We start from the raw sequence: 108,309 nt of genomic DNA on the forward strand, positions 1-108,309 counted from the left end.
AGCAGAGTCAGGATGAGCTCTACCCTGACATCTGGTGGTGAATTATGGCGAGTGTGGAAAAGAACTCCAGGGGCTGATCTGGTTTGCATAGGCACACCCACTCGCCTGGCATGAAACAACAGCAACTGAAAGTGGTTACTTTGGCTGGTGTGGGATCCCCAGTTTCTCTGTTATTGGGGCAGGAAGAATAAAGTTTTGTTACCCTGATTCTGTGAATCAAGGCCAGTGGAACTGTTGTATGACAGAAGGACTGAGTGAGTCCTTCACCATTACCTAAGTAGCACTTGCTTGACAAGGGGCATGGATTACAAAACCCAGTGAATAGAGAGAGGATGGGGACAGGCATTTGAACCTGATGGTATGGGCCCTCTTTGGGGGGTTGAAACACCAATTGCACCATCTTCTCTCTCCACTGTTGAATGTCAGAGCTAACTTTGATTCCATTAGGAGTCTAGTTACAGCTGCTGAGCTGAATTCACTTTGGGCCAATGGTGCACTAGCACTGGGGCTCCCCTACTATGAGCTGAAATTGCTAAGAGCGGAAATCACAAAAGAGCTGAGATCACTGAGGCTGTGTTAACTAGTGGGGGAGCCTGAAGCTATAATGCTAAGCGGCTGGCGGAGCAGCTAGCAGAATGGAGCCTTGTGGGGATGGTTGGAGTGGAGCTGAGCGACTCACAGGTCGGTGAGTGGAGCGGAATGGAACGGAGCAGAGCGGAGCCTTGTGGGAGCGGCCCAAGGGACGGCAGAAGTGGAGCAGAGCTGAGCGACTCACAGGTCGGTGAGTGGAGCGGAATGGAACGGAGCAGAGCGGAGCCTTGTGGGAGCGGCCCAAGGGACAGCAGAAGTGGAGCAGAGCTGAGCGGCTCACAGGTCGGTGAGCAGAGTGGAGCAGCTGCCAGAGCAGTTCATGGGACAGCGGGAGCAGCTCACGGGACAGCTGGTGGAGTGGAGCGGCTCGGGGTGAAGGCTGCAGCGGAACCCCGTCGCCCTCGGATCACGTAAGGTGCCCCTTAACGCCCTGCGTGCTCCCCCCACCCCCGAACTCTGGGGCTGCACTGGCCAGGGACAGAGACTTTGGGGGGTTGTTGGACTTTTGGGACTTTGGTGATCCTTGGGTTGCTGGTTTCAAGAACCCAAGGGAAAGGACATAGCCCAACTTGCTGGGGTGGGTTTTTTGCTCATGGTTTGTGTTATGAATCCTGTTTGTGGTGTTTTTCCAATTTAATGCTGATGTCGTTTACCTCATGTTATTAAACATTTTCTGTTACACTCAGACTCCGTGCTTGCGAGAGGGGAAGTATTGCCTCTTAGAGGCGCCCGGGAGGGTGGGGTATGTAATTGTCCCAGGTCACTGGGTGGGGGCTCGAGCCGGTTTTGCATTGTGTTATTGAAACGGAACCCCTAGATACTGAACCCGGACCTTGTTGCTGCCAACTTAGATGGGCAGAAGGGTTACAATTGTAGGCAGCAGCGGCCGCCGGCAGCAGCGAGGGAGTGGAGCAGCAGGGCAGCCACCCACTTCTTGCAGGAATGCTCCAGTGCCAGGGGAAGGCACATGGGGGCAGCAGGTGGGGGCCAGGGGATGCTCTGGTGCCAGGGGGAGGCACGCAGGGGCAGCTGGTGGGCCCGGGGGAGAGACCCGGCTTTGAACATTGGTGGAGTCAGGCCCCTGGGCTCTGAATATTCCTGGAACCTGGGCACCACAGGCCCATACAACTCGCCACCCATGCACGTCAGAGGGGAACTCAGTCCGACCCCACTTACACAACAATGAAGAACATGGAGGAAAAGCGGAGCCTTGCATGTCTGAAACACCTCCCTGCTCCCACCCAGCTCCAGACACTGCAGCCTTCGCATGGGAGAGGAAGCTGCTGGTTCATTACAAACAGCAGAGTGCGTCTTCTCCGAGTGTATGGGGTGGGGGAAGGGAGCAGACTCTCTCTTTCCTAGGTCTGGGAAGCCCTGTTAGAACCATCCCCAGCAGCTGGAATATTCCACAGAAAAATCAGGAGAAACTCCATTGAATTCAGTAGAGTTACTCCTGCCCTGCACCCGGGTAAATGAGAGCAGTAGCTGGCCCACCTCAGCACCACACTGGTGTCCCGCAGCTCTGACTCATCTCCCAAAGCCCTGGGAAGTGCCCAGTCTCCAATCTTAAGGGTCGATTCTCAGGGGAAGGAATAACCGACGTCCCAGTCAGGAACTCAGATGGGAATCGTCCCTAGGACATTACAAGGCCTGGTGGTTGAGGAGATACCAAGAGCCTTTCACCTCCAGAGCAGCAGCTGACTCCTTGTTGAGGAGAGGGGCCAGATCAGCCTGTGTTGGACCTGCACCCTAAGACCACCCACCTCTTCTGTAGCTCATTTCCTCAGAAGGTCTCAATGTCCTTTACAAAGGAGGCCATCGTCAGTATCCCCATAGTACATAAGGTTCCTGGGAAGCAAGTGGCAAGTTTTGGACTTGAAGGGCCGGGAAGCACAATCCCAGGGGACTGCAAACCAGCAAGTTTGAGAGGGAGAGAAAGAGTTCACCGTGGTGAATGAACAAGGTGTGAGTACTAATTTTGGGGTGAGTGCTGCACCCCCTGCCCGCAGCCAGCCCCTGCCCGCAGCCGGCCCCTGCTGCACCCCCCTGCCCGCAGCTGGCCCCTGCTGCACCCAGCCCCTGCCCGCAGCCAGCCCCTGCCTGCAACCAGCCTGTGTCGCACCCCCTGCCTCCAGCTAATTCTGCCCCAAGTCCCTGTCTGCAGCCAGTCCCACGTCCACTGGTGCCCTGCAGTTCCCAGGGCAGTAACCCTGCATACCTGCTTCAATGAGGGGGGCAGGGAGCAGCTGGGACCCACACATGTACACACCGGTGACCAGACAGCAAGTGTGAAAAATAAGGACAGGGGATGGGGGCTAATAGGAGCCTATATAAGAAAAAGACCCAAAAATCGAGACAGTCCCTATAAAATCGGGACATCTGGTCACCCTAGCACATCCCCAGGGAGTGGCGGGAACCCACACATGTGAAACGGAGCTCATTTCTAGTTCAGGCCCATCTTTTTAAAAAAGAACTTTAGGTAGGGTTAACATACATCCGTATTTTCCTGGAGATGTCAGGCTTTTTGGTTCTTAAATCGTCGTCCAGGCGGAATTTTTAAAATTTAAAAATTTAAAAATTTTTTTTAAAACGGACGTATGGTAACCCTATTGGTACAAAAAATACATACTGTGGCACATCCCTTAAATCAGAACTTTTTATAGGGAACCGGTTGTTAAGATTTTAGCAGCTCATCACTGTGTCTATTCAGATCTCTTGCGGGTCTTCTGAAATTTTACCTCCTGCTTCCTGGGAATGCAACAAACTCCTTAAGAGGGAGTAGGTTTTACTTAAGCAGCCCCTAAGGCATATCTCTCCATTTGTCTTTTAATGCCCCAGTGAGAGGCACAGTGCAGCTCCCTCTTCTCTGAGCAATTGTCTCACAGCCTGGACAAAAGGTGGGTGCCACACGCACCGATGTCAATAATGTCTAGCGCAGGTCAGAGCACCCTCATCCCCGGTCAGGGCCCACATCGATTCCCTCCCCCCCAATCCTCTCCCCCCAGGGCAGGGCCCACCACAATCCCGTCCCCCTGATCCTCTCCCCCCCAGGCAGGGCCACACATGAAACTAAGCACCCCCTCCTCCCTTCCAGGACGTGGGTTATTCCTTCCCCTGAGAATCCATCCTTAAGATTGGAGACTGGCCACTTCCCAGGGCTTTGGGAGATGAGTCAGAGCTGCGGGACACCAGTGTGGTGTTGAGGTGGGCCAGCTACTGCTCTCATTTACCCAGGTATAGGGCAGAAGTAACTTTACCAAAGTCAATGGTGTTATGCCTGATTTTTCTGTGGAATATTCCAGCTGCTGGGGGTGGTTCTAACAGGGTTCCCACGCCCAGGAAAGACTGAACCTGCTCCCTTCCCCCACCTCGAGGAGCAGCAATCAGCTTCCTCTCCCATGCGAAGGCTGCAGTGTCTGGAGCTGGGCGGGGGCAGGGAGGTGTTTCAGACATGCAAGGCTCCCCTTTTCCTGCATGTTCTTCATTTCTCTTGAAGTGGGGTTGGACTGAGCTCCCCTCTGAGGTGGAGTGATGAGCTGGGGGAACAAACATCAGGAGCAGACTGTGTTTGCCTAAGTGTAAGGGGACTGTTGCCCCCTTACTAACATTCAGTGGGGGTGTTTTGGTTGGCTAGCTCCCAGCACTAAAAGGGGAAGGGTCGAGGGCAAATCAGGAGCCTGAGACTGACAGTCCCCAGGAACCATGGGGAGAGGCCAATGCTCCAGATCAGCCTGATTGACAGGGCGGGCAGGCTAATCAGGGAGTCAGGAGGCCAGAGGGGGTCCCGTCCTCCGTGTGAACTGGAATGGCCTGAGTCAGACTGAGTGGGGCCGAGCTAAGGAGAGAGCAGGGGCCCAAGCTGAGCTGGAGAGCAGAACCGTGCCAGATCCAGAGCCAGAGACGCAGCCCAGGGAGAGCAGATCCTGTGCTGGGAGCAGAGCTGCAGCCACAGAGCCAGAGACGCAGCCCGGGGAGAGCAGATCCTGTGCTGGGAGCAGAGCTGCAGCCGCAGAGCCAGAGACGCAGCCCAGGGAGAGCAGATCCTGTGCTGGGAGCAGAGGTGCAGCCGCAGAGCCAGAGACGCAGCCCGGGGAGAGCAGATCCTGTGCTGGGAGCAGAGCTGCAGCCACAGAGCCAGAGACGCAGCCCAGGGACAGCAGATCCTGTGCTGGGAGCAGAGCTGCAGCCACAGAGCCAGGTGTGGTGAGCAAGTGGGGCCAGCCAAGGGGGAACCTGGGCAAAGGGCCCAGCACAGAAAGACACCCCCAGACAAGGGCCCTTGCAGGCCAGACCGGGAGGGGGACCTTAACCCTACGGGGGGCTGACGCTGGGAAGAAGGGTCCCACCACTCAAAGCCCGGAGGTGTGTGGCCACCACCATTGCAAGTGTCCAACCCGCAGCGTCTCTGCAGCACGGCCTGGGCCTGAGAAGGAGGCCTGGGACCTACAAGAAGCAGACTGTGACCTGCCCTGACATTCCAGAGACACTGGTTGTGATGTTCCCTGCCACAGAGCAGGGTGATGTGTTTTCCTTTAACCTTTCCCATTTTTCCTTGTTCTTTTCTTTAGATTAATTGTTAATTAAACAACTTGTATTTGCTTTAAATTGTATGGAATAATCAGTGGGTCAGGGAGGTGCCCAGTGTAAAGAGAGTACCCCGGAGTGGGGACACCCTAGCCCCTGTCCTAGGTGACCACAGCAGGGTTGGGGGTCGAGCCCCCCAGGAATCCTGGGCCCAGCCTTGTTGGGGTTACGAGGACTCAGCCAGACAGAAGAGTGGAAGGGGAGCCCTCAAGGGCAGGGAGGCCTCTGGGTAAAGGAAGTGGGAGCGGGGACTCAGATCCTTTCGCTTGCCCACCTCACCGGGGTAGTGCAAAAGTCAGGAAATTTCCCCACAATAGCGGGACCATTCCCCCGCTTACATAATTGGCGTCACGAACAGGATCCTATCCACAGGGTCCATCCCATTGGTTTTCTGGTTAAGTTCTAGTAGCATGGTCCGGGCCTAGTTGAGCACCCTACCATGGCTGGAATTGAAGAACTACGAACCCAGTTTGCTGAACTTCAGCGCAGATTATCAGACCAAGCGGAGGCATTACAGCAAGCTAGAACTGAACAGAGAGAAGCCTTATCGCTGGCCAAGGCAGTAATAGAGCAACAGACAGCAGAAGCTAAGAAACCCCCTACTATTTATGTCCCACGGGAGCGGAAGGTCACGGAGTTTGGTGGCTTCCCGACTAGACCAGGAGACATTACAGTAGAGGAGTGGGTCAAGTCTGTGAAGGCGGCTCTGCGTGTGCTAAGAGTACCTGAAGAAGATCATGTGGACTTCATAGAGGAGCACCTCAAGGGCCAGGCCAAGGCCACAGTAAAGTTCATGGCAGTGGCAGACAAAAAAAATGTGGAAAAGATATTTGAACTCCTCCTAGAAGTGTATGGGGACAAGGTACCTATTGGAACCCGACTAAAGGAGTTCTTTGAGAGAAAGCAGGAGCCCGGTGAAACTATCCGGGCATATGCATATGACCTCCAGGAGAAAATGAGCAGAGTGGAGCGGCGAGACCCTCAGCGAGTTCCAGACCCAGATACGGTTCTGAAAGAGCAGTTAGTGCTGGGGCTCCAGGATGATTCCCTCCGCCGTGAAATGAAAAGGAGGTTTAAGGAAGAGCCCAGTAAGAAGTTCCATGAACTCATGCAGGCTGCTATTATGTGGTCAGAAGAAGAGGAAGTTCCTGTGGCAGAGACAGCAAAGACTAACCCCCGTACACGAAGTGGCGGCCTTGTGAATGCAGCTGCTGGGGAAAAGGCCGTGCCCCAAACACAGCTAACATTGGAAAGCTTGAGTGAAGCTGTCCAAAAACTGGCGGTCCAGCAGGGGGAGATGCTGAAAGTGATGACTGAGGTGATGAAAGGAAAACCTCCCACTAATATGCCAAGATATCCAAGGGCCCCAGGATCCCGAAGATCTCCACTGAAGGACGAGCTGGGAAGCTACATTTGTTATACTTGCGAAAGGCCAGGACATACTAGTCGAGATTGTACACTGAGAAGGAGACTGGAGTCCCAGGCGCCTGAAATTCAAAAGGCACCGGGAGCAAGCAGCCAACCATCAGAAGGCCAAGTGGGGACTGAAGGGTTTCTACGGCTGTCCCTAGGAAAAGGGCAGTGTGTCAGCAGCAAGGAAGAGGACCCTGATGATGTTAGTGTATTCAACGACTTCTGTGGCCGAGCTTTCGGGGACTGCTTGACAGTGGATATAACCATAGCAGGGGTGAGAACCCGCTGTTTGATAGACACTGGCTCAGAAGTCACCACTATTTCTGAATCATATTTCCGAAACTACTTAAAAGAGAGAGATCTGACCATGCATAATACCCGATTTGTACAGCTAACGGCAGCCAATGGACTTGCCATCCCTGTGGTGGGGTGTCTTGAAGCTGATGTAGGGTACATGGGTCGAACAATCCCTGGGAAATGCATTTTTATCCTAAAGGACACCGCTTCAGGAAAGACTTTAATGGAGAACAAAGTACCGGGAATTCTCGGGATGAATATTATAAGAGAGCTGAAAGAATTACTGTTGGTAGGAGAAGGAACCCTGGAGATGAACCGTCACGGGCAGCCTAGGAAGGACGCTACACTGAAGCGGGTACTAGCCCAAGTGGAGAGACATGGACGTTTCCCGGGTCCAACGGGACAAATTGGCTATGTTAAGGTGGCAGGGAGACAGAAGGTGGTTATACCTCCCTGGAGTGAGAAGATTATTGATGGGCGCTGCCGGGTGCCAAGCGACTTTGACGGATACAGAGTGCTTGTCGAGCCAACACCTGGGGCCAGTCTCCCTAATGGGCTCCTGGTTGCAAATGTACTTGCTAATGCCAGCAAAGGAAAAGTGCCAGTCAGGCTGTTAAACTCAAGTAAGAAGGCCATAAAATTGTACCCCCGAACCAGAGTGGCAGAGGTACACCGTCCTGAAGGAGTGGTGCCCCCATTGGGGGTGGCCTTGGAAGAAAATGGGGATGAGCTGCGGGTGACAGAAGTAAAAATAGGCACACAGGTTACCACATCGCAAGCGGCACCTGATGGAGAGCTACCCATTCCAGTCCAAGTGGACCTCCAACAGCTAACCCCTACACAGGTTGGCCGTTTGCGGGCGCTACTGGAGAAACATCAAGAGGTCTTTTCCAGGGATGAGCGGGACTTTGGTTACACCACCACAGTGACACACCAAATAGCCACTGGAGATGCTGTCCCGATAAAACAGAGACACCGGCGGATCTCACCACGAGTGTTCCAGGAGGTAAAAAAACACGTTCTGGACCTAGTGACTCAAGGTGTCCTTAAAGAAAGCCACAGTCCGTGGGCATCACCCGCAGTGATTGTAATAAAAAAAGATGGTGGGGTGCGATTTTGCTGTGACTACAGGAAACTGAATGAGGTAACGCACAAGGATGCCTACCCGCTACCCCGGGTGGAAGAGTCACTGGATGCATTAGGAAGTGCAAGAGTGTTTTCAACCCTCGATTTAACTTCTGGTTATTTCCAGGTTGCAGTGGAAGAACGAGACCGGGAAAAGACAGCAGTGACTACTCCGTTTGGGCTGTTTGAATGGACACGTATGCCATTCGGCTTGTGTAATGCACCTGCTACGTTCCAGAGACTAATGGAGGGGGTGTTAGGAGACTATATCTTAGACACTTTGCTGATATACCTGGACGATGTTATTGTGTTTTCCAAGGATTTTGAGAGTCATATGGAAAAATTGGACTTGGTTTTCACACGATTGAAGGAACATGGATTGAAGCTGAAGCCAAGTAAGTGCTGCCTCCTACGTGAAAAAGTCAAATTCTTGGGCCATGTGATTTCAAAGGATGGAATCCAGGTAGATGAAGAGAAGACCAGGGCGCTGGAAAATTGGCCGGTCCCCAAGAATGCCAAGCAAGTGCGGCAGGCTCTAGGTTTCATGAGCTATTACAGACGATTTGTTCCAAAGTTTGCACACATTGCTGCACCACTATATGGACTAGTGGGCCAGCCTGCCCAAAGGAAGGGAAGGGACCAATGTTTTGTGTGGGATGATGCCTGTCAGACAGCTTTTGACAAATTAAGACATCGGCTGATGTCAACACCTGTGCTTGCATATCCTGACTTTAGCCTGCCATTTATAGTGACAACAGACGGGAGCCTGCACGGCCTAGGTGCGGTGCTCAGCCAGAAGCAAGAGGGGGCCGAGCGTGTAATCGCATATGCGAGCCGAGGGCTGAGGAGGTCAGAAAGAAATGACAAAAACTACAGTGCTTTTAAACTAGAACTGTTGGCCTTGAAGTGGGCTATCACTGAAAAATTTAAGGATTATTTAGTGTACTCTAAATTCACGGTAATCTCAGACCACAATCCACTCCGATACCTGGCAACGGCTAACTTAGGTGCAATTGAACACCGCTGGGTGGCCCAACTTGCTGAGTTCACTTTTGAAGTACAGTATAAACCTGGAAGGCAGAACATCAATGCTGACACCCTGTCTAGATTGCCTCTGGAGGAGGAGTCAGAAGAGGGCGAGGATCTGGAGAAAGACTTCCTAGTCATTCCTGCAGATGTCGTGCGTACGTGTTTGTGGCTAGAGAATCCAAAGCCCGAGGACGAAGTGACGGTAAAGGATGCAGTACAAAACCTGGTAAGAGGGGAGAGCGCAATAATCTCGGGGTACTCATGGGAGGAGATTCAAACTCTGCAACGAGAAGGTGATGTTGGACCTATCTTAGTGGCAGTCATGAGCCAAACGAGGCCAGACCGGAGATTTGGGGCCAGATACCCCCAGTCTAAGAAGCTAGCCAGACAGTGGGAACGACTTAGATTACATCGTGGAGTGCTGTTCCGGGTAACATATCATCCCCGAGATGGTGAAGAAGTGTGGCAGTTAGTGGTGCCTGTGTCACTCCGCCGTCAAGTTTATGAAGCCAGGCATGATCATGGGGGGCATTTTGGAGACCGGAGCACTCTGGAGGTAATGAGGAGAAACTATTACTGGCCCACGATGGGTAGCGACGTGCAAGTGTGGATCCGTCAGTGCAAACGGTGTGCCTTAGCCAAGGATGTGTTTCCTCCCAACCGAGCCCCTTTGACCTGTACTAATGTGACTGCCCCAATGGAGGTCCTAGCGATGGATTACACACGGCTAGAGAGATCTTCAGAGGGGTATGAGAACATACTGGTTCTCACGGACATGTTCACCCGATTCACTGTTGCAGTTCCAACTAGAAACCAGACAGCGCGGACAACGGCTGAAGCCCTCATAAAACACTGGTTTGTGTACTATGGTTGTCCGGCACGGTTACACTCGGATCAGGGGAGGAATTTTGAATCAGAGGTGATATCTGAATTGTGTAAATTGTATGGCATAGCCAAAAGCCGAACAACACCCTATCACCCGCAAGGAAATGCTCAGTGCGAAAGATTTAACCGGACAATGCATGACATGCTAAGAACGCTCCCGCCAGAAAAGAAGCGAGCCTGGCAGGAACATCTTCCTGAGCTGGTGTTGGCCTATAACAGCCATGTCCATTCGTCGACAGGTTACGCTCCTTTTTATCTCATGTTTGGGAGGGATCCCAGGTTGCCATTGGATATTCTGGACAGAGAGGGCCCTGAGGAGGATGAGGTGACCAATTTGGATGACTGGGTCAAAGGTCACCATGACAGGCTGAAGATAGCCTGTGACGTTGCTCTCAATACAAGTAAAGACACAGCCCGGAGTAGGAAAAGGACTTATGATCGCAAGTCCAGTGGGGCTCTCATCAGGCCTGGTGACCGTGTACTAGTTCGTAACCATAGACACCGGGGGCGTAATAAAATACAGGACAAATGGGAGTCAAATCCCCACATTGTAGTCGCTCACAACAATCCTGAGCTACCAGTTTACACCATCCGGCCTGAACGAGGAGGTCCTGAGAGAGTAGTACATAGGGACCAGTTGAAACATTGCACCCTTAGTCCAGATAGGGACCATAGGAGGCGTAGATCAGTACACCCCGAGGAGGCTGAAACCAATTGGGAAATGGTTCTAGTCCCACAAACCGAATATAGAGAGGGACCGAGTGAGGCAAACCCAAACCCTAACGAAAATGGCCAAATCCTTCAAACTGACTCAGTATTACCCGAGGATAGGGAAATAGAAAATACGGGTAACGAACAACCAGTCTTAAGAAGGTCCCAGAGGGCTAATAAGGGTGTACTTCCTGTTAGACTTAGAGATAATTATGTTATTGGTTCTATGTAGTGTTTTAATGAATATTGTTATGTATGGTATTAAGAAGTAGATGTGGAATGTTAAATATGTTAAATGTTCTTTTAATAATTGTTAATGGGTTGTTAATATATAATGACATGGGTTATGTTGTTACCATGGGGCCCGGAAGTACCGGTGTGAATATTGTGGATGTGGCAGTATTTTAGCAAGGGGGAATGTAAGGGGACTGTTGCCCCCTTACTAACATTCAGTGGGGGTGTTTTGGTTGGCTAGCTCCCAGCACTAAAAGGGGAAGGGTCGAGGGCAAATCAGGAGCCTGAGACTGACAGTCCCCAGGAACCATGGGGAGAGGCCAATGCTCCAGATCAGCCTGATTGACAGGGCGGGCAGGCTAATCAGGGAGTCAGGAGGCCAGAGGGGGTCCCGTCCTCCGTGTGAACTGGAATGGCCTGAGTCAGACTGAGTGGGGCCGAGCTAAGGAGAGAGCAGGGGCCCAAGCTGAGCTGGAGAGCAGAACCGTGCCAGATCCAGAGCCAGAGACGCAGCCCAGGGAGAGCAGATCCTGTGCTGGGAGCAGAGCTGCAGCCACAGAGCCAGAGACGCAGCCCGGGGAGAGCAGATCCTGTGCTGGGAGCAGAGCTGCAGCCGCAGAGCCAGAGACGCAGCCCAGGGAGAGCAGATCCTGTGCTGGGAGCAGAGGTGCAGCCGCAGAGCCAGAGACGCAGCCCGGGGAGAGCAGATCCTGTGCTGGGAGCAGAGCTGCAGCCACAGAGCCAGAGACGCAGCCCAGGGACAGCAGATCCTGTGCTGGGAGCAGAGCTGCAGCCACAGAGCCAGGTGTGGTGAGCAAGTGGGGCCAGCCAAGGGGGAACCTGGGCAAAGGGCCCAGCACAGAAAGACACCCCCAGACAAGGGCCCTTGCAGGCCAGACCGGGAGGGGGACCTTAACCCTACGGGGGGCTGACGCTGGGAAGAAGGGTCCCACCACTCAAAGCCCGGAGGTGTGTGGCCACCACCATTGCAAGTGTCCAACCCGCAGCGTCTCTGCAGCACGGCCTGGGCCTGAGAAGGAGGCCTGGGACCTACAAGAAGCAGACTGTGACCTGCCCTGACATTCCAGAGACACTGGTTGTGATGTTCCCTGCCACAGAGCAGGGTGATGTGTTTTCCTTTAACCTTTCCCATTTTTCCTTGTTCTTTTCTTTAGATTAATTGTTAATTAAACAACTTGTATTTGCTTTAAATTGTATGGAATAATCAGTGGGTCAGGGAGGTGCCCAGTGTAAAGAGAGTACCCCGGAGTGGGGACACCCTAGCCCCTGTCCTAGGTGACCACAGCAGGGTTGGGGGTCGAGCCCCCCAGGAATCCTGGGCCCAGCCTTGTTGGGGTTACGAGGACTCAGCCAGACAGAAGAGTGGAAGGGGAGCCCTCAAGGGCAGGGAGGCCTCTGGGTAAAGGAAGTGGGAGCGGGGACTCAGATCCTTTCGCTTGCCCACCTCACCGGGGTAGTGCAAAAGTCAGGAAATTTCCCCACAATAGCGGGACCATTCCCCCGCTTACATAAGCATACTACCTTGCCTAGGAACTCAGCGGAGGGAACTGCTTTGCCAAAGTGATCCCTTTTTGCTGGTGTTGGGTTACAAATCACTTTAGTAGAGAGTGCAGGGGAACGCAGTGTTGTCACCATGATAGTGTGAGGAAAGGGCAGCAGAACTGTGCTAAACCTGCCCTGATTGACATTCACTCACTAAGCAGGGGGGTAGGGATGACAACTCATAGACTCATAGACTCATAGACTTTAAGGTCAGAAGGGACCATTATGATCATCTGGTCTGACCCCCTGCATGCTGCAGGTCACAAAACCGTCCCTACCCCTTCCCTTGACTCTGCTGATGAAGTCCCCAAATCCTGTGTCTTGGTGACTTCAATTGGCAGAGAACCCTCCTGCTAGCGATCCCTGCCCCATGCTGCGGAGGAAGGCGAAAAACCTCCAGGGCCTCAGCCAATCTACCCTGGAGGAAAATTCCTTCCCGACCCCAAATATGGCGATCAGTAAAACCCCGAGCATGTAGGCAAGAGTCTCCAGCCTGACCCTTGTTAGCCATTATACTATTTACCTGCTATTGCTCGGTATTCCTCAGCTAATATGTTTTACCATTAAACCATTCCCTCCATAAACTTATCTAATTTAATCTTAAAACCAGACAGGTCCCTTGCCCCCACCGTTTCCCTCGGTAGGCCGTTCCAATATTTCACCCCTCTGACGGTCAGAAACCTTCGTCTAATTTCAAGCCTAAACTTCCCCACGGCCAGTTTATATCCATTCGTTCTCGTGTCCACATTAGTACTCCTGTGAGAGTGAGAGTGAAAGAGGGTCTGGACAGGTGTCTGTATTTGGGGGTGTTGGCTCTGCCTAAAGTGTCCTAGATGCCATTTGACCCTCTCCCCCGTCTCTATGTAAAGGCAGAGCTGATCAGACACACTGGAGAATCTTTGTTTTGTTAAGTGATCGCTAGAGCTGAAATCACTGAGAACCAGGTCTAGCCGCTGAGCCTTAGGGCACGTCTACGCTTAACATGCTGCATCAGCACAACTGCACCGAGGCAACTGTGGTGTTGTGGCACTTTAATGGAGATGCTCTATGCTGACGGGAGAGAGCTTCTCCCATCGGTGTAGTTAATCCACCTCTCTGAGAGGTGGTAGCTGTGTTGATGGGAGAAGCTCTCCTGCCAGCACAGTGCTGTCTACACTGGAGGTCAGATGGATATAACTACATCGCACAGGGCACGAGCCGGCTTGTTGCTTCAGCAGTGATGTTATCCTGGTCCCCTCCCGGCTTTGCAGATGGGACGGTCTCAGAATTGGTTCCCCCCTCCACTTGAGAATCTCAGGGCTCCCGGTGGAACAGCAGAGGAAAACTGGGACAACCGTGTATCCCAGGGAAGCACGGAGGGCCCGACTCGTCTTCCAGAGCTGAACCCCTCTGCAGGCCGGACGGCTGAGCCAGGGGCAACAGCCATCTACCTCGCTGCACGTATATCTCCATGAACTACCCCCATCATCCTGTCACCTGCCCTCTTGCAGCCCCACAAAGCTTTCCTTAAGCTCTCCCTACACAGCACTCTGTCCAGCCCTCCTGGGCACATAGAGTATAGAATGTCACCGCGGTGTCTACACAGGGGGTCAGGCTGGTAAAACTATGTCACACCGGGAGCAGGTGTGTGTGGATTTTTCACCCCCCTGAGTAACATAGTTACACCGATATAGGTCTGTAGTTCAGACCAGACCTCGGTTGTATCTGTGGTGATGGCAGCAGCAGCCGAGGCATTCCTCGACGGCATCTCCCCACCTCCCACCCCTCCAGCAGGAGTTTAATTCACATGAACGCTCTGAACTCTGGGTCTTCACCAGCCAGGGACAGCAGCTGTGAGTGGGGTGCAGGGGAGGGAAAAGGCAAAGGCAGGTTAAAGGAGAATTTGTTGGACTTTCACACCACAAGGGGAGAAACTGAGGCAAAGGACATTGCCCAATATATTCTGGGGTAGAATTTTGTTCATGGCTAAGGCTACGATTACGTCACCTTGTGAGGCTCCACTGCCCGGACTTGTCTTCTCCCATGGGCTCAGCCGCGATGCTGATCTTCTTGATGCCTTGGAAAGGGGCCGCGTAGGGTGCAGCAGCGGCAGGGAGAAGGCTGTCTCCATCACCAAGCATCTCCGACTCCCCCATGGTGGGTGACGGAGGACCCTCTGCAGTTGCCCAGCCATGCCAGGAAGAGGAGGGACCCCCTGGAGCTCTCAGCCACCGCAGGGGGTGAGGGTACCCCACAGCAGCCCATCCCCCATGAGAAATGGGGGACCATAGAGCTTCCACTTCCCACAGGTGGCATGGAGCTCCTCGAAGCGCCCACTCACTGCCATGGTGGTGGGGGACCCTGGAGCTCCAGCAGCAGTGGCGCTGAGCTGAACCGCCTCCCTGTTTTGTCAGTATATTTTTAGTGAAAGTCAGGACAGATCACAGGCTATCGTGAATTTTTGTTTATTTCCCGCAACCTGTGGGTGATTTTTACTAAAAATATCTTAGCCTTACTCATGGTCACAAGCTTTCGAATAGTGGTTGTGGGGTTTCCCAGATTACTACCAGGTTCCTTTCCCCTTTTTATTAAAAGTTCTCTTTGTTATACACAGACTCAGTGCTTCTGAGAGGGGACGTATTGCCTCTTGGAGGTGCCTGAGGTGGTCTGAAGTTTTCCCAGGTTGCTGGGTGGGGGCTCCAGCTGGTTCTGTTTTGTATTGGAACCCTTAGGTATTGAACCTGGACCGGGTTGCTGCCGACTCCACCTGGCAGAAGGGTTACACTTGGCAAGAAAAGCAGAAAAATGACAATAGGTTCCAAAGCCACTAAGAGTGTAATGTGCAAACCGGTGCATTGTCTCTAGGAGGTGATGCTCAGAGCCCCTGGATCCCTGACCCATAGGGATAATGGGGCCAAGGGAAATTCTTCACGGTGCTGACTACTCATTGGGGATGATCCGTCTGCACTGACAGCTCATTGGGGATGATCCGTCTGCACTGCCAATCCTAGGGGACAATATGATATATTCAGATCATGATACTGCAAGAGCCAATGCCTGCCTAGTCCACAGTGAGTGACCCCTGGAGCTCTCAGGAGAGCCAAGGGAAGGGAATGTGGAGATGCCAGGACAGGCCATTCTGTTCTGGAGCCTCAGACATCTAGGATACTCCTCGATAATGACCGACTCTCACTGACACTTGTAATCACTTTCCCAGCTGGCACCCTGTCTAGGAACTCAGCAAAGGGAACTGCTTTGCACCTTTCCAGCAGTAATGGGACCCAGCTAGAGATGACTGTTTCACAGGCGGGTACTGAAACAGAGCAGAGGACCTCTTACCGTGTTGGTGCTGGTGGTGGGGACAGCAGACATGGAGAGATCGTATGTCTCAGACTTTGTACTGAACATTCTGAATCTCTTGATCCATCTCCTGTACTCTTCTCTCACCTGGAGAGTGAGAGACACAGTCACTGCACCATGTAACTAAGTCTGAGAAGATCAGACATTGTCACCATGAGGCCGGTGAAGGTGCTGGGGGGTTGATGACAAGCACGGGCGTTACCTGGCGATTGAGGAGACAGTGCACCAGGAAGATGAAGGCTCCCTGCAGGCTGTTGACGATGGTGAATAAATACGCCATGACCGTGGCTGCTGGGCCGATTTGGAGGAGACCAAGACTCCATGTGCAGCCCAGAATGAAGAGCTGGGCAATGGCTTTAAAGGTCAGTAACCTGGATAAGGGCAGATGGAGAGATCCCATTACAAAAACCCTATGGAGAGCATTTGGGTTAGGAGGATCTGAGCAGGGTAGGGTGGAGCTACCATCCCCAGCTTTCCTGTGTGGGAACAGGGTTACTGTCAATGCAAACACTATGGGAATTCATTCCCATGGATGCTAGATATGTTGTTCCCCTCCTGCAATCCTTCACACCATCCCGGTGCCAAGGACTCTCTAAACTAAGGCATCTGACCCTCCAGGACTGTTTTGTTGCCATCTCACCTGTGGTCTCTGACGGTGGACACATCTGCATTGAGAGAGGAGAGTTTGTTTCTCAGGATCCACAGGGTCACGGTAAAGAAGGTTATATTTATCTGTGGGAAGAGTGGGAAATATTTCCTGTAAAACTTCCCATCCGGGGCTGGTAACTCCAGCTGAGGCAGAGAACGATCCCAAGGGACAGATCCAAGCACTGCGGAACCAGGTACTACTCATTTGCACCTTTTCAACAGTAATGGAATGGGGGTGGGGGTTCCACGACCACCACTCCCAAGAGAATGAGGAGGGGGGTGGTGGTCGGGGACTCCCTCCTCAGGGGGACGGAGTCATCTATCTGCCACTCCGACCGAGAAAACCAAAAGGTCTGCTGCTTGCCAGGAGCAAGGATTCACAATGTGACGGAGATACTGCCACGACTCATCAAGCCCTCGGATCGCTACCCCTTCCTGCTTCTCCACGTGGGCACCAATGAATGACTGCCAAGAATGACCTTGAGCGGATAACTGCAGACTCAGTGGCTCTGGGAAGAAGGATAAAGGAGTTTGAGGTGCAAGTGGTGTTCTTGTCCATCCTCCCTGTGCAGGCAAAAGGCCTGGGTAGAGACCGTTGAATTGTGGAAGTCAACGAATGGCTACGTAGGTGGTGTCAGAGAGAAGGCTTTGGATTCTTCGACCATGGGATGGTGTTCCAAGAAGGAGGAGTGCTAGGCAGAGACGGGCTCCACCTAACGAAGAGAGGGAAGAGCATCTTCGCAAGCAGGCTGGCTAACCTAGTGAGGAGGGCTTTAAACTAGGTTCACCAGGAGAAGGAGACCAAAGCCCTGAGGTAAGTGGGGAAATGGAATACTGGGAGGAAGCACAAGCAGGAGAGTGCAAGAGGGGAGGACTCCTGTCTCAGACTGAGAAAGCGGTACAATCAGCGAGTTATCTTAAGTGCCTATACACAAATGCAAGAAGCCTGGAAAACAAGCAGGGAGAACTGGAAGTCCTGGCACAGTCAAGGAACTATGATATCATTGGAATAACAGAGACTTGGTGGGATAACTCACATGACTAGAGTACTGTCATGGATGGATATAAACTGTTCCGGAAGGACAGGCAGGGCAGAAAAGGTGGGGGAGTCGCATTGTATGTAAGAGAGGAGTATGACTGCTCAGAGCTCCGGTATGAAACTGCAGAAAAACCTGAGAGTCTCTGGAATAAGTTTAGAAGTGCGAGCAACAAGGGTGATGGCGTGGTGGGAGTCTGCTATAGACCACCAGACCAGGGGGATGAGGTGGACAAGGCTTTCTTCCGGCAACTAGCAGAAGTTACTAGATTGCAGGCCCTGGTTCTCATGGGAGACTTTAATCACCCTGATATCTGCTGGGAGAGCAATACAGTGGTGCACAGACAATCCAGAAAGTTTTGGAAAGTGTAGGGGACAATTTCCTGGTGCAAGTGCTGGAGGAACCACCTGGGGTAGAGCTCTTCTAGACCTGCTGCTCATAAACCGGGAAGAATTAGTAGGGGAAGCAAAAGTGGATGGAAACCTGGGAGGCAGTGACCATGAGATGGTTGAGGTCAGGATCCTGACACAAGGAAGAAAGGAGAGCAGCAGAATACGGACCCTGGACTTCAGAAAAGCAGACTTTGACTCCCTCAGGGAACTGATGGGCAGGATCCCCTGGGAGAATAACATGAGGGGGAAAGGAGTCCAGGAGAGCTGGCTGTATTTTAAAGAATCCTTATTGAGGTTGCAGGAACAAACCATCCCAATGTGTAGAAAGAACAGTAAATATGGCAGGCGACCAGCTTGGCTTAACAGTGAAATCCTTGCTGACCTTAAACACAAAAAAGAAGCTTACAGGAAGTGGAAGACTGGACCAATGACCAGGGAGGAGTATAAAAATATTGCTCAGGAAGGCCAAATCACACTTGGAGTTGCAGCTAGCAAGAGATGTTAAGAGTAACAAGAAGGGTTTCTTCAGGTATGTTAGCAACAAGAAGAAAGTCAAGGAAAGTGTGGGCCCCTTACTGAATGAGGGAGGCAACCTAGTAACAGAGGACGCGGAAAAAGCTAATGTACTCAATGATTCTTTTGCCTCTGTCTTCACGAACAAGGTCAGCTCCCAGACTGCTGCACTGGGCCGCACAGTATGGGGAGAAGGTGACCAGCCATCTGAGGAGAAAGTAGTGGTTCGGGACTATTTAGAAAAACTGGACGAGTACAAGTCCATGGGGCCGGATGCACTGCATCCGAGGGTGCCAAAAGAGTTGGCGCATGTGATTACAGCGCCATTGGCCATTATCTTTGAAAACTCATGGCGATCCGGGGAGGTCCTGGATGACTGGAAAAAGGCTAATGTAGTGCCCATCTTTAAAAAAGGGAAGAAGGAGGATCCGGGGAACTACAGGCCAGTCAGCCTCACCTCAGTCCCTGGAAAAATCATGAAGCAGGTCCTCGAGGAATCAATTTTGAAGCACTTAGAGGAGAGGAAAGTGATCAAGAACAGTCAGCATGGATTCACCAAGGGCAAGTCATGCCTGACGAACCTAATTGCCTTCTATGAGGAGATAACTGGATCTGTGGATGAGGGGAAAGCAGTAGACGTGTTATTCCTTGACTTTAGCAAAGCTTTTGATACGGTCTCCCACAGCATTCTTGCCACCAAGTTAAAGAAGTATGGGCTGGATGAATGGACTATAAGGTGGATAGAAAGCTGGCTAGATCATTGGGCTAAAAGGATAGTGATCAATGGCTCCATGTTTAGTTGGCAACCAGTATCAAGCAGAGTGCCCAAGGGTTGGTCCTGAGGCTGGCTTTGTTCAATATCCTCATTAATGATCTGGAGGATGGCGTGGATTGCACCTTCAGCAAGTTTGCAGATGACACTAAACTGGGAGGAGTGGTAGATAGGATACAGAGGGAACTAGACAAATTAGAGGATTGCGCCAAAAGAAAACTGGTTGGTTCAACAAGGACAAGTGCAGAGTCCTGCACTTAGGACGGAAGAATCCCATGCACTGTTACAGACTAGGGACCGAATGGCTAGGAAGCAGTTCTGCAGAAAAGGACCTAGGGGTTACAGTGGACGAGAAGCTGGATATGAGTCAACAGTGTGCCCTGGTTGCCAAGAAGGATAACGGCATTTTGGGCTGTATAAGTAGGGGCATTGCTAGCAGATCGAGGGATGTGATCATTCCCCTCTATTCGACATTGGTGAGGCCTCATTTGGAGTACTGTGTCCAGTTTTGGGCCCCACACTACAAGAAGGATGTGGAAAAATTGGAAAGAGTCCAGCGGAGGGCAACAAAAATGATTAGGGGGCTGGAGCACATGACTTATGAGGAGAGGCTGAGGGAACTGGGATTGTTTAGTCTGCAGAAGAGAAGAATGAGGGGGGATTTGATAGCTGCCTTCAACTACCTGAAAGGGGGTTCCAAAGAGGATGGATCTAGACTGTTCTCAGTGGTACCAGATGACAGAACAAGGAGTAATGGTCTCAAGTTGCAGTGAGGGAGGTTTAGGTTGGATATTAGGAAAAACTTTTTCACTAGGAGGGTGGTGAAGCAGTGGAATGGGTTACCTAGGGAGGTGGTGGAATCTCCTTCCTTAGAGGTTTTTAAGGTCAGGCTTGACAAAGCCCTGGCTGGAATGATTTAGTTGGAAATTGGTCCTGCTTTGAGCAGGGGGTTGGACTAGATGACCTCCTGAGGTCCCTTCCAACCCTGATATTCTATGATTCTATGATTTCCGGTGGGAATCATCCCCTCTCCTGTAATATCCCTTAGCAGCTCTCGGTCCCTCCCCATGCGTGGAGCTGACAGATCAGCTAGGGCTGAGATGGATCAATGGGATCACAGAGCCCACATGCTGCTCAGGGTTAAATATGGATCCCCTCCAGTGGAGTCAGTATTTATTTTGGGTTTACACTGGTGTAACTGAGAGCAGGATCTGGCTGAGAGATTCCCGAGCCTGCCTTTAGAATACTTCCTGCCATTTTCAGGCTTGTAACAAATCCCCCACTCCCAACTTCCATAGGGGGTAGGGAGGAATATGTAGGGACACTTGTTTCCACCCTTATAAAAGCCACTGCAGAGTGCAGCCTTCTCCCTTCCTCGTTCCTTGGGTCATTAACTAGACTGGATCCAACTCTTCTGTCTTCACTTGGCAAAACTCCTACTGACGTCCATGGGAGCTGTGCCCGAGTAAAGGCTGTAGCCTGGGGATACAGCACAGGGACTCATGCCAGGACTGACCACAGCAGATGAGCCAGGTGGGACCTAACTGGGTTTTTGCTTGTGTTTATGGGCCACGTTCTCCTCCCTGCTTCACTGAAATCAATGGGGTGGCAGAGGTGAGAGGAGAATGGGGCCCTGTGGCTCTGGGAGGTACCCACCAGGATTATGGCACAGACTGGACCCAGGAAGCTCCAAAGAAAGCCTCTCTCCAGGCTGAGCCAGCAGCTAGCGGGAGGGAGGAAGAAGAAGGTGACGTTAATGGGATTACTGCCCTTTTTCAGCCCCGGGGCAGAGAGGGGGGGTCACAGGGCAGCTGGCTCTCAAAAGCGAGATAGATCTCAGCCTGTCTGTGACATGGCCGACTCTCTTGCAGGTAGCAGGTGAACAGCCCTTCCCATCTACCTCAGCATCTCCTGCTTCCAGCCCCCACTTCCTCTTCCACCTCCTCAATGACCCTTTCTGGTGGATGGGCGCAGTATTGCTGGAGGGCCAGACATGCAGCGGATGGACATTGGCCTCGCTGCACTGAAGGAAGTGGAGCTACCCTGATTTACACCAGCTGAGGATCTGGCCTGGGGTGTCTAGAACACGCCACGCCCTGTTTTAGTGAGTCCCTCACTTCAGAGAGGGGATCCTCAGGGATTTGCACACAGGAAGAAGGTGCATTTGTTTCCTACCCACCAGCCGCACAAACCCAGCCGGGGACCTGGGAGTCAAGCTGGGATCTTTCTGGCTTGTTCTTCCACATCATCAGTGGGGTGAGGAGTGTGGATGTCTGACAGGTGGGCAACTCAACTACAGCGCTCGGGGCAGCTTAGTGTCACTGGGGATGGGAAGGGTCCCAGGGGGACATTCAGCTCCCAGGCAGGGTGAGCAGGGAAATCTCAGTTCAAGTCAGACCTGGGGTGAGCTGGACAAGCACATGGAAGCCACATCCCAGCTCCCCTTCGGGATGGGCACTGCACGTACTGTTTGGAAGTTCCGTAGCCGTCAGGATTCACCGCTGCAGAAATAGCCACCACCAGGGCTGGGAATCCGTAGCCGAACGGGTACATGAATCTCTTCTTGAACCGGCTGGCGCTGGTGTAATTCATGACCTTCAGGTTCCTGACGGTGAGGAAGAGAAACAGCCCCTCCAGGAACATCCAGGAGAAGCAGGCCAGGAAGAGGTAGTGTAGGAGCCCAGCAATGACAGCACACGTCACCTGCGGGAGACAGAGAGCCCAGGGACACTGCGGTGGGGAAGGGAAATGCTGAGTATGGGGGAGACCTGCCGGGGAGTCACACCGGGATTCTTGTTAGCAGAGCTCTCCAGTTATAGCGCTCTGTGACCCAGAGATGGCAGGTTCCTCGGTCTATGGAGGGTCCTGCAGGTGCACATTGCTGATGCAGGAAGGGAGCAGAGATTAGTGGTTAGAGCAGGGGAACAGGGCTCAGGGGAGCCAGGTTCTGTTCCCAGCCCTGCCACAGAGTCCCTGGGTGACCACGGGGAAGTCACGTAGGAGAGGAATCGAGGCACAGGGAGACTGACATAGGGATAGAACTGGCTGAACTCCAGGGGTTGGGGACACTCAGACCACTGTGCCCAGTGAGAAGGGGCCTAACAGGGGGTGGAAACATCCCCCTGGGAATCCCCCGTGTTCTGCACAGCCCAGAATCCAGGGATCACAAAGGTTTCAAAGCCACACACCTGCTGCTAGTGGAGGAGGCCAGCAATGAGAAGGGGGAGAATGAGAAGGAGCAGGGGAGAATCAGGCCGTACCTGACTGCCGGTGGGAGTCACCGTGGTGAGGAAGAGCAGGTCGGCCAGGAAGAGGCAGAGGCAGAGCTGCAGGTGGAGGGAGGTGCTGACGTTGCGGATGGAGCGGCACAGGAGGAAGGTGAGGATGGCGAGGAAGAGGCACAGCAGGGAGAGGGTCAGTCCCACGTAGGTGATGACGGTCAGTGGGTAACTCTCCTGTAACACAGCAAAGGGACAATCACCAGTGAGCCCAGCCCAGCCCCCTCGGTTCCAACTGAGCCTTTTCCACAGCAAAGACTCCAGTGGCTCCAGGGAGAGCTTTGCCCACAGCTGAGTGTGGAGCTCAGGGTCCAGCCCTGTGATCCGAGTCTCACGGTGAGATACCGTCACTCTGGTGGGAGCCATTAGGACGGCGAAGCTGGAGAGATGGTCACAGCTGCAGTTGGTGTGAGTGCTGTTCGTGTGCACGGCTGTGCAGCCGTCCGGAGACCAGCTGCCGCTCTCGGCCACTACTTTCCAGTAGACACAGAGAGCCTCTTCCTCCTCTTTTTTGACCTGAAAACACAACAGAAACATCCTCATCCTCATGGGACCACAGAACATCATTTCTGTTATCACGTCTATAGCAAAGCAAGGCCACCTACAGCTCCACGGCTCTCCCCACGCAGCCCCCAGTGCCCACTGGGGCCATCCCGGTGACAGAGGAGAGAGAACGGAGAACCCACTGCTCCAAAAGCACAGGCCCTGCTATTGGAGCGATAGGGAAATAAATCCTTGCTAGCCGTTAGCACTACTAGGCACATGGCACATGGCTGAGCAGTTCTGACTGCATCCAGTAGAGGGCAGTGCTGTGTACACACATACACATAGGCAGCCTAACCACTTCATTACCATATAAAAGAATTTCATGCTGATTCGAACCCCAATATCTACAGAAAGCAGCTTTCCAGTTATTCTGGCTCAGGGGTGAGCTAAGCAGAGCTGCTACCCTAGAGCACTTTGCATGGTCGTGGTGTGACCCCCGGTAACCTCTTCCAATAAAACAGCCCCAACGCGTCAGGAATAAGGAGGCCTCTGCTTCTCAGGAGCATTGGGAGCCAGAAAGGCAGCATGGTCCAAATATCGGGAGGAGATGGTGCCTTCTATATACCCCTCTGGAGCCCCAGATATGGAGCAAAGCGAGGGGGATCTCCCTCCACACACCTGTCTGTGGCGCAGGGTGAAGTGTGCGGGTCTGGAGAGGTGAATGGGTCTCCCGTCTCCGATGGCCCCACTCACCACCCTGGAGTTGAGATGACTCTTCTCCAGCTTCCCACCAGCCGGTAGATTTCCCTCGCTGGGAAGTGTCGCATTGATGATGGAGTCCAGGGTGGAGTAGGAAATAAAAGCAACAGCCCCCAAACCTGCTGGGAGATGGAGTCGCTATGGCAAAGAAGGAGCCGGCCGGGTGCCCAGGGGCCACAGTGAGTCTGTGGCAGATCTGGGAATGGAACCCAGGTTCCTGGCCACCACTCTTAAGGTTTAGCCAATGGACCATGATACCTCCTACCCCGGAACCCCCAGGAACGCGTCCAGCTGGAAACGTCGAGCTGCAGGATGCAGAGATGAAGATTCAGTTTTTCTCAGCGAGACCAGGAGAGGGGCTGGCCAGGGATGAGCTTCCCCTGGTGCTGGAGGATTCGGGGCCCTGAATACGGCAGCTGAGGGTACACGTTATCCTGGTCCCCCACATCTCCATTTCGGGGTCTAGCTAGACTAGGCCGTCCCTGCCCTTTCCATTCTCTGGGCCCACTTCATACCAGAGACCCTCTCATGAGCCGTCTCCCCTCTGCACCCCCAACTCCTCACTGCTCGGGGCTCAAGCTGTGGGACAGGCAGGAACGAAGGTGTCAGCTCCATGACCCACAGCCTGAGAACCACTGGCTCAGCCAGCAAGGAGCCCTCCAGGGCTAGAGACAGAGGCCAGGGCCCGGCCTGGGGATCCAAGGGGAGGAAGGGCTGGGGTTCGGTGCCAGGGAACCACTCTGTGCCGTACTTTGGGCCCTGGTTTGGGATGGTACCTTGTGTGGCTGCCCTGGGGACTGTATCACAGTGCACATCCATCGTCTCCTCGTGAGCTCTCAGTGTGAAGACCTCACTGTCCTGGCTGCAGTTCCCTGTGACGAGCCGCGTCTGGACAGCTGCAGGGGGTGGGGGTGAGGAATGACAGAGCCCCTCGCTGTGAAACCACTTCCCTGGGAATCTGTCCATTCTGGGACAGATCCACATCCCCCCTCCCCCCGCACTCCACTTGGAGCTGGGGGGCTTCAGGGCTCTTCTACACGGTGGGAGGGGGAAGTTTCGAGCTCCCCTCCCCGAATTCCATTGATCACCCCCCACATCCCCTCCCCCCATTCCTGTTGTGTCTCCCTGGGGATGCTGCATCCCCAGAGGGAGGGTGGTGGGTGTGGGGGGATGTGCCTGGCTCAGCATCACAGCCCCTAGTTGTGAAATGGCAAATGTTGCATTTAAACCCTTCTCGGGCATTGCTGTTGCTCCTCGGGTCACTGGAGGGTCTGGGTTATACTTCCTGGTGCAGGGGCAGTGCTGGTCTGTGTCTGTACTGAACACAGGCTCACATCCACAACGGTACATAGGCTCTAACTTCCAGTGGATTTGAGGCACAGTGTATAACCCCGTATCTCATGGCAGGCAGTAGGTTGCCCTGAGAGTCACATGTCCCTCTCACCCATCGACTCTGTCGTCATGTTCAGTGTCCTCTCCGGAGACCGGAGCGCAGTGGCCAGTGCGGCCAGTTCTACGCTCTGCAGCAGGACTGTCACGGCTGACCCCACGTCCCCCCTGTCTCCGCCATCCCAGAGGGAGGTGCTGTTCAGGAGGGTGTTGAATCGGAGAATTGATTCCTGGAGACAGGAAAGAAATGGCCCTGGGAGTGAGGAGTCGGTGGGTTCAGTTTCCACATCCCATGTGTTCCCAGGGGGCATCGGGCATCACAGCTTCTCCCAGTTCAGGGGGAAGCAATATTCTCAGAGGGGGAGCCTTTTACAAAGGGGGTCCACTGAGGCTAACTCAGGGCCCCACTGGAACCTGAAGCCAAATGGGACTAGAACCCTTTGTCCTTCCTTCTTCACTCCCGCTACCCCATCGCTCCATAACAGATGCCAGGGAACAACATTGTCACAAGCCCACAGCTGCCTAGGCTGTCTCTATGCTGCATCCTGCAGTTGCTCAGAAATGTATGTCAGGGCAGGGATAGAGCCCAGATCCTGCTGCCTGAAAATCTTAGGTCACTGACAGATGAGCTGAGGAGAATCCCCATTAACTGTTAGCAGTATAGCACCTCTGAAGAACAACAACAGTTCTGAACACTAGAGGGCACATATGGGTGGATAAACACAAACGTGCACTCACACCACTAGAGGGCATGTGCGCGCAGATACAGACAAACAACAGTAGAGGGTGCACCCCCGCTCCCCACAGCAGTGGAGGGCACAGATCTTGTCTGAAGAGTTATCTACATGGCTCCCTCCCCCGAGATGAGACTCCTAACCCAGCACGGCAGCACACAGGGCTCTGGGGCACACACAGGGGCACTAGTCTGCAGGGCACATTCAAGGGATGGAGCCTCTCACCTCCAGTGATAATGTTGCATTCCCATCTCTGCACGTGGACATCAAAACGTTTAAGGTTGAATTAAAGAAAGAGCAAAAACTGCTACTTCCGCTGCTCCGATTTACCTGCAGAGAGACCCAGGGCAGAGGGTTAGTTCTGCAGGCGCTGAAGGGCGACCGAGATTGGTATTTGCCTTATTAAGGGCCTGATCCTGACACCCCTCATTGAGTGAATAAAGCTTTTATATCAGACATGTGCAGGACATGTACGATGGTGCTGTTGCCACAGAGCGAGGTTCATGTGGAGAAAGGGAACAGTTTCTAGTAACAGCTGGAATACATCAAGGCTTGGGACTAAGCCCTTTTTGTTCACTTCGGTGCTGGAGGCATTGACAGAAAGCAGCCAGAGAGTAGCCCCCGGCACATGCCTTTTGCAGATGACGTAGTGCTCGTGGGAGAGAGGAAAGAGGAAGTGAAAGAAGATACAGAGAGACATGGAGGTGCATATTGGAAAGTAACGGCATGCAAATCAGCAGAAGAAATCAGAGTATATGGTCTGTAGATTCAATGCTCTCCCGCAGGAAGACAATGGGCTTGTGAGTCTGGGACCAGTCTCTAGCAAAGCTACACATGTTTTACAGGTTCAATATCAATTTGCAAACACGTAGAAAATAATAAGGTGGTAATTAACAGTCAGCATGGACTTGTCAAGAACAAATCTTGTCAAATCAAGCTGACAGCTTTCTTTGGCAGGGTATCAAGCCTTGTGGATGGGGGGAAGTGGTAGACGTGGTATATCTTGACTTTAGTAAGTCTTTTGACACTGTCTCACGTGACCTCATAAACAAACAAGGGAAATACAACCTATATGGAGCCACTCTAAGGTGGGTGCATAACCAGTTGGAAAACCGTTTGCAGAGAGTAGTTATCAGTGGTTCAGTCACGGTGGAAGGGCATACCGATTGGGTTCCCGTAGGGATCAGTTTTGGGTCCGGTTCTGTTCAATATCTTCATGAATGATTTAGATAATGGCATACAGAGTACGCTTATAAAGTTTGCGGACGATACTGAGCTGGGAGGGCTTGTAAGTGGTTTGGGGGTAAGATTAAAATTAAAAATTATCTGGACAAACAGGAGAAATAGTCTGAAGTAAATAGGATTACATTCAACAAGGACAAATGCAAAGTTCTCCATTTAGGAAGGAACAATCAGTTGCACACGTACAAAATGGGAAATGACTGCCTAGGAAGGAGTACTGCGAAAAGGGATCTGGAGGTCATAGTGGACCACAAGCTAAATATGAGTCAACAGTGTAATGCTGGTGCAAAAAATGCTAACCTCATTCTGGGATATATTAGAAGGAGTGTTGTAAGGAAGACACGAGAAGTAATTCTTCCGCTCTACTCCACTCTGATGAGGCCTCAACTGGAGTATTGTGTCCAGTTCTGGCGCCACATTTCAAGAAGGATGTAGACAAATTGGAGCAAGTCCAGAGAAGAGCAACAAAAATTATTAATGGTCTACAAAACATGACCTATGAGGAAAGATTTTAAAAAATGTGGGTCTAGTCTGGAAAAGACAAGACTAAGAAGGGACATGATAACAGTTTTCAAGTAAATAAAAGGTTGTTACAAGAAGGAGGGGAAAGAATTGTTCTCCTTAACCTGTGATAATAGGACAAGAAACAATGGGCTTAAATTGCAGCAACGGCAGTTTAAATTGAACATTAGGAAAACTTTCCTGTCAGGATAGTTAAGAAGTGGAATAAATTACCTAGGGAGGTTGTGGAATCCATCACTGGAGATTTTTAAAAGCAGGTTAGACAAACACCTGTCAGGGATGGTCTAGATAATACTTAGTCCTGCCATGAGTGCATGGAACTGGACTAGATGGCCTCTCGAGGTCTCTTCCATTCCTACAATTCTATGATAGTACAGGAAAATGATGAACTCAACAAAAAAACTTATAAGCAGACTATGAAAGGCACGGAGTAAAGGGAGAGAAGCGAGGGTGTGCTCTGTGATAGGCGAACACCTGTCAAACAAAAAAGTAAGATCTAGAGGACATTGATCAGGCTGCACTTTTGTATGGCTCTGAAAGCCAGGGACTGAGGAAGAGCCAGGGGCTATTCTTGAAGACAGAGGAAGTGAAAATGTTAAGATGGATGCTTGGAGTTACAAAGATGGACGATGTTTGACATGAGCGAATTAGGGAAAGAGTGAAAGTAGAACCAATTATGGAGAACCTGAGAGAACTAGGCTCATATGGTGTGGGCGTGTGACAAGAAGGTCAGAATTAAAAACAGGACACAAGGTGCTAAACTTAGATGCAGAACATAAGAGGAGTGGGAGACCCCAAACTACATGGGTGGCTGTCATACAAAAGGATTTGATAAGCTGCAGATTTTCTGAGGAATTGCTTCAAGACAAACTAGAATGGAGAAGGACTTGAATAGCTGATCGCATGTAGATGGGACGAGCCTAAAAGGATGAGGAGGATCGAGTCCCAGCGATGAAAGGAACAAACACAGAATTGCCCTGATCTTGGATGGGGTTTACAGAGGTCACCGTAATGCCAACAGCAAAGGTTTTTGTCTGGGAATTTCCATATTGGTGGTACAAAACACAGGGCAAAATCCCCAACAAATGAATGATGGGTTCAAACATACCGGCAGAGAGAAATTCCTGCACGTCTCTTTGATTCCCTCGAACTCAGAACTGCAGTTAATGCTGGGGGCTTGGAGCGATGGGAAGAGAGGAGCAGACGTTAGAGCTTTCATATCAGATTTTCATCTCAACTCACTCCTGCCTGGGGGAAAATCCCCTTCTCTTCCCCGCCCCGATGGCTGCTCTCTGTCCACATGCCAGGCTTGCGCTGCCAATAGTTAAACATGCGGCTGCTACCAAACCCCTCTCTTCCTCCCCATCTCACTCTGTGTCTCTCTCTCCCCTCCATTTTCACTGTGTTTTGCCTGTCCCTCCTGCCCCTGTCCCCCGCTTCTCTCCCCCGACCCATGCTCCTGGGATTCTGCCACCCTCTAGCTGATCTGAGTGTGTTCCAAAGTGACTGGATTAATTTGCAGGCATTCCTCCTACAAACACAGGGACGTTGGCAGCCCTGAGTCTGTGCATCAGCACTAGAGGGGCACCCTGAGTGTGAGGGCAGGGGGAGGAGCTGGGTGCCCCCTGCCTGCCTCCAAGACTTCTTGATGTGTTTCCATCTATTCTGCAGAGAGACTTGCTGGGTACAGACACCTCTGCCCGCTGGGGAGAACCCACCTTTACACGTGGTTTGGTTCTGGACCCAGCTCCCAGTGGAAGGGATGTGGCCGGCTGGGCAGGCACACTGGTAACTCCCGTTGGTGTTCTCACACTGGGCTCCTGGGCCACAGGTGCCAGGGAATCTGAGACATTCATTAACACCTGGAAAGGGAAATCAGAGAGGCCCCATTGAGAAGCTGTTTTGAATCTCTGACCATGGAGGGGTTGTCTGCAGGGTTTTGAACCTGGGACTTCCAGCACCACAGTGAGGTGTATTTTAAAGGAGTAATCCATTGCCAGGCAGCAATAGTAAGCTGTTATCCTCTTGATCGGGCCTGCACAACATGCGGCCCGGGGGCGGCCTGCGGCCTGCGGGGGGTCACTGTGCGGCATGTGGGGGGTGAGTAGGCAAGCGGCGGGTGAGGGAGGGGGGCTGAGTAGGCGAGTGGGCGGGCAGTGGCGGGGGGGTGAGTAGGTGAGCTGGAGGGGTGGGGGGCTAAGAAGATGAGCGGGCAGGCAGTGGCGGGGGGTGAGTAAGTGAGCCAGGGGGCTGAGGAGGCGAGCGGGTGGGCAGTGGTGGGGGGTGAGTAGGTGAGCCAGGGGGCTGAGGAGGCGAGCGGGCAGGCAGTGGCGGGGGGGTGAGTAGGTGAGCTGGAGGGGTGGGGGGCTAAGGAGGCAAGCGGGCGGGCAGTGGCGGGGGGCAGCTGAGCCGGCGGCGGGGGGAGGGGCTTGCTGAGGAGGTGAGCGGGCAGGCAGTGGCGGGGGGTGAGTAGGTGAGCCGGGGGGGAGGAGGGCTAAGAAGATGAGCGGGCAGGCAGTGGCGGGGGGTGAGTAAGTGAGCCAGGGGGCTGAGGAGGCGAGCGGGTGGGCAATGGTGGGGGGTGAGTAGGTGAGCCAGGGGGCTGAGGAGGCGAGCGGGCAGGCAGTGGCGGGGGGTGAATAGGTGAGCCGGGGGGGGAGGAGGGCTAAGAAGATGAGCGGGCAGGCAGTGGCGGGGGGTGAGTAAGTGAGCCAGGGGGCTGAGGAGGCGAGCAGGCGGGCAGTGGTGGGGGGTGAGTAGGTGAGCCGGGGGGGGAGGAGGGCTAAGAAGACGAGTGGGCGGGCAGTGGCAGGGGGTGAGTAAGTGAGCCAGGGGGGTTGAGGAGGCGAGCGGGCGGGCAGTGGTGGGGGGTGAGTAGGTGAGCCGGGGGGGAGGAGGGCTAAGAAGATGAGCGGGCAGGCAGTGGCGGGGGTGAGTAAGTGAGCCAGGGGGCTGAGGAGGCGAGCGGGCGGGCAGTGGTGGGGGGTGAGTAGGCGAGCCGGGGGGGAGGAGGGATGAGAAGGCGAGTGGGCGGGCAGTGGCGGGGGGGCAGGTGAGCCGGCAGCGGGGGGGGGCTGAGGAGGCGAGCGGGCAGGCAATGGCAGGGGGGCTGAGGAGGCGAGCGGGCAGGCAGTGGCGGGGGGGCAGGTGAGCCGGCAGCGGGGGGGGCTGAGGAGGCGAGCGGGCGGGCAGTGGCGGGGGGTGAGGAGGCGAGCCGGGGGGGAGGAGGGCTGAGAAGGCGAGCGGGCGGGCAGTGGCGGGGGGGTGAGGAGGCGAGCCGGGGGGGGGGAGGGCTGAGAAGGCGAGCGGGCGGGCAGTGGCGGGGGGTGAGGAGGCGAGCAGCGAGTCAGTGGCTGACCTGTTCTACTGATCTGGTCTGGCTCCCATCCCCTCTCCAAGGGTTGCAGCTGTCTGGAGGTGCTGCCTTCCATGCCTACCTCACTCACACCTCATTTATTCAAGGGGACAATTGATTACAAAGTAGGGGGAAGATCTTATTCTACTTCTAGCAAAAAGACATTTTTCTTTTACCTTAATTATACTACTTTAGGGGCCAGCTATAACATATTACCAAGGTTCAATACTGCTGTTTCAGCAGGGCGGTGCAGGGGAAGGAGGGTTTTTTCCACAGGGCAGGCGGCGCTGGGGGGGGTGTTTTGGGAGTGCTGGGGGAGGTGTTGTGTTTCAGGGGGGCTGGGAGGCACTGGGGGGCGTTTTCCGGTGGTGTTGGTGGGGGGGGGGGGGTTCGGCAGGGCTGGGAGGGTTCGGCCCTCAGCTGTTTTCTTTGGAGTAATATGGCCCTCTCTGCTTTACGAGTTGTGCAGGCCTGATCTATTTTGAAGAAAAAAATATCCCACAACTTTGGGGTCAATCTGCTGATTTTGGGGGTCTGACTCATGATCTCTGAACTCCTGGGGTTGGTGACACAGAGCTTCCCACCCAGAGGACTTGACCAGTGCCCTCTCTGTTCCCTGCCTGTGCAGACCCTCCCGCAGTCCATGACCAGGAGCAGGCACCACTCTGAGTTCACGTGGGAGGAAGCCACCAGAGTCTAACGGGCCTGGCCTGACAGTCACAGGTGCTGGGCACCGTAGTTACTGTGAGCTGGGAAGGCCCAACACATCTGATAGCCAGGAGGGGCTCCCACTTGAGAGGAAACTTTCTTGGTGGCTTAAGTTCACACAGGAGGGCGCCCCAAAGCCTAGGCCCCCTCCTGGTGGGTCCAGATTCTGCTCTCACACTGGGGTAAATCTGGAGACACTATTAGAGTAATTAAGGCTGCTTTGGATTTTACACCAGTATAACCAAGGGCCGAGTCTAGTCCAAGGGGCCTAATGCTCCTCTGATTCATCCCAGCTGGCTGGTTCTAATGAACTCCCTGGGGAAGCCCTGGTTTCCACAGGATTGTCCCACCCAATTGGGAGGCAGCCTAGACAAAGCACAGTGATAATTCAGAGTCGGCCATGCAGAGAGCGTGGGGCTTCTCAGCCGGGAGGAGGTGAATGACAGAGGGTTCTTACCCCGGCAGGTGTTCTCACTCGCAGGGACGAAGTTCTCTTTCCCGGGATCAGACTCATATCCATCCCTACAAGAACAGTAGTAACTTCCTGGAAAATTGTGGCATTTGGTGAAGTTTCCACAGACCATCAGCCCCAGACACTCATCAATATCTGTAACACAGAGGAGAGCCCTGTTCATTCCCAGCACAGAGACATTCCTCTTTACCACTCACCTGCACTGACCCGGCATATGGAACCCAGGGGTCTGGGGCCCTGAGAAGTCACTGAAAAAGGACCCAGAGGGACTTCCCCTGGTCTGAAGACAATGAAAACTGCTGGGAAGTCAGGGGAGGTGCAGCCAGTGCTGGGGTGTTGTGCAGGAGGCAGAATGCCCTGGGATAACAGCTTTGGGAACCAGGATCCTGCTACAGGGCAGGTATCAGCCCCTCTCTGCTGCTCCAGTGTGAGGGAGGGGGATTGCAGGGAGTCATGGGATGGCATCCAGATTGCTGAGCGACCCCGGTCGGAGCAGAGACCCCCTCCAGTCTGACACAGAACTGACAGCGAAGGTCAGCTGCCCTTCACGTGCATGCTACCTGCTCCATGGGACTGGGGAACAAGGCAGGGCAGCGAGGCCATTGGTTTGCCCTGTCCACTGGCTTTGTGCCCACTATTGTCAGGACTGGGTCTGTGATGAGGAAAACAGCATCACATGGTTTAAAGCTCCCTGCCTAATTCGCCTCTTATTCACCGCAGCAGGCTGGCTCTAATGAGACCCCTGAACAAGCCTTTACGGCTAGAGCTGGACAGAAAGACTAAGTGGTTTAGTGGAAACTAAAAAAAAGAGGGGGGTTGTTTTTACAGGGTTCCCCCACTTCCTTTCTTTCTTTCTTTGGAAAACACATGGGGGATGGGGGGAGGCAAAACATTATCTTAAACACATTTCAAAAGAAACAAACATTGTCCACAAAAGCAGCATTTCTTTTAGCTAAAACGGCCATTTGGACCACCTCTGCAGATTTCCACAGAACCAGCTAGGACTATCCCACCAAACTGGGATGCACCCTGGACAAGGCATACTGTTAATTCAGAGCCAGCCGTGCAGCAAGCATGTGGATTTTCAGACAGACAGAGGGCAGCGACAGGGGGCCCTTACCCCACCAGGTGTTCTTTCTCACCTGCATTTGTGAAGTTCTCCTTCCCAGGGTCAGACTTGTATTCCCTGTGACGGAGTGGGAAGTTTCATAATATTTTGTATGAATATTGTGCATGCCTCAGTTTCTCCTAAATGCTGCAGTGTTAACTAGGTGGTGGGAAAAGGTTGTTGACTTACTGCGGAGACCCAGAGATGCAGAAGTAAATTCTGGACCAGCCTTCCAAGGGGAGCAGTGGGGGCAAAAAATCTAACTGGCTGCAAGACTGAGCTTGATACATTTATGGAGGGGATGGTGTGATGGGACTGCCTACAATGGCATGTGGCCCATCGGCGACTGGCATAGCAAAAATCCCCAATGGCTGGAGATGGGACACTAGATAGGGAGGGCTCTGAGTTACTACAGAGGATTCTTTCCTAGGTAGTTGCTTGTTGGCTCTTGCCCACATGCTCAGGGTCTCACTGGGGTCAGGGTCTCATTGGGGTCAGGAAGAAATTTTCCCCTTAGTCAGACTGGCCAAGACCCGGGGGGAGGGGAGGGTTCACCTTCCTCTGCAGCATGGGGCATGGGTCACTTGCAAGTTTAAACTAGTGTAAATGGTGAATTCTCTGTAACTTGAAGTCTTTAAACCATGATTTGAGGACATCAGTAACTCAGCCAGAGGTTTGAGGTCTATTACAGGCATGGGTGGGTGAGTTTCTGTGGCCTTTGATGAGCAGGAGATCAGACTAGATGATCATGATCATAGAATCATAGAATATCAGGGTTGGAAGGGACCTCAGGAGGTCATCTAGTCCAACTCCCTGCTCAAAGCAGGACCAATCCCCAACTAAATCATCCCAGCCAGGGCTTTGTCAAGCCTGATCTTAAAAACCTCTAAGGAAGGAGATTCCACCATCTCCCTAGGTAAGCCATTCCAGTACTTCACCACTCTCCTAGTGAAAAAGTTTTTCCTAATATCCAACATAAACCTCCCCCACTGCAACTTGAGACCATTACTCCTTGTTCTGTCATCTGGTACCACTGAGAACAGTCTAGATCCATCCTCTTTGGAACCCTCTTTCAGATAGTTGAAAGCAGCTATCAAATCCCCCCTCATTCTTCTCTTCTGCAGACTAAACAAGCCCAGTTTCCTCAGCTTCTCCTCATAAGTCATGTGCCCCAGCCCCCTGATCATTTTCGTTGCCCGCCGCTGACCTCTCTCCAATTTGTCCACATCATTTCTGTAGTGGGGGGCCCAAACCTGGATGCAGTACTCCAGATGTGGTCTCACCAGTGCTGAATAGAGGGGAATGATCACGTCCCTCGATCTGCTGGCAATGCTCCTACTAATGCCTCCCAATATGCCATTAGCCTTCTTGGCAACAAGGGCACAATGCTGACTCATATCCAGCTTCTCATCCATGTAATCCCCAGAAATTATTCTGGGTTTATTCTTTGCGGATTGTGTTAATGATTGTTCTTAGAAGGAAAGAAGTTTTATGGATGTAATTCTTGCCTTTAAAGTCATTTATTGTTTTGTGTGTGAGTGAAGACTGTATGGCATGCTGATAAACAGAGAAGAGACAGGAGGTGCCAGTACTGATGGGTCAGATGGTCGAGAGGGGAGTGGAGGAGTCCAGAGGCACCAACTTTAGAATCAGAACCACCCAGATGGCAGATTGATGACCCTAAAGCAAAGGCATACACCCCAAGGACAAGATTAGGAGTTGAGCCAGAGGGACGAGATAAGACACAGCTGCAGTGTGGATCCTCCTGGTAATAACTCTGAATAATGCTGATTAAGAGCACCCTTGAATATCTTGTGATCAACAGCTTCGCTGTGACACAGCAAGATTCACAGACTTGTATGGGAACGTATCACTATAAAAGAAGGGTGTATTGCCATGGGTTTCTACAGGTATGTTAGCAACAAGAAAAAGGTCAGGGAAAGTGCGGGACCCTTAATGAATGGGGGAGGCAACCTAGTGACAGATGATGTGGAAAAAGCTGACGTACCCAATGCTTTTTTTGCCTCGGTCTTCACAGACAAGGTCAGCTCCCACACTGCTGTCCTGAGCAGCCCTCAGTGGTGAAAGAACAGGTTAAGGACTATTTCGAAAAGCTGGACATGCACAAGTCCATGGGTCCAGATCTAATGCATCTGAGGGTGCTGAGGGGATTGGCTGATGTGATTGCAGAGCCATTGGCCGTTATCTTTGAAAACTCATTGCGATCAGGGCACATCCCAGACGAAGGTCTCCTGAGGTCTCAACCCATATCTTCTACGATTCTATGACTTTGGGTTCATTCTGCATCAACATCAGAGCTTCGTATGCATTTGACAGAGGCCCAGCTCCCCGCCCCCTCGTGTGCAGTTTCAGCTGGCCACTGGAACTGACTGAGCAAGACTAAGGATTGGTAACTATAAGATACAGCAGCAGAACCTTTTGCTGTGTGTGTGAATGGAAGCATATGCCGATTTTAATGCTTAAATTGTACTCTCAGTTAACGCGGCGTATTGCCTTATCCCCCTTTTAAAAGATTCAGTGTTCTTCTTATAAGCATAACACCGTGACACTAAACAAACTCCCCCGTGAGGTCACAGTAGAACCCTTCATGGGTCACTAATTATCCCTGACTGGTGTGAGATATTTCCAATTTGGTTGTTATTTGCAATCACTCCCCACATGGTTCCTGTGAACAAATCTTAGCTGGTAGGTTTTTCTCAAACCAGTAACACCAGGCTACAACACTATAAGATTATAACAGGGCTCAAAAAAGAACTAGATAAGTTCATGGAGGATAGGTCCCTCAATGGCTATTAGCCAGGATGGGCAGAGATGTGAAACCATGCTCTGAAGTGCCCCTAGCCTCTGTTTGCCAGAAGCTTAGAATGGGCGACGGGATGGATCACCTGAATATTACCTGTTGTGTTCATTCCCTCTGAAGCACCTGGCATTGGCCACTGTCGGAAGACAGGATACTGGGCTAGATGGTCTGGCCCAGGATGGCAGTTCATATGTCCTTATGTTCAAGCAATTTGTCACTTAGTCATACAGTGTAATTCCTGTTGCCTGATGGGATGACCTACTCTATTTCACTATGAATTGTCCCGAAGTATCCAGCATAGGCACTGGCTTTTATTTTTCCCCAGGGTGCTTCAACCCCGCTCCACCCCAAGGCCCCACCCTTGAACGAACTCTTCCCACCTCCTCTCCAACCTCTCCCCGGATTCCCCCACTGCTCGCTGCTCTCCGCCCACCCCAAGCGCCTCCCCCAGCTGCCATACAGCTGTGGCAGGTGGGTGTTGAGCACCCACTATTTTTTTCTGTGAGTTCTCCAGCGCCAGATCACCCATGGAGTTGATGCCTATGGTATCCAGCAACATTTGTCATCACAGGGTGACTGTTGTGGGAATGCCAAATGGAGCTTTTCAGCCGGATTCCTTGCCTCTGCCAGTGCCCTCAGGGATAACACACTGGTGCACATGTCCCGTCCCCTTTCCAGGGCTGCCCTAGGAACATGGCCTCCCTCTCCTCAATGTTCCTTAGTAACCGGGGGGAGTGAGGCGAGGATATTGCAGGGGGATTTTGACGTGTCTCTGTGACTGGAACCGCTTCAGCAGGAGATAGTGAGCGAGAGCCACCCCAGACTACTCTACTCCTGCAGTGTGGGAGACCCAAGCTCCAACTCCTGCTCCAATTCAGGTAAAGGGGGACTTAAATCAGGCCCTCCCACATCCCAGCGAAGTGCTCAAAAACCAAAGCTACAGCATGTGGGAGTGGGGGAGAAACAGCACCGCCTCACAGTGCTTCCAAATTGCTTTTCATTAATAAGCACTCGAAAATGGCCAAAATGGAAAGAAAACATTTCATTTGACCTGCAACCATTTTTTCCTGATTTTCTCTTTTGCTGGGAATATCAAAACATTTTCATTTCAGGTGGATCCAAAATAATTTCCTTCTCAGATTGGCCAGCGCCCCAAACACTCTGCTGTGCGCACAGCTCTCCTCCGAAGTCACCGAGGCAGTTTGAAAGCCACACCCTAGTTAGGCAATGTCTTTGGTTGTATTGCCTGGCACTGGTCCTACTCCTACAAGGTGCTGATCACCTCTAAAGGGTGCTGGCAACCAACCTCAACTCCCAGTAGCCCTCAGGACATGCTCAGCACCTAGCAGAATCCTACACCAATAGAGAGGCCCAAATGTAGCTGCCTGTCAATCTGGATGTAGTTGTAATGAAAACCCTCCCCAGAGCTCTGCCTCCCTGGGGGGAAATCCCGTCCATCCAGATGGGCCCGCTGGGGGGTTGTTAAATACTAGTGACCGACTGCTCAGCCCCCTCACTTGTTCCCCCAGGCATTGCACACTCCCTGAGTGTGTGATCTGTCTGGGGTAGGACGGGGAGCCCCGTTACCGTTGCAGGTTTCCTTAAGATTGGTGAAGACGCGATTCCCACTCGGCTGGAATCCATCCAGGCAGGTGCAGTGGGTGTTGTTCACACACTTGGCGTTTGAAGGGCATGCGATCTTGTTGTTGCAGTCCTCAGTGGTACCTGATGGGAATGGAAAGCAGGTGAGAATGAGCTGCCCTGCACTATTTGTCCTGTTCCCCAGATTTTTCTCACTCCCCGTGGGCCCTTTCTCATGCGCTCCCAACAGCTCTTCGGCAGCCAAAATCTCCTACTCGCTCATCAGCCTCACAGGCTGAGAGCAACCAGTCTCCGTTCATTGGTGAACATGGTCAGCAGCTTTTGCCCCCACAGAGGTGAGGGGCTCCCAGCACCAGCTAAAGCCAGGTGTAACATAGGCAGGCAAATGGTCTGTATCCTGACCCACAGCCCCAACCCCACATTTCTGTCCTCGGCATCCTCATTTCCACCGCTCTGCTGATGCCCCTTAATCCTGACCCACAACCCCAGCTATTCTAGTGCTGTGATTCCCTCCCAACCACCGTCACTGTGCTGCCCCTCAATCTCGATCCCGATCCTGAGCTCCGCACCCAGGCAGAGCTGTGCCAATACATCTGAATCCCACCCCACCCCCACTCGGCCAGCCTGCTAGTCCTCCAGTTACTGCTGTCTGCGCCACCAACCCTTGAGTACAGGGTGAGGCCTAGCGACACCATTTGGAGGTGTCTCAGTGAGATGTGGCAGAATGAGGAATCATGTAAAAGACAGTGTGTCTAGTGGCAAACTAGAACCAGGGCCGGCTCCAGGCACCAGAGAAGGAAGCAGGTGCCTGGGGCGGCCAATAGAAAGGGGCGGCACTCCGTCCATTAGCAGGGCGGCATGTCCGGGTCTGCGGCGGCAATTCGGCGGCGGATCTTTCAGTCCCTCTCGTCCTCTTCAGCGGCACTTTGGCGGCAACTCAATCGATGCGCTTCAGTCGGCGGCAGCACTTCGGCGGCAGGTCCTTCAAACCCTCTCTACCACTTCGGCGGCACTTCGGCGGCAGCTCTATCAGGTTTGTCTTTTTTTTTCTTCATCTTCGCCACTCGGGGCAGCAAAAAAGCTGGAGCCGGCCCTGACTAGAACCCCGTGAATAGAGGAGATGTGACGGAATGGAAAAATGAACATACAGGAACTAAACCTCAGACACAGAGAGGGCCAGATCCTCAGCGTGTGTAAGCTGGCATCACTCATTAACTTCAGTGGAGCTCTGCTCATTTACTCTTTCCAGTTCTGAAGATTCTGGTGTGACGGATTATCCCGAAACACTCTGTGGTGCCACCTGATGTATAGAGGTACCACTGAGCCCGCCCCTTCCACCAGCCTGGCCCTCAAGTCTCTTCTAGCACACCCACAGGTAGGGACACACCCTGCTGCAGAAAGACACAGACACTGAAATCAATACTGATTGGGAAGGTTTTCAGCTGAGTAACTGCCCAGCACTGAAGGGCACATCCCCTCTGGAGAGTAAACCCAAAATTGTACTGTCTTGCACTGCACAGAGAACTGTACAGCGTATGCTAATTGAAATTCTCCTCCCTCAATGTCGAGGACGATCTGCACAGCTTTTTGCCCCCAGTTGTGAATTTCACAAACTGGTTTAGAGAAAACAAAAACAAATTTATGAACTACAAAAGATGGATTTTAAGTGATTATAAGAGATAGCAAACAGATCAAAGCAGATTACTGAGCAAATAAAACCAACACTCAAACTAAGCTTCATACACTAAGGAAATTGGTTACAAGTAATAATTTCTCACCCTGAATGTTGTTTTGCTCTTGCTTGCAGCCTAAAACTCCAGATATTTCTTTCACAGGACAAACATATTTTCCAGCCTGGGCTCAGTCCTCCCCACCACCTTTTCCTTTGTTTCTTAGGACATGTCTATACTGGCAGAGCTACAGCACCGGGAGTTACAGCGCCACTCAGAAACTGCTGAAGGGAAACTGCTGTTGTGTGTTCACACGGTCAACTGCCTGCACAATAGCATGTTCACACGTGTAGCACTTGCAGTGGTATTTGTAGTGATCCACAGAGCACCTCTTTCTCTTCTACCCCTAAGAGTTGTGGGAAAGTGGAGGGCGTCACAGGGCGTCCTGGGTCCTGGCCCAATGCCCCGTGATGCATTCCTTTGCATCCCAGCAATCCCTGTGCTTCCGTTCCCACATGGTGCCATCTTTCAACAGTTTGTGTATTGCGTGCCCTGCCTCTTCGGGCTGAAGGAAAGGATCCCAAACTCTTGAGCAGTACGCTGCTTGCTCTGACCAACATGAGTGGCAGTGGAGTTATTCCTTAAACTACCAAGGCAAGAGGAGTGCGACACTGATCTTACCATGCATAGTAGCTACGATACGAGATTGTTTCTGGCATTCACAGAGGTGCTGACCAGAGTGGAACGCCACATTTGGACTCAGGAAACAAGCACTGATTGGAGGGATCACATCGTGATGCATGTTTGGGATGACGAGCAGTGGCTGCAGAACTTTCAGATGAGGAAAGCCACAATCATTGGACTGTGTGATGAGGTCTCGCCAGCCCTGTGGTGCAAGGACACAACAATGACAGCTGCCTTGCTGTTGGAGATGCATGTGGCGATTGCACTGTGGATGCTGGCTACTTCAGACTGCTACTGATTAGTTGCTAACCAGTTCGGAGTGGGAAAGTCGACCGTTGAAATCATGTTGACGGAAGTCTGCGGGGCCATTAATCACATCCTGCTCTGAAGATCGTGGCTCTGGGCAACGTCTATGACGTGGATGGCTTTGCAAATTGGGCTTCTCTAACTGCGGAGGGACGATAGATGGCACACATATTCCAGTTCCAGACTACATAGCTACTGAGTACATTAATCTCAAGGGGTATTTCTTAATGGTTCTCCAGGCCCTTGTGGATCACTGTGGGCATTTTACAGACATTAACACAGGCTGGTACGGAAAGGTGCATGACACACGCATCTTTTGGAACACTGGCCTGTTCAGGAAGCTGCACGCAGGAACTTTCTTCCTGGACCAGAAGATCACTTTAGGCAGGGCCGGCTCCAGGAACCAACGAAGGAAGCAGGTCCCTGGGGCAGCCAATAGAAAGGGGCGGCAGTCCATCCGTTATTGGGGCGGCACATCCGGTCTGCGGCGGGAATTCGGTGGTGGGTCCTTCTCTCCCTCTTGTCCTCTTCGGCGGCACTTCGGCGGCAGCTCAATTGGATTTTTCTTTTTTCTCTTTTTTTTTCTGCCGCTTGGGGCGGCAAAAAAGCTGGAGCCGGCCCTAAGTGTAGGGGAAGTCAAAATGCCCATTGTGATCCTGGGAGACCCAGCCTGCACCTTAAAGTCATGGCTTATGAAGCCATACACAGGGCAACTTGACAGAAGCAAGAAGTGGTTCAGCAACAGGCTGAGCAAGTGCAGAATGACTTTTGAGTGTGCTTTTCACCATTTAAAGCCCGCTGGTGCTGCCTTTATGGGAAGCTGGACCTGAGTGAAGCTTTCACCCTTCCCTTCACAAATATTATGAAGCATACAGCTCCGTTTAAAGAGCTAATATTGCCTGCAGCGTGTCTGCTTGGCTCTCCATAACCTTTAAGAGCCACTCCGTGGCTTCATTCTAACATGCCACATTCTCCTTTCAGTCCCTCTTCTTGCTGTCCCGCCACTCTTTCAATTCCTGTTTCTCAGCGGAAGAAAGCATCATAACATCAAGCAGAACGTACTCCTTAGTTCTTCTTCGCCGCTTTCTAACTCTGCACAGCTGTTGAGCTGCCAGTAACAAAGAGGGAACCTTGGCTTGTCTCCCAAGGCCATCTCTTTGAAGTTTAAATGCAACATTTTACAGAAGCAGGATTGTTTGCAACACAGACAATGATTTAAAACACAGCCAGTACTCATACACCTCTCACTAACTAGCCAGCATACATGAGCCGAAAGGGGCAGAGTAAATCACTCTTCTCAGACCCTGTTGTACACTGGACACGTGGCTCTTGGGGAGAGCCAGCAGTGTAGGGAGGCCTGATAATCATTCCTGTCCCCACACTTTCCACAGGATGTGATCATTATGGAAGATATCTCGCTTCTGAAGGTCAGCAGGGAATCAAGGGAGGGTCTTCTCCAAGACTGCGGCTTCCTCCCTGACCCCTATGCGGCTCGCCTGTGTTCAGTAATGGTCCGTCCCCTGCCCCCCTGTGACGGCACAGTGGCAAAGGAAAGTTACCGTTAATGGGGCAAGAAAAAAAGCATCGCTGCCGAAGACCCTCCGGCAGTGGATTGCCCAGTATCTCTGCAAGAGTTTCCTGGACATCTCTGAGGGAGATTCCCGTGAAGTGAGGGAATCAATCAACAGCTTGTTCCGCCGCTCAGACTAGGCATGCGGTGGGAGACTAGCCTGCTTTCTGCAACCCTCCTGCCTCCAACAACTCACTTAAGTGATTCCCAAAATCAAATCCACTTACCAGAGGCCTCCTCTCCTGTTTGCGCTTTGCCAACATCCAACAGCTGTGACTGGCTAACCTCCTCTGGGGTAGAAAAGAGCTCCTGGCTGCATGAATCTCTGACCTCCAAATCATCCTCTGCCTCTGGGTCCCCCTCACCCTCCACATCCTCATCTGAGATTTCCTCCTCCTGGCTCAGTCCACTTTTGACTGGCACGTGAGCCACTGAAATATTCCCAGTGATCTCTGCAGTGGAGGTGGGGTCGCTGAGGAGTATCGTGTCCAGCTCTTTGTAGAACCAGCAGCTCGTGGGCACAGCACCGGAGCGGTGGTTTGCCTCCCGTGCCTTCTGGTTGGCATTCCACAGCTCCTTCACTTTGACCTTGCACTGCAATGTGTCTCGATCACGGCACCTTTTTATCATGCATGCATCACCGAGCATACAGGAAGGGGACTTTCAAAATTCCAAAGGAATTTATGGGGTGAGGATGATGGTTGGTCACCTGAGGGCAGGGCAGTGGAGTTCAAACCAATGACCAGAGAGGCCAGAACAGGCATTGTGGGACACCTCCCGGAGGCCAATTGCAGTGCTGTAATCGACCAGAGTGTCTACACTGGCACCATTGCGCTGTAGCCCCAGTGCAGAAAGCTGTATGCCTCTCATTGGGGTGTTTTTTTACAGTGCTACAACTACACACTTTCTGCACACTAAGTGGCCTGGCAGTTTGTACACCTCAGGAGTTACAGCACAGAAAGCTCCTTTACTGTGCAGAGACTTGCCAGTAGATAGCGCCTAACATGTTTCCAGCAGTCACCCTGGCAGAGATTCAGGGAAGAATGAAACCTGATTAACTCACTTCCCTGCCGTAAATAATATTTACATATGGTGGGTGTGACGTTGCACTCTATATGATTTTATGAAAGTATGCTGATGAATGTAAATATGACAGTCTCTACGGAAAAGAATTAATGGACACAAATCTGACATCAGGAATCATAACATTCAAAAACCAGTAGGAGAACACTTTAACCTGTCTGGTCATTCAATGACAGACCTGCGGGTGGCAATTTTGCAACAAAAAAGCTTCAAAAACAGACTCCAACGAGAAACTGCAGAGCTTGAATTGATATGCAAATTAGATACAATCACCTTAGGCTTAAATAAAGACTGGGAATGGCTGAGCCATTACAAACATTGAATCTATCTCCCCATGTAAGTACTCTCACACTTCTTATCAACCTGTCTGTACTGGGCTATCTTGATTATCACTTCAAAAGTTTTTTTCCTCTTACTTAATTGGCCTCTCAGAGTTGGTAAGACAACTCGCACCTGTTCATGCTCTCTGTATGTGTACATATATCTCCTCAATATATGTTCCATTCTATGCATCCGAAGAAGTGGGCCCTAGCCCATGAAAGCTTATGCTCAAATAAATTTGTTAGTCTCTAAGGTGCCACCAGTACTCCTGTTCTTTTTGTGGATATAGACTAACACGGCTGCTACTTTGAAACCTGTGAATATAATGTAACTGGAATATGCTTCATGCAAAAGGTCTCTCGTAAGGTATCATTACAAAGCTTAAAATCTACTGAGTGTGGTCATCCTATTTGTATAAATGTATCACTCTTGTATCTGAAACTAGAAATATGAAATAGAACTCTCAGATCCTAGTGTAGTTATGCAAAGTGTGGGCTCCACGGAAGTATCCAGCATGTCCCTGCAGCTCCTACGTGGAGGGGCCAGGGAACTCTGTGCACTGCCTCTGTCTGCAGGCACTGACTCTAAAGCTCCCATTGGCTGCTATTCCCAGCTAATGGGAGCTGTGGAGCCGGTGGTTATGGTAGGAGCAGTGCCCCCCGGCCTTCCCTCCCCCTAGGAGCTGCAGGGAGAGCTCTGGCCAGCCCCACCAACCCTCTCCCCCCAGCACCAGCAGGGGTCCTGGGCCATGCATCGCCACCCCCCCTCAACACCCACGACAGCCCTCCCGGGCTGCCCCCCAGGACCCGTGGTGCTCCCTGGGCCGCTTCCCTCTATCATTCTTGGTGCCCTCGGTCCACAACCCAGAACGCCCGCAGCCCCCCAGCCCAAGTTTTAGTTAGGGGTATATAGTATAAGTCATGGACCGGTCACAAGCCATGAATTATTGTTTACTGCCCGTGACCGGTCCATGACTTTTACTAAAAATATCTGTGACTAAATCATAGCCTAGTAGGCTAACCTACCATCTTTCTACCTTGTTTTTTTGATACCATACTGTACCCCTTAGCTCTTTGTTCTGGACATACGAATTCCAGGTACCAAGAGCATTATGCACTTCCTAGGTTTGTCCCATATATATTGTCCTTATCTTTGGTGCACTCCAATGAGAGTAACTTCCTGCCTGTTACTACAGCAGAACACCCATATGTGCTGATCCTGACAGTTTTCCAGGCTAATGCAAGGTGTTATGGGATACTTAGCATAGGTGAATAAGACTATAGAAAGACACAGGCCACCATTCCAAGCCATGTAACTGCTAGAAGTGTATATACACTATAATGTTATATGCATTAAGCACATACAATCCATATTAATATAAATAATATGAATCATACCTATTGATCATGTGATATATTATATTAGCCCGGCATATATTGCTGAACACTTCAGAAATAGATGTAACCCCCACCTAAACAATTCAGCTAGTCCTAATGACCAAGATCCAATGACCTCACCCCTCATTACAGTGCCGATAACCCCATCGAGAGCTGCCAAGCCTGTGTCAGCTTCATGGCAGAGACACATTCTGTGTGGGACTCTCATGATGGGCACAAACGCGGCACATACAGCATTACGTTCTGCCAGCCTGGGAACTTACCGAATGCAACTTGAGTGCTCCCTGGTAGTAGAAAGGGGAACTGGACGAGGAGGAGAAATACTTGAGAGAAATAATAAATAAATAAATACGTGTTTTAAAAATGTTATACACACAAATAAGCAACAGAGGAAGAGAGAGAGAGAGAAACATATCTCTCCTGGCCCCTGTATGTGGACTAAATTTTGCTTATTTACCCCACTGTGATTCTGGTGTAAATCCAATGAAGTCAATTCTTTCATTAAGAACGATTATTACTGTAGTAATATTTCGGAACCCCAGCTTTGTGCCCCTACAGAAATCTGGCTCAACCAGCTACCTGGAAATTCCCCTGGTGCACTGGCTCTATGTTACAGCCCCAGGCACAGTGGGCATTCCCAGAGGTGAGCGGTCTGGCCAATGTACTCCTCCACTCTGGCTATTGCCAGCTGCTGGAATGGTCCCTTGGGGCTACAGACAGTTGAGGATGAATCAAGGAAGGTTTTGGGCTGCTCTGCTTCCAGGGGCCAGACTGACCCGCAGTTATCCCCTGGGATTCAGTAGCTGTGAAAGTGGTGGAAAGCCATCTGGGACTCCTCCACGCTCTGGTCTCCTAGTGAGCCCATCTCAGATGAGCCCATCTCAGCCAGCCCCGGGAATCTGGCCCAGTAAATCTAAGGGCATTTCAGAGAGTCTGGATGGAGTCTCAGGTGGTGCAATGTGAGCACTGGAGGGAGCCGAGGAAATTGCACATTACACCAATGTAGCGTCTGCCTAGGTGTAAATTCTAGCTCAAGGAGATATACCCAGGCTTGCTCTGACCCAGCAGGCGTGCCAAAAATTGAAGTGTGGCTGTGCTTGGGCAAGTAACAGGAGAGGCTCCCTGTCCCAACTACGATCCTATCCAAGACCACAGGTACAAAATCAGAGCAGCCAGCCCCTCTTGTCCCCATGGCGACACTTCTATTTCTAGCTAGATGAGAGCTAGCACAACTATGTCTTCTCAAGCTGGAATGTTCACCTTCCAGCCCCAGCGCAGACAGACCCGTGGGCCCCTCTGGACTCTCCTAGCTCCACCCAAGTTCAGCCCATGGACTTTGTTCCACTCACCTAAGGAATACATGTCACCTCGGGTTCCCATGGTGGCTCAGATACTATCAGGGTAGGTCGAGTTCTGAGGATTCTGAACTTTGCAGCCTCCTTATCTTGGAGAACTTAGACAGGAAGCCAAGTTGACTCATGTCCTGTTGCATTTTATCATATTAACCCACAGTATTGCACACAGGAAAGCACTGTCTTCTCAGCATGCCCTGCTCTCCTTCCTTCTGCCCTACCACTTCTCCCAGCCCCATAAGCATTTACTTTGCATTGTAGGAAAATGACCACAGTGCAGAGGGTCTAGCACCACTTCACAGAATCACAGAAATGTGGAGTTGCAAGTGACATCAGGAGGTCAAACAATCCATCCCCATGCGCTGAGGCAGGACCAAGTGCACCTAGACCATCCCTGTCAGGTGTTTGTCTAATCTGTTTTTAAAACCCTCCAATAATAGGGTTTCCACAACCTCCATAGGTCACCTATTCCTGTGCTGAACCATCCTTTGAGTTAGAAAGTTTTTCCTAATATCTAACCTAAATTTCCCTTGCTGCTAACTAAGCCAATTCCTTCTTGTCCTACCCTTGGTGGACATGGACACCATTTGATCACGTCTTTATAACAACCTTTTGCATAGTTGCAGATTATTATCATGTTCCCCCTCAACCTTGTCTTCTCTGGACAATTTTTTCAACCTTTCCTCACAGGTCATGTTTTTCTAAACCTCTGATCATTTCTGTTGCTTTCCTCTGGACTCCGTACAATTTGTCCTCATCCTCCTTGAAGTGCAGCACCCAAACCTGGTTCTCCCGCTCCAAGTAGAGGAGAACAGTCACATCCCATCTCCGACCCACCCCACTCTGCATGTCCCAGAATGACATTTGCCTTTTTTCAACACCATCACACTGTAGATTCACATTCCATTTGTGGTCCACCAGAAACCTCACACCCTTTTCTGCAGTGCTGCTGCAGAGCCAGTGAGTCCCCATACCTCCCCTGTGAGTAAGGACTTCCAACTAGCTTTGCACCTTCCTTCTGGTAGTTTCAACCAGCCCATACTTCCTTAGTTTGAGAAGGAAAATGTCACATGGGACTGTGTCAAAAGTCTTACTAAATTCAAGATACATCATGTCCACCTCTTCCCCCCATCCACTAGACTGGGTACCCAATCAAAGAAGGAAATTACATCTCTTTGGCATGATGAGGGTCAGAGCCAGAGGCCAAATGCCAGTGCCAAGGGTCAGAGCCAGAGGCAGAAGACCGGAGTTGGAATCCAGGGTCAGAATCGGGTCAGAGCTGGATGCAGAGCTAAGGGTCAGAGTCAAAATTTGAGATAAGGAATCAGAGCTGAGGGCCGGAATCAGATTACCTGAGGCAAGGCAGGAGCCGGGCTGCACCAAGGCCGGAGCTATCATAGCTGTGGGCAAAAGCTTTGAGCAGCTACTGAACTGCTGCTGCTGGGCTTAAGAGCCTATCTGATGACCCTTCCCACAAATCAAGTAGCTTGGTACAGGCTCGTGAGGTTGCCTGGAGACTGGCTGTGCTGCAGGCCCAGATTCCCGACAGATGATCCTTGTCCATGGTCCCATATGACAGGGTCTTCAAGGGAGTGACTCCTCAGGATTTGGGGCTCTCCAGTCCTCCCATCCAGTTATCTGTAAGCTCAAGGTGAAGAGAAGCAAAGAAATAAACTTTAGATCCTCTTTCTATGATCACTCTCATGCGTGGGTCTTACCAGGTCCCCTTTTCTTGTGGCCCCTTCCTAAAGGAACAGCTCTTGTCCAATCAGTGTCACAAACATGCTTCTTCCAAATAGATCAACCTTCCACTGAGGAAAAACACTGCACACACATGTGGGTTTTGCCCATATAAAGGCAGTTCTTGCCCAGTGAATTCCCCTTTCTCAGATGTTTCCTGGTGGTTAGCTCTGTCCTGTCAGGATGTGGTGTATGGTTCATCTCCCTTACTTCCTTCTCTGTCTTCATTTGAACAACACATTCCCAGTGACTAAAGAAATTTCTTTGCTCTCCTGTTTGCTACTGGCTAGCAGAGTCTATGATGGCATGCGTGTTGGGATCATTAATTGGGGCCCCATTATATTGTCCTGCCAACCAAGACTTCATTCTCCAAAGCTTCCTCATTCGAGTGTCTTCCTGAAGACAAGCGTAAACTCAGCTGTCCCTGCCTGAATGAGCGTCGGCAAAGCTGTTCTGAGCAGGCGCCCTTAAGGGTTAGTTTCACAAACACAAGTTACTAGTGTAGAACTACAGATATTCCCAGATGCCCAACTGGTGCAAATCGGCATCGGTCTAAAGGAGTCCACACACCCATTTACACCACCCTATATTATGAACTACCACCTGCTCAGGGGTGGAGTCGTGCCCAAAACAAGCCCAGGGATTAGAAATGGGGAGTTTATCAAAAATGAGGAAGCTCGTCAGAAACTATGTCTATACTGAGGAAATTAAGCTCAGACTCAGTGCGGAGGCTGCTGGAACCAGACTACCAAGCCAAGGAGAGAGGCAAAGCTCAGACAGCGAGACCTAGCAAGGCTCCCTGCTTACCCCTGGCTGAGTTACACATCCCCATACGTCACAGACTGCGACCTGCGACCTGACCTCTGCTCCCCTCCCCAGCTCAGTTCTTCCCCACCTCTAGTGGCTGTGGCTGTTTGGGGCAGTAGCTGGTGCTGTTGGCAGAGTCACTTGGCGAAGGGCTGAGCGCACACGGCTGAGGAAAGGCTGGTGTTCCTGGGAGGCAGCGCTAAGCTTGCAGTGTGTGGCGCAGTAGCGAGGGTGACAGTGCAGCCTGCCTGGAGTGGAGACGTTGAGGACATGTGCTGGTAGCTGGCTGAACTTTTTAGTTCCTGTTTTGGGGGATTTAATTCCTAAGTGTTTTTCATGTTTCACTGGAGGTTGCAGTGGGGGGAGGGGGAGAAGAACAGATGTTGATGGAGAATGCTTTATCTAGCAGCTGCACGAGTTCTTCTCTGGCAGAAAAGCAGCCCCGAACAGAGAAGATTTTACATGATCCCACTCCCACAATCAGGTTTGCGTGAAACCACTTCCCCCATCAATCACATTTTGAGCACCCAGCCTCCAATCACCCAGTGACGTTTTTGCAGCCTGGCCTCCATCCATGAGGTTTCCGTGCACGGTTGCTTTTACAGCCAGTGAGAGTGAACAGGGAATAGCAACCGTGATATTTGCAATATGTCCTGTGGTCTGAGCCTCTGATCATCTCAGCTCCCTTGGTACGGACACTGACTGCATGTCCGCGAGGGAGGGGAGGCCCCAGTACAGTGGGCCCAGTGTAGCTAGACCCTGAGGCAGCCTCCCCTCCAGCTCCAGCATAGGAGGCAGGGCACAGACAGCCTGTAGCGATCATTATCAGCCACTGAGGTTTAAATCAGCCCATCCAGGCTGCTCCAGCCCCCAGAAAGTCTGGCGTAGTATGTGCCAATGAGGTTCCCTGAGGGCCCCATTCCCAGACGGGGCACAGCAGAGAATGGGGGCCACAGCTGGTTAATTACATTTCAGCCTGAAATTTACCAACAGTTTCAAACCTGGATAAATGCTCTAGTCGGCTCCTAAGCAACTGGGTGATGGAAACAAAGCAATGGGATTAGACGTATATGTTGGTCATGGGAAAATACTCACTTGGGTCTGACAAGCATCTAAGCCGTTTGTATGCAGCCGTCCATTTAGTGGGGTCCTTAGGCTTCTGGAGGGTTCCAGGGACACGGTAGAACGGTCCCACCCCCCGGTCCAATAGCCTCTGTGCTATTGAGGAGGATGAAACTCTCAGGGAAGGAGAACATCAAACTGGAACAGAGGGAAACAATCCCATAGTTGGGACCCTCCTTCCAGAGGATGCCATGGTATCCTCTCACACTGAGGATACCTCTTCAGGGGAGGGAACTACAGTTATTGATAAGAGACAAATAATAGTAAAGGGGATTCAATTGTTAGAAACGTAGTAGCTTGGTTTGTGATGACTTGTAGACCCGTATGGTGACATCCTGTCTGGTGCGAAGGTTGCGGATCTCTCAAGACATCTAGACGGACATATGTGCAGTGCTGGGGAGGAGGCGCTGGTCATGGTAGGTATCAGTGACATAGGGAAGGATGGGGGAGAGGTCCTGGAGGCCAAATTTAGGGTGCTAGGTAAGAGATTGAAGTCTAGGACCTCCATAGTAACATTTTTTGAAATGCTTCCAGTTCCACGCGTATGACCAGTTAGACAGGCAGAACTGCAGGGTCTCAATGCATGGATGAGACGATGGTGTAAGGAGAAAGGGGTTAGATTTATTTGGAACTCAGGAACCTTTTGGGAAAGGGGGAGTCTATACAGGAAGGATGGACTCCACCTAAACCAAAATGGAACCAGATTGCTGGCACTTAAAATTAAAGAGGTCATAGAGAAGTTTTTAAACTAAGGGCTGAGGGAAAGCTGACATGTGCGGAGGAGCATGTGGTTTGGACAGAGACATCTCTTAGGGGAGGATCTATTAATGGAGATTATCTATGTCCTAGTAAGGAGGTGGCTAAGGAGAGGATCGAAGATGATAAGATTCAGGTAGGATCTGATGAGAAACAATCAAATGAAAAAGAGTCCCATTCAATTACATTATGTAATGGGAGACAGCTAAAAATTGACAATTTTTTAAAGTGATTATATACCAATGCTAACAGTCTTAATACTAAGAGAGGTGAACTAGAATGTGTCATATTAAATGGGGTTATGGATATAATAGGCATCACAGAAACTTGGTAGAATGAGGATAAACAATGGGACACAGTAATACCAGGTACAAAATATATTGGAAGGACAGAACAGGTCGTGTTGGTGGGGGAGTGGCACTATATGTGAAAGAAATCATTGAGTCAAATGAACTAAAAATCTTAAATGAACCAAACTGTATGATGGAATCTCTATGGATAGTAATTCCATGCTCGAATAATAATATAGCAGTAGGGGTATACTACCGACCACCTGACCAGGATGGTGATAGTGACTATGAAATGCTCAGGAAGATTAGAGAGGCTATAACAATAAAAAACTCAACAATAATGGGGGATTTCAACTAGGCCATTATTGACTGGGTACATGTCACCTCAGGATGGGATGCAGAGATAAAGCTTCTTGACCCCTTAAATGACTTTCTTGGAGCAGCTAGTCCTGGAACCCACAAGACGAGAGGCAATTCTTGATTTAATCCTAAACGGAGCACAGGATCTGGTCCAAGAGGTGAATATAGCTGAACCGCTGGTAATAGTGACCGTAATATAATTAAATTTAACATCCCTGGGAGTGGGGAACTCCACAGCAGCCCACCGTGGGAGCATTTAATTTCAGAAAGGGGAACTTCACAAAAAGGAGGAAGTTAGTTAAAGAGAAATTAAAAGATACAACGCCAAAAGTGAAATCTCTACAAGCTGCCCCTTAATAGAGGCTCAATTTAAACGCATATCCCAAATTAAAAGACATACTAAGAGAACCAAAAAAGTGTCACCATGGCTAAACAACAAAGTAAAAGAAGCAGTGAGAGGCAAGAAGGCATCCTTTAAAAAGTGGAAGTTAAATCCTATTAAGGAAAATAGAAAGGTGCATAAACTCTGGCAAGTGAATTGTAAAAATATAATTAGGAAGGCCAAAAAAGAATTTGAAGAACAGCTAGCCAACGTCTCAGTAAGTAAGAGCAAAACATTTTTTAAGTACAACAGAAGCAGGAAGCCTGCTAAACAACCAGTGGGGACACTGGACGATCAAGATGCTACAGGAACACTCAAGGACAATAAGGACATTGTGAAGAAACTAGATGAATTGTTTGCATCAGTCTTCATGGCTGAGGATGTGAGGGAGATTCCCAAACCTGAGCCAGTCTGTTTAGGTGACAAATCTGAGGAACCATCCCAGATTGAGGTGTCAGTAGAGGAGGTTTTGAAACATATTGATAAATTAAGCAGTAATAAGTCACAAGGACCAGATGGTATTCACCCAAGAGTTCTGAAGGAACTCAAAAGTTAAATTGAAGAATGACTAAATGTAGTTTGTAATCTATCATTTAAATCAACTTCTGAACCAAATGACTGGAGGATCGCTAATGGGATGCCAATTTTTAAAAAGTGCTCCAGAGGTGATCCCAGAAATTACAGGCCAATAAGCTTGACTTCAGTACCGGGCAAACTGGTTGAAACTATAGTAAAGAATAAAATTGTCAGACACCTAGATGAACACAATTCGTTGGTGGAGAGTCAACATGGATTTTGTAAAGGGAAATCATGCCTCAGCAATCTACTACAATTCTTTGAGGGGGTCAACAAGCATGAGGACAAGGGGGATCCAGTGGATATAATGTACTTAGATTTTCAGAAAGCCTTTGGCAAGGTCCCTCACCAAAGGCTCTTAAGCAAAGTAAGCTGTCATGGGATAAGAGGAATGGTCCTCTCATGGACTGGTAACTGGTTAAATGATAGGAAACAAAGGGTAGGAATAAATGGTCATTTTTCAGAATGGGGAGAGGTAAATAGTGATGTCCTCCAGGGGTCTGTACTGGGCCCAGTCCTATTCAACCTATTCATTAATGATCTGGAAAAAGGGGTAAACGGTAAGGTGGCAAAATTTGTAGATAATACAAAATTATTAAAGATGGTTAAGACCCAGGCAGACTGTGAAGAGCTACAAAAGACAGGATACTGGGCTAGATGGACCTTTGGTCTGACCCAGTAGGGGCATTCCTATGTTCTCATTTTGTGAGCAGTTCATAATATAGGGCCAGATTCTCAGTTGGTGTAAATGGGTGTGTGGACTCCTTTGGACTGATGCCGATTTGCACCAGTTGGGGATCTGGGAATATCTGTAGTTCTACACTGGTAATTTGTGTTTGTGAATCTAACTCTTTTCTGACCCTCATTCAGGCAGGGACAGCTGAGTTTATGCTTGTCTTCAGGAAGGCACTCAAATGAGGAAGCTTTGGAGAATGACGTCTTGGTTGGCAGGACAATATAATGGGGCCCCAATTAATTACACCAGCACACATGCCATCATAGGCTCCGCTGGCTAATGGCAAACAGGAGAGCAAAGAAATTTCTTTAGCCACGGGGAATGTGTTCATAGAATCATAGAAGATTAGGGTTGGAAGAGACCTCAAGAGGTCATCTAGCCCAACCCCCTGCTCAAAGCAGGACCAACACCAACTAAATCATTCCAGCCAGGGCTTTGTCAAGCTGGGCCTTAAAAAACCTCTAAGGATGGAGATTCCACCACCTCCATCCTCTTTGGAACCCCCCTTCAGATAGTTGAAGGCTGCTATCAAATCCCCCCTCACTATTCTCTTCTGCAGACTAAATAACCCCAGTTCCCTCAGCCTCTCCTCATAAATTTTATGCCCCACCCCCTAATCATTTTCATTACCCTCCGCTGGACTCTCTCCAATTTGTCCACATCCCTGTAGTGAGAGAACCAAAACTGGACGCAATACTCCAGGTGTGGCCTTAGCAGCGCCGAATAGAGGGGAATAATCACTTCCCTCGATCTGCTGGCAATGCTCCTACTAATACAGCCTAATATGCCATTGGCCTTCTTGGCAACAAGCACACACTGCTGACTCATATCCAGCTTCTCATCCACTGTAATCCCCAGGTCCTTTTCTGCAGAACTGCTGCTTAGCCAGTCGGTCCCCAGCTTGAAGAGGTGCATGGGCACCCTCACACATGGATAGTCATTGGCCGCCTCTTTCATCTTCTTTGTAGGAGACATCAGCTGTGCTAACCCTGTTACTATGGCACCACCTGGAACAAGACTGATGTTCTGTCTGAGTCTACAGGATGACAGCTGCAGACAAGAGCTACTATCACAGCTGAGACTTGGACAACACCATCTTATGCATAAGTAACTGTGGCACAGTGTACCTAGGGCAGCCCTCACCGGAAATGCGAAGGTCAGGGCAGGCTGCAAAAGGGGGAGCAGATACTTCCAAGACTGGTGGGTAACACTGAAGTAAAACTCCCCAACCAGTCACAAGCTGTGCATCTGATCTCCACACTGGTTATCACAAAGAAGAAGAAAAAAGAAAGTCAGAAAGAAATCAGACAGTCCCTTTATTGCATTCCAGTTCTCTGGTTCCCAGTCAGCATCTAAGTCCAGTACAGTAAGAAGCTATTTTAAAACTCTGCTCACTATACAAAATGTTCTTCTAACCCAAAAGGGCCAGCCACATTGCCAGTCAATATTAGACTGGATATACAAAATACCATTCTGCCAGCCAGTCCTTTAGTGCCTAAAACTAAAGGTTTACTATAAAAAAAAAGAGAAAGAACAAGACAAGAGATGTTGAATGCTAAAGCAGTCACATATATCCAAAGACTTCAAAGTCCATATATCAGGTTCTTAGCTGTATTGGTGAGTTTACTGGCTTGAAAGTCCCTCTGGAACACATCCACAGTTTGGATGGGTCATTCAGTCCCTTTTTCAGAGCTTCGGTTTGTAGAGAAGTGGCTCCAGAGACAAGAAGCAGGAATGAAGAGAAGAAGTAGGATTCAAGACAAAATGGAGATGATGCAACTGCCTTTTATATTCTTCTCCATGCAGCTTGTATTTCTTTTGTTCCAAACACTAGCTGCCCAACACATGTCCTGGAAGCCTTAGAGTTCTGTCCATAATGCCCCTGTCTGCCTTGCTGAGTCATGGTGCAGCCCCTAATCCTTTCAATGTGTCCATTGATGGACCATCAGGCAGGCTAGGCAGTGCTAATGCCAATCTGTCTGAGGGGGTCATTTGGATGCACAGCCCAAGTTTGAAATACAGACATACCCTCCATATCTATAACTCATAATAAAAAGGTGATACAAACATATAAATAAGATGATCATACTTGGCAAATTGTGACATTTTCAAAGATACTTCACACGGCATATCTGGTCAGATTCCTCGCAATTTTATAATATTGATGTCAACAATATAATATTATAATATTGATGTCTTGCATCTGAAGAAGTGAGGTTCTTACCCACGAAAGCTTACGCTCCCAATACTTCTGTTAGTCTCAAAGGTGCCACAGGACCCTCTGTTGCTTTTAACAATATAATAAAGTGTCCAACATATTCCATACAGGGTCACAGGAGCAGGGCCGGCTCCAGGCACCAACTTGCCAAGCAAGTGCTTGGGGCGGCCACTCTGGAGAGGGGCGGCACGTCCAGCCATTCAGTGGCAATTCGGCGGACGGTCCCTCACTCCCACTCGGCGCGAAGGACCTCCCACCGAATTGCCGCCGCAGATCGCGATCGCGGCTTTTTTTTTTTTTTTTTTCCCGCCAAACAGACGTAATTTCCTTCTTTGATTGGGTACCCAGCCTAGTGGATGTGGAGAAGAGGTGCACGTGATGTATCTTGAATTTAGTAAGTCTTTCAACACAGTCCCACATGACATTTTCCTACTTAAACTAAGGAAATATGGACTAGATGAAACTACCACAAGGTGGGTGCAAAGCTAGTTGGAAGTCCTTACTCGCAGGGTAGGTATGGGGACCACTTCTCCAGCAAGGTGACCTTGGCCGATAGGGCATGTGCGGCCTGGCGTTGTCCCTCCGGCGCCAGCTCCTGCTTGCTCACCCCCACCCCCTCGCTCCGCCTGTCCCCCCGCTCAACTCCTGATGTCCCCAGGCCCACCAACCTCACCTCCTTCCTCTCTGCCACCACCTGGGGGCTCAGAGGAGCCGAGCCCTTGGCGTCACTCCCCAAATCCAGCCTCCAACTCTCCCACAGCAGGGAGGTGACCCCGTTCCTGCTGATCCCACCGCCTCTGCCCCCTTTCACCTCTGGTATATCGATGTAGAGCTCCTTCGTGGCTTTCCCCTTCCCAAACCCGCATGAGAGGCCCGTGACATTTTCAGCTCTGGGGCTGGAGCTCCCAATCCCTGCCCTGATGGGGGGACACTACAGCTGCCCAGCCATGGCGGGCAGTGGGTGGACCCTCCAAAGTTGTCCAGTCATGGCAGGCGGTGGGGGGACCCTGCTGCTACCCTAACTGCAGCAGACAGTGGGGGGAACTTCTGCAACTGCTCAGTGAAGGCCAGAGACAGGGGACCCTCTGCAGTTGCCCACACATGGCGGGCAGAGGGGGGACCTCCTGGAGCTTTCAGCTGCCGAGGAGGGTGAGGGGACCCCACAGCAGCCCATTCCCCATGGGCAATGGGGGACCCTATAGCTCCCCTTGCCACAGGTGGTGTGACCCCCCACAGCTGCTCAGCTCCCGTGGGGAGCGGGAGACCTTTGAGGCTTCCAATCACCGCAGCGGCGGTGGGGGAGCCGGGAGCTCCAGCAGGAGTGGGCGCTAAGCTGAACTTGCCTCCCTGTTTTGTCAGGATATTTTTAATGAAAGTCAGGACAGGTCACAGGCTTCTGTGAATTTTTGTTTACTGTCCATGATTTTTACTAAAACTATCTTAGCCTTACTCATGGTCACAAGCTTTCGAATCGTGGTTGTGGGGTTTCCCAGATTACCTTCCCTTTTTTATTAAAAGTTCTCTTTGTTGTATACAGACTCAGTGCTTGTGAGAAAGGACATATTGCGCCATAGAGACACCTAAGGTGGATTTCAGAGCCGTGTTAGTCTGTATCCGCAAAAAGAACAGGAGTACTTGTGGCACCTTAGAGACTAACAAATTTATTAGAGCATAAGCTTTCGTGGACTACAGCCCACTTCTTCGGATGCATATAGAGTGGAATAAATATTGAGGAGATATATATACACACATACAGAGAGCATGAACAGGTGCGAGTTGTCTTACCAACTCTGAGAGGCCAATTAAGTAAGAGAAAAAAAAAACTTTTGAAGTGATAATCAAGCTAGCCCAATACAGACAGTTTGATAAGAAGTGTGAGAATACTTACAAGGGGAGATAGATTCAATGTTTGTAATGGCTCAGCCATTCCCAGTCCTTATTCAATCCTGAGTTGATTGTGTCTAGTTTGCATATCAATTCCAGCTCAGCAGTCTCTCCTTGGAGTCTGTTTTTGAAGTTTTTCTGTTGTAATATAGCCACCCGCAGGTCTGTCATTGAATGACCAGACAGGTTAAAGTGTTCTCCCATTGGTTTTTGAGTATTATGATTCCTGATGTCAGATTTGTGTCCATTAATTCTTTTGCGTAGAGACTGTCCGGTTTGGCCAATGTACATGGCAGAGGGGCATTGCTGGCACATGATGGCATATATCACATTGGTAGATGTGCAGGTGAATGAGCCCCTGATGGTATGGCTGATGTGATTAGGTCCTATGATGATGTCACTTGAATAGATATGTGGACAGAGTTGGCATCGGGCTTTGTTACAAGGATAGGTTCCTGGGTTAGTGGTTTTGTTCAGTGATGTGTGGTTGCTGGTGAGTATTTGCTTTAGGTTGGGGGGTTGTCTGTAAGCGAGGACAGGTCTGTCTCCCAAGATCTGTGAGAGTAAAGGATCATCTTTCAGGATAGGTTGTAGATCTCTGATGATGCGCTGGAGAGGTTTTAGTTGGGGGCTCCTACAAGACAGGCCCAACAAAGAAAATAACAGAACACCACTAGCTGTCATCTTCAGCCCCCTCTTTCACCTGCACATCTACCAATGTGATTAGTAACACCACAAACCAATGAGAGAATTCAAAGCCAATTGCTGGCAGAAGGGGACGTCACCTGGCCCAAAGCGACAGACTGAGCAACAGCAATGGAGGCAGCCGTGAAAAAACTTTACAAGCTTTGCACTTAAAATGCAGGGACAATCACAGTGACTCAGACAGCTTATGAGCCCCTAGGCACAGCATCTTCAGTGGTTGTGACATTCCCCTCTGGTGTTATCCGGACCGGTGATCTGCTAGGCCTCTCCAATCCTCGACTCTGGGAGCCAGCCTTACCCCGCTCTGCTGTGAGAACCCCACTCCTGGGCTGTTCACGCACAGCCTCTGGCATGTAAGCTGCTCCCAGCTACTTGCAACCGAATGACACTAGCCAATATCTCTGGTCCCAGACACAACCCTAGGAACCTCCCTCTTGCCGTATCCAGTAATGCCCACTGGACTCTGCAAGCTTATATGAGTTCACCAATTTAACAAAGAAATTGATATGTACCCGGCTTGTTATCCCAAGGGGAGCCGTTGACACACTTCAAACCAAATGCACTGCTTCCGGTAGAATAAACAAACAGATTTATTAACTATAAAGGTAGATTTTAAGAGATTATAAATCAAAGCAGAACAAGTCCGAGTGGTTACCAAAAGAAAAGGAAGTATAAGCACGCCGTCTAAACTCTCAACCTATTAGACTGGGCAGCAACTAGATTAAGCAGTTTTTCTCACCCCACTGGATATTGTCGTCCGTAGTATACAGGTTTGTTCCTTAATCCTGGGCCAATCTCCTGTGTTGGAGTCTTGTCTTATTCTCAGTGTCTTGGTTGCTTGCAGCAGAGGTGGGGGCAGGAGAAGGGGCCGTATGTGTCCAGTCTGCCCGTTTTATACTCTCAGTCCATGTGCTTGTAGAACACAAGTCCAGGCATGTCTGTGGGGCATTGCTGACTCTCTCAAAGCAAGGTTGAGCAATTCCCCTGGTGTGGCCTCATGTAGATGAGTTGTTACATACATCACATTGTACATCGTATACATTGCATTGTAGCTCCCTTGCTGGACAATGGCTGTTGATGGGTTGATTGACACCCCACCCGGGTGTTGGCTACTTTCCTTGCTGTTGCCTCCAGGGAGCTAATATCTGGCTGATTCCCCCACTTACAGCATGTTTTAGTGACAGCCATACACACAATTCTCATAACTTCATATGCATTAATGATATACATATATGGATAGAGAAATGACTTTCAGCAGATCATGACCTTTCCCCTGATACCTTACAAAGCCTGCTTTCTATGCAAGATCATGATTATATGAAAATGAGTAATATGGGGGTTATAACACGCTCCCCCAAGGTACAGAATGTCACGGCCCCACAAACACACAACACAGGGAAATGCGGCCTAGGCCTAGTGAACGTGGGGTTGGGAAGAGATAAAAGTGGGCGGGAGAGTGTTGGGAACAGAGCCAGAATACAGTACAGCATTTCGCTGAGCTGCTGGTAAATTTAACCCTGGCTCAGATTTCCCCCGGATCTTGAGTTTGTGCAACATGCCAGGAAACCCAAGGAAAACGGAAGCACTTGTTTTCAAGCAAAGCTCTGTGGTGAGTGTGTATGTGTGTGTGTGTGTGTGTGTCACTTGACCTCTATCGAAGAAACCCGGGTTCTATTTCTCTGCTGCTAAGTGACCCTGGGCCTGTCCCGCCAGCTCCCCGTGCTTCAGTTTCCCCAACTGTAAAATGGGGTGAGTGATACTCGTCTCCTTTGCCATGTGCTCTAAGCGCTAATTATTGTGCTGCACAAACACCTACTGAGACCCGGTCCTGACCCTGACGAGCTCCCAGACTAACCGGACTAGCCCAGAATGAGAGGGGGAAGATAAGGTACAATGCGGGGTGGGGACTCAGCCAGCGTCAGTGGCCAAGCCTGAAAGAGACCCCAGGTCTGTGGAGTGCGATGCTGTAACCATTGGACCAACCTTCCTGTTAATCAGAGAGGCTGGGTTGCCATTTATCCCTGCGGGAGTTGGCCAGGCGCCCTTTCCCATCCCCCCTCAATCCCCCACATTGTGCCTTTGGGGCTTTACACAACAAAAATACCACGATCCAGCTGGACCCAGCTTGGTGCACGTTCACCAACGCGTGAAGCCCGGTACGTACCCCCTGCTGCTCTGGCGGCATCTAAACCAGAACACGGGGAGCACTAAGCGAGGGCTCACGTTATTTAAAGGGATAGTGCCCTATTCCTGTACACTGCCAGACCCCCTCCCCCCACAGCCCCGCTCCCACCCGAGCCCTGTTCCCCAGGTGTAACATCCTGAGCAGATGTCTCCTTGGCCTGAAAACCAAAATGCTTAAAGAAGCCCCACCAGGCCAGAAAGGTCGTTCACCTCCTTGCCGCACCCAGGGCTTCCTGCTCCCAGGCAGCCCATCTCTGATGCTGGCATCTCCATGCCAGGCACAGGGCAGCTCCGAGGGAATGCTGGCACGGCTGCAGCGGGAATTAATATTAACCAGCATTGGTAACTCCTAGCATGCACATGGCACTTGTTATTTCAAAGGAAGTCAGCTTCATCCCCCATTTTACAGATGGGGAAACTGAGGTACGGCCTTGCCAAAGGTCATGCAGCAGTGCCAGGAATAGAACCCAAGTGTCCTCCAGCTCAAGGCTGCGGTTGAGTCAGCACCCATCCTACTCCTCGAGCAAGCCCCTTCCGTTCCCCTCCTCTGAGAGAGTCTCTGGGGAAACGCTCTGCCCGTGCCTGACTCAGCACTTTCCCCAAGTGAAACTCCCCATGTTTTGTCAGTTTTTCCCAGTCACATGGGCATGAGCCAGGTTGTTGCTCCAGCAGCGATGTCATCCTGGTCCCCTCCCGGCTTTGCAGATGGGACGGTCTCAGAATTGGTTCCCCCCTCCACGCTCCTGCGAATCTCAGGGCTCCTGGCGGAACAGCAGAGGAAAATTGGACATCCGTGTGCCCTAGGGAAGCACGGAGGGCCCGACCCGGCTTCCAGATCTGAACCCCTCTGCAGGCCGGACGGCTGAGCCAGTGGCGAGAGCCATCTACCTCGCTGCACGTATATCTCCATGGACTGCCCCCATCATCCTGTCACCTGCCCTCTTGCAACCCCACAAAGCTTTCCTTGAGCTCTCCCTACACAGCACTCTGTCCAGCCCTCCCAGGCACATAGAGTATAGAATGTCACAGCTGTGTCTACACAGAGGGTCAGGCTGGTGTAACTATGTCGCACAGGGGGCGGGTGTGTGTGGATTTTTCACCCCTCTGAGTGACGTCGTTATACCGATATAGGTCTGTAGTTCAGACCAGACCTCAGTTGTATACGTGGTGGTGGGAGCAGCAGCCGAGGCATTTCTCGATGCCATCTCCCCACCTCCCACCCCTCTGGCGGACGTTGAATTCACATGAACGCTCTGAACTCTGGGTCTTCGCCGACCAAAGACAGCAACTGTGTGTGGGGTGCAAGGGCGGGAAAGGGCAAAGGCAGGTTAAAGGAGAATTTGCCAGGCTTTCACACTGCAAGGGGAGAAACTGAGGCAAAGGACACTGCCCAGTATATTCTGGAGTAGGAGTTTGCTCATGGCTAAGGCTATGATTATGTCACAGAGGTCACAGACATGAGGCCTTTCCCCTCCAATTAGTTCTGCTCCCAAATAATTCCCACCCCAGAACTGACCAGGGGGCAGGGAGCTCCCTAGCCTGACGGTCGAGCCACCCCACTCCTGACGACTGTACTGGGCCCTACCTGGCCAGGCTCCACTGCCCATGCCCGTATCCTCCCCGCGGGGCTCGGATGCAATGCTGATCTTCTTGATGCTGTGGAAGGGGGCGGTGTGGGGCACAGCGGTCTGGAATAAGAAGGCCGTCTCCACCACCAAGTGTCCCCGGCTCCCCCAGCTTCAGGGCCCAGAGGCTGGTGTAGGGCTCCTTGGTCTCCAGGCTCTGTGCCCACTGGGGCTGGTGGAGCACTCCCATGGCCATGCTGGCGGTGATCTCCGGGTCCTGCTGCACCTAGATCGTCTTGACCAGGAGTGGGGTGGGTCAGAGATGGGAGGTGACTGTTCTCCTCTACTCGGTGTGGGAGAACAGTGTCCAGGTTTGGGTGCTGCCCTTCAAGAAGGATGAGGACAAATTGTACAGAGTCCAGAGATCAACAGAAATGATCAGAAGTTTAGAAAACGTGACCTGTGAGGAAAGGTTGAAAGAATTGGGCATGTTTTGTCCAGAGACGAGACATGGGATCATAGTCGGGGCAGGGAGCCTCTCCTGTTACTTGCCCAAATGCAGCCAAACTTCTATTTCTAGCATGCCAGTTGGGTCAGAGCAAGCCCGGGTATGTCTCCTTGAACTAGAATTTACACCTAGGCCTACGCTACATTGGTGTCACGTGCAATTTCCTCTGCTCCCTCCAGTGCTCACGTTGCACCAGCTGAGACTCTATCCAGACTCACTGAAACACCCTTAGATTTACTGGGCCAGATTCCTGGGGCTGGCTGAGACGGGCTCATCTGAGATGGTTTCACTATGAGACCAGAGCGTGGAAGGGTCCCAGATGGCTTTCCACCGCTTTCACAGCTACCGAATCCCAGGGGATAACGCGGTTCAGTCTGGTTAAATCTATTTCTGAGGTGTTCACCCATATATGCCAGGCTAATATATCAAATGATCAATAGATATGATTCAAATTACATATATTAATATGGATGGTATGTGCTTAATGCATATAACATTCTATTGTATATACGCCTCCAGCAGTTACATGGTGTTAGGCAAAAAGATTCTTTCCCCTAAGAATCAGGCAAGCACAGACAGTACTGAAGGGAGTTTATTCACAGTACCGGGAAGACTGGCAAGCAGCTTGAAAACTATGATGCCATAGTGGCCAATTATATACATTCTCTTATCAATGCATTTGCATTTATCTGCACATACAGAGACAGACATCGTTACAAATCAAGAGAGAACCCTAAACAACGATAAATACACCTCTACCCCGATATAACGCTGTCCTCGGGAGCCAAAAAATCTTACCGCATTATAGGTGAAACCGCATTATATCGAGCTTGCTTTGATCTGCTGGAGTGCGCAGTCCCACCTCCCGGAGCACTGCTTTACCACGTTATATCCGAATTCGTGTTATATCGGGTCAGGTTATATCGGGGTAGAGGTGTATAGGATCAGTACATCCATATAGAGGTCATCCTAATTCCATGAAATGTCTATGACTACCTTGCAGGGGAAGGAGGTGGGGTGGAAGCGGGGATAAGGATGAGTGCTTACAGACATCCAGTGGGTTGTGAAGGGAAGGTAGAGAGTTCAAGGGGCCAGAGGGGAAGTGGCCCAGGGACAGTTGTACAAGGGGAAAGAAGGAGGGCAGGGAGGCTGCCACTAAAGGGTCCCTGGGTTGGGACCCAGAGTAGTGGCCAGGCCTGGGTCCCCCCCTTGGACTACACCTGGCCATGCAGTAGGGTGGCTGAGACAAACTGCAACTGGCCCTTGAGACAAGGGGCTAGACTTTGGAGGTTGGGGTTGGCCACTGAGGCCGGTGCAAGGACTACTGAACAACACCCCCCCCCCCCCCCCAGGAAGGGAGTGAGGATGGACTGGGGGCACTGCCAGAGGGCAGTGGCCTGAAGAGGATGCTGCGAAGCGAGGAGCAATGCGGGTCCAGACATCAGTGAGGAAGAGATGACGGACGGGACACCACACCACCAGCAGAGGGCACTCCCCATGGACTGAGCTAATCCCCAGAACAACCAGTGGGAGGCGCTGCAGTGGTGAGTCCCAACCCTGTCACAATTAGGAAACTTTTTCACTAGGAGGGTGGTGAAGCACTGGAATGGGTTACCTAAGGAGGTGGTGGAATCTCCTTCCTTAGAGGTTTTTAAGGTCAGGCTTGACAAAGCCCTGGCTGGGATGATTTAGTTGGGAATTGGTCCTGCTTTGAGCAAGGGGTTGGACCAGATGACCTCCTGAGGTCCCTTCCAACCCTGATATTCCATTCTGTGATTCCATGTTTCCATGTTGGGGAATTTGTGACCAGAACAGAAGGCAACCTGGAGCCAGCATGTGACGTTTCTGGTGTATGCCTACAACGCCACAAAGAACAATGCTACGGGAGTCACCCCATATCTCTTGATGTTTGGGTGAGAACCAAGATGACCCATAGACTTGTACTTTGGAGTATCAGAGGATGGCGATAGTTATGAAACTCATCAGCAATATGTATCCCGACTAAGGGAAAAGCTGCAGGATGCTTATCACTTAGCTGTGTCTGCAGCTTGGCCGTCAAGGGCTCGAGTAGTGGAAAGTGTAAGGTGCCACCATACCTTCGCTCCCTCCCCACTTCCACCCAGCCTGGGAGGTAAACTCTGCAGCGGAACTTCTGAACTGCAGGGCCACACTGGCCAAGGACAGCAACTGTGAGCTGGGTGACTTTTGGGTTGCTGGACTTAAGACCCTGAGGGGAAAAGGACATTGTCAAACTGACAGAACAAGGAGCAATGGTCTCAAGTTGCAGTGGGGGAGGTCCAGGTTGGATATCAGGAAAAACTATTTCACTAGGAGGGTGGTGAAACACTGGAATGCGTTACCTAGGGAGGTGGTGGAGTCTCCTTCCTTGGAGGTTTTTAAGGCCCGGCTTGACAAAGCCCTGGCTGGGATGATTTAGCTGGGAATTGGTCCTGCTTTGAGCAGGGGGTTGGACTAGATGACCTCTTGAGGTTCCTTCCAACTCTGATATTCTATGATTCTATGATACTTGGGGGTGGGTCTTTTGCTCATGGTTTATGTTATGGTCCTGTTTGTGGTGTTTCCCCAACATAATGCCGCATTGTTTCCCTCCTTTATTAAAAGGCATTTGCTACACTCAGGGTATGTCTACATGACGAAATTAGGTTGAGTCTATAGAAGTCGATCTTTAGAAAGCAATTTTATACAGTTGATCGTGTATGTCCCCACTAAGCGCAGTTTGTCAGCGGAGTGCGTCCTCAGTAGCGTGGCTAGCATTCTCATGGAGTGGTGCACTGTGGGTAGCTATCCCACAGTCCCCAATGCCTGATGGGGCAAAAACATTGTCGCAGGTGGTTTCTGGTACATGTCGTCAATCTCCCATCCCTCCCTCCTTCCTTGCAACGGCAAACAATCGTTTCACACCTTATTTCCTGGGTTACCTGTGCAGATGCCATCACACACTGAGCATGTAGCCCGCTCAGCTCAGCGCTGCTGTTGTGAGCATTGTAAACACCTCGTGCATTATCCTGCAGTATGTGCAGAACTTGGATAGGAACCACCAGCACAAGGACAATTATGAGGAGGACATGGACACAGACATTCCTGAAAGCATGGGATATGACAATTGGGACATCATGGCCGCAGTGGTGCAGGTTGATATAGTGGAACGCCGATTCTGGGCCCGGCAAACAAGCAGAGACTGGTGGGACCGCATAGTATTGCAGGTATGGGATGATTCCCAGTGGCTGTGAAATTTTCTCATGCATAAGGCCACTTTCATAGAACTTTGTGAGTTGCTTTCCCCCACCCTGAAGCATAGGAATACCAAGATGAGACCTGCCCTGACAGTTGAGAAGCGAGTCGTGATAGCCCCATGGAAGCTTGCAATGCCTGACTGCTACCGGTCAGCCGGAAATCAATTCGGAGTGGGCAAATCTACCATGGGGACTGCTGTGATCAAAGTAGCCAAGGCAATCAGTGACCTTCTGCTAACAAGGGTAGTGACTCTAGGAAATGTGCAGGTTATAGAGGACGGCTTTGCTGCAATGGGATTCCCTAACTGTGGTGGGGCGATAGACGGAACGCATATCCCTATCTTAGCACCGAACCACCCTGCCAACCAGTACATAAACTGCAAGGGGTACTTCTCAATGGTGCTGCAAGCAGTGGGAGATCACAAGGGACGTTTCACCGACATCAACATGGGATAGTCGGGAAAGGTGCATGCACGCTCGCATCTTTAGGAACTCCGGGCTATTCGAAAAGTATCAAGAAGGGACTCACTTCGCAGACCAGAAAATTACCATTGGGATGTTGAAATGCCAATCGTTATCCTTGGGGACCCAGCCTACCCCTTGTTCCCATGGCTCATGAAGCCAATCACAGGCAGCCTGGACAGTAGTAAGGAGCAGTTCAATTATAGGCTGAGCAAGTGCAGAATGGTGGTAGAATGCGCCTTTGGACGTTTAAAAGCCCACTGGCACCGTTTGTTGACTAGGTTAGACCTCCGCGCAACCAGTATTTCCATTGTTATTGCTGCTTGCTGTATGCTCCATAATATCTGTGAGAGTAAGGGGGAGATATTTATGGCGCGGTGGGAGGTTGAAGCAAATCGCCTGGTGGCCAATTTTGAACAGCCAGACACCAGGGCAATTAGAAGAGCATAGCTAGGCGTGCGGCGCATCAGAGGGGCTTTGAAAAACAGTTTCATGACTGGCCACGCTTTGGTGTGACAGTTGTGTGTGTTTCTCCTTGATGCAAAACCGCCCCCTTTGGTGAATTTACTTCCCTATAAGCCAATCCCCCTCCCCCCCTTCGACCACAGCTGGGAAAGGAAATAAAGTCCCTGTTGTTTTGAATCCATTCATTCTCTATTTATTTAAAAAAAAAAAAAGTGAGATCACTAACAAGGTAGCCCGGGTGGAATGGGGGAGGAGGGATGGACAAGGACACATTGTTTATTGTAACCACACTACAAATCAAAGCTGTGTGAATGACAGCCTTCTGATGCTTGGGCCATCCTCTGGAGTGGAGTAGCTGCGTGCCCGGAGCCTCTCCCCCTGCCCTGCCCCGCCCCTGCATTCTTGGGCATCTGGGTGAGCAGGATATTGAACTTGGCAAGGAGGGCAGGTGGTTATACAATGGATGCAGCGGTGATCTGTGCTCTTGTTGCCTTTCCTGCAGCTACACCAGACACTTGATCATGTTCATTTGCTCCCCCATTAGCCTCAGCATCTTCTCCTGCATGGTATGATCACGCTCACTGAATGCTTTCCTGGCCTCTGCCACCGAATGCCTTCATGCATTCAGCTGGGCCCCGTCAGTGCGGGAGGACTGCATGAGCTCGGAAAACATGTCATCGCAAGTGCGGTTTTTTTCACCTTCGAATCTGCGATAACCTCAGGGATGGAGATGATATGGGGAGCATTGAAATATTTGCACCTCCAGGGGGGATAAAAAAGAAGAGACATTTCTGAGAACAAAAGGGAGACTCTTCCACAGTGAATCAAGCAATTCACAGCAGACATCAAATGTGCTTTAGGTACAAGATCGCATTTTGCCTTTTATATTGAGTGCCTGCTGGTATGGTGACACATCACACACAGCTGGGCAACAGAATTCGGTTTCCAGGCACCCATGGTAAGCCAAAGGGTCTGTGGGGTTGGCTTCTTCCGCCTTCATAACATGTGGGAATGGTTTCAAACTGCAGCACCTCCTTTCCCATAGCAAGCAAGGCCGGTTGGGTTTACCGTTTAAAAGGAGGGGCTGCGGTTTTGGGGTGGATGTGCATCACACCCCTCCCCCCACAATGTGGCTATTCTCCGGGATGATCCCTTTTAGCCAAGCGCAAAAGACCAGCATGAACGAGGCCCTTTTACAGTTCCCTTACAAAAATTCCCCTATTTCAACTAGGTGACCATGGATGATTTCACTCTCCTGAGGCTGACACAGAAAGATAAAGTCCTCGGGATGATGTCCCTCTGGGTTCCTGACCGGGACGTCGGTTATTCCTTCCCCTGAGAATCCACCCTTAAGATTGGAGACTGGCCACTTCCCAGGGCTTTGGGAGATGAGTCAGAGCTGCGGGACACCAGTGTGGTGCTGAGGTGGGCTAGCTACTGCTCTCATTTACCGGGTGCAGGGCAGGAGTAACTCTACTGAATTCAATGGGGTTTCTCCTGATTTTTCTGTGGAATATTCCAGCTGCTGGGGGTGGTTCTAACAGGGTTCCCACGCCCAGGAAAGACAGAGCCTGCTCCCTTCCCCCACCTCGAGGAGCTGCAATCAGCTGTTTGTAATGTACCAGCAGCTTCCTCCCCCATGCGAAGGCTGCAGTGTCTGGAGGTGGGCTGGAGCAGGGAGGTGTTTCTGACATGCAAGGCTCCACTTTCCCTCCACGTTCTTCATTGCTGTGTAGGTGGAATTGGACTGAGCTCCCCTCTGATGTGGAGAGATGAGCTGGGGGAACAGACTCCAGGAACTGACTGTGTTTCCGGAAGCACCTACTGTGCCTAGGAACTCAGCAGAGGGAACTGCTTTGTCAAAGTGATCCCTTTTGGGCGGGCGTTGGGTTACAAATCACTCTAGTAGGGAGTGCAGGGGAATGGCATGTTGTCACCCTGATTGTGTGAGGACAGGGCAGCAGAACTGTGCTTACCTGCCCCGATTGACGCTCACTCACTAAGCAGGGGGGTGGGGATGACAAATCCCCATGACAGTGAGAGAGAGAAAGAGAGAGGGTGGGGACAGGTGATCGCCATATTTGGGGTCAGGAAGGAATTTTCCTCCAGGGTAGATTGGCAGAGGCCCTGGAGGTTTTTCGCCTTCCTCCTGCAGCATCGGGCAGGGGTCGCTTGCTGGAGGATTCTCTGCGACTTGAAGTCTTTAAATCATTATTTGGGGACTTCAACAGCTGAGTCAAGGGAGAGAATTATTCCAGCTTTTGTGGCATGCATCATGCGGGAAGTCAGACTAGATGATCATAATGGTCCCTTCTGACCTTAAAGTCTGAGTCTATGAGGTGTCTGTACCCGGGGGTGTGGGCTCTCCCTAAAGAGTCCCAGATGCCATTTGACCCTCTCTCTCCTCACTGTGTAAAGGCAGAGCTGATCAGACACACTGGAGAGTCCTTGTTTTGTTAAGTGATCGCTGGAGCTGAAATCACTGATAGCCAGGTCTAGCCGCTGAGCCTTAGGGCCCATCTACACTTAACATGCTGCATCGGCACAGCTGCACCGAGGCAATTGTGCCGCTGTGGTGCTATAATGGAGACGCTCTAAGCTGACAGGAGAGAGCTTCTCCCATCAGTGTAGTTAATCCACCTCCCTGAGAGGCGGTAGCTGTGTCGATGGGAGAAGCTCTCCTGCCAACACAGTAGTGTCTACACAGGGGGTCAGGTTGGTATAACTACTGTGGAAGTAGAGAAAGAACTGACAGGGATTTGAAGGGGATTTCCTATTTAAACAGTCCCCTTGTGAGAGCAAGAGTCAGACTAGCTGTTACGCTAATAACATGAGATTTGTAGAAGTGAGGATTGTGTGAGGTGAGTGGGAAAGAGCTGTATGAGAAGTTGTTGAGACCTTGGGTTAGATAAGTATGGAATGTAGACCATAGTCTAAATTGTTGAGGAAAATAAGATATCAGGATGACATATGTATAAACAAAATACAGCTGTCACCCTTTGATACATACAATAATGGGTATAAATACTTGCTGTAATTGTTTACCTGGTGAGAGACCTGTTCTGCTATCTCCCACCACATAATTGCTAGAGAAAATAAAGTATCTGACTTGCTGCACCCAGTCTGAGAGTGAGAACTCTGTTTTTCTCCGACACTACGTCGCACAGGGGGCGGGGGTGTGTGGATTTTTCTTCCCTCTGAGCAACATAATTATACCAATGGAGGTCTGTAGGTCAGACCAGACCTCAGTTGTACACATGGTGGTGGCAGCAGCAGCCGAGGCATTTCTCAATGCCATCTACCCTCCGGCGGGAGTTGAACTCACATGAACGCTCTAAACTCTGGACCTTCGCCGACCAAAGACTGCAACTGTGAATGGGGTGCAGGGGAGGGAAAGGGTAAAGGCAGGTTAAAGGAGACTTTTTTGGACTTTCACACTGCAAGGGGAGAAACTGAGGCAAAAGACACTGCCCAATATATTCTAGGATAGGTGTTTGCTCATGGCTAAGGCTACAATTATGTCACGGACATGAGGCCTTTCCCCTCCAATTAGCTCTGTCCCCCAATAATTCCCACCCTAGAACTGACCAGGGAGCGCCATAGCCTGATAGGGGAGGCAGGCAACAGGGCACCCCTCAGGACGCTTGCACTGGGCCCTAGCTGGCAAGACCCCGATGCCCGGGCCCGTCTCTTCCCCAAGGGACTTGGCTGCGTTGCTTATCTTCTCTGTGGAAGGGGAGGACTTTGAAGGGGGGCAGTGGTGGTGTGGGACCCCAGAGCTCCAACATCAGTGGTTGCTGAGCTGAACTTGCCTCCTCATTTTGTCAGAATATTTTTAGTGAAAGTCAGGACAAGCGACAGGCTTCTGTGAATTGTTGTTTATTGCCTGCGACCTGGCTGTGAATTTTATTAAAAATATCTTAGCGTTACTCACGGTCACAAGCTTTCAAATTGTGGTTGTGGTGTTTCCCAGATTACTGCCAGGTTCCTTTCCCATTTTTATTAAAAGTTGTCTTTGTTATACACAGACTCAGAGCTTGTGAGAGGGGATCTATTGCCTCTTAGAGGCGCCTGGGGTGGTCTGAAGTTTTCCCAGATTACTGGGTGTGGGGGTGACAGGTTCAGTCACAGAGACCACTTGGGATTGTCACCTGATGTGCTGAAATTACCTCTGGGCGTGTTGTCCCTGCCAGCTTGGGACTCCAGATCCCTGCCTTTTTGAGCCAGACATGCTGGCATGCTGCAACACAGACCCAGGTCTGGGCCACACCCCCATAGCTGCAGACTTTAACTAAAAACAGCTCAGCAGGTTATCTGTCTCCAGCTCCCAGACACCCAGCTCCCAATGGGATCCAAGCCCCAAATACATCCGTTTTATTTTGTATAAAGCTTATACAGGGTAAATTCGTAAACTGTTCACCCTCCGTATCACTGAAACAGAGATATGCACAGCTGTTTGCTCCTCCAGTTATTAATCACTTACTCTGGGTTTTATAATTAATAAAATCACTTTTGTTTATTAATAAGAGTAGGATTTCAGTGGTTTCAAGTAATAACAGCCAGAACAAAGTAAGTTACAAAGCAACAAAGTAAGTCATAAAACAAAACATGCAAGTCTAAGCCTAATTACAGGTAATATCTCACCCTCAAAGATGTTCCAATAAGCTTCTTTCACAGACTAGACTCCTTCCTAGTCTGGGCCCAATCCTTTCCACTGGTACGGTCTTTGTTAGATCTAGCAGACATCTCAGATGGTAAGCAGGGTTTTTCTCATGACTGGCAGCCCTTTGTCCTGCTCCACCCCCTTTTATAGCTTTGACACAAGTTGGGAATCTTTTGTCTCTCTGGGTCCCCACCCCTCCTTCTAAATGGAAAAGTACCAGATTTAAGATGGATTTCATTATCAGGGGACATGGTCACATGTCACTGTAAGACCCCCAGTCTCCATTCCCCATGGGCTGGCCCACACGTACACAGGGAGGCTTTCAAGTAACTAAGACCATTTACAACTGATTGTTTCTGGAGCATCCTTAATGGCCTCCACTTAATATGTTTACATCAGTGATACAAGTTTATATCTTATTCTCCTAACTCCAGATATAGAAATAATACATGAGAACAAACAGGATGAACACACTTAGTAGATTACAAGCTTTCTAAAGACCCCATACAAGGGCTATTTAGAGTAAAGCATATTCCAGTTGTCTCATATTCATAAGCATATTTCCATAAAGCATATGGAGTGCAACATCACAGGGGGCTCCAGCCAGCTCTAATTTGTATTGGAACCCCTACATATTGAACCCGGCCCTGGTTGATGCCGACTCCACCTGGCAGAAGGGTTACACCTGGCAAGAAAAGCAGAAAAATGACAATAGGTTCCAAGGCCACTGAGAGTGTAATGTGCAAACTGGCGGGTTGTCTCTGGGAGGTGACACACAAAGCCCCTGGAGCCTGACCCATAGGGATAATGGAGCCAAGGGAAATTCTTCACGGTGCTGACTGCTCATTGGGGATGATCCGTCTGCACTGACAAGGTTTCAATCCCAGGGGACAATCTGATCTATTCAGATCATTACACTGCAAGAGCCAATGCCTGCCTAGCCCACAGTGAGTGACCCCTGGAGCTCCCAGGAGAGCCAAGGGAAGGGAACGCGGAGGTGCCAGGACAGGCCATTCTGTTCTGGTGCCTAAGACATCTAGGGTACGCCTCGATAGTGACCGACTCTCACTAACACTTGCAGTGACGTTCCCAGCTGGCTCATAACCAATCCTGCATCATTTGAGGGCAAATCACCTTTACAGCAGTGATGAGACCCAGCTAGAGATGCCTGTTTCACAGGCTGGTACTGGAACAGAGCAGAGGACCTCTTACCGTCTTGGCGCTGGTGGTGGGGACAGCAGACATGGATAGATCGGATGTCTGAGATTTTGTGCTGTACGTTCGGAATCTCTTGATCCATCTCCTGTACTCCTCTCTCACCTGGAGAGTGAGGGACACGGTCACTGCACTATGTAACTAATGCTGAGAAGATCAGAGATGGCCACCGCGAGGCCGGTGAAGGTGCTGGGTGGGCACTGATGGGCCGTGGGCATTACCTGGCGATTGAGGAGACAGTGCACCAGGAAGATGAAGGCTCCCTGCAGGCTGTTGATGATGGTGAAAAAATACGCCATGACCGTGGCTGCTGGGCCGACTTGGAGGAGACCAAGGCTCCATGTGCAGCCCAGAATGAAGAGCTGGGCGATGGCTTTAAAGGTCAGTAACCTGGATAAAGGCAGATGGAGAGATCCCGTTACAATAACCCTATGGAGAGCGATTGGGACAAGAGGATCTGGGCAAAGTGGGGTGCAGCTACTGACCCTGGCTTTCCTGTGTGGGACAGGGTTACTGTCAATGCAAACACTATGGGAATTCGTTCCTATGGATCCTAGATATGTTGTTCCCCTCCTGCAATCCCTCACACCCTCCCGGTGCCATGGACCCTCCAAACCAAGGCATCTGACCCTCCAGGATTGTTTTGTTGCCATCTCACCTGTGGTCTCTGAGGGTGGACACACCTGCATTGAGGGAAGAGAGTCTGTTTCTCAGGATCCACAGGGTCAGGGCAAAGAACATTATATTTATCTGTGGGATGAGTGGGAAATATTTCCTGTAAAACATCCCATCCGGACCCGGTGACTCCAGCTGAGGCCGAGAACGATCCCAGGGGACCGAGCCGAACACTGCAGAACCGGGGACTGCTCATTTCCGGTGGGAATCATCCCCTCTCCTGTAATATCCTCTCGCAGCGCTCGGTCCCTCCGCATGCATGGAGCTGACAGCACAGCCAGGGCTGAGATGGATCAATGGGATCACAGAGGCCAGATGCTGCTCAGAGTTAAACATAGAGCCTCTCCAGTGGAGTCAGTAGTCATCTGGGGTTTACACTGGTAACTGAGAGCAGGATCTGGCTCAGAGATTCCAGATCCTGCCTCTAGAATACTTCCTGCCACTTTCAGGCTGTAACAAATTCCACCCTCCCCCACCCCAACTTCCCCAGGGGGTAGGGAGGAATATGTATGGACATTTGTTCCCCTCCTACAAAACCACTGCAGAGTGTAGCCCTCTCCCTTCCTCGTTCCTTGGGTCATTAACTAGACTAGACCAAACTCTTGCTGTCTTCACTTGGCAAAACTCCTACTGACGTCCATGGGAGCTGTGCCCAAGTAAAGGCTGTAGGCCTGGGGATACAGCACAGGAACTAATCCCTGGACTGACCACAGCAGATGAGCCAGGTGGGATCTAACTGGGTCTTTCCTTGTGTTTTATGGGCCACATTCTCCTCCCTGCTTCACTGAAATCAATGGGGTCACAGAGGTGAGAGGAGAATGGGGCCCTGTGGTTCTGGGAGGTACCCACCAGGATTATGGCAGAGACTGGACCCAGGAAGCTCCAATTAAATCCTCTCTCCGGGCTGAGCCAGCAGCTAGAGGGAGGGAGGAAGAAGAAGGTGACATTAATGGGATTACTGCCCTTTTTCAGCCCCGGGGGCAGAGAGGGGGTGTCACGGGGCAGCTGGCTCTCAAAAGCGAGATGGATCTCAGCCTGCCTGTGACATGGCTGACTCTCTTGCGGGCAGCAGGCAAACACCCCCCCCCATGTACCTCAGCACCTCCTGCTTCCAGCCCCCACTTCCTCTTCCACCTCCTCAAATGACCCTTTCTGGTGGATGGGCGCAGTATTGCTGGAGGGCCAGACATGCAGCGGATGGACATTGGCCTCGCTGCACTGAAGGAAGTGGAGCTGCCCTGATTTACACCAGAAGAGGATCTAGCCTGGGGTGTCTAGAACACGCCACGCCCTGTTTTAGTGAGTCGCTCACTTTAGAGAGGGGATCCTCAGGGATTTGCACACGGGAAGAAGGTGCATTTGTTTCCTACCCACCAGCCCACAAACCCAGCCTGGGAGCTGGGAGTCAAGCTGGGATCTTTCTGGCTTGTTCTTCCACATCATCAGTGGGGTGAGGAGTGCAGATGTCTGACAGGTGGGCAACTCAACTACAGCACTCGGGGCGGCTTAGTGTCCCTGGGGATGGGAAGGGTCCCAGGGGGACATTCAGCTCCCAGGCAGGGTGAGCCGGGAAATCTTGGTTCAAGTCAGACCTGGGGTGAGCCGGACAAGCGCATGGAAGCCACATCCCAGCTCCCCTTCGGGATGGGCGCTGCACGTACTGTTTGGAAGTTTCGTAGCCGTCAGGATTCACCGCTGCAGAAATAGCCACCACCAGGGCTGGGAATCCGTAGCCGAACGGGTACATGAATCTCTTCTTGAACCGGCTGGCGCTGGTGTAATTCACGACCTGCAGGTTCCTGACGGTGAGGAAGAGGTGCAGCCCCTCCAGGAACATCCAGGAGAAGCAGGCCAGGAAGAGGTAGTGTAGGAGCCCAGCAATGACAGCACACGCCACCTGGGGGAGACAGAGAGCCCAGGGACATTGCGGTGGGGAAGGGAAATGCTGAGTATGGGGGAGACCTGCCGGGGGGGGAGGGGGGGGCGCGGGTCACACCGGGATTCTTGTTAGCAGAGGTCTCCAGTTTTAGCACTCCGTGACCCAGGGACGGCAAGTTCCTCGGTCTATGGAGGGTCCTGCGGTTGCACATTGCTGATGCAGGAAGGGAGCAGAGATTAGTGGTTAGAGCAGGGGAGCAGGGCTCAGGGTAGCCAGGTTTTGTTCCCAGCCTTGCCACGGTGTCCCTGGGTGACCACGGGGAAGTCACGTAGGAGAGGAATTGAGGCACAGGGAGACTGTGACATAGAGAGAGAACTGGCTGAACTCGAGGGGTTGGGGACACTCAGACCCTGTGTCCAGTGTGAAGGGGCCTAACGGGGTTGAAACATCTCCCCGGGAATCCCCTGTGTCCTGCACAGCCCAGAATCCAGGGATCACAAAGGGGTTCAAACCACACACCCCAGCCCTGCTGGAGGAACAGAGCAGGGGAGAATCAGGCCGTACCGGACTGCCGGTGCGTGTCACTGGGGTGAGGAAGAGCAGGTCGGCCAGGAAGAGGCAGAGGCAGAGCTGCAGATGGAGGGAGGTGCTGACGTTGCGGATGGAGCGGCAGAGGAGGAAGGTGAGGATGGCGAGGAAGAGGCACGGTAGGGAGAGGGTCAGTCCCACGTAGGTGATGATGGTCAGTGGGTAACTCCCCTGTAACACAGCAAAGGGAGAATCACCAGTGACCCCAGCCCAGCCCCCTGGGTTCCGACTCAGCCTTTTCCGCAGCAAAGCCCCAAGTCTCTCCAGGGAGAGCTTTGCCCACGGCTCAGTGCGGAGCTCAGGGTCCAGACCCATATCAGATCCAGGGCCCCGCCTGCCGGTGGGAAATGGGTTTACTCCGGGAGGAATCTGGAGTGACTCCTGCTCTGCTGGGGAGGATTGAAGGGAAGAGCAGAACCAGGCCAGCCCCGAGGTCCCAGCGAGGGCCGCGCCTACCTCCAGCTCATAGAAGGCCATGAGCACGGCGAAGCTGGCCAGGTGGTTGAACTGGCAGCGGGTGATGGTGGTGTTCAACTTCTGCAGGGTGCAGCCGTGGTTGGCCCAGCGCCTGCTGCCAGGCTCCCAGTAGGCGCAGAGGAGGCGCAGGTCGGTCTTGTTCTCCTGGGGACAGAGAGACACTTTGTGCATGGGGGGGCAGGAGCGGGGTGGAGGGCTGGCTGGGGCCGCACAGGGGGCAGGACTCCCAATCCCTGAGAGGGCAGGTCGGGGGGGTACAAGGGGCTGGGCTGGGGGCACAGAGCATCAGTTTGTCCCTGGGTGGGAGGCGGATTTACCAGCTGACCCGGGTAGGGGGGTGTTACTAGAGATGGGCCCAGCTCTCCCTCCCAGCGCCCCAGGCTCTCCTCCCCTCATGCCCAGCCGAGGGGCTCACCGGCACCGGGTGGCTGAAGCGGATGCTGATGGAGAGGCCGAGTGCCTGGGGGTTCGGGTCACTGATGAAGGCCGACACCACCGGAGACAGCACACGGTAGCTGGGCCGCTCCGGCTCCTGCGCCCACTTCCCCATCTGGCCAATCTCATTCCACTCGGGCGCCTCCACCAGCCCAGCACCATCCAGGAGGGGGCTCATCCCCTGGTATGTCAGCAGCCCGGCCAGCGTGAAGCCTGCGAGAGACAGAGGAGATGGATGAAATAGGGGGCAGGAGGGGCACTGGGGCAGACTGGTGCCAGGGGTGCTGTGCTGCTGGGGTGCTGCCCCCCATGCCCTAGCCGTGCCCATTGCTATACACACCCCAGCCTTGTGCTAGGGGGTGTTGTGCTGTTGCTCCCAATGCCCTGGCCGTGCCCATCGCTATACACACCCCAGCACAGGCGATGACCACATACCTTCATTTTCCTGCCCTGGGGCTCTGGTCCAGTTTAATTCCATCTGCGTCTTGCTCTGCTGCAGCGTCACGGTCTCCTGGCTCTGGTTCCCAGCCTGCCTGACCGCCAGCCCCAGCTCTGCAACCACAATGCCGGCCAGGGCTCACAACAGAGACATGGAGAGGAAGCCTGTAGCCAGGCAAGGTGCTTTCCTGGCTGTGGGGAAAGTTCCCAGCTATTCCAGTCCCAGCCTCTCCCAGCAGGGGGCGCTGTGGGGAGTGGGGCAGGAGCACTGGCTGTAGGGGGGAGCGCCCATCTTCCAGCAGGGGGCGCTGTGGGGAGTGGGGCGGGAGCACTGACTGTAGGGGAGAGCGCCCATCTTCCAGCAGGGGGCGCTGTGGGGAGCAGGGCGGAACCACCGTCTGTGGGGGGGGGAAGCTCCCATCTCCCAGCAGGGGTCACTGTGGGGAGTGGGACGGGAGCATAGGCTGCGGGTGATAAAAGCCCAACTGGAAATACTGGGACCGCGTGGGCAGGTGCTGACCTGTGCCGTTGGTGGATGCGATGCTGATCGTGCTGTCAGGCAGGGTCAGGGCCAGTGTTCTCAGCAGCTTCTCCACTGTGGCCATCAGCTCCGTCGCAATCCGGTGTCTCCACTCCACGCTCTCGCTCTGCTGCCCGACCAGATTTATCTTTTTCTCCAGAATGTCCAAGAAGCCCTGGCCAAACCAACGTGGGGGGTGTTGGTGTCACAGTGCCTGAGCCCCAGCCGCTCACCCCATTCCCATATTGCTAGTCCTCCACTGCCTTCCCACAATCCCCCTGAAATTAAAGAGAAGTTCTCCTGCAATTGACATCGCTGCCTGGGAGGTCAGACTAGATGATCACAATGGTCCCATCTAGCCTGGGAACCTAGGAGAGCAGCTTCTTGGACACAGAGCCCACCTGAGAGGCAGGCGTGGGAATTTCTGGGCAGTGCTGCTGTTTATTTATCTCTTGCTCCAGGCACTGCATCCCTATAGATCGCCCTGAGACTAGATCCGAGTAGGAGCAGCGATTCCTCCCCCTAACGGGAACAAACCCAGCAAGGCCCCGAAATTTGGCTTGGCACCTGCAGCTTCTTTTCGGCGTTCTGAGAGTTTATCTGCTTCAGCTCCTCCAGCGCCGCCTTGCAGAGACGTCCCACCTGTGCCGGGAAGCTGCCCAGAACATTCTGCAAAACAAGGCCCAGGCCTGGCTCAGGAAAAGAGATCACAGACTCGCAGCCCACCTCCCCCCGTCCCGAGAGGCTCCCTCGGCTCAGAAGCCGGGCGCCAGAGGGAGCGCGGGCAATGCCCCGTCTGGCCCCTAGGGGGTGCCCGGCGTTTGCAAGGGATGGGGGGGACGGCAGTTGCAAGCTGAAGCGAGTTGCAGCAGCCTGATGCTGCAGATCCTGGAGGGTGAGAATCACCCCGGGGCAAAGGCCTAGGCCGTGGCTGGACTGCAGGGGCTCCAGGGACTGGCCACTGGCTCTTTGCCCAGGGGCGAGTTTGGCCCCAGAATCCTCGTGGGGCGAGATCAGTGAAAAGCAACGTGGCATGAAAGGGGAATCGGGGTCTATCCCCCCGAGGTCTGTGCCCCACTCACCTTGGCTTCGGCAGAGTTGTCACCATCCAGCAGCCAGGGGCAGGTGAGCTCTGGGGATGGAAAGGGAGGACGAGTGAGAGATGGGTGGGGGAAATGTGGGGTCTGTCTGGGTAGGTGCATGCACCAGAGCCAGGCACAGAGAGCAGGACTCATTTCCTCCAGCAGGTGGCAGCAGGGACACACAGAGCAGGACTCACGCCCCCTAGGAGGGGGCAGTAGGGGCACACAGAGCAGGACTCATTCCCTCCAGCAGGGGTGACAGCAGTCCCCCCCACTCCCCCCAGCAGGGATATACCCAGCCCATGTCAGTGATATGGGTGTAATAGATCCTCTCCCAGCAGGGGGAGCAGTGAACCCCCCCACACACACACTCAGCCCCACACATGTGCACAGCCCCTTGTTCCCATCCTCTGCCCACAAGCCGGTCTCTGTGAAAGAAACTGTCCCCCCTCCCCATCCTAGGGGGACTGAGCTGCACTGGGGTGGGACGGGGGCTGTGGAATCATTCCAGCCTTATCACCACTCATAGAATCATAGACTCATAGAATATCAGGGTTGGAAGGGACCTCAAGAGGTCATCTAGTCCAACTCCCTGCTCAAAGCAGGACCAATTCCCAACTAAATCATCCCAGCCAGGGCTTTGTCAAGCCAGACCTTAAAAACCTCTAAGGAAGGAGACTCCATCACCTCCCTAGGTAACCCAATCCAGTGCTTCACCACCCTCCTAGTGAAATAGTGTTTCCTAATATCCAACCTAGACCTCCCCCACTGCAACTTGAGACCATTGCCCTCAACCCTCTCCCCCAGCTGTGGGTGGTTCTGGTGTGTGTTGGTGGGGCAGTGAATCCATCAGGGAGCCCCGGGCTGGCCCCACAGTGGCCTCTAGACACAGACTGTGCCACCTGCTGACATCTTCCCAAGGCAGAGAATCCAGCCGTGCAGCAGGAATGCAGGCTCTGCTGGGGGAGGGGGAGAGACGCCCGGCCCCTGGCTGCCCTGCTCACCCCCCCCACCCCCCGCGGGAGGTGAGGGCCTGGAGGCTGAGCTCCCCGAGCCAGGGCTGAGACCCAGAGGGACCCCATCCATGGGGGGCAGGGGGGCTGGCGCATCATCCCAGACCAGTTCCCAGCTCTCTGCTCCCTTGTAACCCCAGGCCCTGCCCAGCCCCCCAGGTGCCTCCTCCATGCCCCCAGCGGCAGGACCCACCTTCGCACAGGGTCGTGTTTTTGTTGGAGGGGACGTAGCCGGCCCGGCACTCACACCGGTACCTTCCGTAGGTGTTGATACACGTGGCGTTGGGGCCGCAGATATCTGGGGTCTTGCGGCACTCGTCGATGTCTGAGAAGGGATAGTGGGGAGGGGGTCACACAGCAGAGCTGGGGGCACATTAGGGGGTGAATGACCATGGAGGCACCTCCCACCGATAGCAGGGGGCGTGGTCTGTCGGTCAGTCTGTCTGCTCCATCTAACCCCCCCCTTCAATTCTCCTTTCTTCCCTCATATTGGCAGGGCCCCAATCCCTGTGGCACAACCCCTCCCCCACCACCCAGATCAGGGGCCCAACCTTTTCCAGACCAGGACCCTGCGATCCCCTCCCTGCACCAGCCCTGACAGAGGAGGGTTAAGGGGGGGGAGCGATCAGCTAGTTAAGCTGCAAAGGGGAAGTGACTTAGGCTGCGTGCAGGGCGCTAGCTAGAAGGAAGCTTGCCTTGGAGGGGACAGGTGGGGCTTCTCTACAGCCCGAGGGCTGGGCCCAGTGGTGGGGGCCTGAGGCAAGGGGGGCTAGGAAGCCCCGAGGAGGGGCTAGGAGTCCTGGAGGAAGGGTTTCACTAACAGGCATAGGAAAGGGGTCTGACTTTGAAAGGCTCCCGCAGAATGGGGATCACAGCGTGACCTGGCCGGACAGCCGAGTCCCGGGGCAGCCACGACTCCGGGAGCTACAATTATAGAATATCAGGGTTGGGAGGGACCTCAGGAGATCATCTAATCCAACCATCTGCTCAAAGCAGGACCAATCCCCAACTAAATCATCCCAGCCAGGGCTTTGTCAAGCCTGACCTTAAACACCTCTAAGGAAGGAGATTCCAGCACCTCCCTAGGTAACCCATTCCAATGCTTCACCACCCTCCTAGTGGAAGCATTTTTCCTAATATCCAACCTACACCTCCCCCACTACAACTTGAGGCCATTACTCCTTGCTCTGTCATCTGCTAACTGAGAACAGTCTAGATCCATCCTCTTTGGAATCCCCCTTGAGGTAGTTGAAAGCAGCTATCAAATCCCCCCTCATTCTTCTCTTCTGCAAACTAAACAATCCCAGTTCCCTCAGCCTCTCCTCATAAGTCATTTGCTCCAGCCCCCTAATCATTTTTGTTGCCCTCCGCCGGACTCTTTCCAATTTTTCCACATCCTTCTTGTAATGTGGGGCCCAAACCTGGACACAGTACTCCAGATGAGGTCTCACCAATGCCGAACAGAGGGGAATGATGATGTCCCTCAATCTGCTGGCAATGCTCCTATTTATACAGCCCCAAATGCCATTAGCCTTGTTGGCAACAAGGGCACACTGTTGACTCATATCCAGCTTCTCGTCCACTGTAATCCCTAGGTCCTTTTCTGCAGACCTGCTGCCTAGCCATTCGGTCCCTAGTCTGTAGCAGTGAATGGGATTCTTCCGTCCTAAGTGCAGGACTCTGCACTTGTCCTTGTTGAACCTCATCAGATTTCTTTTGGCCCAATTCTGTAATTTGTCTAGGTCCCTCTGTATCCTATCCCTACCCTCCAGCATATCTACCACTCCTCCCAGTTTAGTGTCATCCGCAAACTTGCAGTGTCATCATTAATGAATGGAAGAGAAGGGGGCACTGAACTGGAGCTAGTTGCCAGAAGGGGACACCACGCTCAGTGTTACAAACCCCAGCCATTCGGAATACACCCAGCACCGCCCCTCCCATGGAGCACTAGGAGAAGGGTGGGTGGGCTGCGCCCAGGGGAGTGCAGGGGAATTGGGTGGTGTTCCTTTAAACTAGTTTCTTTGCTCTCTGGTGGCTCACGGGGGTCGATGGCAGAAGCCCGCAGACCCCCACATGCGGCCAGGCCCTGCACAGCTGGTAAACGGGTTGTTTGAAGGCAGCTGGATCCAGGGGATCCCCCTATTCCTAACACTGTGCAGTGAGCAGCGGCCCGACAACGTCCATTCCCGGACTCTGCTGTGACCCCCAGGCCCGGGGGCTCATGGAGTGAATCCACTGAGCCATCAGAAGCTAGCCAAATGCTGGAGGGCCGTGAACTCACCAGGCTGCCAACGCAGGTAGCGCCAGCTGCCAGGCAAAGGGGGATACACGGGGGATGTCGGGGCTCCATGGCGCAGCGGGGTCACTCACCCTGTGCAGGGAGTGGGGTTTTCTACCTAGGGACCCGGCATGTATGTGCAGAGACGCACTCATTCTGTCCGCTAAGCTCTCCCTGATATTCATTCATACCGCTTTTGCTTCTCATAGAAATCCTTGTGGCTAAAATCCCCTTCGCCTGGACACCAGAGGAGCTTTGTGTCTCCTGGCTCACAGCCGGGAATGCATCAGGGCTGGAAAAAATCCCTTGTTTCTTTGGCAGGAAACACAACTTTGCTCTATTATTAAACCTTTTGGAAGGTAACAGGCCTATGCCATGCCTGTGAGGGGCTCGTATGTGCCAGCCTCTAGCAAAGGCCGAGAGCCACGGAACAAGGAGATAGCAAGTTTGTCCGGGTCTAGTGGCTGGTTCCCATAAGTATAAAACAGCCTGCTACAATGACTAGCTAATAGAGTTACTCCCTTAGTACCAGCAGCCGAGATGTGTTTGGGAGGATGCTGCAGCTTCTAATGACATCCCCAATGCCCTACGCTCCTGCCTCAGGGGAATTAAGCAGCATGTCAAGAGAAATGGCAACCTTCAGTCCCCGGGCTCAGTTTCCAATGTGTAAGACAGGCTGGGAGTCAGAACAGACACTTTGCCCGGGTGTGGCGCAGAGAAAGAGCGAGACCTCAGGGCAACCTGGTTAGTTTCCCCCTCCAGGCATGCGGGTTAGTGTCAGAGATCCTGGGTAAGCTCAGTGACCGTGCATTAACAGCATCGCCAATGCCAAGCAATCAATAAAAGCCCCAAACCGTGAGCCAGGCTGCTGAAAAGTCATGAGATTGGTTTAAAAATCATGAGATTTTTAAAAAAAATCCATTTTGGGGTTCGTTTTGTTTGACTCTGGTTTGGGAGCTGTTGGTCACCCCACCGTAACGTTTGGCAGTTTTTCCTCTGCCATGTGGGCCAGGCCCTAATTTTGATTTTAGCCAAAAGCAGAATCACGTGACTCTGGGAGGTGGGGCTAAAGGAAACGCCACGCGTTAGCAACACTGCAGAAAAGCCAGAAACATCATGCCTTTGCCACGACAGTTTCCAGCTCCCATTGTACCTGTGCAGATCTTAGACGTATCCTTATGACTCTTCCCAAATCCCCAACTGCATCTACACATGTAACTCCCTGGCATGTTGATGCAGGTCCCGTGGGGCTCACAGATTGTGGTGTTTCGCTGGCACTCGTCAATGTCTACAAGGAGAGAGAAAGTGCTAGGTCAGGCTGATCTAGGAGCTGTACCTTGGGCACTGGGGTGAGGATGCTGGGGGATAATCCAGGTGTCCGACATGCACCGTGCTCTGGGGAACGGGGCTGGTTAGAGCCAGGAGTTCAGTGACTGGGTCAGCGAACGGGAGCAAGGTGGCTATTGTCTGGAATGAGCCGCTCCAGCTGGGAAGGGAAAAGCAGCCCTGCCAGACACGCACACTGTGCTGTATGTGGACCATCCATGAGCTTCCCAGGCTCAGGGGCACTAGCAGGTTGGATTCTGTGTGTTGGGGACAGCGAGGGCCCCACCCGTCTCCCCGGCGCCTCCCTGCAAACCTAGGGGTTTATTCATAATTCAATCACTGAGGCAGGGGAGATCCTGGCCCCACACGCTGGGGCAGCAGTTCAGGGTCATGGCTGATCACAGGCCTGGTGAGTGGATCCGGTGCCTTTGCTGCAGCCGGCAGCAGCCCCGGTGCAGTGCCAGGCCTGGAATGAGCCCTGGGGTGTGTGTATGGGGGGCGGGGAGGACTGAGCAGGGTGCGGTGGGGGACAGGGAAGAGCTCACCCTGGCAGGTGTTGTCACTCGCGTGCGTGAACTTGGCTTTCCCAGAGCTGGGCTCGTAGCCATCGATGCAGGTGCAGGAGTAATTCCCAGGCACATTGGTGCAGTTTGCGTGGGGTCCACAGTCTGCCGGGCTCAGGCCCTGACACTCGTCAATATCTGCAACACAAGAGGGGATGCTCTGTACAGTCCTGGCAGGGAGACGTTCCTGTATCACACATCTGTACTGAGCTGGGTGATGGGACCCAGGTGACCAGGCCCATGGGAGCTTAACAATCACAGGCCTGATTCTCAGCTACACTTAGGCCACATTTGGCTGCTCTGGCAGCGGAACGGCCACTCGAGAATATGGTGTATTGAAAACTGTGTTAGCATCAGAAGCTCTCACTTTACTTCTGCAAGGGGCTTTCCTGGACCTGCTTGCGGAGTAGGGGGCTCGGGTGACAAGCATGGGATCTGGGTTTTCAGCCGTGTGTCTGCCGAAGAGCCGAGCCTAGAGCCAAGTGGGGTTAGTTGTGCCCGTCTGCATTGAGGAACAGCCTGCTTTGTCTCTCTCTGTTCGGGGTCCTCGTGTGCTGGGGTTCTGGAGTCTAAGAAATAACCCTGTGTTGAGCTGCAGCCTGCCAGCGAGAGGATGTTTCTAACTGTGTGTGTGTGTGTGTCACATCACAGTGTGCCGTGAACATAACAGAGGGAAGGGGACTTTCTGACCCCAGAACAGCCACTGTGGCCTCTATGGGCCAAGCCCCAATGGGGCCAAGATTTGGGAAGATGTAGGAGTCCATGTATGATGCTGAGTTGCCCAAGAGGTGGAACACTGGGACTTGGCAGAAATCCCCCTCAGGTTCCAATCACAGAGGAACACACAGGCATTGCCAGCCTGGGTCAGCCCCAGGGCCCATCTACCCCGGTATCCCGTCTGCGACAGGTGCTACAGAGGAAGGTGTAAGAGTCCCGCAGCGGGAGCCGGGGGATAATCTGCCCCCGTGAAGGTCTCCTCCTGGTCTCTAATAGTCGGAGTTCGGCTGAAGCCCTGAAGTGGGAGCTTTTCCCTCCCTCCCAGAATTATTGTCCATTAACTAGCACAGCTCCAGGCATTGTCGCTCCCCATAGAAACAGCCAGTCCCTCTTTAAAACTCGAGACGTTCACAGCCTCCAGGCCGCGGTAGCAGTGAGTTCCAGAGGCTACTGCTGCCCCGGGTGGAGGAGTATTTCCTTTTATCTGCTTTGAAGTTGCCCCCATTTCAGTTCAATTCAATCCACACTCTGCCCCTTGCTTATTGGTCTTTCTAAAGCTCGTGATTTTCTAAGCGAATCTGATTTTTTTTTTAGTGCCTGGGATTGTCGTCAGGAGCTCAGCCATGCACTTGAGACCCACTGGAGCCGCGTTAAGTGCATAGCTGGGCAGGGCTGGAGCCAAGCATGTGCATTGCTGACTCGGGGGGCTCAGGGAGCACAGACAGGGACCAGCACAAAGCGATTTAGCAGCTGGTATTGCCGGCATTGCTAAAACCCAGTGACTGTGTAACCACATCCCAGCACAAGATTCCCCTGCCTGGCGCACGATAAGATGGTTTGACGGATGGGGAATGTTTTGTCTGAAGCATCAAGAGAAAGGCACAAGGGTGGGGTAACAAGCATGTTGTGAAACACACAAGCTGGGATGTAGGTTGTTTATCCCGGATGGTTTGTCTCAGTCTGTAAATGTCGGGGTCCATTGTCAGAGGCAGACGTGTGGCCGCATCCCTGTGGCATCTCTGGGCGCTGGCACCGGGCTGCATTGGCGATAAACCTGGCCGAGCACCTTTGCCACTGATCCAATGCTGTGGGGTGTCTGGGCACTTCAATGGAGGTCTGCCGGGCTGGGGTGACCAGACAGGAACAGCTCCTGTGGAATCGCTCCCCATCCGGACACTCTGGTCTGGAATAATCAGTGCGCTTCCAAAGAGAACAGTGATCGCCATCAATTCCCCCGGGGGCAAGCCCTAGGGATTCTCCACACGGCTCCCGATACCAGCTATCCCCGGACAATCCCCGGGACGCTGGCTGAGATACCTGCGGTGCTGATTTCTTCTTGTGCCTAGACCTGCCCCAGGACACTGGCTGGGGTTATCCCACGCGGCCGGGGGCTGGGCGCAGGAACGGCTGGGCGAGGTCTCTGCCAGGGGAAGCGTTTGAACCAATGGGTTCCTGAGTTCTCCCAGTTCGATGGGCCCGGTGCTCTGCGCCCCCCAAACGAGGGTGTAAAGGGCGGTTTCCATGGGAACGGCCGGCTAGGACTTGATACAAGCTCTAATTACTGGCTGAACATTGCAGACAAGGGCCTGGAACGCCCTGACCCCTTCTCCGGTCAGGCCGCCCCAGCTGCCTAAGGGGGCATAATGGCCCCCTGGGGAAACACCCTCCCATCCAGGGGGCTCTGTCAGTGTGGGGTTGGAAAAGGTTCTGCTCCCAGCCCTGAGGGAGGGGGCAGATTGGGGGCGTGGCCGGGGTGCCCTGCGCTGGGGCTATTCCCTGCTCCCCAGGGCCCATAGGGGGCAGAGCCCACTGTGCTGTATGTGGACCATCCACGAGGCCCCTTCCCAGGCTCAGGGGCACTAGCAGCCTGGATTCTGTGTGCTGGGGACAGCGAGGGCCCCACCCGTCTCCCCGGCGCCTCCCTGCAAACGTAGGGGTTTATTCCCAATACAAACACCGAAGCAGGGGAGATCCTGGCCCCCACGCGCTGGGGCAGCAGTTCAGGGTCACGGGTGATCACAGCCCCAGTGAGTGGATCTGGTGCCTTTGCTCCAGCCGGCAGCCTCTGGTGCAGCACCAGGCCTGGAATGAGCCCAGGGGTGTGTGTATGCAGGACGGGGGGGACTGAGCAGGGTGTGGTGGGGGCCAGAGGAGAGCTCACCCCGGCAGGTGTTGTCACTCGCGTGTGTGAAGTTGGCTTTCCCAGAGCTGGACTCGTAGCCATCGATGCAGCTGCAGGAGTAACTCCCAGACACATTGGTGCAGTTTGCGTGGGGTCCACAGTCTGCCGGGCTCGGGCCCTGACACTCGTCAATATCTGCAACACAAGAGGGGATGTTCTGTACAGTCCTGGCAGGGAGACGTTCCTGTATCACCCACCTGCACTGAGCTGGGTGACGGGACCCAGGTGACCGGGCCCCTGGGAGCTTAACAATCACAGGCCTGATTCCCAGCTACGCTCAGGCAGCACTAGGCTGCTCTGGCAGCGGAACGGCCACTCGAGAATCCCCCACCCTGCAAAAGGGGCCACCCCAGCTGGTGGGGAGCTGCTGTCGGGGTCCTGCCCCCACCCTGCTCCTAGCCCCTGATGTAGGGGCTGACGCTGGGGTTCCCGGCACTGCAGCTATTTCCTGTCCCCCAGGGCCCATGGGGGAGGATCGGGGTGTGGCTGGGACACACTGTGCTGTGGCTATTCTCTCCTCCCCAGGGCCCATAGGGGGCAGAGCGCACTGTGCTATTTCCATGGCCCAGACACGAGGCCCCTGCCCAGGCTCAGGGGGACACTAGCAGCCCAGATGCTGCGTGTGGGGCCAGCGACTGTCCCCTCCCCTCTCCCCAGCACATCTCTGCAGCACAAGGAGTTTGCTCTGTGGGTCTATTTATTCCCCATCCATGCGCCGGGCACAGGGTGAGCCCGGCCCCATGCTCTGCGGGACCAGGCGAGGGCAGAGCCTATCAGAGGGGGGGCCAGGAGGCCATTTGGCCTGGGCCACAAAGGGAGCCTCAAATTTAAACACTTGTTAATTTTTTGGCATTTGATAAGTTTTGCAACTTGTTTTTCTGCACGTCCCCATCGGACCAAAATGTGACCCACGCGCTCAGCTTAGAGCTGCAAATTTAAGCAAATTAGAGATGTGATTTGGAAAGACATCATTTTTTGGTTAACTGATACAGCTGTTGTCATATTAAAGAGTTAAAAATGTTCATAAACCTTGCATATTTTTGTCAGTTTGCCTTCATCAGTGGCTTCAGGGGAATCCACCTTCAACGTGTTGAAGCAGGTAAAGGACTATCACCGTGCAACTATGGGCCAGGAGCGTTTGAATGGGCTCGCCATGCTTAATGTCAACTGTGACATTGCACGAAAGCTAGACTTTTCCTCAGTAATTAGTACATTTGCACAGGAAAAAGGCTAGAAAAGCATTTGTTAAATAAAAAATTTTTTTGGTGCCTTATTTTGTTTTCATGTGTCGTCATTTTGTATGTTTATTATGCGTAGGAGCCTCAAAAGCTGGAAGTGGCCTGCGCCTCTCTGGACCTCTGAGAGGGCCTGGGTGAGGGTCATGTCTCATCAGAGCCTCACTGATGGCCTCAGGCCACTGCCAAAGCCGGCAGCAGCCCAGGTGCGGCCCCTCGCTGGGAATGGGCACGTGGGGTGGGGGTCTCAGCAAGTGGGGGCCAGGGGAGAACTCACCCCGGCAGGTGCTCTCACTCGCGTGTGTGAAGTTGGCTTTCTCAGAGCTGGCCTCGTAGCCATCGATGCAGCTGCAGGAGTAATTTCCAGGCACATTGGTGCAGTTTGCGTGGGGTCCGCAGTCTGCCAGGCTCGGATCCTGACACTCGTCAATATCTGCAACACAAGAGGGGATGTTCTGTACAGTCCTGGCAGGGAGACGTTCCTGTATCACCCACCTGTACTGAGCTGGGTGTTGGGACCCAGGTGACCAGGCCCTTGGGAGCTTAACAATCACAGGCCTGATTCTCAGCGATGCTCAGTCCACACTTGGCTGCTCCGGCAGCGGAACGGCCACTCGAGAATATGGTGTATTGAAAACTGTGTTAGCATCACAAGCTCTCACTTTACTTTTGCAAGGTTTCCTGCACCTTCTTGTGGGCTAGGGGGCTTGGGTGACAAGCATGTGATCTAGGGTTTCAGCAGTGTGTCTGTCAAAGGGCCAGCCTAGAGCAAAGTGGGGTTAGTTGTGCCCGTCTGCATTCAGGAGCAGCCTGCTTTGTCTCTCTCTGTTTGGGATCCTCGTGCGCTGGGGTTCTGGATTCTAGGAATAACCCTGTGTTGAGCTGCAGCCTGCCAGCGAGAGAATGTAACGCTTTGTGTCTAACTGTGTGTGTGTGCCGTGAACATAACAGAGGGAAGGGGACCTTCCGACCCCTGAATAGCCACTGTGGCCTCTATGGGCCAAGCCCCAGTGGGGCCAAGATTTGGGGAGATTTAGGAGTCCATGTGTGAAGCTGAGTTGCCCAAGGGGTGGGAATACTGGGACTTGGCAGAAATCCCCCTCAGGTTCCAATCACAGGGGAACACACAGGCATTGCCAGCCTGGGTCAGCCCCAAGGCCCATCTACCCCAGTATCCCGTCTGTGACGGGTGCTACAGAGGAAGGTGTAAGAGTCCTGCAGCAGCAGCCAGGGGATAATCTGCCCCCAGAAAGTCTCCTCCTGGTCTCTAATAGTTGGAGGTCGGCTTAAGCCAGGGGTCTCAAACTCAATTTACCTTAGGGCCAGTGCCAGTCCTCAAATCCTCCCAGCGGGCCAATGTCACTCATGCTGCCCAGAACCCACCCCCCATAAACTCTGCCCCCCCAAAAACTCTGCTCCCCACCTGTCTAAGGCTGTGGGGTGGAGTTTGAGTGGGGGAGGAGGTCTGGGATAGGGGATTGGGTGCAGGCTCTGGGATGGAGTTTTGGGGCTGGGGGGATGTGGGGATGGGGTGCAGGCTCTGAGAGGGTGTTTGGGGGTGGGAGGGATTGTGTGGGAAGGGGGTGCAGGCTCTGGGAGGGAGTTTGGGGGCAGGAGGGGATATGTGGGGTGGGGATGGGGGTGCAGGCTCTGGGAGGAGGTCGGGGGTGCGGCGCTTACGTGAGGCTCCAAGGCGGGGCAGGCCGGGGGGGCATCCGCACGTTTCTACCCCCAGGCACCGCCCCATCAGCGAGGGCCGGCTCCAGGTTTTCTGCCAACCCAAGCGGAAAAAAATAAAAGCCGCGGCAGTGTGATCGCGCCGCTCCCTCTTCAGCGGCAATTCAGCGGCTGGTCCTTCACTCCGAGAGGGACTGAGGGACCCGCCACCAAATTGCCGCTGAAGACCCAGACGTGCCGCCCCAATAGTGGCCGGAGTGCCGCCCCTTAGTATTGGCCGCCCCAAGCACCTGCTTCTTTAGCTAGTTCCTGGAGCCGGCCCTGCCTGCAGCATCCCATTGGCCTCAGGGGCGCTCGGGGCAGGGGCAACAAGCGGAGGCACAGCCCCACACCGTCCCTGGACCGCAGGAAGGGGCCGGCAGCCACTGGAGAGAGCAGGCAGACGCCGCTCAGCTCCGCTGCGCTGCTGGGGCCCCTGAGGGGGGAGCGCCTGGGGGTGGCAGGTGGGGCCAAGGGAGAGACTCGGCCCCAAAACTGCTGGAGCTCCACGGGCCACATTGGGGATGTTCTGTGGCCCACGGGCCAGGAGCTTGAGACCCCTGGCTTAAGCCCTGAAGTGGGAGTTTTTCCCTCCCTCCCAGAATTATTGTCCATTAACTAGCACAGCTCCAGGCATTGTTGCTCCCCATAGAAACAGCCAGTCCCTCTTTAAAACTGACACATTCACAGCCTCCAGGCCGCGGTAGCAGTGAGTTCCAGAGGCTACTGCTGCCCCGGGTGGAGGAGTATTTCCTTCTATCTGCTTTGAATTTGCCCCTTTCCAATTCCATTCAATCCACATTCTGCCCCTGGCTCATTGGTCTTTCTAAAGCTCGTGATTTTCTAAGCGAATCTGATTTTTTTTAGTGCCTGGGATTGTCGTCAGGAGCTCAGCCATGCACTTGAGACCCACTGGAGCCGAGTTAAGTGAGTAGCAGGGCAGGGCTGGAGCCAAGCATGTGCTTTGCTGACTCGAGGAGCTCAGGGAGCACAGACAGGGACCAGCACAAAGCGATTTAGCAGCTGGCAGCTTCCAGCGTCCCCTGGTGGAGACACCAGCATGTGGGTATCCCCTGCCAGGGGACTGGCATTGGTACATGCGCCAGCTTCACCAGCGCAAAGGGGTCTCCAAATCCACTGCACTGCGACCCCAGAGAGACCTCTCGGTCTGTGTCCTGGGCAAACTCCCTGCCCTGGGGAGTGACACGGAGCTGACCAACCCGTGTGTCCCCCACCATGTCGCTGGAAGCCAGGGTGTCTCAGGGAAGCCTGGGGCTGGGCTGGCAATGCCAGTCACAGCACATGCCCCCTCACAGTGCTGCTCACGCAGGTAACTTGGGGCAGTGGGAGGGTCCCTCGAAGTAGCAGCTGCACCCCCTAGAGGCCAGAGGAGAGCATGGCTGCCCGCCCCCAGCAGAAGCTCAAGTAATAAGGGACCAGGGGCGAAGTCAAGAACGCTTTAGCCTAATTGCCAGAGCTCTTCCTGGGGCCATTTCCCAAGCTTCGCGGGGCACTAGCAGCTCAGATGCTGCGTGCTGGGGCCAGTGAGGGTCCCCTCCCCTCTCCCCAGCACATCTCTGCAGCACAAGGAGTTTGCTCCGTGGGTCTGTTTCTAACCCCGAGGGTTTATTTGCTGTCCAAGCGCCGGGCACAGGGGTGAGCCCGGCCCCATGCTCTGCAGGAGCAGGCGAGGGTCACGTCTCAACACAGCCTCACTGATGGCCTCCAGCCACTTCCAAAGCCGGCAGTAGCCCCGGTGCGGCCCCTTGCTGGGAATGGGCACGTGGGGTGGGGGTCTCAGCATGTGGGGGTTAGGGGAGAGCTCACCCTGGCAGGTGTTCTCACTCGCGTGCGTGAAGTTGGCTTCCCCAGAGCTGGGCTTGTAGCCATTGATGCAGGTGCAGTGGTAACTCCCAGCCACGTTGTTGCAGTTTGCGTTGCATCCGCAGTCTGCTGGGCTCGACCCCAAACACTCGTTAATATCTGTAATGCAAGAGGGGACGCTCTGTACAGTCCTGGCAGGAAGACGTTCCCGTATCACCGCCCTCAGCTCCCTGTGCTGAGCTGGGTGACGGGACCCAGGCATCCGGGCCCTGAGCAGTTAGTGATTAAGGGCCTGATTCTCAGTTACCCATTTCGGCTGCTGCAATCTCAGAAACAGCCCCCCGAGCCTCCTGTCCCAGGTACGGGGGGTTCAGCCCCACAAACACCCAGATCCCCCATGTGAGGGGAGGGTGGGGAGACTCCCTCTGGGGCTCCAGGCTCCCAGTGTGTTGTGGGGGGACAATGTGCCTCTCCTCCGCCCCCTCCCTTCTTGGATCCCTGTGTGGCAGGGGAGGGGTAGTATAGCCAGGGCTGCCCCATTCTGCTCCCGTGGGGCCCCTCTGGCCCAGGACACCCAGGGGCTGATTAGGGCCCAGGCTGGGATTCAGACGGGTCAGTGTTATGGGCCCCCCCACCCTGTGCCCAATCCACAGAGCCCAACGCTCCTGGCTCCTGCCGCTCACTCTGGAGGCCCCGGTTCGATCCCCAGGAGGGCGGCGCTCACCCGTGCTGCTGACCCCCCATTCCCCAGCCGGGCTGAGCCCCCCCAACAGGCCCTGGAGTCAGTGGAGTTGGCTGCTCTGGCCCTTAATGCCCTGCTCTGTCCCAGCCCCCCCAGGACAATGTGGGACCCCCGTTACCGTCACAGGTCTCTGTTGTGTCATTGAAGAAGCGATTCTCATGTGACTGGTATCCATCCAGGCAGGTGCAGTGGGTGTTGTTCACACACTTGGCGTTTGCTGGGCACAGCACATGGCTGTTGCAGTCCTCAGTGGCACCTGTAGGGGCGGGAATAGCTGGGCAGGGTCAGCCAGTGCAGAGCAGCTCCTCCCCCTCCCCCCCACCCCACACAGTGCGATCGACTCCTTTCACATGCCCCATTCGCTGATTTTCGTCCCTGGGCGCCTGGCAAACAGCTCTGACGCCATCCACCGCCTGGCAACAAGCTGCCCTCAGCTGCACACGAGGCCTTGGCTCCCCGGGGAGCCCCCGGCACAGACAGGCAGAGCCACCGGAGCCGGGCGTCGCTTCAAGTGAAACATTTTCGATCTCACCCAATTTTTCTCCTTTTTGTTGCTTTCGTTGTTACTCTCTTTAGCGTCAATTTCAAACCGAAACCTCACTTCCAACTGGAAAATGGGAATTTTTCATTTTGAAAATTATTTCATCTCCCCCCCGACACACAATTTTTTCCCGAGTAAAACCAAACATTCCTCTGAACCGAATCGACATTTCTGACAAAAAATGGGTCCTTGGGAAATTCCTGCCCGACTCTGCTCTGGATTGACTGAGAGCGGAGTCGGGCGCGAGGCTAGTTTGCATCCTGAGCTGCCTCCCATGACCCAGATTGTGACCTGCCTATGGGGGCTCCTGGACCCTTTAGCTGCCCGGTGTCTGGGGCTCCTCTGGGATCCGTCCCTCTGGCCAGCGTGAGGGGAAGGATCCCAGCACAGCTTAGCCAGCTGCAGGGCTTGGGATGGGAGCAGACGGAGCAGGGTGGGAGCAGCACTGAGGGACCCCAGTGGGTCAATGGGAATTTGCCCAAATCCCATCTTGGGATTCGCAGCAGAGCTGGGCTCGGGGCGCAGAGTCCGGATCCCAAACACCCCCAGCTGGGCACGTGGGTCCCGGGTTTCAGTTCAGCCCGATTTTAGAGGCGGGGGGCACCTAGAAATGCCACTTCTTACATCTGAGCCATCAAGGGCTTTGATTTGGGCTGGTCAATAACAGGGCCCTTGGCTACAAAGGGGATCTGCCCCTCACTCCAGCCCCCAGTGTAGAGCCCTGGGCCCCAGTGTCTATTCTCTGCTGGCCACGGGGCAGGGAAGGGAAGGGGAGGGCTACACAGGGGCCTTCTCCTTTCCCCTGCACGCACCCATCCTGCTCTATAAACCCACCCCAAGACGCCCACGCCAAGGGCTGCTCCCGGCTCGCCAGACCCCTGACTCTGCTCTCCTCCCACAAGGGAAAGAGACTGGAGGGGGCGGAGGCCGGAAACCCCGGACAGCCGGGAGCGCTGGGGAAGATCAGTCAGGAGGAGTCAACCTTACCTTGTAGGTCATGATTCTGGGCCATGGTGCCCCCCAGGCACAGGGCGATGCAGAGCCCTGGAAGGCAGAGACAGGGTAAGGCACCATGGGCAGATGGTAACCGCCACTCAGCTGCACACACCCCCAGCCGCCCCCGTCCTGACAATCCTGGGCCAATGGCCAGTCAGTGACCTGCTGATGGTGGAATTAAAATGCAGACACGTGGTGCTTTGGGAAATCAGCCCCATCTGGGATCCCTGTTAATATTTTTAACTGATTCTAATTGGGAACTGGACTTTTGGCCAGAGCAACTGGGTCTTTATTGTGTGTATTAGTAACAAAGACCAGGAGCCCCCATTGTTAGGGCTGGATTTATACTTAGGGCACCCTAGCCACAGGGGCTCGGCGGTCGTTCCCCCCAGACTTGGAGCTCCAGGGCCCCCCGCCATCTGGAGGTGGCCGGGAGCTGCAGGGTACCCCTGCTGCCCGGAAGTTCTTAACTGCCACTTTTATCTTTTAGGTGCCCTGCCGCCAACTGCCCAGCGCCCCCCACCCCCTCCGCCCAGAGTTGCCCCATGAACTCCCCTAGAGACCCACTCTCCCAACCCCTGCCCCCTGGCCCGCACTCACTGGCCCCCCGGGAGGTAACACATTCTGCTGGGCAGAGCGAGGAGCGCTCCAGCAACAGGGCTGTGTGGGTCTGTCTCCCCTTCAGCCGGCCCTGCCCCCTGCTGGGACCTGAGAGTGCAACATTTGAATTTTTAGGCACCCCATAGAATGCTGGCGCCCCTAGGCACGTGCCTACTGTGCCTAATCGGAAATCCGGCCCTGCCCAGTTTGCCGGGTGGCACCCAGAGCCCACCGAGATCAGGGCCCCCATTGTACCAGGTGCTGAACCAAACCTAACAAGGTCAGGGCCCTGTCACGCCAGGTGAAACCAAAGCCGACTGAGATCAGGGCCACATCACGCTCGGTGCTGCACAGAAACACAGTGAGCCAGTCTGTGACCCAAAAGTGTCATGGCAATAGGCAAAGGGAGGAGCATTCTCTCCACTTTACAGATGGGGAAACTGAGGCACAGTGAGGAGTAATGACTTACCCAAGGTCACCCAGTACGTCCATGCAATGGACAAACCCACTTGGAAAGGAGAAGCACTAGGGGGCGGGGAGATGGGGTGAAAAGACAACACAGGCTTATTTTGATCTCAGGTGCAAATCCGCCCCCTCCTGCTGGTGTTTATTTATAGCCCATTGCTCTGAATCATTAACCACACGCCGGTGCGAAGAAGCAGATGATAAAGGACCCGGGGCAGAGTGCCCAAGGTGAGGTGAAAAGGGGAAGCACAGCGGGCTGTGGAACTGCATTGTGCTTTCCTAGGAAGGGAGCTAGAAACGGGGCACTTTGAAATTCAGCTCCAGTCGATCTCCCCAGGGGAGACTCCATGGAGGATGAGGGAGCTGGGGAGGTGATGGCATCACAGTTCCCTGGGGAGCGAAGGCCGAGCCATTAATTCAGAGATTCTCAGGCCAGGAAGGGAGCAGGCTGATTGGGCCTCTCGCACTGCGCGGGCCAGAGAATGACCCAGGGATTCCTGCATCCAGCCCATAGCTGGGGATGGAGCTAGTGCAGAGCTTGAGAGAGGACAGCCCGTCTGTTCGACTCCACGTGATGGAAACCGCTGTTGTGTGTTCACACTGTCAGCTGCCTGTGCAATAGCGTGTTCACACTTGTGGCACTTGCAGCAGTATTTGGAGTGGTGCACTCTGGGCAGCTATCCCACAATGCACCTCTTTCTCGTCTCCCGCTAAGAGTTGTGGGAAGGCGGAGGCAGTTACGGGGCATCCTATGTCCTGTCCCAGTGCCTTTAATACATTTTTTCACATCCCAGCAATCCCTGTGCTTTCATCTGCATTTGGCGCCATCTTTCAACGGTTTGTGTATTGTGCACCCTGCCTCTTCAGGCTGCAGGAATGGATCCCGAACTGTTGACCAGTATGCTGCTCGCTCTGACCAAGACATCACAAGTGGCAGTGGAGTTATTCCTTAGACTACAAGGTAAGAGGAGTGTGACATTGATCTCGACACATGTTGTAGCTACAATATGAGATTGCTTGTGGCATTCACGGAGGTGCTGACCACAGTGGAACACTGCTTTTGGGCTCAGGAAACAAGCTCTGAGTGGTGGGATCACATCGTGATGCACGTCTGGGATGACGACCAGTGGGTGCAGAACTTTCGGATGAGGAAAGCCACATTCTTGGGACTGTCTGATGAGCTCGCCTCAGCCCTGCGGTGCAAGGACAGGAGAATGAGAGCTGCCCTGCCGCTGGAGAAGCACGTGGCGATTGCACTGTGGAAGCTGGCTACTCCAGACTGCTACCGATCGGTCGCTAACCAGTTTGGAGTGGGAAAGTCGACCGTTGGACTTGTGTTGACAGAAGTCTGCAGGGCCAGTTATCCCATGCCGCTTAGAAAGACCGTGACTCTGTGCAACATGAGTGATATTGTGGATGGCTTTGCACAAATGGGCTTGCCTAACTGCGGAGGGGTGATAGATGGCACGCATATTCCAATTCTGGCACCGGACTACCTAGCCACTGGATACATTAATCACAAGGGGTAGTTCTCAATAGTTCTCCAGGTGCTTGTGGATCACCATGGGTGTTTCACAGACATTAACGCAGGCTGGTCTGGAAAGGTGCATGACGCACACATCTTTCGGAACACTGGCCTGTTCAGGAAGCTGCAAGCAGGGACTTTCTTCCTAGACCAGAAAATCACCATAGAGGAAGTTGAAATGCCCATTGTGATCCTGGCAGTCCCTGCCTACCCCTTAATGCCGTGGCTTATGAAGCCATACATGGAGTAACTTGACAGCAGTATGGAGCGGTTCAAGAACAGGCTGAGCAAGTGCAGAATGACTGTTGAATGTGCTTTTGGCCGTTTAAAAGCCCGCTGGTGCTGCCTCTATGGGAAGCTGGACCTGGCCGATGAAAATATTCCCATGCTTATAGCCACATGCTTTATGCTCCATAATGTTTGTGAAGGGAAGGGTGAAAGTTTCACTCAAGGCTGGATCACAGCAGCTCAGCTCCTGGAGGCTGAGTTTGAACAGGCTATTAGAGGGGGGCAGTGCTGGGCCATAAGGATCAGGGATGCCTTCAGGCAGCATTTTGAAGCCGAAAGCCACTAATGTTTCTTGCTATGCTTGGGAGTGCAGTGCTGGCAATGCTAGGAGGTGGGTGCAGACCATGCAATATGTGGGTTTAACTAATTGTATGTTGCTTTGCAGGGCTCTTTTTGCTTTCAATAAATAGAATAAAGATTGCTTTCAAACCAACACAATTCTTTTACTAAAAATACAACAACCAGAGGAGACAGTCAAACAAAGAAAAAACATCAGCAGTGAGGGGGGATGTTCTAAGGGAAGGTCCCAGGAGGAGGAGGGGTCCTGGGATGGCTAAAGATCTGTGTATGTCCAGAGAATAATGTAGCTGAAGTCCAAGTACCTTAGTTCGAACTTAAAGGTACTTACCAAAGGTCCACACGCGGCAGGCAGGCTCCCCCATCGACTCCGCCTACTCCTCTCGCAGAGCAGGAGTACCGGCGTCGACGGCGAGCACTTCTGGGATCGATCCGGGATCGATTTATCGCGTCTAGACAAGACGCGATAAATCGATCCCAGAAGATCGATTGCTTACCGCTGTACCCTAAGACCCACTTTGTGGCTTCATTCTGGCATGCCACATTCTCCTTTTGGTCCCTCTTCTCACTGTCACCATTAATGGGGCAAGAAACAAAGCAGCTCTGCTGAAAAACCTGCGGCAGCAGATTGTCCAATATCTCCACAAGAGTTTTCTGGAGATCTCTGAGGGAGATTCCTGTGAAGTGAGGGAGTCAATCAACAGCCTGTTCCGCCGCTCAGAGTAGGCATGCGGTGGGAGAGAAGCCTGCTTTCTGCAATCCTCCTTCCCCCAACAACTCACTTCAGCGATTCCCCAAATCAAATCCATTTACCAGGGACCTCCTCTCCTGTTTGCTGTTTGCCAACATCCAACAGGATAGCCTCCTCCGGGGTAGAAAAGAGCTCCTGGCTGTATGCATCTCTGACCTCCAAGTCATCCTCTGCTTCTGGGTCTCCCTCCCCGTCCAAATCCTCATCCAAGATTTCCTCCTCCTGGCTCGGTCCACTTTCGACTGGCATGCAAGTCACTGAAATATCCATGGTGCGTGGAGCAGGCATGGCCACCCAGAAACATGTGCTGAGACCACTGAACGCGTCACCGAGCAAACAGGAAGGAGACTTTCAAAATTCCAAATTGCAAGTTGCTGGGAGCAGTTTACATGCCAGAGGCTGTGTGTGAACAGCCCAGGAGGAGGGGCTCTCACAGCAGAGCAGGGTAAGGCTGGCTCCCAGAGTCAAGGATTGGAGAGGCCTAGCACATCATCAATCCAGATAACACCAAAGGGGAACGTCACAATAATAAATATTCCTAACTTCAGATACAGAATTGATACATGCATACAAATAGGATAATCATATTCAGTAAATTATAACATTTTTAATTATACCTCTCATGACCAACCTTGCATAGAACACATCTGTTATGCCAAATTCATTTCATAATATCTTGATGAAGAATATGGGGTGTAGTGTCACATCTGGGTTTTCCCTTTTGTTGGTAAACCATACGGTCAATTCCTCGACCACATTTTGGTTCATTACACAATATGTACAAGAGACGAAATAACCAATGTTGGTCTGGTTCATTGCTAAAATTTAGTAATAGCTAAGGCTGTGTGTCTATCACAGAGGTCAGAGAAGTCACGGATTCCGTAACTTTCCGTTACCTTCATGACTTCTGCAGCGGCTGGTGTGGCTGGCCCTGGTCGGCCACTGCTGGGGCAGTCTTGGGCCACTGCACCCCCCAACTCCCAAGAAGCAGCAGTAGTTTTGGTGTGGGAGGGGGCTCAGGGCTAGGGCAGTGGGATGGGGTGCAGGGTGGTGCTTACCTTGTGGGGGGCTCCCTGGAAGCAGCCAGCATGTCCCTGAAGCTCCTAAGGAGAGGGGCCGGGGGCTCCGTGCAGTGCCCCTGCCTGCAGGCACTGACCCTGCAGCTCCCATTGACTGTGGTTCCCAGCCAATGCCAGCTGTGGAGCCAGTGCTTGTGGCAGGGGCAGCGTTCGGAGCCCCTATGGCCTTCCCCCTGCCGCAGGAGCTGCATAGACAGCTCCTACCAGCCCCGCCAATCCTCCCCTCCCAGCGCCAGCAGGGGTTCTGGGCCATGTGCCGCCACCTCACCCCCAGCTCCCGCGACAGCTGCCGCACCCTGGGCCACCTTCCCCCAGGACACATGGTGCCCCCGGGCAACCCCTGCAGAGCAGTCGAGGCCCCCAGCCCAAGTTTTAGTTAGAGGTATATCGTATAAGTCATGGACAGTTCACAGGCCGTGAAGTTTTGTGTACTGCCCGTGACCTGTCCATTGTTTTTACTAAAAATACCTGTGACTAAACCATAGCCTAGTAATAACATATTACAGGAACAAAGGTTCAATACAACTCCAATTTCCGGGAACCCGTCTCCTGCAGCAGTGCTGAATTCACCTTACAAAGAAGGCTTGTTTCCAAAGTCACACCCTAAAACTGTCCTTTTTATACCCAACCTGTTTACAAGGAAAGAGGTACTGTATGCATCCTCTGAGGCTAGTCTTAACCTACCATCTTTCTACCTTGTTTTTCTGATACCATATAGTACCCCTTAGCTCTTTGTTCTGGATTCAGGAATTCCAGTTACCAAGAGTGTGATGCACCTCCTCGGCTTGTCCCGAATATATTGTCCTTATCTTTGGGACATTCCACTGAGAGAAACTTCCTGCTGTATTAGTTGGTGCAACGTGAGCATTGGAGAAAGCAGAGGAAATTGCATGTTACACCAACGTAGCATATCCCTAGGGGTAAATTCTAGCTCAAGGAGACATACCTGGGCTTGCTCGGACCTAGCTGGCATGCTACAAATAGAAGTTTGGCTGCATTTGGGCAAGTAACAGGAGAGGCTACCTGCCCCAACTACAAACCAATCCAGGACCACAGGTACGCACTCAGGGTGGCCAGCCCCACCTGTCCCCATGGCGACACTTCTATTTCTAGCTAGATGAGAGCTAACGTGACTATATCTTCTCAGACTGGAACATTCACCTTCCAGCCCCAGCGCAGAGAGACCTGTGGGCCCCTCTGGACCCTCCTAGCTCCACCCAAGTTCAGCCCATGGACTTGGTTCCACTTACCCAATGGATACACGTCACCTCGGGTTGCCATGGTGGCTCAGATGCTGTCAGGACAGGTCGAGTTCTGAGGATTCTGAGCTTTGCAGCCTCCTTATCTTGGAGAAATTAGACAGGAAGCCAACTTGACTCATGTCCTGTTGCATGATATTGTATCAACCAACAGCACTGCACACAGGAAAGCACCATCTTCTCAGTTTGCCCTGCTCTCCTTCCTTCTGCCCTACCACTTCTCCGAGCCCCATAAGCATTTACCTTGCTGAGTACTTGATACCCTATGGGGGAAACTGACCACAGTACAGAGGGCCTAACATCACTTCACAGAAATATGGAGTTGCAAGGGACTTCAGGAGTTCAAACAGTCCATCCCCATCCGCTGAGGCAGGACCAAGTACACCTAGACCATCCCTAGAAGGTGTTTGTCCAACCTGTTCTTACAACCCCCCATTAACAGGGATTCCACAGCCTCCCTAGGTCACCTGTTCCTGTGCTGAACCATCCTTAGAGTTAGAAAGCTTTTCTTAATATCTAATTTAAAGCTCCCTTGCTGCTAACTAAGCCAATTCCTTCTTGTCCTACCCTTGGTGGACATGGGCACCAATTGATCACACTCCTCTTCATAACGACCTTTTACATATTTGCAAATTGTTATCATGTCCCCCTCAGCTGTCTCTTCTCTACACAAAACATGCTCCGTTCTTTCAACCTTTCCTCACAGGTCATGTTTTCTAAACCTCTGATCATTTCTGTTGGTCTCCTCTGGACTCCATACAATTTGTCCTCATCCTCCTTGAAGTGCAGCACCCAAAACTGGACATGGTTCTCCCACGCCGAGTAGAGGAGAACAGTCACCTCCCCATCTCTGACTCACCCCACTTCTGTCAATACAACCCAGAATGACATTTGCCTTTTTTCAACAGCATCACACTGTAGACTCACATTCCATTTGTGGTCCACCAGAAACCACACACCCTTTTCTGCTGTGCTGCTGCCGAGCCAATGAGTCCCCATCCCTCCCCTGTGAGTAAGGACTTCCAACTAGCTTTGCACCCACCTTGTGGTAGTTTCATCTAGTCCATACTTCCTTAGTCTGACTAGGAAAATGTCATGTGGGACTGTGTCAAAAGACTTACTAAATTCAAGATACATCACGTCCACCTCTTCTCCCAGTGCACTTGACTTGGTACCCAATCAAAGGAGGAAATTATGTTTGTTTGGCATAACTTGTTCTTGACAAATCCATGTTGGTTATTACTTATCACCTATTATCCTCTCGGTTTTAATAAATTGGTAGTTTAAATATTTGTTTCAGTATCTTTCTGGGTATTGAAGTTAGGCTGTCAGGTCTAGACTTCCCTAAAAGCTCCTTTTACCTTTTTTTGACACTTGCTCTTGTTATGAACCTCACCCACCCTCCATGAGTTCTGGAAGATAATCGGTAATGATTCAGAGATTGCTTCAGCAAGTTTCTTAAGTACTCGGGTGAATTTCATCAGGCCCTGCCGAGTTGCATAGAACTAACTTAGCTAAAGATTTGTTACCTGTTATTTCCCTATTCTGGCCAGTGGTCCTTCCCTCTTGTTAAAATTAACTGGTGTGAAGTATCTGTTTACAAACTAACCTTTTTAATCCTGCATTCAGTAAAACTTAAGAGGTGCCCATACTGAGTGGTTGGTTGCTAACATAATGGCCAGAAATGTCAGTGTCCTGAGGTTGTTCATGAGTCTTGCTGTAAGTAGTCGTCTAAGGTGGTGCAGCTGTAATGCCGAAGTCACTTTCTGAGCAGTAGCTCTTCTTAACAAAAACCAAACAGAAGAACAGATCTTCATCCAGATCACAGTGCGGCTCCCTATGCGTGAGATGGTGCTGTCCAAGTCTCAGCTGTGATGATAGCTCTTGTCTGCAGCTGTCATCTTGGAGACTCAGAGAGAAGATCCTGTTCCAGGTGGTGTGAAGTAACAGGGTTACCACAGGAAGAAGACGAAAGAGGCGGCTAATGACTATCTATGCTTGATGGTGTCAGAGAACGGGATGTGGGCGGTCAGGTCTAGTGGTCAGAGCAGGACCTGGCAGCCAAGAACTGGAGCTGTGGGTCAGAGCCAGGAGCCAAATGCCAGCGCCAAGGGTCAGAGCCAGGGGCAGGAGCCAGGAGTCGGAACCCAGGGTCAGAATCGGGGTCGGAGCCGAAGCTGGAGATGAGGAATCGGAGCTGAGGGTCAGAACCAGGTTACCTGGAGATAGGCCAGGCAGGAGCAGGGCTGGAGCAAGGCCGGAGCTGTCATAGCTGTGGGCAAAAGCTTTGAGCACCTACTGAACTGTTACTGCTGGGTTTAAAATCCCGTGTGCTGACCCTTCCCACCAATCAGGCATCTTGGTACAGGCCAGCTCTGCTTGTTAGCTTGCCTGGAGACTGGTTCTGCTGCAAGCCCTGATTCCTGACAGATGGTCCTTGTCGATGGTCCCATAGGGCAGGGTCTTCAAGGGAGTGACTCCTCAGGACTTGGGGCTCTCAAGGCCTCCCATCCAGGTGTCCATAAGCTCAAGGTGAAGAAAGGCAAAGAAATACACTCAAGCTCCTCCTCCTATGATCACTCTCAGGTGTGGGTCTTACTGTTAGCCGAAATTGGGCCAGCTAGTAAACTTAGGGAGGACTAATGACCCACCAGAGTTTGGCAGAAAGCAGCACGTTTTATTGATAGCTAAGCTTGGAGGGGGGGGGTCACATTCACACTCGCATCTCACATACTCACGCTCCCAGGACAGGCATGGCACTGGAGATGTCAGGATCCTTCAATGTAAGTGTCCCACAGCACAGCAGGGAGACCCGCTGGGGAGACCCCACCTTTACACATGGTTCGGTTCTGGACCTAGCTCCCGGTGGAAGTGTTGTCGCACTTGGCTCCCGGGCTGCAGCTATCAGGGGATCTGAGACAATCATTAACATCTGTGAAGGGAAATCAGAGAGGCCCCATTGAGAAGGTGTTTTAAATCCCTAACCATGGAGGTATTGTCAGCAGGGTTTTGAACCTGGAATTTCCAGCACCACAGTGGGGTGTATGTTAAAGGAATAATCCATTGACAGGCATCAGTAGTAAGTTGTGTGACAAAGTTCATCCTCTATCTTGGTGGGTCCTGTGCTTATTGGCGGATTTTCTTGCCTCAGAGATTCACCATGTGGGTTGGGGAACAGCCCAGAGACCTGCCCCTCTGGAAGAACCAATTGGGAGGTTTGCAGGGAACCCGGGCCTGCCCTCTACTCCGGGTTCCAGCCCAGGGCCCTGTGGACTGCAGCTGTCTATAGTGCCTCCTGTAATAGCTGCTTGACAGCTACAACTCCCTGGGCTATTTCCCCATGGCCTCCTCCAAACACCTTCCTTATTCTCACCACAGGACCTTCCTCCTGGTGTCTGATAACACTTGTACTCCTCAGTCCTCCAGTAGCACACCCTATCGCTCTCAGCTCCTTGCGCCTCTTGCTCCCAGCTCCTCACACTCGCACCACAAACTGAAGTGAGCTCTTTTTAAAACCCAAGTGCGACGTTGTGCAGTCTATATGGTTTTATAAAAACATGATAATAAGTGAATATAATGTAACTGGGATAGTTTTAGAAAAAATATGGTAATAAGTGAATATAACATAACTGGGATATGCTTCATGCAAAAGGTCTCTTGTAAGGTATCATTACAAAGCTTGTAATCTACTGAGTTTGATCATCTGATTTGTATAAATGTACCACTCTTGTATCTAAAACTAGAAATATAAAATGTAACTCTGAGGGCCTATTGTAATTATGTAAAGTGTGGGCCATTAATGATGGTTTGGAATCTTGATGACTCCCATTAACAAGGACCATTATCCGCAGATGGCTGTGTTTACCTGTGAGTCTTCCTGTATATGTGTGTGCTGACAAGTGGGCAATGAAGTCTTGCAGTGACATGTGATCATGTCACCTGAACTGGAATCCATCTTTAACCTGGTGCTTTTCCAGTGAGGGGGGGGTGAAAACCCAGAGGGACAAAGGGTTCCCGCCTTATGCAAAAGATATATAAAGGGGTGGAACAGAACAAAAGAAGGAGAGGAGCCATCATGAAGAATCCCCTAGCTATCACCTGAGCTGGAACAAGAGCTGTACCAGGGGAAAGAATTGTGCCCAGGCCTGGAAGGAGTCCAGTCTGAGAAAAACTTACTGAAGCATCTCCGAGGGTGAGATTATCTGTATTCAGTTTGATTAGACATAGATTTGCGCATTTTATTTTATTTTGCTTGGTGACTTACTTTGTTCTGCCTGTTACTACTTGGAACCACTTAAATCCTATTTTCTGCATTTAATAAAATCACTTTTTATTTAGTAATTTACTCAGAGTATGTATTAATACCTGGGGAAGCAAACAACTGTGCATATCTCTCTATCAGTGTTATAGAGGGCGAACAATTTATGAGTTTGCCCTGCATAAGCTTTATGCAGGGTAAAACAGATTATCTGGGTTTAGACGCCATTGGGAGTTGGGCATCTGAGTGCTAAAGACAAGCACACTTCTGTGAGCTGTTTCCAGGTAAACTTGCAGCTTTGGGACAAGTGATTCAGACCCTGGGTCTATGTTTGAGCAGATGGGAGTGTCTGGCTCAGCAAGACAGGGTGCTGGAGTCCTGAGCTGGCAGGGAAAACAGGAGCAGAAGTAGTCTTTGCACATCAGGTGGCAGCTCCCAAGGGGGTTTCTGTGATCCAACCCATCACACCAGGTGCCCTGATTAGCCTGCTTAATTGATTCTAGCAGCTTCTCCTTAATTGGCTCCAGGTGTCCTAATTAGCCTGCCTGCCTTAAATGCTTCTAGCAGGTTCCTGATTACTCTAGTGCAGCCCCTGCTCTGGTCACTCAGGGAACAGAAAACTACTCATCCAGTGACCAGTATATTTGCCCTCTACCAGACTCCTGTACCCCACTGGTCTGGGTCTGTCACAGTTGTTATCCTCTTGATGGACCAGACACTGGAGGGGGACATAAGCCCCCTTCCCAAAATGAACTCTGTGCCTGGTTACTCTCCATCTCAGGACTTTGATATCCTAGATACTGCCCAATGGATGCTGGTATCTCTCTCAGCCAGTCGAGCAGCACAGGAGAAGCTCCGGCCTTCCTGTGATTTCTAGGTCAGTCTGGGGAGATTCCCCCTGTGACTGGCTGCCTTCCTCAATTCCCCACCTCCTGGGGAATTGAAGCCAATCAGGGCTGCTGCAGGAGGCAGGAGAACTCTCCCCTCCTCCCTTTAGGAGCAGAAAGATTTTGGACAAGGGTGGGGGCAGAGCGAGCTAAATAGCTCAGGGCGTCTCTGCTCTCCTCCCGCCACCCCTCCTGTGAAAAATGGGGCAGTCTTCACTCTGTCCCCCCCCCACTCCATCCCTGAAGCAGCAGGCCTGGAAGTGGGGGGTGAAGAACCTCTGTGGCTGCAGGAGGAGCTGAGGTGTGCAGGGGGTGGGGGGTCAGGGGCAGATGTGCAGGCTGCAGGGAGCAGAACTGATTGCTGGGCTGGGTGAGGGGCACAGAGTTAATTAACCTGAATGTGTGTGTGTGGGGGGGGGGGCGATTGGTGGAGAAGCTGGAGACTCCGCACTATCATCAGCCACAGAGCTCCTGCCGTGTGGCCAGAACCACTGTATCCTCCCCAGGGAAGTGTGGGTAGCGTGGGAACATCCTCCAGCACATGGGGGGTACCTTCATAGGTCAAAAGAGAGACCAGAAAGGATGAGATAATCGTTTTCTAAGAAAAAAATCCAACGGTTTTGGGTCCAATCTGCTGATTTTTGGGGTCTGACTCATGATCTCGGAACTCCTGTGGTTGGTGACTCTGAGATTCCCACCCAGAGGGCTTGGCCGGTGCCCTCTCTGCTCCCTGCCAGCCAGCCCCTGCCTCTGCAGACCCTCCCGCAGTCCATGAGCAGGAGCTGGGCCTGCTCTGAGTTCACGTGGGAAGAGAGGGGAGCCACCAGAGCCTAACGGGCCTGGCCTGATAGTCACAGGTTCTAGGCACTGAAATCACTGGGGGCTGGGAACGTCCAGCACATCTGATAGCCAGGAGGGGATCCCACTTGAGAGGAAACTTTCTTGGTGGCTTAAGTTCACACACGAGCGCCCCCCACAGTCTAGTCCTCCTCCTAGTGGATCTGCACTGGGGTAAATCTAGAGATGTTTAGGAACTCCAGCAAATGGGAGATGCGGAGGCGGTGTCTGCAGACAGAGGCAGTGCACAGAGCCCCCTGCCCTGCCCCACCCCCTAGGGGCACAGGGACATGTCGGCTGCTTCCAGGTGTGGCAGAGGGCCAGGGCAGGCAGGGAGCCTGCCTTAGACCCACTGTGCTGCCAACCGGGAGCTGCCTTAGGTAAGCACCACCCGGCTGGAGCCTGCACCCTTCACCCCCTCCCGCACCCCAACCCGCTGCCCCAGCCCTGAGCCCCCTCCCAGACCCCACACCTCCTCGCACACTAAAACCCCCTACCCCAGCCCTGAGCTCCCTCCTGCACCCAAACTCCCTCCCAGAGCCTGAACTATACCCCCCAAATAAATCTGTTAGTGTTTCCACATTGCTTTTAATTAATAAGCACCCCAAAGTGGCCAAAATAGAAAAAAAAAACCATTTCATTTGAGCTGAGACCATTTTTCCCTGATTTTCTCTTTTAGTGAGAAAATCGAAAAATTCATTTCTGGTGGATCTGAAATAATTTCCTTCTCAGTTTGCCCAGTGTCCGAAACACTCTGCTGTGAGCACAGCTCTCCTCCGAAGTCACCGAGGCAGTTTGAAAGCCACACCCTAGTTAGGCAATGTCTTTGGTTGTATTGCCCGGAACTGGCCCTACTCCTGCAAGGTGCTGATCACCTCCAGGGGGCGCTGGTGACCAACCTCGACGCCCATTGCAGAGCAGCTCTGCTAATGGTCTGTATCCTGACCCACAGCCCCAACCCCACATTTCTGTCCTGGGCTTCCTCATTTCCAAAGCTCTGCTGATGTCCCTCAATCCTGACCCACAGCCCCGGCTATTGTAGCCCTGGGATTCCCCCCAACCACCGTCACTGTGGTGCCCCTCAATCTCGATCCCAGTCCTGAGCTCCGCACCCAGGCACAGTTGTGCCAATGCATCTCAATCCCACCCCACCCCCACTCGGCCAGCCTGCTAGTCCTCCAGTTACTGCTGTCTGCGCCACCAACCCTTGAGTAGAGGGCGAGGCCTAGCGACACCATTCGGAGATGTTTCAGTGAGATGCAGCAGAAGGAGGAATCACGTAAAAGACAGTGTGTCTAGTGGCAAACTAGAACTTTGTGAACAGAGGGGATGAGACTGAATGGACAAATGAACATACAGGGAGTAAACCTCACACATGAAGAGGGCCAGATCCTCAGCGGGTGGAAACTGGCATCACTCTTGTAACTTCAGTGAAGCTCTGCCCATTTATTCTAGGTGGGCATGCGGCCCGTAAACCTTTCAGTTCTGAAGATTCTAGGTTTTCCCTTCCGTTGGTAAACCGTATGGTCAATTGCTCGACCACACTTTGGTTCCTTATGCAATATGCTCATGAGACCAAATAACCAATATAGATCCATTTTTTTGCTAAAAGTCAGTAACAGCATATTAGAGGAACAAAGGTTCAATACAACTCCGATTTATGGGAAAGTCTCTTGCAGCAGTACAGAATTAACCTTACAAAGAAGGTTTGCATCCATAGTCAGACCCCTAAAACTGTCCTTTTTATACCTAACCTATTTACAAGGAGAGAGGTACTGTATGCATCCTCTGAGGCTAGTCTTAACCTATCATCTTTCTACCTTGTTTTTCTGGTACCACACGGTACCCCTTAGCTCTTTGTTCTGGACTCAGGAATTCTAGGTATCAAGAGAGTGGTACACCTCCTAGGCTTGTCCCATATATATTGTTATTAATTTTGGGACATTCCAATGAGAGTAACTCCCTGCCTGTTACTGCAGTAAAAAACCCACATGTGGTGATCTTGACAGTTTTCCTGGCTAATGCAAGATATCATGGGATAGCATAGGTGAATAAGACTATAGAAAGACACAGGCCACCATTCAAGGCCATGTAACTGCAAGAGATGTACATACAATAGAATGTTATATGTGTTAAGCATGTACTATCCATATGAATATATGTAATTTCAATCATAGCTATCGATCATGTGATATATTAGCCCGGTATAGATGGGTGAACACTTCAGAAATAGAGTTAACCAGACTGATCCGGAATTATCCCCTGGGATTCAGTAGCTGTGAAAGTGGTGGAAAGCCATCTGGGACCCCTCCATGCTCTGGTCTCACTGTGAGCCCATCTCAGCCAGCCCCAGGAATCTGGCCCAGTAAATCTAAGGGTGTTTCAGTGAGTCTGGATGGAGTCTCAGGTGGTGCAATGTGAGCATTGGAGGGAGCAGAGGAAATACGTGACACCAATGTAGCGTAGGCCTAGGTGTAAATTCTAGCTCAAGGAGACATACCCGGGCTTGCTCTGACCCAGCTGGCATGCTAAAAATAGAAGCGTGGCCGCGTTTGGGCAAGTAACAGGAGAGGCTACCTGCCCCGACTACGATCCCATCTGAGACCACAGGTACGCAGTAAGGGTGGCCAGCCCCTCCAACCACCATGGTGACACTTCTACTTCTAGCTAGATGAGAGCTAGCGTGACTGTCTTATCTAGGTGGAACATTCACCTTCCAGCCCCAATGCAGACAGACCCTTCCACTCACCCGGTAGATACACATCACCTCGGCTTGCCATGGTGGCTCAGACGCTATCAGGGCAGGTCAAGTTCTGAGGGTTCTGAGCTTTGCATCCTCCTTATCTTGGAGAAATTAGACAGGAAGCCAAGTCGACTCATGTCCTGTTGCATTATATCGTATCAACCGACAGTACTGCACACAGCAAAGCACTGTCTTCTCCGCATGCCCTG

At 52.3% G+C, this 108,309-nt stretch overlaps 3 protein-coding genes across 6 annotated transcripts; 1 reads left to right on the forward strand and 2 right to left on the reverse strand.

Annotated features, from left to right (window-relative positions):
- Positions 1-4,160: 4,160 nt before the first annotated feature.
- On the forward strand, positions 4,161-12,399 carry LOC135977085 (uncharacterized). The gene has a single exon (XM_065576097.1). The coding sequence runs from the start codon at positions 5,615-5,617 to the stop codon at positions 10,865-10,867; it is 5,253 nt and encodes a 1,750-aa protein (XP_065432169.1). The 5' UTR covers positions 4,161-5,614; the 3' UTR covers positions 10,868-12,399.
- Positions 12,400-14,860: 2,461 nt separating this feature from the next.
- LOC101953221 (adhesion G protein-coupled receptor E3-like) lies at positions 14,861-46,178 on the reverse strand. 4 transcript variants are annotated; one of them, XM_065576108.1, is made up of 18 exons: positions 45,990-46,177; positions 44,904-44,963; positions 37,595-37,732; positions 32,064-32,213; positions 29,262-29,405; positions 28,652-28,719; positions 26,005-26,109; positions 25,101-25,275; positions 24,433-24,552; positions 23,576-23,778; positions 22,757-22,927; positions 22,394-22,588; positions 21,601-21,836; positions 20,790-20,856; positions 16,412-16,503; positions 15,974-16,142; positions 15,751-15,858; positions 14,861-15,418 (listed from the first exon to the last, which is right to left on the reverse strand). In XM_065576108.1, exons 1-18 carry the CDS (start codon positions 46,018-46,020, stop codon positions 15,356-15,358), a joined length of 2,295 nt encoding a protein of 764 aa, XP_065432180.1. In that variant the 5' UTR covers positions 46,021-46,177; the 3' UTR covers positions 14,861-15,355. The 4 variants fall into 4 exon arrangements, with proteins under 4 accessions (XP_065432180.1, XP_065432181.1, XP_065432178.1 ...); XM_065576109.1 differs by having other exon boundaries at positions 23,576-23,775; positions 45,990-46,176; XM_065576106.1 differs by having other exon boundaries at positions 22,394-22,927; positions 23,576-23,775; positions 45,990-46,178.
- A 25,170-nt stretch (positions 46,179-71,348) lies between these two features.
- LOC135977172 (adhesion G protein-coupled receptor E2-like) lies at positions 71,349-80,766 on the reverse strand. The gene is made up of 14 exons (XM_065576463.1): positions 80,757-80,766; positions 79,185-79,316; positions 77,979-78,028; positions 77,464-77,565; positions 76,897-77,071; positions 76,374-76,490; positions 75,919-76,151; positions 75,003-75,647; positions 74,221-74,456; positions 73,409-73,475; positions 72,543-72,634; positions 72,106-72,274; positions 71,882-71,989; positions 71,349-71,354 (listed from the first exon to the last, which is right to left on the reverse strand). Exons 1-14 carry the CDS (start codon positions 80,764-80,766, stop codon positions 71,349-71,351), a joined length of 2,142 nt encoding a protein of 713 aa, XP_065432535.1.
- Positions 80,767-108,309: the final 27,543 nt, after the last annotated feature.

Source organism: Chrysemys picta, chromosome 22 (assembly GCF_011386835.1).
Source record: "Chrysemys picta bellii isolate R12L10 chromosome 22, ASM1138683v2, whole genome shotgun sequence".
In the NCBI taxonomy this organism is placed as follows: domain Eukaryota; kingdom Metazoa; phylum Chordata; order Testudines; family Emydidae; genus Chrysemys; species Chrysemys picta.

Bases quoted from the DNA above. Each gene is read 5' to 3' on its own strand.
- LOC135977085 (XM_065576097.1), top strand. From the start codon at position 5,615: ATGGCTGGAATTGAAGAACTACGAACCCAGTTTGCTGAACTTCAGCGC.
- LOC135977172 (XM_065576463.1), bottom strand. The intron at 73,476-74,220 runs GTACGTGCAGCG...CCCTCCCTCTAG, and splicing joins GGCTACGAAACTTCCAAACA to CTGCTGGCTCAGCCCGGAGA. The intron at 72,635-73,408 runs GTGGGTACCTCC...CTCATCCCACAG, and splicing joins CAGTCTCTGCCATAATCCTG to ATAAATATAATGTTCTTTGC.
- LOC101953221 (XM_065576105.1), bottom strand. From the start codon at position 46,020: ATGGGAACCCGAGGTGACATGTATTCCTTAG. The intron at 32,214-37,594 runs GTAACGGGGCTC...TCTGTGTTACAG, and splicing joins TCTTAAGGAAACCTGCAACG to ATATTGATGAGTGTCTGGGG. The intron at 16,504-20,789 runs GTGGGTACCTCC...CTCTTCCCACAG, and splicing joins CAGTCTGTGCCATAATCCTG to ATAAATATAACCTTCTTTAC.